The sequence below is a fragment of the Coptis chinensis genome, chromosome 5, assembly GCF_015680905.1.
Source record: "Coptis chinensis isolate HL-2020 chromosome 5, ASM1568090v1, whole genome shotgun sequence".
Classification (NCBI taxonomy): Eukaryota; Viridiplantae; Streptophyta; class Magnoliopsida; order Ranunculales; family Ranunculaceae; genus Coptis; species Coptis chinensis.
The window spans coordinates 82170034-82314212 of record NC_141460.1 but is presented as its reverse complement, the minus strand read 5'-3'; the positions used below and the strand labels follow the sequence as shown (position 1 = coordinate 82314212).

The window sequence follows — 144179 nt, the reverse complement described above, 5'->3', positions numbered from 1 at the left end:
GTCAAATAACCGTCTAAAGGATGTTGTGTATTTGTTTTTTCTATTTTTACAAGTGCTTATAACTTATAAGAGGAACTTAAAATGAAAAACAAACCACTTTATAAGACCATCTTATAGACCATGTCTTATAAGACCCTCTTATAACTTAAGCCAAAAAAACAAGGGTTAATTTGTGTAAACCCCATTTGTAAACATCACGATTCCCACCCCACCCACCCACCCCCCTAGCACCATCTGACTTCCATCCCAGTTCCGTTGGTATTTTATCTAATACCAAAATTACTCCTGAACCAAGGGTATAACGGGTATTTAACAATAACTCTTTTTCAAGTGTAAATATAAAAAGCCCAATCCCACCAACTAATGGCCATACCATTATTGTCCACCCTAGATGCACTGTAGCAACCCATCTTTCTTCTCCAATTCATTCTCGTGGACAGAAACAGAAAGCTCCTTAAATTATCAAACACTCGAAACCAATCAAGACACACCACCTCTTTTGCAGCCAATCTTTCAATAAACCCTTAAACCACTGAAACTCAATCACTCACTTAATAAATAATACATTAAGTGATAGACGGAACCTCTTTTGCATCCAATTTCTGTTGGTATGCTTTCCAAATCATTTTTTGATAAACGGAATCGTCCTCCTCGGGAATGATAGAAGTCGAGAGGAAGAAGTAGACAGTACTGGCGGTTGGCTTGGCTTGGGCTGAAGGGAAAAAAAAAAAAGAATTGATTTTGACTTGCCACGTGGCTAATTTGTAGTCCTTGATTTTAAGCCCATCGTGAAACTAAGTGTTATGTATATATGTCTCTTAAGGGGTAATTTTGGTATTAGGTGAAATACCAACGAAATTGGAATGGAAGTCAGACGGCGCAGGGGGAAATCGTGATGTTTATAAATGTGGGGGGTTTACACAAATAGCCCCTTACTTATCTTATCTTGCCGACTATTATAAGAATCTTTCATAAGAAACAACTGTCCTCTACTCCAGACTTATTAATAAAGTTCCTCTTCCTGGAGTCCTGCTCACACTATGGCAATACAGAAAATTAAACTTAAAGCTGGGGGTGTTTGGATCCTATTTATTTATTGCCAAAAAATGTTTATTAGTGAAAAAATATTTTTTGAAAAAATAAATGCGTTTGGTCTCTATTTTTTAAAAAAATAGTTTTTCATCCAAAAAATATTTTTTGGTCCCAAAAACTCGTTTGTTTTATCAAGTGAGTGGAGCAAACGATCTTGGGCCGGGTGGGGGTAAGGTGGCCCAAAACGTTACTTGGTTGGTTTCTGTCTGTCCTCATCTTCCTCTATTCATCCCTCTCCCTCTCACTCCTCTCTCTCCCTCTCCGCTCACGCCCCACTGCTATGCAGTTTACTAGTGATAATTAGGTAAAACAAGTTTTTCAAGTTGAAAAATGCTTGCCAATCAAAAAAAAAAAAAAAAAAAAATTGTTTTTCTTTGAGGGAAACACTTTGGCGCTTCAAGGCAAATGAACTTCCAAGATGTTTTAGACTTTAGTATTTTATGCCGTGATATGTCGAAATATGTCAAGAAATATAGTGTGAAATCTGATATGATAAAATAGCTTTTAAGAAAAATCACAACCAAACGTATTTATTCAAAAACTATTTTTAGAATAAATATTTTTTTCATAAAAATGTTTTTGAAGAAAAAATGATTTTTAGAAAAAATGAGACCCAAACCCCTTGTTTATTTATGCTTACCTAATTTCCAATGGTTTAAAATTGTTGAAACTTCGACCCTGGCCCCTGTTTTTTTCCCCCCTCAAACCTTACCCTCTTCACAACTCTTGGCATCAAATCTCCCTCTCTAATTACACATAAAGTTTCAATCTTTTCTCTTTAAGTCTTCAATTCGTATCAAATTCTATAAATTTTCTCTTCGTTTTTAGTTCATTAAGTTTTTTTGAAGGCTTGTTTTTGAGGATATGTTTCCATGGGGTGGTATGACCTGCTGCTTAAGTGCAGCTGCACTCTATCTTCTGGGCAGGAGTAGCGGAAAGTATTATGTTTCAGGGATGCCGATATTTTGAAATCGGTTTATAGGATCGGTCAATTGAAGGATTTGGGTAAGTGGGCGTTTTTCATTTTCAGTTGTTATTGTGCCAATGTAAGTTTTACGTTGTTTTGAGCAATTCGGTAGTCCAACATTATTAGTGCATTGTTTTAATCGCATTGCATGATACACGAGTGGTTCCATGCTATTACTTCTGTAGTCTCTGGTTAATTGGGCAACCATCTATATCCCCATGGGAGTTGAGCTATGCCTCAACTTCCAACCAGCATCATTATGTTTGCATTTTCATCATCTTCTTCCTGTCTTCACCGTTCAATCCCTCAGATTTTCATTTAAATTCTTAAATTTTCCACTCGTTTTTAAAGTTTCTGCCCCCTTTCCTTTTGTGAATCTCAAGCTATTAGACTATCACAGATATGCAAGTAATTGGTTTTGCTCTCATTTTCCAGCACAAATCCTTGATACAGCATGCAAAGTCTTGCCACTAGTTGTTACTGTCTCTGGGCGAGTGGGCTCAGATGCACCCATCATCTAGTGTGATAGTGGTTTGAGAGGTGTTATAGTGGAGGAAATGGTAAGGAGATTTTTTACTTCAAATATCAATAGTAATCCTTATATTTGTTGTTTTTAGTTAGCCCTGTAGTGGTCTCATGAAGGTTATCCTAATATTTCAGGCTGAACAACACTTTCTGAAGCACAATGACTCTGGTTCATGGGTTGAAGACTCGGCTCTTATGCTCGCCATGAGTAAAGAGGTTCCCTGGTACTTGGTGAGTTTATGTTCTTTTATTTTCTGCCCTTGTTTTGACACCTAAATATCAAGGACAGAGATGTGCCTTGGCGCTTGAGATGGTTACTAGGTGTTTAACACACTATATAGATGCTGGCACGTGTATATGTGCTTGACACTAGCAGTCTAGCAATAACAACTCAAACAAATTAAACACTTTTTGCATTTTGATGTGGTTTCATCAAAAAGAAATAGAAATTAGGTGTGTCATTTAAACAACATAACAGACTAGGCTTCTAATACACATACACACGACTGAAAGCGTGTAGTTGGATGGTGGATGGCAACTGGTTTGAAATTTCACTCCAAATGTGTTTTGCTGTGTGGCCTTTTTTTTTTTTTTGTGATTGTTAATTTTGTATGGTGATTGTAATGCAGTTTAACTATTGGTAGAAGCAACAATTGAATAGAATCCACACTTCAATAATTATAAATCAAGAACCCTAAAAGTCTCTCTTATACTTAATCTCTCAAAACTCATAAAAATATGAATCTCCCATTTTAAACACCTAATTACAATCCTTATTTATAATAGGGTTTTACTTTGACAACAAAGCCTACCAATCAAACTATGCCACACGGCAATAACTAATCAAAATAAAACAAACTAATTAAAAGAGGGGACGTCAATGCATTGGGCTTGGGCTGGATCACGACTGGATGTCCATATCAGATTGACTACATTGACGTTAGTTCCTTATGGAAGATGCTTGAAACAATGAGTGATAATGCTACCGAAAAAATAGTGCTGCTTGTGATGTGTTGGGTTTTGCTTCCCAAGTCAAACCAGCTGAAGGCCAGAGTTCAAATTTTCAACCTGAGCTGAACCCAAGTTACTAATTTACCATCCCGCATCAAATTGTAGATTCAATTGTTGCTGGTTCAACCGTGTATATATAGATTTATTTTGATGCTATTTGTAGGACTTCATAATCTTTTATCTTGTACTTCGAATGGCTTTACTCGAAACGGGCCAGCTGTAGGAGACGCACATGAATGAATATCTAAGGGATAGCAAGTCTAACAAGGGGCAGAAACACGCCTAAGCCCTAACACCGCCCTAGGTGCAGACATGTGTTATAAGAAACCCCGTTGCGCTAGCGCTGGATTTGAGACTTGAACCAGTGACCTCTCAGGACCTAGAACTGTGGTATTGTGTTATTATACACTCTACTCTAAAAGCTTAAGCTGCTTGAGAGAGGTGCAACACTGATTATCAAATGGACTGCAGGTCTAACAAGGGTCATAAACATTCTTAAACATACCGTGGGTGGCAATGCCTCGTAGCATATTTCTTAAATTTGTATCGCGCTTTAATTGGAAAGAGCTCAAGTTATAAAAAGAGGTAAATGGTAAAGATATTTTGATCCCATAGTTAGTGCTACAATTGATTAAAAAAGAAGTTACTACAATGCTTAACTGTAGCTTTGCTCGTTAATTGTTTGAATTAATGAGTTTAGTGAATTCTGCTGCATCTTTGGAATTGGCATACTAGGGCCTTTCCAGTCCTTCGCTCTAATAATTTGGAGGCTTGTATTGTGAACCAACGTCATGGAGTAATAAACTTTATCTCTGAGAAATGGAGATTTTTATATTCCCATTCCATGACTGCATTTAATGGCTCAGATTTTAAAATTTACTGCTCTTCTGAGGAAATTGTGTTTTAAGTTAGTGGTATTTCTAATGGACCAGATAATGTAAAATTACTCTTCTTTTGAGTAAATTTTAAGTTAATTAATTTTTCTCTGCATGTTTGGTAGGTCAACATGACCCTTCCCTCTCTGTATTTTTGTTAAATGTATTTTATGACAGGATGATGGGACTGGGCGTGTACATGTGGTGGGAGCTCGAGGTGCTAACGGCCTGGTATTAGCTATAGGAAGAGAAATCTTTGAAGAGTCTGGTCGATCCCTTGTACGTGGGACACTGGATTATCTTCAAGGACTGAAGGTTTGTCTTATTCTGCAACATCGCTATATAGAGATGTCTCAGTGAATGTATTACCTATTAACCCTATTTACAATTTGCAGATGCTTGGAGTGAAGGGCATTGAAAGAGTTCTTCCGATTGGGACTTCACTGACTGTTGTTGGAGAGGTGATATTAAATATTATGAATACATCACTTAAAATGCTAAAAATATAAGTTGTTAAACTGTTACCTCTTGTTATTTGTCTTCGACTCTTTGTTGGTGTTACCTCTTATATTTTTGTGTTTCTTATTTGGCTGCTTAGGGTGTCAAAGATGATATTGGGACAATACGGATTCAACGACCACACAAGGGGCCATTTTATGTGTCCCCAAAAAGTATTGATCAACTCATTGCAAATCTTGGGATATGGTCAAGGTTGTTTTCTAAAATGTGGTACCGAAGTGTTTCATTTTTATTACATTACCTGTTATATGTTATTGACTTGCTACAATTGGTACATCTACAGGATCTACAAGTACGCCTCTATGGGGTGGGGATTGCTAAACATGCTATTTGATACATCATGGAAAGAACACGCCGATCTGATTTGCAGCGAAGGTAAATCTTTTTGATTTTTTTTAAAAAAATCTTAAATTGCATGGTATTGTTATGAGAAAATGCATAACTGTCTTCATCCGAAAGGCAGAAATGTATCTTACACTAGTACACAACCATATCACATTTAGAAGGTTGGTACTATGAACATGATGTAACACAAAGGTGGAAGCAAAGTATGATGATAAACACTGATAAATTTTAACGAAAAATGCACCTAAGTATAGGGATTAAATCTTCAATTAGAAGAACGATTCTCTTAAAATAAAATTTCAATAACAACCAACCAAGAATGAAGGCTAGCATGCCTTAAAATAATAAAAAGACTACTAAATGTCTATTATCTAATTGGAATCCGAATAGGAACCCACCCTAATTCCTATTCCTATTTTTTAATTCCTATTCCTATTTGAATAAGGAAACCAAAGAAAATATAAACTGCTGAGTAGCATATTGCCAATTTAATAAAAATAATAAATAATCTACTTCTAATTCTCTGCATCTGAACAAATTAAAGACCCACATCTTCTTTAATGAGATTGTAGCCCAACGTATGACCACATAACTTCTTGGATGAATTTGATGGATTTCTGTTTCACTATCATGTCTCTGTATGGCATTGATGGGTTTCTGTTGCACCACTATCTTTTTTACACCATGAGTTTGTAGGTCAGACATTAGTTCACCACTATAAATCTGATACACAGAAGCATGACAGAATGTTAATCAGAGAGGAAAGTCTGAAAATTAAACTCATAGATTAAAATTCGTCTCAACTCTGCAGGGTGATTTTGTTAAGATGATAAATTAGCTGGTTCTACTATGCTTCTTTGTTATCCTTCTGAAAAACATGTAATGAGGTCTTGTTCTTTCAGGGTCCTTGCTGCTGCTGCACAAAGATTAGAGCAGGATCATGATGGTACATTTCTCCAGTGTTTTCTTTTTTTAGTAGTTTATAAAAGTTTTTATGAGTTTAATTTTGACGAGTAGGTTCAGATGAGAAGGCTGACAATGGACCGGAGAGTGCAAAAAAGGAGCGTCTCATGGCAGACTTGTGTGTGATATGCCTGGAACACAAGTACAACACGGTGTTTGTCCCGTAAGCACCTTGCAAACTCTCCTTTTAGTTTGCCTAATTTGGCTAGTTTTTTATTATTGGTGGGGTTCATGTTTTTTCACCATGACTAGTATTCTTAATTCACTTCTGTGTGCAAGGTATTGAAAACTTACCTTCTGAGTCTGTGTCACTTATGTGGGTACATTTAGTAAAGCTAGGCCCGCCTTTACATAATTGAATGAGTCCATATAGAAAGTTAGAAACGCTTAGGCCACAAGTAATCTTGATTCTATGGCCATCACTATCATTTAGGAGGTCTGATGGAGTGGATGATTTGGCTCAGTGTTTTACATGAGCGTGAATTAATATGGAGTCGAGCAAAACCATGAAGTCCAAAGAGTCAAAGATGATACATGTAGAAATAAGAGATAAACTCAAAATGAGGTTTATTCACCTTGATGGTCCTGTTGGGTAGGATGTTTCTTGGTGTAGTAACTGTTCTTTGGTTATTACATCATCTTGTTTCGTTTCCTGTAAATCTTCAATTACAAAGATGCATTATGTATTTATGACATGCCTGCCTTTATTTCGTGCCTCAACTAATCTCATGTTTCCATTAGTATTACTTTTTTAGTATTTCCAAGCACCATCATTTAACAACCATACACATGTAATGGGAACACATATTATTTTCTAAAACATGGAGTAAAAGTGACGAACTGACTACCAATTCATTGTAAGTTAGGTGGAAAATGGAAATTGTGTGTTTTATATTTTTTATGTATTTTGAAAGATCATAGAAGGGAAAATTTTGTGTATGTAGGGATAAATTACGATTTACGTTAGATCTTTGCTTCTTCATTGAGAAATGTTGCTTCATTGCTCTGTAATGAGAAGTCCAAAGGAACTACGAAATAGAAATCTAAAAAGAGTCAATGACGAGATGGATAATTTTAACTTGGAAAAATTAGGGAAATAAGAACTCCATGTGAGAAGAGGAAGTCGCTGTAGCCCTTATGCAGCTTGTAAGTCGCTAAGATCGCCTAGAGTTGAAGTGTTGATTGGTTGATTTCCTTTTTCCATTTTAGAGTAGTGAAGGTTTCAGTTGTTAGGGCTACTAAGTTTCGGTCGGTGAGATTGTAGATTTCTTAGAACACTATGATCATAGAAATATTCCTAGAGTGCTCTATCCAATCAGTGGGTCTGTGATGGAATAATTTGGATTGCTCAGCTGACTGAACCACATGTCTGAGGGGCCATTTGTTTTTGCCTCTTATAAGACCTTGATGTCTTATAACCTCTTATAAGATGTGGCCCAGTGATTTTGGACATTTTTTTGGTTTGTTTTTTGCCTCTTATAAGAGGCATTCTACTAGAAATGTCTTATAAGAGGCTCCAATTCTATAAGTACCAAAATTGGATTTACTTCAATTCTATAAGTCTTATAACTTGAAAAATGATTCAAACACCCCCGTCCATATACCCCTAGCCTCATTTCTCTCTTCTTCTCTTTTCATTATCTTCTTCTCCAAATAACTCTATTGCTCTAGCCACCACTGGCTATCACCACCACCACTACCACCACCAAACTATTAAAACCACCACCACTACTACTGCCACCATCATCACCACCACCACTACCACCACCATCATTACCTCCACTACACTACCACCGTACTATTAAGACTATCACCACCACCACCACCACCACCGTGTTATTAAAACCACCACCACTTCTACTACTACCACCACCACCGTGCAATTAAGACCAATATCATCACCTCCACTACCACCACCACCACTACCATCGTACTATTAAGACTATCACCACCACCGCCACTGTGCTATTAAGACATCCACCGCTTCTACTACTACTACTACCACTGTGCTATTAAAACCACCACTACCGTGCTATTAAGACCAATATCATCACCTCCACTACTACCACCATCACCACTATCACCGTACTATTAAGACTATCACCACCACCGCTACCGTGCTATTAAGACATCCACCGCTTTTACTACTACTACTACTACCACCACCACCGTGCTATTAAAACCACTACCACCACTTCTACTACTACTACCGTGCTATTAAGACCAATATCATCACCTCCACTACCACCACCACCACCACCACCACTACCACCGTACTATTAAGACTATCACTACCGCCGCTATTGTGCTATTAAGATATCCACCACTTCTATACTACTACTACTACTACCACCACCACCGTGCTATTAAAACCAATATCATCACCTCCACTATCACTATCACCGTGCTATTAAGACCACTACCACTACTGCCAATTAAGGTAGTTTTCTAAAATCGATATTCTAATTATCAAAATTGATTTGAAATAAAAAATCAAACTATACGCTTATTTCAAATTAATCTATTCAAGTTAAATGTGATGTAAAGTAGGGTTATATTTGTCAAATAACCATCTATAAGATGTCATGTATTTGTTTTTTATATTTTTACAAGTACTTGTAAGAGGAATTTAAAATGAAAAACAAACCACTTTATAAGACCATCTTATAAGACCCTCTTATAACACATGGTCTTATAAGACCCTCTTATAACTTAACCCAAAAAAACAAATAGCCCCTGAGGTTTCACTTCACTAGATTGGTTTGTATCAATGAATATTTGTCATCTTGTTAACATCATGCTCGCTTGGTAGCGACCACTGAAGTGCATCTTACTTAACATCATGTTCTCTTTATTAATTAACAGTTGCCTGTATTTTTAGTTGATAGGGAATTAAGTTTGCTAAATATTTCCTTTCAGACTGTCTTTTGTTCCATTTGGTGTACTTACTTATTCTTACAAAACACTAATTATTTGTATGCATTATTTAGGTGTGGACATATGTGCTGTTGTATGACATGCTCATCACACTTGACCAGCTGTTCACTTTGTCGGCGAGGTATTGATCAGGTTGTAAGGACACCCCCCTCCCCCAGGTTGTGGCATGGAAGATTGATGATTAGGGTTATGTGGTGGTGATGTAAATTTTGTAATGAAAGAATGTCTTGTGGTAGATGCACATCTTGAACTGCAGGCATTACCAATTTACAGTTTTACATAATGGTCGTGTTGAATGGACAATGTCCTACTCCGTACATACTTTCTTCTTGAATTTTACAATATATCCGACATGATTTAGTTGCAAGTTGTGACCCACTGTTGGCTGTTTACTTTCAGTTTCTAATTCTTCATTCTGTATTAGAGTAATTGAGAAAGTACGTTGTTGACCTTATTGTGTGTTGTTGTTTTCTCTCAAGTTTTGATTCTACATGCATGTTGCAGATGTCTGTTGTTTGTACAAGTTTTTTTGTCACTAATTCAGCACTTAGCCAGTGTTAAGTAGATAGCATGTTATAATTTTTATCCAATTATTTCAACCGTCCTACATTGTCAGTCTTCTTGGACACATTGAAAAATCACCCATCATAGTTTTCATTTTTTATTATGTATGCTAGAAATCAGAACGTTCCAAGGATCTTTTGTTGTACTGTTAGTGAAAGCGTTCAACACGCCACCGTTCTTTTTGCTTAAAAACAGAATTGTTATTATGACATGATGGTGAAATTCTCAAACCTCTTTTGATTCCTTAGTAAGAAAACATGTAAAAAAAAAGAGTGAATATGTTCTGGAACTAGGCATTTAGAAGAAAATGAGCAAAAGAAGTCTTCCTTTCTAGCTGTTCGGAATAAGGAACAATTCCCGCTTTATTTTGACGCGACTCAATTAACTTTCACACAAGAAAGCAACGTCCTCTGTAATCTGTATATTACTCCCTATTCTCTCTTAGTTTTCAGCCATACGGTTGTCTCGTTACACTTGCACCTATTGCTCTCATACCTTCGATGGAGAAGAAAGAATCCACCAACTCAAATCAGAAAGGAGTGTGTGAGAAGCTCTTTGATGCTCTTTCTGTCACTCCTACTTTTCGACCACTTCGCCGTATTTCTCACCCGTCAAAAGATCCTGTTGTTGCTACCCCAGCTCTGTCACCAGTGTCACTCCCGCCACCCCCTGGGGAACATTATGCTAAAAGCTTTGGTGTCCAGGATAAGATTCCTGGTCCTGGAAAACCTGAACAAGTGAAGGGGCTTCAGGATGTGGACATAGTGGGAAAGAGGAAAGTGGCTGAAGTAGTTCCAGCTACTGATCAAACTCTGCTATTGCCGTCACATCCATCAACTGCAAAAGTGAGAGTGAAGCCAATAAAACCATCGGTATCTATCCATGATAGTCCAAAAGCAACCGGTAGTCGAAAGATAGATTTAGCTCAAGATTTAGTTTTTGACCATGTTGTAGAAAGAATCAAGAATAAAGTGGATAGAAATACATCGAAAAAGGTAGATGTAGAGCCGGGAAAAGAAGCCGGTGGAAAGGTAGTTCTGCTAGGAGATGGTAAGCTAGAACAGAAGATCGCTAGTAAGGTTGAGCCACCGGAAGTGACACCAACAACAGAGGAAGATGGGAAAAAGGGTGCACTGGCTAATATCAATGACAAGGCTACTGAATATATTGCTCGTGCCAAGCGTATGATCAGGACTACAACAACTGTTGGTGGTGGTGGTGGAAGGAGTAAGCCTTGAAGAAGAATGAAACTGGGTGAATAAATGGAAGCCATTTGATTTGCATGGTTAATGGTGATGTTGGTTCTACAAATTACTATAGCTAGTAGCTAATAATGATATTTGAGGTGTTTTTAAGTTGTAGGACTGTATGTTTGGGTATTTTGCAAGGCGATGTGAAGCTAGCTGGTATGCATGATATTACCATTGTCAAGAGTTTATTGTATCTTCCTTGGGGAGGCTAGTATACATCTTATTACTACTGTTAATAATTTCTTGTGATCTTCCTTGGGGAGGTTTGCACGAAACCTTTTTCTTTCGATAAGCATTTGACCACTATTGTTTGAAATATATTGTTCCTATAGCAAATAATCTCTTAACGAAGGTTACTTTATATGTTTGTTACTTTGTTCATAGAGGATATACACTGTTCTTGTAACAAATTGGTCATGTTTCTAGCTTGTATAAAATGAGTCATGTGGATAATTATAAGAGACTGGACGAACAGCTTATCTCGAAATTTTAAACAGCAGCAGTTCTACCTTATGTGACAACATGCGGATTACCTTGATGAAGAAGTTGATGGAGCCTTCTAATCTAACAACCCATGCTGCTTTGAGATGCACACTGATTTATCGGACCTATAATTAAGTTCTGGGCTTCTGTTACATAAAACAGTGATGTTTCTTGTATGCATTGAGCAAATTATAATTAAGTTCTGGGATTCTGACTTATAATCTAATGATCTACCTAGCTTCTATGGCGCCGTGGTTTGTGACTTTGCGCTCCATGTAGTGTTTTAGACGAAACATTGATATGCATGTGCTGCAATTCAGTACTTTGCTAGCGAGAAAATATGGTGATCTCTTTCGTATAATATAAGTTGGAGCTCAATCGGTTGTTAGTACAAGGCATTACGACCGGGCCTGGTTTGTGGTATCGATACTATTGAGATCCAAACAAAACTCTATAGGACTTAGTGGTGCTCATCATAAGGTTACCCTTCTTTTATTTTTTCTGGAAAACCTGTTTTTCCTATCCATACAAACGAAGCACTAAATCCTATAGTGTTTTACACTTCTTATATATATATATAAAGGGTAACCTTCGCTCACCATTACAAAAACTAGTACTGTTAAAATTTTGTAACGTCGGATATGGTTCCATGGGTGGACTGACTTTCTTCTTGGCTCAAATTGGATTCTATTTTCTCTGTAGGAGCAATGCAGGGTAAGCCGCTTCTTAGCTTTCTTATATTCTACATCCTGATATTTAGTAATTCTTTTGGTCGTGTTTAGTGAGGCTGATGTTCTGAGATCGGTTACTCGATTCAAGCATATCAAGGATTTGGGCGAGTAGGTGCCAGTTTGATATATAGATTCCAGTTTTTGAGTTACTCGTATTATTTTGTGATTTTTATTTTTATTTTTTTTTTTTTTCCCTGTTTTTCCATTATTTTGGGGGGTCACTGATCTTGCAATGCAGCACAAAATTTTGATGTTCCAAAGCTTGTTACTGTCAGTGGAAAAGGTCAAATGTGAGTGTCCTTGGTTTATTTCTTAATATCTTTTCTGTTTGACAGGATGATGGGACTGGTCGTGTAAATGTGAGGGAAGCTCAAGGGGCTAGTGGCTTTTCCTTGACCACTGCGAGCTATGTCTTTGAAGAGGCTCATAAATGCTTGGTCTGTTATCGGTGTGTTGAAATCTGAATTAATGATACTTTCAATATGCTAAAATCTTCTCTGTTGTGTTTCCTTTACGTGTTCTTTTTTTCAGGCTGTCGAAGACAACACAGGGAAAATTCAGATACAACGACCACAGGTGGGGCCATTTTATGCGTCGGGAAAGAGTATTGATAAGCTCATTGAAGATCGTGAAGCAAATGCAAGGTTGTTCTCTAATATATGGTCCCAACTTGTATATACACTAGTATAAATCATTAATTAAGCCTTTTGGAAGTTACCTCCTTTGAGTCCTTTCTCTTCTCCCACAAAAATCGAATTTTGTTCCTCCCAATTTGACTCGCGACTACTTGTGAACCCTAGTCGCGCCCGCGACTGTTTTAGGCCCGAATCAAATTCCCCTCCGTCATTCTTTCCCAATTCCTCCTCTCATCTCAAATCCCTTTCCATCTATTTGATTCGTTTTCTCCATGGCTCAAAATCGTCGAATCACAGTCGAGAAAAATTTCGTAAATCTCTTCGAAAATGGGATGTTTCACCCATTTTTCGATGAAGAGATTGAGAATAGAGGTTGGAAGTATCTTCTGCACCAAAATGTGGAGCATTACTCCCAAGATTTGGTGGTCAAATTTTACAACAATGGCGGTTTTCAAGGCGACGAATTTTGGGTGACCGTCGACGGCCAACAACGGGAGCTCACACTTGAATTGATTTCCAACATCACCGGAATTCCGCTCCTGGAAAGTGATTTGACTCTGCAACTGTCGGCATACCCTACGACTTATGATTTAATGCTCGACACGCTTATCGAGGGAGAATACAATATGACCTCGAAGTGCGCATTTCAATCTTCTTTACGGCTTAACCAGCTTGCTGTGGCTCAGTGGTTGGGGCACAATGTGATTGGGACTTCTAAGCCGTCTGATATCAATAAGACGTTCCTTCACTTGATGTGGATCATTCAGGAGCGTAAATCAAACTTTTGCATGGTGCAATTCTTGTGTGATACAATTACTCATGCTAAATCAAGGTCAGCCCCTCTTGCTGTTCTAGTTACCCAAATTATGTTGCATTGGGGTTTTCAGTCAGCTACGCCTTTGGTTGCCACACGGGAATTCAACAATGTGGGGATTTTTAAAGAATGCATTTTCGATCATTGGGACCCCACAACACTATCAGCTGCCGAGCATGATCACATGCCTACTCCTCCTCCATCCCCTCCACCGCTATTTGATGAGGCCGCTATGCAAGCCATGCGTCAACCGATGGACGCTCTCCGATCGATCAACTGTGGGCTGCGCAACATGTTCACTCGCCAGGTATCTATGGAGCACTCCATGGGCAAATTTCAACAGCAAATGCGTACTCGCCATAACGAGTTTCAGCGCATGTTAATGGCAAACCAGCACCAGTTTCAGGGTCAAGTGCTGCAGTCTTTGGATGACATCCAGGAGCAGTTAGCCACCTTGGGGGCTCGTCGTGCACGTCATCGTCGTAACCCTGGCTTATCTTCAACAAACCCTGACGCTTCCCAGTAGGAGCCTTAGTATTTCTAGTCTAGTAATTATTTATGTCACTTGTTTTACTTACGTAATTGCATTTTAATTTTCTACTTATATATGTGGTGTGTTTATTAATTTTTCTAAAATTTGTATCTTGAAACGAATTAAATGAGAAGTTATCTATGTTTATAAGATCAGACCTGTCTTCTGTCTTCGACTTGTCTTCTGTCTATACTAGTTCGGCACGGATTTCATAAAGAGGCATCCCGATAGTGTGATAGTGTAATATTACAAACGTTGGTTATATGGCGCTAAAAATTAACAACTTATTTAGTGATGAATAAGGTAGTAAATACATGTGCTCCCACTTCCTAATCACCGCTTTATATATTGCATGACTTCAGCCATTTTCTTTCTTTCTCTTAAGATTTCCCTTTTCCCTTAAGCTGCATGTCTAAGATATTGGCTGCTTCAATGGACAACATCTTTCTCGGGGAAGCACAAATAAAAACAACTATAAACCCTGTTGTTTTACTTTTATAAAATTTCGACTTACAGAAAATACCTTTGTCAAAACAATACCTTATACCTCTTCAATTGAGTGCAATAAAATGGATTACAAGTCAAGAAGTAGTACTTTAAAACATTACTTTTGCTTCTTGGCAGAACTATGAAACAACCAACTTACTGAATAAAACCATTTAAAAGACACTTATTGGAGCTATATGATAAGATACAAATGATCTAATCAATAATCAATCTACAATGTGATTCTTACTTTTCAATAATGATCACACATATACTAAAAAGAACTATGATGCGTGACGTTGGCCTTAGTCTTAATTTGCATAGTAGATTGTTGATCAAAGTGTCAATCAAAGATGCACTAAGTATATTGATATATACCATTGTTTATTTTAGGGTGAATTAGTATTACCCCCCACTAGATGAGCCAATTAGGATTTCCCCCCCACTAGATGGGAAATTAGGGTCTCCCCCCTAAATACACACAAAAAAAATTCGGTCAACCCACTTTGACTTTTTTTTTGTGTGTATTTAGGGGGGAGACCCTAATTTCCCATCTAGTGGGGGGGAAATCCTAATTGGCTCATCTAGTAGGGGGGTAATACTAGTTAACCCTTTATATTATGTAAAGATAGCAAGTTTAACTACTCAACAATTAGTACTCCAAGCAGATGCTTCAAGATAGTGTTCTTCTTTACTCCTTAACCCACCCATTCTTGTAGCTAGAGAAAAAATGTTAGGTTTTCTCATAAGGTCTAGTAAAAAATGCAACAGGTATGCGGAAAACAGAAAATTCATTTGCAATGGATAGATAAAGTGAGATAAATATAAATAACAGTGACATGCAATCAATTGAATGACATATGTGAGCTTGACATCAAGTAACAAAACAATGTATCTCGGCCCAAAGATGTCTACACTCAAATCAAATCAGACACAATGACAGTTTAGTATATAGGGAACTTAGGCTGTGTTTGGTTCAAGGAAAAGTGAGAAAAAGAAAGTGTTTTCATGGAAATTGAAAACTTTCAACTGTTTGGTTCAACCTGGAAAATGAAAAACTGGAAAACGAATTCTTTAAATGGGTTGAAAAGGAGGAAAGCAACCTCCACTTTCAGAAAAAAGAAGTTGTTTTCTAACTTTCGCCACCCAATGCCAGGAGAGAGAGGAGGAGAGATGTGAAGATAGCTGGTTTTGATTGAATGCTTCGCAGGTTTCATAAGCCTTGATCCGGTACTCCCAAGCTAAACTCAACTAAAAATAAATTTTCCCATTTATAACCAGACAAACATAATCCAGTTTCTTGAAAAACCAATTCATGGAAACACAAATCAAAGAATCTAATTTCAATTTGGAATTGATTTTCAACGAACCAAACACAGCCTTAGTGATGTGATGGAGGCGTAAAGCAACGACATGGGGAGGTACACTCAATTCACAAAATGAAGTATGTACATAACAAAATTCCAAGCCAAAAAAAATATGAATGAGTATTAATCTTTGATGCCAAATGATCCAGCTAGATGGAACATCACATGTGATATGACTGCAAAAGTATAAACAACATGAGACTTCACTTGACTGTTGATTAGCCACCACATTTTTATTCTACCAACTTTCTCTTTGGAACAGAATTTATAATGTAGATTTATGAGCGGAAGCAATTAAGAAGAAGAAATCTACAACTTATATGAAAAACAATTAAGAACCCTAAAATAAACAAGTCTCTTTTATTGACTCTGACAAAGAAAATCACTCATAAACATCAACTGTCTAACCCTAACCTCAAGCCCTTTATTTATAACAATCCTAGAAAACAATAAACCAATAGTAATATGCCACATTACATTCTAAAAACAAAATACTACTAAAAACATGGACGCCTCTTTATGTATATAGGCTTGGGCCTATTGATGTCCGCATCACACTCCCCAAGTTAAAAGAGTTTGTCCACAAACTACAATGGTGGAGCGTTAGAAGCAGGAAAGATTGATAAAGCCTCATGCTGGAAATCTGGAGCAGTGTCAGGTGGTTCCTCAGTAACATCTCCAATCTCGTCGTCTTCTTCTGCAAATAAAACAAAGCGCTTCTTTTTGTTTGGGCATTCAGCAGCAATGTGGCCAATAACTCCACACTCAAAACACTTACTAGATGTAGAAAATGCACTGACAGGATGAATTGTAGTAGAGGCAGTACTAACAGGTGATAGAGTAACAGAAGATGATGATGAATTGGACGACTTGTGGAGATCTTTTGATTTTCTAGTATAAGTAACTATATTTGCCATAGTTTGAATATCAACAAAGGACAAATCAGCTTGAATGCGCTTCTGTAAACCATTGACATATCTATGGACCTTGAATTCTTCGGTCTCAGTCATATTTAAGCGAGTATATAACATATTTAAAGTTTTAGTGTATTCTTGAACAGTAGACAAGTTTTTCTGTAAATTATGTAGGCGATTAAACAAATCACGCTCATAATTATTAGGAACAAACTCTTTGCGCAATGCTCGTTTCATCTTAGACCAACGCTGCACCAATTTCTTGCCCTTAACAGTACGACCTCTTTGGTATTCATCCCATCATACTTGCGCATAACCCCCTGATTTTGTAGCTACCAATCGAACACACTTGACACCCGAAATACTCTTGTATTTAAAAATCTTTTCAATTCAATTCAACCAATCCACAAGGACCCGAGCCATTTTTAATTTCGAGTCAAAGATATACTTGACCTTTCATATACCTAGTCCTTGTGAGTGATTAAAAAAAATAATGGTTATGAGAGTTACTCTTTCCCCCGATCTCTCATGGAGAGTCACTCCCAATACTTTTATTTATGGTTCTAGGACAAATTAACGTGGTCGTGTTAAAAATATCTATTTTTGTTTTATTTTTTTTCCAATAATAACCTTCTCCTCCTATACATAATAGAAATTTAAAATTTTCAGACTCAACCCAATTTTTATGTGAGCAAACTCTTATTCTCCAAATCTATATTCCACTTTTATTGATTAATTTCTTATTCTCTCATGACAAACATCTACCTTATTCTCCATCTAAAAAAAACTTCAAATATAAACTTGTAATTTTTTTTAAGATCTAGTTGTTTCAATGTTTGAGCTAGTTGATTTGTGTATTGTGATTAGTGATTTAAGATGTGAGAAACATCTTATTCTCTCATGACAAACGCTCTTCTCACTTTGTAATCTATTTTTTCACTTTTCAATTCTAGGTTATTGTTGATTGAAGAATAATTGGGTCGATTTCGACATCGTTCGACAAGCAATTGAACAACAATTGAATTTTCTCTTTAATTTTTTGAATCTTATGTTAATCAATCGTGTGATTTATCTTGATTTTAATATTGTTGTCGTCGATGATATTTTTAAGTTGAGACTTAAGAGTAGTAGTCCAATACACATGCAAATACCACTATGCATGTGTATACTAACATGCACACATTATTATCCATGCACTACAAGAATACTGAGCATTTGCCACGGTCATTGACCGTGGCTAAAGATCTTTTGCCACGGTTATAAGCCGTTGCACGACCGTTGCCAATGCACCTGTGGCTAATCTTTGGCCACGGCTAAAGACCGTGGGTAAAGCTTCATTTTATACCACGGTTATGAACCGTTACATGGGCCGTGGTGAATATTCCTTTTTGCCACAGCATTAAACCGTGGCTAACGCTCATCTGTAGAATGGATCTATAATTTGGCCACAGGTCTAGGCCGTGGCAAATGTCTTTTATTGGATTGTACCTAATGGTTAGCCACAGTTTATGGCCGTGGCAAATGTATTGAATTGGATAAAAAAAAATTGATTCTGACGCCATACTAAATTCATTCAATTCGCATCACACCTGCAGGTCATACAAAATTCTATCATTTCACCAAGGGTCGAGTCGAACTACTTTTAACAATTTTATTGACATCATACTTTATACAAGTGAAAGCACATACTAGCGCAATCAACACGCTTTTGCGGGGATCTCAGATTCACGGGTTTCCCAAGAAGCCCTTCCTTGACAAGGCCCCATATGACAAGAAGTGTCCCAAACATGCTCATCGTACCGGTTTTGATGAGACCCACAAGAGCTCCTCGCCACCGAGAAGTAGCTACCGGCAAGAACACGGTAAGAGAGGCAAACAAAGTAACAATGAGATCAAAAGAGAATCCCGGCGATGCATATCTCATTAGTGTACTAAGGCATCTTCATGCCATAACATAAATATTAGGATGTCACGTGAATTAAGAGTGAAGTCCCCGATCTTGAAACTAACTTATGTAATTCCAAGTGCATTGGACAAAAATGATAAAAAGCATCAAGTGCTTATATTGGATGAACTTGAGGTCAAACATATCCAATGTCTTTGAAAGCGCCTAAAAGTGAAAACCAGTGAAGGGTGCCCTGAACGACAATAGTCGCCAATATCAGTAGCTATAAATCTCAATAAGTTGGACCCAACAAAGTTAAATTTCAACCTGAGAAAATGAAAACTTACCCCTTTAAGATCCCCTGAGGTAGAAGGGAGCAACCGACAGACCTCTCTCTACATTCCTTTTAATCTCCTAATCTCTTCTAATTGCATAACAAAATTCATTTGGTTTGTTTGAGTCTCCTTCCATAGCTTGGAGTTTTCTTCTGCCAAGTGATAGTTTTGACCCAAAACAGGCTCCATGCTCTTCATTGCTGTTTTGTTGACCCCTGGACCCATAGCCCGACATCGGCCCCTACTATCTTTGCCAACCACCTGTATCCAAACACATTTCATTTTACCTACAATATCGCTGGAAACATTTAGTGCACTCACGACATCCTAATTTGCATACCCTTGTCACGGCATCGTCAGTGATTGTCATTGGAGACCCTGAATTTGCAGACATGTCCTCATTAATCCTCTCCTATTCAACACAACAGGAGTGAAACCATAATACATTTTTACCAAGTAAAGTATTACACTAAAGCTCAAGACTGCAATCAAACCTTGATACAACTTAAATAACTTACTACCAACAATCCCTCCCACCAGGAAAATGACACTTACCTCCCACTCAACTGGTTCTGTGCATGGAGCTTTCCTCTTGTGCATCCGGATATAAGATTCAGGCCTAGCAACCATATGGACTGGCTTGTTCTGTTCCTTAGCAATCTGTTGTCGAATAATTTGGGTGGGTGTCCTCCCAACGCAAGTAGGAGTTGTTTGTTTTGACCGGTTTATAGTGTTCCTTTCACTAGCAGCCTATATACAAAACAATATATAAGAGAATATACATATAAGATTCACAACTAATAAACTAATGATTAGATAACCTGGAATTTTTCAGTGTTGCAGATATCAACAAAAACCCGCCAATCTTCAAGATTGACACCTTCTGGAGCTGGACCTTGTTTAACAACAGCAGGAGATTTTCCCTTGACTAAGTTTTTATACAAGGTGCTCTTATGACGCCTCCATGCCTCACCCATGACTTTTTTAGTGTATATCGTATTGATGCTAGGACGTCCCACAAACCCGAAGCTGGTTTCCAATGTTTCAAAGACGTCTACTAACGTATGTTTCAGCGCGGTTGGAAAAGTATCATAGCATATCCGGACGTCACGCCGTACAAGTACACCACATTCAGAGGAAAACCTACTTACCTCTGCTAAAGGGTGACATGGTTGTTCAAGATGGTCCAATGTTAACCAAACTTTTTTCTTTGTATTTGGCGTATCCGACATTCCTTTTGCCTTACCTCTAGTCTCCTTAGGAGCATTGGATGATTCTGGAGTAGATGGAGTCCTATCTATAAGTACATAGTAAACTTGTCAATTAGTATACATTAAAGTTCAGATGCAATTCCTGTAATAACTAAAGAAAATATTAAGACCAAAGAAAAAATGAATTGCAATCTAAGAACCCGATCTAATCTAATTCCACATGCATTCACATACGGTAAACAAGAAATCCTTCAAAAGCAATAACTGAATGAGTGTGAAGCCACATAGCCTTTTGAATGTCTAAACGATAATGAGACATGTAATCGATCCGGGCCGGATCTGTAGATCTACTTCTATATATCTATATCACCCGGCGACTTCCTTTTATTCGGGGAAGACATTTCGCCTTCTCACTTTTTTGATAAATGGCTAATAAATCGAAGAAACTTCCCCGCCATTTGTGGTGCAAGTGAAAGGGCTGGCTGGTCGCGACAAAAGCCTGATTTATAGTCGGGTAAGAGGAATGAAAGACTATGGAGAAAAGTAGATGAAGATAGAAGGGGTCTCAAACTCTTTGCTTCATCTTCTTATCTTTGAACCAATTGCGGCTCCTCGAACCGCTTTCGTCGTGCTTCTTGGTACTTCTTGGATCAACGACAACTCACCGTTAGGGGGCTATGACTAGAAATAAGGGTCACCGTTAGGGGGCTATCACCGTTAGGGGCTACTTCACAGATTTTGTATCAGATGCGTATCGTGAAGTGAAAGGCGGTTAGTCGCTATAGGTATAACCCCAGGTAAATACGATACATGCATAAGTAGCGACCTAAGTATAACCACACGAAAGCTTTATCTCCTGCGCAAAGAATAAATGATGCAATCACGAGGAGGCTAGGATAGGCTGGAGCAGGGGTGGTCTTGGGGTAACCAATGAAAACACATAACTAGACAAAATTCAAAATTCTTACCATAATTAGTCTGCTCCATGTCGTCCTCTGAGTCACTTTCGGACAAGTTCAAGTTGTTTTGAGATGGAGTTCCCATGAAGGCTGCTGTACATATTGTAACAAGTCCCATAAACTCTTAATATTCAAAACATGCATTTTTCAAGTATCTAAAACATGATGTATCAAAACACAGATATTGCATAACATTTAATCTATCAAAACAAATCAGAAAACATAATATCCATTTATAATTATGTAACCTGAAAAATCAAACACAGGTATTCAAAATTCAAACACAGATATTCAAATTTTAAACATAGATTCAAAATTCAAACATAGTTAATGCAGATAAGCATTTAGTTAAAGTGAACTAATTCCTTTTTTGTCTTTTCTTCCTCCTAGTGTCTTCAACAACCACAAACATATCGTCTGGATCGTTAAAAATCAGATCATCTGTGGATGGTTCAAGGTTACTAGGCTCCGCATAAGAAGGATCAACTTCAATTGGGTCATCAGATAGAAGACATGTTTCATCTTGATCACAATACACCTTTCTTGGGACTTCCAAAACCACATGCCAGTCGGGATCTTTTGGATCTTTAGAGTAGAAAACCTGAGAAGCTTTATCTGCAAGAATGAATGGTTTGTCACTCATATTATCCGAACTAATTTGATTTGACAAATTTACCAATTTAAGGTTAAGCTTCCACATCTAGCTTCACACCATGTCTAAGTTTAACCCATTCACACTTGAACAAAACCGGTGGTACCCATCTCGATACTTCAATGAATGATATTCGTAAGAACACCGTAATATTCTCTCAACATCTTCTACTTTGGGTTCTTATCCTTCGCCAGGCCCCCGAATGTAGTTGGACACTCTATGCAAACACCACTATTTTGGTTCCTCTTATTCTCCTCGATAGTCTTTTGTAATAAAAGAGGAAACCATTGACACAATACTTCTTATGCCATGGCACGACTCACTAGTCCCGCCACTATATTTTTGAAAGAATCTTCCTCTATGTCTTCAAACTCGGCTGTCTTTCTCAACCAAGGAATGAACTTCGTCATCCATGGACACCCTATATTGGCCTGCCTTCCTCCCTCAAGACACTACCTACGAGCTTCCAAATCTGCGGTGTACTCCTAAATAAGATATTACGTTTATAAATATATGTATTAGTTAAAGCAATAGTCCGTTTAAGTATATAGAAGTTATAATTTCAACTTTTAAAATTTAGAAATACATCGTGTACCACCAATCATATCTTGGATGGCTTTTCAATTACCCAATTAAGTGCTTGCTCATATTCAACACCTACCAAATGATAAGTATGACCCAAAACCAAACTCGGGCCAACTTCATCAGCCCCATCAAATTCACTATCAAACACATCTGATGGTATTACTTCTTCACCACTAGACTTTCGCTCAAGCTTCTGGAGAAGACTATTCCCTCCTTTGTAACCAGTGCAATAGTTCATGGTTTCCTCTTTCAAGTATCGCCCCAGCGATACAACCTTCGGGGGCGTGCCTTGTTTGTAACATAATCCTTGTAAACCTTCATCATCCTTCACAAAATTAAGAATTTTATAACATAATAACTTAACACAAATCAACCATGAAGCTAAGTAAACAATCTTATTAGTTAGAATTACCTCTCAAACAAATACATCCAACGATAGAATCTTTGGTCCACACATACGAGCCTCATACGCTAAGTGAATAGGTAGATGCATCATTATTACAAATACCGATGGAGGACAAATTTTTTCAAGCTCACATAAAGTCCTGACCATACCCCTCTCAAGTGCATGTAAAGTGTCAACATCAAGTCTCCTCGAACATAATGCACGAAAAAATGTGCAAATACTCAAGATCACATGTCGGACTTCCTTCCTATCTCGATATGCATGTTGGATCAACATTGGAAGCAAATGTTGCATCAAAATGTGATAATCATGAGACTTCATTCCACTCAAATCCTTCGCACCGCCTTGGACAATATTCTTCCAGTTACCACTAAACCCAACAGGTACTTTGAGATCTCTTAAGCTCGTAAGGAACAACTTTTTCTCCTCCGCTCGAAGCCAAAACACCCGGGCTTCATAACCTTCTTACCATTTTGATCACTCAACCAATACTTCCTTTTAATCCCAAGAAGTTGCAAATCTTTTTGTGCATTGGCGTTATCTTTTGTTTTTCCTTTTGTGTTCAACATCATAGCAATCGAGTTCACAAACATTTTTTCAATGTGCATAACGTCCAAGTTGTGACGGATAAAAAGCTCTGCCCAATATGGAAGCCTAAATAATATCGACTGTTTGAAAAAACATGTCCCATCCCCATTGTCCTCTTTTTGTTTTCTACTACCCTTCCCTTTTTTTTCCTTTTTCCATTCCCCTTTTCCTTCTCTTTGCCCTTACCCCATTGCACTTTCAGATTCTGTGTCATTTGTTCAACTTGCAGTCCGGTCAATCTCAAAGGTTGTTCTCTAAGCTCTTCAGTCTTGTTAAAGGTGCTTGGTCTAGTGTCCATCCTACTAGCATCCGACGAGGGCAAAAATCGTCTACTATCCATGTAAGCAAATTTCTGGCTATGTTGGAGTCTCAATGAAGAGGTATTTGGACCACAAATGGGACAAGCATATATATTTGCCATGGGTTCTACAACCAGATATGTTACCTAATGCAGGAAAGTCATGGATAGTCCATAACAAAACTGCGCGCATATTGAACATTTTGCCTCTATTTGCGTCCTTCATAGTCACCCCGGTATTCCACAAAGATTGTAATTCACGAACAAGAGGCTGTAAATATATGTCGGTATCCTTTCCTGGTTGTCGTGGCCCTTCGATGAGTAAAGAGAGCATGGTAAATTTGGGTTTCATGCAAAGCCACGGAGGAAGGTTATAGGCAACACACATTACAGGCCAAGAGCTGTATAATGTGCCACAAGTTCCAAAAGGATTGAAACCACCTGTCGCTAGTCCTAATCGAACATTACGAGCTTCAGCTGAAAAGTCTCTATACTTCCGATCAATTAATTTCCAATTAGATGAGTCAACTGGATGCCCCATCTCTCCACCTTTCAATCGATTTTCCGAGTGCCAACACATCTCCTTTGCCACCCATGGTACACTATACAACCTCTTTAACCTCGCCCGTGGTGGAAAATATCGAGTATCTTTCTTTGGAATCCTAATATGTTTCTTCCTCTGCTCGATATCGGCATATTTGTACCTCGGCGCTCCACACGTAGTACAAGTATCCCTCCAATCATCATCTCTCCAAAATAGCATGCAATCATTCGGCAAGCATCAATTTTCTCATATTTAAGGCCCAACTCTTTTATTAATTTTTCTGCCCTATAAGTATTCTCCGAGTCTTGTTGTCACGTGGAAAAGCCACACGAAGTAATTCGAGGAGTCCCATAAAACTCTTGTCCGTCCACCCATGTGTAACCTTTAACCAAACAACTTGACAACAAATTTCAAAACTGTAAAGTCCTCACAATCGGGATATAAGGGGACTCAAAGCCTCACGAAAATTATCGGACTCAATTGTGTCGCTCTTCCTCAACTATAGGATCTTCCTCAACTATTCCTCGAGCACCATCTGTTGAACATTGTTCAATAACAAAGATCAAGTTATCACCGTCAAGTTCTTCTCTGCGATACTAAATGCAACATTCTCCTCAAAAAAGGAAGTCCCTCCCACCTCAAAAATTAGTGGAATTTGATCTTCCACCCTTTCAAATGCCACACTTGGTGGCTGACTTGTTTCTCCATGCATTCTCCAAAATGTATACTGTTTGTAGAAGCCCTTTTGGTAACAATGCAATGTGACCACCTCATGGGTTAGTGCTCGACCCCTATTTCTACAGTTATCGCATGGACATGGGATCACATCCTTGTGGTGACAGTTATCCCTTGCAAATTGTACAAATTGATTAACACCATGAATAAAACGATCGTCCTCTTTTGGTAAATCAATCCAACTTTTATCTATCACCCCAAACCCCTCCATACTGTAGTTCTTGCAATACGAATAAATCAAAAATAGTTAGAGCTGAAAATACAATGGCAGGTAAACCATACACATAATAGACCACCACATAAGTAAATAATGAACTCCACGTTGGGAGAGACTAAAATAGCACAAATTACTACATCCAACAATCAATCTAACCTAGTTGCACCCATAAATTCAAATAAATTGGAAGCACACAAAAAATGGATCGATTGAGGCATGCATCTGAAAAAAAACAAACAAACTACATTCTCACTTTTTTAAAATAAATTGAAACTAGATAAAGAACAGTAACAACAAAGATGATATCATATGCAACCAAGTAGGATGTTATCTAGAAAAAATATAATTATACCGCCCATATTAGTAGCGTATTTTAGTTAACCCAGTAGCAATATCTTAACTTGCATTCAATATAATATAGAGTAGGAGCATAAAAATAAAAAGAAGCAAGTAAGGGTTCTCCTACTCACTTCTACCAACTACCACACACTTCAACAACAGACTCAATATTAAAACAATTACTTCTTGAGACTACCGCGAACATTAGGCTTTGGTTTAAAAGAAGTATCAATAACAACAATAGCATCCAAGTTACTAATCTTGGTATTGACAAATGGATTCTTAAGGTGCTTAGAATCATGATGAATTTGTATGTGAGACACTCTCACTTACAATATATTAAATTATTAAATATATTAAATTATTTCTTCTAAAATAAATAACAAATGGGTATATTTGACCTTACAAAATATTGATTTGAATTCCATAAAAATGCCCAACACTTAGCTAATCAACACTACAACTTACTGCAATTAACATTCTGAATTGCACCTTAGGCGACATTGATATAATAAATAGAGAACATAATGCAAGTACATCACGTCAACAAGTAGCAAATATCTATCATCTAGTAAGTCACATAACAAACAAATGTGATTTTATTGAACTTAGTTATACCTAAAAAACTCAAACGACCAACACAAACCCATTTTAACTTAGAGTCAGGACTAACATATAACAATAACACAACCCCATTTGGTGATAGAATCAGTACTAACAGTATCTATAACCAAGATAAGTAAAACAAAACAAGTTTCAACTTTTCTAGAAAAACCCCATTTCAAGTTAACACCAAACCAGAGATGGGAGAAAAACTCACCTGATGTAAATGAAAAAAAACAATAATCCGGACCTGTTCACAACAAATATCATAAACCATGAGTGATATTATTTCATTTAAACTAAATTTTAACAAAACAAACCTTACAAACACTACTTTTTCATAGAAATTGGTAAACACTACTTTTTCATAGACATGTTTTCTGTTTCTATGGAGTGAGTATAACGACAAACAACAAATGCAAAGTTTTCTGTTTCTATGTATAATATAACTTCAATCTCCTACCCAAAACATGCTTCAACCATCTCACAACATTTACATGAGAGGGTAGAGCCACTCCACCCCAAAAGTGGACTAGATCTTGAATCAGGGGCTACTTATTTGACGAAATGATCTCCCTGCCATGGAGATCATCCTTGCAAAAATCAGCTCATTTAATATTTCCTTTATTTTCATTTCCCCCTGAACCATTGCTTATATAGTTATATAGCATAGTTTATCATCAAGTAACTTTAAACAAAAGGGGTTTACGATCAGGGTGGGTTTTCATTGGCATCTGCCATTATGCAGAGTCAAGCAATGCCATTCGATTCTACTCACGTCAGCAAGCTGCCCAAAGGTCTCTTATATCTGGGAGACAGTATTATAAGTTTCCACTAATAGCAACACACATCAAGAGCTCAGGTTAAAAAGCAAGAATTGTGAGAGGGGATAGAGAGACATGAGGGGAAAAACGAATAACAATTACCTAGTGATTAAAGACGAAGTTTTTCTCAAAAAAATAATGATTTAGAGATGTTCAAAGTGAGATTAGCGTAAGAAGAAAAAACAAAACAGAGAAAAGATTACCCCGAGAGGGGAGGGAGTGCGTGGTTCAATACCGTCCACATCGCCGCGGAGAGAGGAGAGAAGGGAAGAAAACGGAGACAGAGTATTTGTTTTGTTTTGTTTTTAATTTTGATAAACCTCGAGAGAGTAGTTTACATTACGTTAGAATTTTTTTGGCAAAGGCCAAAACCCAATTAAACTTAAACCGCACCGAACTTTGGCCACACCTGTCAAAAGTTTTAGCCACGGCTAAAGCCCGTGGTTATTATGCAACAGCCTATGACCGTGGCTAAAGCTCATCTGTACCTGTGGCCAAAAGTCATTTTTCTTGTAGTGATGTGTATAACACGCATGCAAACACTACTATGCATGTGTATATATATAATACATGTAAACAGTATTATGCATGTATATAACACACATGCAAACATTATTATGCATGTGTATTAAAACATGCATACATGATATACCTCTTTGCATGTAAATTTGTTGCTAAAATTTGAATCTCTCATCCTTTGTAATTAAATATGATTCCTAAAAATTGGTGGAGGGAGATGAATAAACAAAGAAAAGAGAAAAGTGATCAAACAAAATGGAGACATGTTTTTGCCCAAAATCAACAAGTCGAAGGCAAAAATGTCATTGAATAAAAACTGTTCTTGAGCCATAATTATATGTCGACCCTAACTAAAACCAAAATTAAAACTCATTATTGTCCTATGGGCCCATTCCCTGGATTCTTGGATTTATATGACCATTTTAGTTGCAGTGATCATCTTGCAGGAGCAGCTCTCAGCTTTTACCCAGTGGTCCATGCAAAGGATCAATGTGTTGTAGAGACTTAAACATAGACTAACTCTATGTTATACAACTTTTTGTTCATCCTCACATCTCTATTAGTAGAATACACCATAATTAACCTGTAACTTTAAATTGGACCAATCTTTTTTCTACCACTAAATACCCTTGATTACATATAAAAATAAATTCTTCAATGCTTTTAAAAAGGACTACTCCATCATTTCAGTTTTTATTTCCATTTATACCCATAAGTTATAACACACTCACAAATGAGTTTTGTGTAAATTCAGGTCGAAAACCAAATGCACGTAATATATGAATTGTACGCCTATATTTATTAGTCATAAATGGATACTTTAATTACCATAAATATACCAATCTTTTCTCTTTCCGTCTCCCTCTCAATCTCTACATACCCCACATTTTTTGCAAACAGTAAATAAATAAATAAATAAAATTGCCTCTCCAAATTTTCCCTCACTTCGTCTTCTCCCCCTTTCTTCTTTTCAGACTCTTATATATAAGTTTCTAGGTTGTAAAAGATTGTTCCTCGAATTCCAATCCATCTCACTTCAATTTGATTCCATTTTGATATACAAGTAAATACCTTTGCATTTTGTTTCTTTGTTACTATCAAACCCCAAAATGTTATTTTTGTGCTCAGGCAAACCTCACCATCTCCATTAACTAAATCAATTGCCATAGCAATAATAGCATTTACAGGAGGGGTTTTATAAAATAATAGTAGTTCTTTTGGAGTTTGTTTTTCCTAAGGTACCTAAAGACCTGATTCTTATTAGCTCCACTTAACAGCAAAAACCACAAGCAGCATACTACAAGCCATACATAGTAGACATTAGGCTTCCACCCGAACTTGACAAAGAGTCAAAGACTCCTTCAATTCGCAGGTACTCTCTCTCTCTCTCTCTCTCTCTCTCTCTCTCTCTCTCTCTCTCTCTCTCTCTCTCTCGCAATGTATAATTAAATCCAATAAGCGTATACATATCAAATAAAATATTACTTTAAGTATCAAAGGAGGTGATGTTTTAGATGAGGATGGGAATAAACTGGTCGAAATTACTTATATAACTAAGGAAGCCATCGATTGAGCAAGCTTTCAAGTTATAAAATCTGGCTATATATATATATTTGAGAGGCGTGAAACACAGTTGTGGGAAGCAGCTACAATATAGGATTTGAATGTATAATTAATTTGATTATCTCTTAACCTTGGTCTTAGTGAATTGGAATTAGTCTTAATTGTAAAGAAGTGATTGTGTTATGAATTCCACTTTCCCAGATATGTGAATCGTGGGATGAATTTGTTAGTAAGAAAAATATGGTGAACATTATAATACCAATAAGCTTTATGTTAAATTTGGGTCAGAAGTGGAATCAGTTAAGAACCAACTGAACATGAAATCTCTTTAAATTTCACAGAGATCGGAGACACACCTCCACTATACTATTCATTTCCAAATTATGATTTTTGTTTTTGTTTTTACAAAATGAGTATGCGCGAGGAGAAAAATGTTGTTCCAGTATGTTTACTATTGTGTTTATTATTCGTATAATTTCTTTGAATCTAATACTCACCAAAACTATATTTTATTTATATATTTTTTTCCATGGGTTATAAATGAAAGTTGTAAAAGTGATATGTGGTTATCATAATATCGAGGGAAAACTAAAAAGCATACGTCGAAGTCTAATTTTTTACGAGTTGCGATGTTGTTAGCCATCTAATCTTGCTATATTATTGTCGCGCTTAAGGTATACTAGAACTATATATAGTCAATACAAAATATAGTGTAATAGCTATTTTACAAGCACACTCATTCAATCAGGCTATATTGTGATGCATTGATTGATTCTACGTTAAATGTCTCAAACATATTTGTTACCAATAATTCTTAGTTGATTAGTCAATCCTAATTTTTTCTATTTGGTTCAAGAACATAAATTTTGATTTAGTGCGTATTTTCATATAATTCTTATTTTTCTGTTTGGTTCAAGTACTCTAAACATCTAAACAAACGTAAGTATATTTACCGGGATTTTTATTGGAGCACCACAAAACTATGAGGAGTCGCATTATATTAGCATAAATAAGTGTCGGCGGCACCTATATTTTTTGTGCAACAGGAGAGCATGATTCCACCAGGTACCGTTGTAGGCACTTTGAAGTCTACTATATTTTTGTTAGTGTAGTAAATAAAAGTTGTTAGTCTTATTCATGTCTTTTTAATTAAATGTAGAGAAACCTGGTTTGAATATACTTTTGTTTATTCGTGTCTTTCTATTTAGTGGGTTTTGATTTTATTTGAGGTTTTGGTATTGTTTGAGAGTTCTAATTACGTTTTTATATTTGAAACCCAAAAACCTGAAATTGGTTTTTGAGGATGGAAATCAGAATTAGGAGCATGTGGAGAGTTATGTACGTGTCTAATCTATGTGTTGTTGATTGTGCTAATTCCATAAATTCTGTCGTATCAAGAAACAACTTCCATATTGCGAAATCATAAGAATGGCGAGTTTTTCCATTTTCCAATAAAATTGAAATTTTGGAGTGCTTGGTCTGATTTTCTGATTTAATGGGGTTTTAATGGGGTATGTTGTGAAAATATTGATTTAGAGTGAACATGAACTTTTTTCTTGATCTACCAATGAAACCATAAACCACTTGGATTTTGAGAACTGAATATGATGTTAAAGGCATTGAGAGGAAAGCTATTTTTGCAAAATCAACTCGGCTTTGGATGAAATTGGTTTTGAAGGCTTTTAATGAAGCTATATGAAGTAATCAATGGGAATCTATTCTTAAGGTATGTGGCCATTGACTTTTAATTTTTGTTCGTGTTTTGTTGATCCTTTATGAACAAATTGGAAGTGCCCAAGAATTACAATGAAGTGTCGCCCATTAACTGAGTTTCAAGACAAATTTCTTAAATCTTCTGGAAAAAAAACCTTGAATGTTGAAGCTTCTTAAGGTAGACACAAGGATACATTCTAATTTGGCGTATAATGGAGGTACCTGATCTTTTCAATAAACTCCTACAATTTCTTACCATCTTTGAGTTTTTGATTGGTATGGTGTAGTCCTACTGTTGTTAGAAGGATATACTAATCAACATGTATTAACCAAAAATGCACCAAAAGAAAAACATGTCTCATTACCCATCAATTTGTTTGAGAAAGAATTGCAGAAAATTAATATAATGATAGGAAGTTAGTTATGTTAAAATGTTGTTACTGAATTTGCTATAGTTACATTAAATTTTTGGGTGAGAATGAAGTAAATTCTCTCCGACTAATAGTTTTATTTTTCGTTCTTGAGGTCATTGAGTTTATGCCTTTCTTAAGGTTTAGACATCTTACAAAATACACATCAAATTAATCAATATTAGGGAGTGTGTTGATCGCCACTATTCACATTTGTTAAGCTGATATTTATTGAACGGATTTGTCTCTCATGATTTTTGCAGGCGTAGACCGGGTGTTGTTTTGGAACTAGGTTTTTCTATTTTTAATGGTTGGTGGTTTTGTTTGGAATGTGTTGCCTTAGGTTTGGATTCAATAGGTTGGGGATCTCTTGCTCAGGTTACTAAGAACATGCTCAGGTTACAAGGTTTGTTCCCTCTTTGTAAGCATCTTGGTTTGTTTATGTAATTTTGCTATGTTACGTACTATCAATCTCGTTGTTAGAAGGATATACTAATCAACATGTATTAACCAGAAATGTACCAAAAGAAAAACATGTCTCATTACCCATCAATTTGTTTGAGAAAGAATTGTAGAAAATTAATATAATGATATGGAGTTAGTTATGTTAAAATGTTGTTACTAAATTTGCTATAGTTACATTAAATTTTTGGGTGAGAATGAAGTAAATTCTCTCCGACTAATAGTTTTATTTTTCATTCTTGAGGTCATTGAGTTTATGCTTTTCTTAAGGTTTAGGCATCTTACAAAATACACATCAAATTAATCAATATTAGGGAGTGTGTTGATCGCCACTATTCACATTTGTTAAGCTGATATTTATTGAACGGATTTGTCTCTCATGATTTTTGCAGGCGTAGACCGGGTGTTGTTTTGGAACTAGGTTTTTCTATTTTTAATGGTTTGTGATTTTGTTTGGAATGTGTTGCCTCAGGTTAGGATTCAATGGGTTGGGGATCTCTTCCTCAAGTTACTAAGAACATGCTCAGGTTACAAGGTTTGTTTATGTGGTAAGCACCCCTCTTTGTAAACGTCTTGGTTTGTTTATGTAATTTTGCTATCTTACATACTATCAATCTCATTGCATTTTCCCTCCCTCGATCTCAATTACTACTTCCCTCTTTAAACTCTGTCTATTATGCAACTCATATCTTTACATGTATGTTATTTACAATGAAGAACAAATTACTGTGGCATGTGGAGTCTTAGTTATCAGTTATTTCTTCTTAACAATGAAAATGTTATATCATTTATCAGCAAGATAAAAAAAAAATAAAAAAAAAAAAAAAAAAAAAAAAAAAATAGTTGATATGAATTTCGGAATAACATTGAAGGTAAGGCATAAGACATATCATGCTTATTTGGATAAGTAATCATCTTCCAGGACACTGTTCAGGATTTCAAACAGGTACATGTCTCGCTTACATGTCCTTAAGAATAATCTGATATTGCTTCTAATTTTCACAAACATCTGATTTATGAAAAAAAAGTACTCTTGATTTTATTTTATTTATTTTGTTCACTTTTGACTCCTTCAAGTTCACTCTCACATGGGTTTTGTGGTTGATAAATGTGATTCTTTGGTAACAAACATTTATCCAGTCTTGGGACATTGATGAATCCACCATTTATTTATGGATAGACGAGAGATTGAATTAATTAGACTAATTTTCCTTTCCACAACATTTTCCTTAGAATGTTTTGTGAATGGTAAAGTAACGTATAGACACTAGGTTCACATAAGCACTACCAATATAATATAATGTTTTCTTGTTTTATGTAACAACATAGCCGTTTGCTCACCTGAATTTGGTTATTTATAAATTCCATCAATTCCGAGTTCTGGGTAGGGATTAAATATAACACCCTGTCTTGTATTTTATTTTTCATATATAACTAGCTTTAATTTCGAACCCGTCCTACGAACGGGTGTCGTTATATTAAATTATTCTAAAAAATATTAATAACTATTCATAGCTATGAGATATGGAAATTATATTAATCACTTGTTTAAATTTCTTGCACCACTTTCTATCGAACGAAAGCACCAAATCTTGGTAAAACCCATCGATTTATTTTGGTTGTTATGTTTAATAATAGAAGTTTGATTGAAATTTTGTGAGAATGCTCAATGTGGCAAAGATGATATTGAAGCTACTTAAATAGCAAGATATTTCCAATCATAATAAAATAATTATAATAAGCACTACTTAAAATGCAAAACTATACTTGTCGAAATATTATATTCTCCCTATATATAATACAACTATGTTTCGAGGTTAGTTCAATGCATTTGCATCAAGTTTCCAATTTTACATTAATTATTCTTTGAGACTAGTTCAATGTATGTAGTTGGATCTAGTTTCCGATTTTCCATTAATTATTCTTTGAGGTTAATTCAATGTAGTTGTATCAAGTTTTTGATTTCCCGTTAACTATTATTTGAAGTTAGTTTAGTGTAGTTGCACCAAGTTTACGATTTCCCGTTAGTTATTCATTAAAATTAATTCAGTGCAGTTCCATCTAGTTTTCAATGTTTCGTTAATTACTCTTTGAGATTAGTTAATTGCATTTGCATTAAGGTTCCAATTTTTCGTTAATTACTCTTTGAGGTTAGTCTAATACATCTGCATCCAGTTTCTGATGTCCCGTTAATTATTTTTCGAAGTTAGTTCGCATCTAGCTTCCAATCAATTTCCGGTTATTTATGCTTTGAGGGTAGTTCGATGTAGTTACATCCGGTTTCTGATTTCTAGTTAACTATTCTTTAAGGTTATTTTAATGCATTTGCATCCAGTTTCTGATTTTCCATTAAATATTCATCAAGGATATTGCATTCAATTTCTGATTTCCCGACCTGTTAATTAATATATGATTTTAGTTTAATGCACTTACATCCAGTTTTCAATTTTCCGTTAATTATTCTTTGAGGTTAATTCAATGCAGTTGCATCCAATTTCTAATTTTCCATTAATTATTTTTCGAGGTTAGTTTAATGCATTTGCAGCAAGTTTTCGATTTTCCGTTAATTATTTTTTTAGGTTTGTTCAATGCAGTTGCATCAAATTTATGATTTCTCGTTAATTATTCATTGAGGTTAGTTCAGTGCATTTGCATCCATTTTTTTATGCTTATATATTCGTTAATTAGTCTTTAGATTAGTTCATTACATTTGCATACAGTTTTCGATTTTTCATTAATAACTCTTTGAGGTTAGTTCAATACATCTGCATCTAGTTTATGATTTATGATTATTTATGCTTTGAGGTTTTAATTAGTTCGATGCAATTTCATCCGGTTTCTGATTTCTCGTTAACTATTCTTTGAGGTTATTTTAATCCATTTGCATGTAGTTTTTGATTTCCCGTCAATTATTCTATGAGCTGAGGTTAGTTCAATGCAGTTGCATTTGGTTTTTGATTTCCTGTTAATTATATTTTGAGGTTAGTTCAATACATTTGCATCTAGTTTCTGATTCATCGTTAATTATTATTTGAGGTTTGTTTGATGCATTTTTCCATACCGTTTCCGATTTACTGTTAAATATTTTTCAAGTATTTGCATCCAATTTCTAATTTCCCATTAGTTATTCTCTGACGTTAATTAATTACTTTTGGAGTTTAGTTTATTGCATTTGCATAAAGTTTTCGATTTCCCATTAATTACTCTTTGAGCTCAGTTCAATGTATTTGAATCCAGTTTTCGATTTCCTTTTAATTATCCAATGTGGTGTGTAATACCAACTTTCTACTTATCCATCTGTAGTGTCCTTGCAAACATGACATAAAAATAAATTATGTTTGATTTACTATATTGGATCATTAAAGATTATCCAGTTCCCGATTTTTCGTTAATTATGCTTTAAATTATATACCTGACTCACTATGTGAGATCTTCAAAGATTATCTACGAACGGGTCCTGTCATATTAATTATTCTAAAAAAATATATTCAACTATATATGCATAACTATTATATACAGATATTATATTGCTCACTCATCCAAATTTCTTATAACATGAAAACCTCACGTACTCTCTATTAAAAAAAAACTCACCATTGATAAAACCCTTCAACTTCATTTGTTGTTTAATAATAGAAGTTTGATTGAAGTTTTGTGAAATTGTCTAATAAGATTAAGTCCATATTGAAGCTACTTGAATAACAAGGTGTTCCCAATTATACGAAAAAAGATATGATAAATACCGTTTTAAATGCAAAACTATACTTATCGAGACATTTCCCAACATATAACACAACTATATTTTGAGGTTAGTTCAATGCATTTGCATCCAGGTTTGATTTTTCATTTATTTATTTTTTGAGGTTAGTTCAATGCAGTTGCATCCAGTTTCTGATTTCTTGTTAATTATTCTTTGTTGTAGTTTAATGCATTTGCATCCAATTTCCAATTTCTAATTTCCTGCTAATTATTCTTTGAGCTCAGTTCAATGTATTTGCATCCAGTTTCCAATTTCCCGTTAATCATTTTTTGAGATTAGTTTAATACATTTGCATCCGGCCAGTTTCCGATTTCTCGTTTATTATTCTATGAGGTTCTATTTGCATCTAGTTTCTAATTTCACGTTAATTATTGTTTGAGGTTAGTTCAATGAATTTGCATCCAATTTCCGATTTTCCGTTAATTATTTCTTGAGGTTAGTTCAATGCATTTGCATCAATTTTTTTTTTTTTTTTTTAAATTAGTTCAGTGTAGTTGCATCCGGTTTATGATTTCCCGTTAATTATTTGTAAAGATTAGTTTCACGCATTTGCATCCTGCTTCCAATTTATAGTTATTTTTTTAGGTTAGTTCAATATAGTTGCATCCAGTTTCCGATTTTCCGGTAATTTAATCTCTGAGGGTTAGTTCAATGCATTTGTATCCAGTTTCTGATTTCCCGACAATTATTTGTTAGTGTTAGTTTGATGTATTTGCATTCAAGTTTTGATTTCCCGATAACTATTCTTTGAGGTTAGTTTAATGCAGTTGTATCAATATTCTGATTGTCCATTAATTAATTTTTAAGATTAGTTTAATGCTTGCATGTGCATCCAATTTTTGATTTCCCATTAAATATTATTTGAGGTTAGTTCGATGCATTTGTATCTAGTTTTCTGTTTCTCGTTAATTGTTCTTTGACATTAGTTTCATGCAGTATTATATATATTTGAAAATATTTTTTATTATTGGGGTTCAGATTGCTATTATATATTTTGTGATGTTATTTTTTGTATAATTTAATTTTCCATATGTAATTTGTTTTGGTTTGGTTTGGTATATAATTTATTTACGCCCAACGTCTACTTTAACTAAATCAATAGTTATATAATTTATTTAAGCCAACGTCCGTTTTAATTGAATCTCGTTATTCCGCTAAAATTGGAAATTATAAAATTCATAAATTTAATTAGAATATGTCATAATTATTGTGGCCTGTGGTTTTTGAAATCCTTAACTATGACTAAATTTTACACCTCTCAAATTGATTCAACTTTATTTGTTAGGCCCATATATATAGTGCATACAATACAATTTTATTTGTTTTTGGTGTACACTATTACTTATTTTATGATTAGTTTACTTTTCTTTCCTTTTTTCCCAGTCACATGTGTGGTTAACAAATGCATAAAGTAAATGTTCAAGCAACTTAATTCATCTTTTCCTTTGTTCTTTCATAGTTTCATTATCATTTTCTAGAAAGAAACTTTGTTATGTTAAACTACGTCTGAGATTAGTGTGGAAACTATTCTTTGTGGCATAAGGGTTTTAGGAAAATCATTTTTGGATGAAAATATTGTTTTTTGCAATTTAGTTTTTTTTCCCCGTAATTAGCTATATTGTTTATGAAAAGTTGGACACTCTGTGAAACTCTAGATAAGATTGTTTATTTATTTATATCCTACTTTTTCATAATTAGTAATAGAGTTTAGAAAAAACTGTAGTCTCTCAAGTGCTCCAAAAAATAGATTGGTGAGGGTATAACTATAATATATATCTAAAGATTTGATTTTTTTTTTTTTTTCGTAATTAGTATTAGAGTTTAGAAAAAGTTTGAGACTCTGTGAAGCCTTGAAAAATAGAGCCAAGAGGGTATAGCTATAATATATATGTAAGGATAATAAAGATAATAATAATGAAAATAAATAAAACAGATATAGGATATCCAGCAGTTACGGATAAAAGCCCGTAAATAAGTAGATGAGTTTCAACCCTTGTTTTTCGGGGGAGGTTTTAAAAACTAGAAATAGAGTATTCTCACATAGGGTTTTGAAAAGAAAAACCCAGCGAGAGTTTTAGAAAAAAAAAAAAAAAAAAAAAAAGGATTTTACCGAAAAGAAGAAAGGGTTTTTGAACGAGGAAGATCGTCCTTTCAAGCAGCCGATTGACTTCAGATCTTCGGTTTTTCATTTGTTCGGGTTTATAAACAGTGAGTAGTACGAAGAAATTCTTTTACATTTTCGTTAACTGCTAATCATATCCGAAATAGTGTTTTCATTATTTGATATCTTGTTAACTGCTAATCATATCCGAAATATGGTGCCGGCTGTTAGATCAGATTTGGAAGTACTACAGTTGTATAAAATTTCTGACAAAAAATCTAAATTCATGATTGTTATGCTGTGATGCGGATGAGAATATGTATTAGTAAATACCAACTTCATTGTTTTATTTGATTTGAATAGAATTCTATTACTAGGGTTTTGTTTTACTGCTATTGTTGGGCTGTAGGATTTGGTTGGTGATTGGAAGTGTTTGGTGGTAAGGGGATGATCTATATAGGTTGTGTGGGTTGCCGGGGAATGACTGGTAGTGATGGAATTATGTTATGAGCGCTGGGAAGCTTTGAAACAGCCATTAATGGCGTTCAACCAAGACCCCAAACCGTCCTGATTTTTTTGTGTTGTTTGAATGTTTGTTGTGTATGACTTTTGTTGAGAAATTGTTGTTGGGTTTATGTTGATTGTTGGTGGTTGATTTGGGTGTTCAGAGGGGCCGATTGAAGCTGGAAGGATTAGTAATGGCCGTAGATCGCGATTTTCCCAGTATAAGGGAATCGCGATTTGTTAGGATAAGTGTGTAGGGGTTTGAAAAAGGATGAAAACCGCTAGGTTCTTTTTAGTTATAGATGGCCGGTGGTGGCTGCATCGGTGGTGGAGGCGCTGGTGGAGGTTTTGTGAGGAAGGAGATGAACAGTGAAATTCGAATTTGGGCTTGGGCCAAATCGTGGGTTGGGCTTGTGTGATAAACTTTAGATTTTTATTTTTGACTTAAGTTTAGACTATGGGCCTTAGGCTTTGGGCTTTTGGGTTAGAGGAGTTTAGGTCGTGTTGACCAATGTTGACTATTGACCAGAGTTGACTATTGACCAGAGTTGACTTTTGACTTTTGACCAGGATTGACTTTGACTAGTTGACCCAAAATTTGACTTTTTCCTAAAATTATGATTCGGTCTATTAGGATAAGTCTAGGATTATTAGCATGTTTGACTTAGGCTAAGACCTTTCTAAATATACTTGTGTACGTATATTTACTGCTTTGTGATTTTTCATTTTTATATACAACGTTATGACACTTATACATCCATGAAATTAATAACGCCTAAACCAAAAATAATTGAATCAAGATTTTCCTTCGTTCTCTGAAATAATTTATGCAATAAAATTTCAATAATGCGTAAACAAAATTTACTGCACCCTTTTAGAACTCTCCACGCCTCAAGTTTTGGAATTGAGTTTTATGACTAATGATGTCATATGTTAGGTGAGAATTTAGTGAATGTGCCATAAATGGTCCGTTAGCGTTATATAAGGGTATTTATTGAATGTGCCATGAATGACCAGATGGTTTAGACTGCCCTAAAGAGGAACTAAGGTATTCACCTTGCGGGTTAGTTGTATTCCTTGAGTGTACGGGAATATAGGATTGGGTATTCCTTGAATGTGGCAGGAATGACCCAGGGCATTCATTGAATGTGCCATGAATGGCCCGTTAGTGATTTGATAGGTATTCCTTGAATGTGGTGGGAATGACCTAAGGTATTCATTGAATGTGCCATGAATGACCTGAGTTTTTGTGCCCAATGAGGTTGTGAAATACGTGTATAAAAGCCAGAGGTGGCTATGATATTGTGGTATTCAGTGGGAGAGAGGCACACAGGAATGTGTGATTTGGCAAATATGTGGAGTGCAAATCGTGGAGTAGGTACTAAAGGGTGGGTGTATAAGAAAAGTAATTGATTAATTGATAAGAGAAATTGATTTGATTATGCGAGTGTGTTTGGGCTTACTTTTGAATACATATAGGATATCTACATATGTTATATACAAGTTCTAACTTTCTTTTGCAGGAGGGTAGGACTTAATAATATTTTGTGAGGGGCCCCTACCCTTATACAGTAGTGGATATCGGTAAGTTGTAATTCAATTATTTAGATATTAAAACGAGTTATTAGAATGAGTTAATATAATATATGGAAGTTTTGCTTGGGAAGAAACTATGCCGGTTGAGATGACGGAACTACCTTTCTTTCAAGCTGAGAATGATTAGGTTATGATAGAGTTAAAGTGTTAGTTGGATAAGAAAAGATTTGAAATGTTTATATGTGGTTAGTCTACTCATACCAGCAAATTCCATTTTGCTGACCCATGTTTGCTTTGTTTTGGCAACGTGGGTGTGTTCTTGGGAACATAGGTGGAAGGCAGTGGAACCGCGGCGTGTGATTGGAATTCTTGCCTGGAGCAGTCGGTTAGTTTTCTTTTAGGTTTGATTCTTTTTGGAAGGATGTAATAACGTAGTTTACTTTTTTGCATGGCATGAGAACATGGTAGTAAGGACTATTATTCAGAGAGTCTCTTTGATGTTTTGTTTGGACGGGATGATATCTTAATAAAGCAAATGGCGGATAATTATTGGGATTATTTTTAATTTAAGTTGATTCTTGAATGATATGGCTGTTAGGGTTTTGTATGTGTAGTATCCCCCGTCATAGTCTGGGTTTTTAAACAAGTGAACATAGTGATGTTTGAGATATTTATATTTCAAATATTCATTTTGTTATTGTTTAGAAATTCGGGCTGTGACATTAAACAATTGTCTCACATATTTGTATAGCGTACTAATATAAGTCGATTATACAAAATACATATTTGTATAGCGTGCTAACATATTTGTATAGTCGATTATCAAAAAAAATATATATAAGTAATAGTTAAACGTTTGGTCTCACGTGTTTGGTATCCGATATGAAGAATAACTTCCAAGAAAAGAAGGATGGGGCAAAGATGTCATAATTTTATCTAAAAGTCGGTATGGGTAGAGCTCCTCAACGACCTTCGCATACATGTTTAAAATCAGTATTTTGATTACCCTTTTATTATTATGTTTTCAGGTACTTAATCAAATAGAGCGGGGAGGCTACAGTGGTATAGAACATGAACCTACATTTGAAGATAAGCTGACGTTCCATAGACCATAGATTATGGTAAACACAAAGTTTCCTTTCAAGATTTGCTATTCAATGTTAGTGTTAATAATATTAGATGCAAATTGTAACTTACAACCTAATTTTTAGATTCATATAGTAAACTTTCCGAATAGTATGCAAGACCAATTGATTGTAGGCTCTCAAATTTCAATGTTATGGTACATAATAGTGATGCAGAGGAGCTACTGCAATCCCATGTTTAAACTCCTGGCACTGTGTAGATGTTGATAAGCACACTATAGCATCTGTTTGAACGGTGTGAGTAAGTGTCTCTAATATTTGGCATCTTCTTATTTAGTGAGCACAGGGGAGGTCAAAAGTGTTACAGTCAAGTTGTGCTCGATACTGGCAGTACAAGAAAATATTACCTGTCCTAAACAGAAGTGTAGGGGAGTAATATCCTCATTAAGGAATATTGCACACGTGCGAAGCATAAGCGAACTTAGAACATCGACCTCCAAGACCGATCTGTGAGCAGCTCCTTTCATGTAGGTGGTACGCTTAAGCTCGTTCAAGGATGTCTCAGGACGAACAAACGGCTGGAGACAGAACGCCTCAGATAAAAACACCACCAGGTGTAATCATTACCAAAATCTTACTTGTACTTCCCATCACCGGAAAATAGGGACAACCGCACCAACTTCCAATCAGCACACAACTCCTACTAAAACCAACCTAACACACATTCATAATCTCCACCCTACACATGTGCAAGAGGTACACGTGTCTCTAGGATCAACACTCCCTTAGGCCTATAAATACCACCTACTTGAACTACGTGAGACCTGATTCTTCTCTCCCCTGAAAAACCAAGAGAAGATACGTAGGCAGCTCGCTCATCAGCGAACTCGGTCTCTCCAAAACCTAAACCCATCCTCCTCTCTTCATTGCATGTAAAGAAAAACCAAAACACACCTTTACATTGGCGCCATCTGTGGTTTCGATTACTCGAGAAATCACTTTCACTCAACTCAAAAACCAACAATTCTCAAGCCCACGAAGCATGGCAAGCCTCAAAGCTCAAGTTCAAAACCTCGCAAACCAGCTGGGTTTAACAAACGAGAGCATTTCCTTGCTCAGGCAAGAAAATGCTGCTTTACGAGCACAGGTAGATGCTTACCAACAACAACCAGTCGGTAATGTCGCTGAGAACGACATCAACGAAGTTAATCAATAGATTAACGAATTATCGCAAAGGATCGGCCAGAGTGCAGTAAAAAAGGATGCGACCGAGATTGTTCAAAAAATGCTCAAGACATACCGCGCATCTCCATTCAGTGCCGAGGTCCTCAGTAAACCCTCTCCACAAGACTTTATCCAGCCACGTTTCCCAATATACGATGGCAGCACGTGCCCAGGTCAGCATGTGGCTCGATACATTCAAAGTCTGGAGTTCTATAGTTCACCCGAGTTTGATCACCTTCACTGTCGATTATTTCCAGCCAGTCTCAAGGATGGCGCACTTGATTGGTTTTTCTCACTTGAGTCTGATTCTATCAAAACCTTTGAACAGCTTACTGATCTGTTTGCCAGTCAATACGTGCACAACAGACGAAAGAAAGCGGATCTTGACTCACTGTTCCAGCTATCATTCAGGGAAGATGAAACCATTCGCCAATTCTTAGGACGGTTCAAGGCAAAACTGTTATGTATGGAAAGCGGCCTGAAGGAGTCTTTTGCCACACTGGCATTCTCTAACGCCTGTCGAGTGCATAATACTGACCTCTCCAGATCATTAATGAAAGAATGCCCAGAAATGATGTCCGAACTGTACGCTCGGGTAGACAAGTATATTAAATTGCAAGAAAGTTTGAAGCTCCATGGCTTAGCCGAGGACCAGGAAGTGGCAGCGATCTCCGAGCACACCCCGCGTGCCAAGAAGCGATCCAGGTCACTTGCACCAAAGACAGGTACCCGATCAGATAACAGCAGAGAGTTCGCTGTCTTGACACGCTCCCCCAGTTACATACTAGACAAGATCCAGCGAGCTTCATATTTCCGACCAGATGTGAGGCAACCAATAGATCGACGACAAGCCCCATCACAAGATTCCACAAAGCAAAATGCCATGAAACCAATGCGTGCTGGGGGCTTAAGCACTATCTCCAGGACCTTGTGGAAGCTAGTCATATAAAACAGTACACCAACATTCTTGACGGCGACTTGCGCCATAAACTTATGGCTCGCCGAGTACGTAGTCGATCTCCGCCTTGCCGTAACCACCAAGAGGTTCAAGCTCGCCCTCAAAGCAGAGGACGTACCAAAGACCATTCTCTCCACGAGCGAAGACAGCACTTGTCAAATCGCGACAATGCTAGAACCATTCATATGATTACTTTCCCAGACGATTCTGTAACCTCCTCCAGAGAGAAAAGACGTCGTGTCGGCGCTCTTCAGGAAGTGTATCATTTCACGTCCCAAGCAGCACATGCCCCGCGAAGCTCAGGTTGCAACACAGGAGATATCATTTTCACAGAGGCCGACCTCAACAAGGTCTGCCTCCCTCACAACGACGCACTTGTCGTCCATGTCAAGATTAGCGACTGGACAATCAAGCGCGTCCTGATCGACCCTGGGAGTTCGTGCGACATTCTGTTTTACCACACCATTCAAGAGATGTGCTTACCCAAATCAGTCCTTATATATCCGATTGCCCCCCTTTACGGGTTCAATGGCTCCAGGGCCGACCCCGTCGGTGACATCATACTCCCAGTATCGGTAGGGTCTCGAGAAGACAAAGTCACCGCAATACACGCCGCCGTTCTAGACATCGATTAGATCCTACAATGCCATACTAGGACGGCGTTGGATCCATCAAATGCAAGCTGTACCATCAACATTGCATCAAGTTCTCCATTTTCCAGGCCCTAGAGGAATGATGGAACTTCGCAGCAATCAGCTCGAAGCGTATCATTGTAATCAAATCCTGTCAGCAAGTAAGACCGCCAGTGTACCAATCCACTCAAAGCACGAGCCCACCAGTTATACAATGGCGAACGACTTAGTCGCTGGAGTCAAAGTCCAAATCGCACCGCTAACGCGGGGCTCCAAAGAAGAAGACCTTCTCTCTCCCGCTCGTGATGCCCACAATCGCTCCACTAGTCGCATCGCACGGTCCAAGACCTCAAACGTCAATCAAGTATCCGTCGTTCCATCGATCCAAGGCCCAGAGGTCGCATCAGATGTTGTCGTGCCACCATTTACGACCCCGGAAGACGCACCATCAAGTATCATGCAACTAGCCCTGGTTCCAGAGCTCACGCCTACCCCTGTTGTCGTCGCCACAGAGGTCGCTCCAACCTCAACTATCAATCACACCGTCTCTCGGAGCGATAAAGCATTCCCAGAGATCAAATCGCCGAGAGACACATCTCCATCAGACATAGCACCCCCCAGCTGCAGAAAAAGAGCGTGTGAATCTAGGAACAGAAGACGACCCCAAGTTTGTCTATGTAGGGGCAAAATCTTGACCCCACAGTCAAGGCCCACCTTGTAAACTTCTTATCTATGAATAAAGATATTTTTGCTTGGTCGTATATAGATGTGCCCAGAATAGATCCTAATATAGCATGTCATAGATTAAATGTAAATCCCAATGCTAGACCAGTTCGCCAACGTCCTCGCCGACTATCCCTGCGGTTTCAGAAAGCCATCAACAACGAGGTCGACAAATTCAAGCAAGTCGGTTTCATAAGAAAGGTAGACTATCCAGACTGGATCGCCAACATCGTCGCGGTCCCCAAAAAGAATGGAACAGTTCGCCTATGCGTCGATTTCACGAATGTTAACCAAGAAACACCGAAAGATAGTTTTCCCCTACCTCGCATTAACCGACTTGTCGACCAAACTTGTGGTCATGAACTTCTCTCCTTCATGGACGCGTACAGCGGATACAACCAAATCCCACTTGCTGAGGAGGATCAAGAGAAGACCTCGTTCATTACAGAGCAAGGAATTTATTGCTACAACGTCCTCCCGTTCGGCCTTAAGAACGCTGGAGCGACGTATCAATGTCTAGTAACTGACATGTTCCAGGATATGTTAGGAGATACCATGGAGGTTTACATTGACGACATGGTCATCAAAAGCAAGAAAGCAGGTGACCACCTCACTCACCTTGAGCAAGCGTTCTCCAGGTTACGCCGAACTCGCATGAAGTTGAACCCAGAGAAATGCCTCTTTGCTGCCCCTCCGAAAGTTTCTAGGATATCGTGTGTCAAAAATAGGGATCGAAGCAAATCCGCACCAAATCCGAAGCGTTCTTAGACATGCCCGATCCACGGACAAAAAGAACAGATACGGTTGTCGCATGGTCACCGTGACTCAACCGATTCATATCCAGGGCGTCAGACAAGTGCCGACCGTTCCTACAACTCCTCAAAAAAGGTGAGCAGTTCTCATGGAACGATCAATGACACCAAGCATTTGCCACTCTCAAAGAGTACCTCACCACGCCTCCCGTCTTAGCCAAACCAACAGATGGAGAAACACTGGGGCTCTATCTAGCAGTATCAGACTTTGCCATCAGCTCAGTTCTCTTCAAAGAGGAGAACAACTCAGAAAAACCGATCTACTTTACAAGTAAGATGCTCACGCCAGCTGAAAAGAATTATTATTTCCTTGAAAGAGCCGTACTTGCTTTGTTGTATTCGGCAAGAAAATTCAGGCCGTACTTTCAAGCACATCCAATCAAAGTACTTACAGACCTCCCTTTGAAGAAAATCTTCCACAAAGAAAACAAGACTACTCGTATGACAGTATGGGCCGAAGAGCTCGGCGAACACCACATGGAGTTTGTACCTCGAACTTCTCAGAAAGGTCAAGTCATCGCAGATTTCCCTGTCGATGACCCAAATTGGGAATCAGAAACAGAGCTCGCAAACACAAAGGAACCTATCAAATCAATCTGGTCTCTCTTTGTAGATGGCTCTAACAACCCTGGTGGGAGTGGCATCGGGGTCGTCTTAGTGTCACCCGATGGAACTATGGTAGAGAAGTAAGTTCGAATCGATTTCGCAACTTCCAACAATGAGGCGGAGTACGAAGCATTGATCATGGGACTTCGTATGGCGCTACAGCTCGGTGTACAGGAACTCCAAGTCTTTAGTGACTCGCAACAGGTCGTTCGCCAGGTTGCAAAAGAGTATACTACCCATGAAGGTAACCTTTCGAAATATCTGCAAATCGTTCATCATTTACTACCTTATTTTAAGAAAGCTACCATACATCATTTTTTGCGTGACGAGAACCGTCACGCAGACAGTTTAGCTTACTTAGCCACTCAAACACCGAACTGCGTCCCAAGACAACTACTCATTTAAATAGTTGACCGACACATTACCAAGTCGAAAGCATACTAGCAATAAGCAATCTATTCCCTCTCTCTGCCAATCAGTTGAGTCAAACATGGATGCAGCCCATCATAGACTACATCTAGCATGGCGCGCTCCTTATAGAGCGTACCAAGGCCAGGCAAATCCCATATCAAGCACGTAGTTATTGCTTACTTCATAACAAGTTATTCAGGAAATCTGCTGGTGTGCTACGTCCATGTATTTCCAAATCAACAGGAAGAGTGTGCTACTATTCTGGCGATAGCACAACAAACATCAAACTTACCTTTCGGTAAGACTTTGGTCATCATATCCGACCCGTTCTTGTCAGTATGAATCTTCTCAATGCACAAATGCTTGTCTTCGAGAACTTCTCTAATCCAATGATAACGCACATGTATGTGCTTAGATCTAGAATGAAAACTCGGATTCTTGCTCAAATGGATGGCGCTCTGACTGTCACATAGAACTACAAACTATTTCTGCTTTAGCCCTAGTTCAACGAAGAACCTCTTCATCCATAGCATCTCTTTACAACACTCAGTGGCTGCAATATACTCGGCTTCTGTAGTGGAGAGGGCAACACATTTTTGTAACTTAGATTGCCAAGAAACTGCTCCCCCTACAAAAGTATACAGATAATTGGAAGTAGACTTCACAGAGTCAACATGACCTACCATGTCTGCATCTATGTAGCCTTCAAGCAAGGTCTTACTTCCACCAAAACACAAACACGACTTGGAAGTGCCCTTGAGATATCTCAATATCCACTTAACACCTTCTCAATGCTCTTTACCCGGATTTGACAGAAAACGGCTTACAACACCAACGGCGAAAGCAATATCCGATCTTGTACACACTATTGCATACATCAAGCTATCCACTGCGGATGCATAATGAATTTTTTCCATTTGACTCTGCTCATGCTCACCCTTTGGACACATATCTTTGGTCATGCGGAACTGGCCACCAAGCAAACAATTGACTGGCTTCACTTGATCCATGTTGAATCTCTTCAACACCTTCTCAATGTAGCTTTCTTGTGAAAGACACAACTTCCCACTCTTTCTATCACAAGCGATCCACATACCAAGTATATGTTTTGCTTGACCCAAATCCTTCATTTCAAAGGACTTACTCAAGTATTTTTTCAGCTTGGATATATTGTTGATGTTCTGGCCAACTATCAACATATCATCTACATACAACAAGAGCACTATGAAATCCCCATCTGAAAATTTCTGAACAAACACACAATGATTGGAAGTAGACTTCTTGTATCCATGCTTCACCATAAATGACTCAAACTTTATGTACCATTGTCTCGGTGCCTGTTTCAACCCATACAAGCTCTTTTTCAGCTTGCATACCATGTGTTCCTTGCCTTTGACCTCAAACCCCTCTGGCTGGTCTATGTAGACATCTTCTTCAAGGTTTCCATGAAAAAGATTTCTTGACATCTAGTTGCAAATTGCTCAACATCTAGGTTCATCCTTGCAGTCAAACCCAATACCACCCTAATAGAAGTCATCTTAACTACAAGAGAGAAAATTTCATCAAAGGCAATACCTTTCCTTTGATCGAATCCCTTCACAACAAGGCGAGCTTTGTGCCTTAGATATGGATTATTCTCCTCATGCTTGACTTTGAAGATCTACTTATTCTTCAGAACTTTTCTTCCTTTCGGTTTCTCAACTAAGTCATAATTGTAATTCTTATGCAAAGAACTCATCTCATCATGTATGGCCTTCAACCACTTCTCCTTGTATGTACCTTCAAGAGCCTCTTGATAGTACATAGGTTCTCCACCATCAGATAGTAAAACATACGTATGTGGTGGATACCTGGTTGAAGCTTGTCTTTCTCTCTCGGATCTCCTTACCCCATCTTCTTGTGGCTTAGGAGGATGCACTTCTACTTGCTCAGGTGGTGGTTTATGCACTTCATCTGTATCTTCTATATCAATAGGTTCTATCCCATCATGAGCAATCGGATCATCATCATGAGCTTCAACCCATGGTTCTCTGCATTCTCAATGCCTTTTGCACGTTCCACAATAGGAACTTCTTGTTCTAAGTCAACAAGATCATCCATGAAAGCTTCTAGCTTCTCACCATTCTCAAAGTCTGCTATGGTTTGGTCTTCCAAGAACACAATATCTCGACTTCAGATTACCTTCTTGTTGATCGGATCATAAAGTTTGTAGCCAAACTTCTCATCCCCATAACCCAGAAAAATGCACTGCTTAGCTTTGTCATCAAGCTTGGATCTCTCATCCTTGGGAATATGAACAAATGTCATGCACCTAAATACGCTCAAGTATCCATAATCAACATCTCTGCCTGACCATACTCTTTCTGGATAATCACTATTCAGAGGCTTCAAAGGCGATAGATTGATCACTATACGGCTGTGCGCATTGCTTCTATCCAGTAACTCCTTGATAACTTAGAGTGAGACAACATGCATCTCATCCCCTCTACAATGGTCCAGTTCATCCTCTCAACTATACCATTGTGTTGCGGAGTCTTGAGAACGGTCTGCTCATGATGAATCCCATGACTTTTGCAATACTCTTCAAACGACCCAATATACTCTCCCCCATTATCTAAGTGAATACACATTAAAGGCTTTATGTCTCTCTTTCCACCATGCTATGAAAAGTCTTGAACACGCTAAGTACTTCGTCCTTGGTCTTCAGACTATATCCCCATATCTTTCTTGACGCATCATCAATGAAAGTCAAGAAGTATAAAGCTCCCCCGTGGAACTTCACTTTCATAGGACCACAAAAGTCTGTGTGTACTAGCTCAAGGACATTCTCCTTTCTATGAGAATGGAATTTTTGGAAAGACACCCTGTGTTGCTTTCCAAACAAACAATGAGTACATCTATTTAAATGTGTATCTTTTATGTTTGGCAAGGCCTTTTGCTTGGCAAGAACTTCCATGCCTTTTTCTCCCATATGACACAGTCTCTTATGTCATAGTTCGGAGAAAACTTCTTCTTGTGCCGCATTTAACTCTGCTTTACACAAACTAGCTAGCTTGTGTCTTGTAAAGCGAGCAAGTTTTCTTCCCTTAAGCTACTACAATAGAACCTCTTCTCAGTTTCCATACCCCGTTACCAAACGAGTTTTGAAAGCCATCATCATCTAACTTTCCAACGGAAATTAGGCTTAGCCGAATGTCAAGGACATGTTTTACATCCTTGAGTGTCAAGGTGTAGCCGACATTGGTTTCTACATGAACATCCCCAAGCCTACAATCTTCGAGACGCCACTGTTACCCATCTTCACTTCAACAAATTCACCACAGCTGTAGGTAGTGAAGAATCCCTTGTGCGGTGTGATGTGATAGGATGCTCCTGTATCTGATCTATCACCCACTCTGTATCCTGGCATGCATGATGTACTAACACAGCCCTCACCACAATTTGACATAATTTCTATTAGATCATGGTCTACTAGTGCGGTAATATCTCGGCTTATGCTTCCATTTCTCTTTACCATGTTTTCGTGTACATATATAGTTATTCTTCTCATCCCTCTTCAATGTTCTATACTCATACCTGAAATGACCCTTGGTGGCACAATAATAACATTGTCTCTCTGTCTTAGGAGTTCTAGCTTCACCCCTAGATTTGCTTCTGTCATCACCTCTAGAATGAGATGGTTTTCTGCTCTTACATCTCCCCCGCTTCTCTGTGACAAGGATCTCTGAGTGAGAGGAGCTACTTTGTGACCCCTTCTTGTCTCCTCATTCATCAATGCCCTGGTAGCCATCTCCATGAAAATGATTCCATCTTTAGCGGCTCCGCTAAGAGAAACTGCTAATGTCTCCCAACTGTTGGGTAGACAGTTTAATAGTAACAAAATCTCAACTTCGTCATCCATATCAATCTTCATCAAATGCAACTGATTGATGATATTCTGTACTTCATTAAGATGCTCAGACATTGAAGAACTTTCTTTGTACCTTGTGTTAGCAAAATTCTTAATGAGAAGTACCTTGTTTCCGGCCGACTTCCTCTCATAGAGGTCTTCGAGTTTCTTCCACAAGCCAAAAGCGGTAGTCTCTTGGGATACATGGTGGAAGACACCGTCGTCAATCCACTGTCGAATGTACCCAATTGTTTTTCTATCAAGCTTGCTCTACTCAGTCACCACTATTACGACTGGTTTTACTCTTTTATTCTCAATGGGTTGTGTCAAGTCCTTACAATATAATAACTCTTCCATCTTGACTTTCCAAATAGTGTGGTTACAGTGTTTACAAAATGGTTCATTTCTACAAGCTATTTCAATTCAAACCTTCTCTTAAGAATTTTATTAAACACCTTCTGGGCAAGATTTGGATAACAACCTTGTTGAGTTTAATCCAACCTAGCTGTGATACCATGATAAATTAGAGAGAGAGATTTGAGATAATATTTACTCGATTGATTTCTAGGCCTCATACAATGGTTTATATAGAGATTACAAGTTCCTAAGATTGATGTCAATCCTTAATATATACGTGAACATGAAAATAGAAACAAATAACAAAGATCTGTATAAACGGTGCGAGTACAGCTTAGAGCTATCTACTGGAATGCGAGGCGCGGGTGCACTCTGTTTGTACTAAAACAGAGGGCGCGCTCTGAACTCTGACACGCACGAAGCTATTTCTAATAGTAACTAATAAATGTTCTTAAATCTAATCTGGCCTCAAGCGCAATCTGTTTCTTAAGCCTTGAGGCGAACACCTTTGCTTAATTGGGTAAAATAAGCCTCACACAAACTAGTTTCAGGGGCTTAATCCTCGAGCTCTGATGCTGCATAGTAAGCTTAATTTGCTATAATCTGTTTTCTTCAAACCCTGTTGGTTCAAAGAATGAGATTGCTAGGACCCGTTTGATACACTTATGCAATTGCGCCATCGTCAGGGCTCGTTACTTCATTACTTGCTGATCACGAACTACTAATTCGCCTCCTGACGATACTCCTACAAGAAATCAAGGTGTGACACGGTCACACGGATGCACTTGGTCTATTTTTTTATTACTCTTGCAAGATTTATTCCTTGTATGAAATTTTACAGGTGTGAACATGTTTTACGACGTGACCAAGTTCCAGTTTGTCGAGGGCATATTGAGCAGATAGCTTAGCTAGTAGTCTAGTAGAGTAGTAGGTACACAGTACACTTATATTGTTGAGACTTGAGAAGGCATTTGCTCTATGCTTATGAACAGGAGAACCCTTGATACGATCCTTAAAGGACAAACTTTAAGACCTAGTTGCTTGGGTTGCAAAATCAGACAATAGTATGAACATAACGTCATCTGCTGAGTAATTAATAAGTATGAATCTAACAACTCGTGATCTAGCTGACGTCGATGTATCCAGTTGACGTGGCTCCACGGCCAGAAGGTTACCATGTCCGATAAAACTATAAGCACGGCCGCTAACCATGTGTGTTTTTTTTTTTTAAATAATGAAATGTGAATCCAAATTCTTTCTGAACCAGGAAATCTATCTTATAAATTAATATGCAACGAATGCAAAACACTAGCTCTCAAGAATTCGACAAAAGATCAAGATGGACGAAAGTATGAGATTTACTGTAGGGGTTAGGTTTGTTCCCACTGAGAAAGATTTGATATACCATCTTCAACTTAAGGTGGACCAGCAGGAAACTACTAAAACTTGATGGCGCCTATTCTTGACTTGGATGTGTATATCAATACGAACCATGGAGTCTTCCAAGTAAGTTATACATGTTATCAGAAGTTAATAGAAATCGTCTTTAGCTTATTTTTGAGTTACAGTAAGGCTGAATCTTGTGAATGTGTTATCAGAAAGACAGAACACTGTACAGTATACCCAACAGAAAGAATGATATTAAACACCAAATTGAAAAATAAATTAAAGTATTATTAAAATAACCGCCATCGGTTTTATTCAAGGACCTACTTTGTAAATGCACTGTAAGAAACACCCTTCCAGTTCCAAAAAGGTACAAAACTTCTTAAACACTAAAATGCCAGATCTGTCAAGATAGTATCTCCAATGTTCCACAAATGCTAGATAATGCTCAGAAATATATAAAAGAAAATTGTGATCTATACTTTTATTCGACCACAAAGACGCCAATGTGCTCTTTGGTGGAACAAAGATTTCTCAAATACCCATATGTCATTCACTAGGACCTACATAAAAGGAGAATAGAACAGTAAATACATGAGAACACATGTTGCAAACAAAACAACCAGGACAGTGAAGATCTATATATAGGAAGGAATACTAATTTGATACCAATTAAAGCAATTTTATCATTCTTCCAATATACCTCTTTCTCTTTATCTCCAGCGACAAGGGCACCTTTTGAATTGTACGCAGCAAATTTCTGCACGAACACACGAATAAGAAAAAAAAACAAAAACCAAAATAAAATCGGCATTAATGAAAGGAATGTAAAAGAACTTTTGGGCATAAAAGTATGACTCAATTAAAAGGCGCCAAAAATGCACTTCACTTTTAGCTTCTAAGTGTTAGCAATAGTCCTGCTATTACATATTATGTTGGGGATAAGGGCACTTATAAAGTTTTGCCACTGAGCACCACCGCCCTAAGGCTAACCGCCCAATTCCTTTGAAAGTGTTATACACGACGATATGTACATGAACAAATAACTAAAGAAGAAGTGAAGTATAACCATCTGACACATGATGTCAGACGTAGATTACAAGGTGAAATTCTGCTCCATGTGGACTAACAATGATGACTTGCAATGGAAGAAAACTAGAAAGGAAACCAAGTGCAGTTTTGTACCTGCTTTGTAATGAATTCGAGTGTGAGCTGTACAAATGCTTTACTGAGGTCATTTTTATCAACGCCAATCTGATAAGAAAAACATATAACGTGTTAAACCGTGATAATGGCAACATAGTCCCAATGCCACACAGTTTTTCAACAGAGTCCCATATTATGTTTTGGGGATAAGGGCCAGATTTTTATGTACATCAAGAGGAAGCACGAGGATAGAACATAGGTGGAACAGACCTAGAAGCGCTGTGGATTAGTCTAAACATGTACCCTCAGTGGAAACAAGCTGGACATAACACAAGTGGACACACATCGTGCTACGTGGAGAGATTTGAACCCATTACCTATTATAGCTTTGATACCAAAACAAATCATCACTTGCTGTCAAATCTCAAGCCTGTAGAGTGTGGGACTCTTTTGAATGTCAAGAAGAGACCCAAAACTAGAACATAGGTGGGACATACGCATACCTAGAATTGGGTGGATTAATCTCAACAGTTTTAAATCAAAAAATTTTGTAAACTACCTCATCAGCCATCAGCACCCAACTCCAACATGTATTTGAACAACCATAAATATGGGCAGAATCTATAGCAGAAACTGGGAGACAAGCTTCCCAGCCATCACACACACAATCATATATATATATATATATATATATAAGCAGTGTCAAGTAAAAGCAAAAACAATTGATAGTTACCATCCGAGCTCTCAGAGTACGTATTTTAACACTTGGCTCCACCAATTCCCAGTAAATACTGCTCCACATAGACTCCCTGTACTTAATCTCATTCTTGAGCGCCTGAAAGTTAAATTAAACAAATAAAAGATAAATTCGGAAATGGCAAGAAAATTAAGAATTATAGGCACAAGATATGGATGCAAATATGCAATGCTGAAAACTGGTAAAAGAATTACACAAAAGTATACTGAAATATGTAAGAACACTAACCACAAGAAAAAGCAGTAACTTACAGAGTACATCTGCTCCGTAACTACTTTTCTTAATGCTTTTTTGTCGCCATTTGCCATTAGAATATTTATCTGATGCGGATAAAAATGTTATGTCATTATTCAGAATCAACAAGTAATGTGGAAAATATCAAACCAAATCATGAAAGATTCAAGGGAAATGGAAACAACCTAAAGCTAGAAATTGTCATCTCAACAGGAAAAACTCGTCTGATGGCCATACACTCGTAGTGTATAAGACTTATCTATAATACAAAACAGCTCAGTTTTTAAGCAAGTTATAAGGACTTAAGTGGTAGTCCTGATTTCTTTGGGATTTGTGCTAAAATACTTTGAGAGTCTTATTTAGTATATACTACTAAAAACAGGTTAAACCAAAGCAATCCTTCCGGATTGAAACACTTCCTACCCAAAAAGAAAAGCTAAACCCAACAAAAAAGGCTTTTACGAGTAAACATTTTATTTCCTTCTCTAAAAATTCGACTACTTACAAAGAAATTTGATTCGATCGGTTTCTTACGAAAAGAAAAAACCATCTCTTCAGGTGCACTATGTTTTTTTTTCTTTAGTTTGTTTGGAATTTTTTTATCTTTTTTGATAGGCTAGGTTTCCTCATTCAAGAACCTCAAGTTTGATTCAAGTTTGAAGTTGTTATATTAGATTGCCAAGGAGAAAACAATTTTGGCATAATCTAACGGTGAAGTACATAAGATTAACAATTGCTTCTAGCGAACTCTTCAATCTTCATTCATCAAAGGTAGTCAATATTTTTTTCTGAAATCACCTCATTCAATGAAGTGGGTCTTGAGTTCCATATATTCATCCATTTATCTTCAATAGTCATGTCCCCTCTCCCACTTAAAAGCTAAGAACCTTATTAAGAACATACACACTATTAAAAACTAATGGCGTAGTCTCAAAACTCAACGATAGCCAAAAGTATTTGATCGCCCTCAAAACTCGAGGATGGTATAATGACTTAGGTAATGGAGTTACGAGAGTATGTTGCTTCTCCTACAAAGTTCAACCAGTGAAGTAATCAACCAATGGTATATCCCTCTCCCTCAAAACAGGAGTTTTTTTATAATTTAATTTATTATTTCATTGTTAAATATGTCGACTTGTTTGTATTCTCTAATCTCTACCTTTTCCTTTATATTATAATTTAATTTAATTTAACTTTCTCTTTTAAATCATGGAAATATGTGATGGATAATAGAATAATTGCTTCATATATTTAGGAAGCCATAAGCTATGAAGTTGGGATTTGTGAGAGCCCATGTTAAGTCAGCCTACCAGGTACCAAAACAATCAAACAAGAACAAAATCAATAACTAATTAAAAAATCAAAATAATACATGCATAATAACACATTCCCAGTCACACACTCACACTACACCCACCACAATAATACCTTGCCAACCAGTCAGCAAGATCTAATAGATTCTAAGACAATTAAACTAACCACAATTACTAAGTCCACTAATGTCATCCACAATTTTTTTCAAAGCCAGTTAACAGGCACACCCAACTAAGCTCCAAGACAATTAAACTACAAACAAAACTATACCTTAAATATCAAATAAATACATCCACAATCGACCATATGGAAGTAAGGCATTTATACAATTGGGAAGCCAGGAGCTAAGTTAGTATTTGTGAGTGCAAGTTAAGTCTATGCTTTGGTCATTTAAATAAGTCAAAATCGAGTTTAGTTAGAAAAAATATCCCACAAATGTTTCTAAGGAATTTGTGGATGTTTAGAGGTGTCTTTGAGGCAAGAGTGGCGTAGCCACAGGTTATAGCTAGTTTAATATAAATGATGTCCCAATTCATAATAAAACGGCTAAAAATCTCCTTGTTATGATCAATCATAAGTAGTAGTAGCAATTTGTTTGAGAATACTAATGCAGAAGTTACATACTTTGGAGCAATAGTAGCAATATTGCATAAATCCAGTAAAAGGTATTGCAGGAAATCAAACCCATGCCTGGATATTCATTCCATTCTAAGTTGGATGCCAAATCCCAAAAAATATAAAGTAAGCATTAAATAGATTAAATATTGAAGTGTGTGTGTGTATAACAAAGGATTACCTCTGTGTATAATATTACGGCCTCCTTATAAAACTTCTTTTTCGAGTAACCAGACTTTCTTAATCTATTAATTGCATATGCACTCTTGAGCTGCAAAGATGGAAACAGACCAAAATTATCATTATGAATGTCTTTTTAAATGACACAATTAAGAAAGAGAATGAACCTATGCTGAAGGAACGTAATTATAGACACGACCCATAAACTGTTAAGTGTATTACAACATAAAATGGTCAAACAACTCATGATGTTATCACGGAAATCGTTTACAAAGTCGCATGGGAATATAATGTAAGAAACTTGCTTACGCTAGTTACTTGTTAGGTTTAGATCCTTACGCAAGTTATGTGTTTTGTTTAGACCCTTCATCCTTCTCCTGTTATTTTTAACCTTTTCAAATATAAGTAGTTAAATTCTCCTAGTCCAGACTCCAGAGACACTGAGCCATTTGCACAAGCACCCAACTGCTATTTTCTTAATCATACTCCTAATGGTACAAAATTTAGCAAAACCAACAATCTGAAGTATGAAATTAAAGCTTAAGCAATAAGCAATACCTCTAACATCATATCCTCTTTTGTTCTTCTCCAACCACTTCTGGTAAACCATCTATGCATAAATGATTAGAAGTCAATATTCTATGCAACAAAAGTACCGCTCTTCAAATTGGGTTGTGAGAGCACTACTACCAACTGTAAATGCAAATCGATCAAGCTAATCAGTTTAAAACAACAAGAGAGAAAGACACATCCATGCATAGGCTTTTGTGATGTTAACACCCCAATCTGTTTTTTCCTTTAAGCTGTTTTGGGGTAAAATAGAAACAACCAACTAAACATGAGGTACTATACATCATGTACAGCCAAAAGTCCTTGGACAACACAACAGTAGCTGCTCTTAAAGTGTTTGTAAGACAACAATTAACATAGGAAATACATATGTAATATTCTCTTCCTTTCATGAGTTAAAAATAGGACAACTTGGAAATGTAGCATAGACTTGAGGGTAATTTCCCTTTGATTTTTATCATATGACCTAGACCTCTTTTCACATATATCATTATTTTTAATATTTAAAGTGCATTACCCTGAAAACAATTTGAAAATTCCATCAAGTTAAACAGAGACTAAAGATCAAAAAGTTTTTTTTTTTTTTTTTTTTTTTGCTAAAGATCAAAATGTAAGCAGGTAATAATTCTTACAAACAAATATACCAATAAATTGAGGGACACTTGTGGTGTTATTTTTGCAACTTTATACTTTGAAAATAACAAGTTAATAGCCAATCCACAGATATGATTGCAAATTTATTTGATAAAATACAAGAGGATCATATAGAGACATGATCCTCCTAATCAAATTCATTGTTTCCGATCCTTATCCCTCTTGGATCAAATGCTAAATAGTACTGATTAAAACTAACACACATGCACGCACAATCGCACATTCACACACACAAATAGAGATAGAGTTAACGACAGTAATCAGCTAAAATAAAATTTCAGAAAGTAACCAACCTTTGCAGAAACGAAATTGGTTCACGGGTGCATATGGCTCATAGACAATTCCAGGACTCAACATAGAGACTTGCACAGCCCCCTACAAACAATAGTACACCTAATATATCACCAATTGTGCATCTTTTGCCAGAATAAAGGGTAAATGGATGTCGATTAGGTTGCAAACAGCCAAACATATCATATTAGTTTAGTTAGAAAGTTGTCAAGAAAATATTAAGCAAGCAATCACACTTCCAAAATTTATCACGAATTTGTCAACTCCATATTTTGAAAAGAATCATTCACACACATATATGTAGAGAGCAAATTTGTAGACAGGCTTGTCCACAAACAGCAGCCTCTAATTGGTTCAAACCATTTTCGGGCACATAAACAGTTTTTTCGGACAGAATAAACAGTTTTCTCGGGCACCAACTCCACCAATCAGCACTTGCTGTCTTGTGGACAGCAAATAGTAGCCTGTCCACAAAGTTATTCTGATATATGTATGTATACAGTTTCAAAAACCCATATCTATCCCAATTTATAGACAGAAAAATATGAAAAGTTGTACTGACTAAACTTGAAATAATGAATTAACAATGAAACTATCTCTAGATATGTCTTTAGCGAATTCAATTGGTTTATGCTTTTAATGAAAATTTCTATACCAAGACAGGCATTTTTTTATTGTACCACCTCTCAATACAAGTGTAGAAGTTACTGCTTGGTTAGTGGGAGTTGAATGAGCAGTCTCACTGCTTGGCTGCTTGCTCCGGGAGATTATCACATCCCCATTTTTTTTCGTTACTGCTAAGCAGAAATGCAAACATCTAGCTTTCATCTTTTTCAGCTAGCCATCAAATAAGATTGCCCATAAGAAGGCCTGATGATATTACTTTCGTAGCAACAAGCCAACAACGCTCATTCACTACTGAGATAAATTGCCTCACACAACCATGATTTGGCTACTGTTGCATGGTTTCTATTCTGCTGCTTCCTCTCTTTGACATAAAAATATGCCACCAACATTTCTCTTTGACAGAAACACTAGTCTACTAGTATTCTCCAATTTTGACACTATCATAGTTACACCTATGTCCCATTTCGAACACAGCTCAGTTTCAATCAAGCTAAGGAGGTGTGACAATAAGTACTATTTAACCAACTTTCGTTTGAAATTTGACACTAACGGAATAGATATGAAACTTGAAACTCTAATGACCTCCGATACCTCAAACAGTAAATAATACATAAGGTGATTACCATTTGATCCTTTTATTTGCTACCTAATGAATGACTACATCAGCGGCTATTCAATAATGTACAAATCCAAAGTGAAATATGCATACCATTTGTCGTGTTTGAGCAGGAGCTTTCACTTGCGTAGACATAGCCCTCACCTCATTCAATAATAACGGTAACTCAGTCACCTATAAATAATGATATATACACTTATCCATCACATACGATCAATCCAAAGAAACAAAAAACACGAATCGTTTTGCATACTCTCGTTAGTTATGAAGTTACCTTAGTGGAACAAAGTGGCATCGCTCTTCCTTGATTCCACATATATTTACCATGCCCATTATATGACGACACATTCGAAAAACTCCGGCAGAAATACTCTGGTACAGATACTAATTAAATAACAAAAAAAAAATTAAAAAAAAATGTGAAAAAAAAATGGAAAACAGATTACCCTTGGCATTTAAATGGGCATAGCTAGTTGAATTCCCAAGCCTAAAAATATTGAAAAAATAAATCAGCTGATAACTAAAGTGGAAACAAGAATGAAAATAAATGAAAATAAAATGAAATTTGTTCCTAAGCATTTGTGATCTTTGGAAAGACATGTTTGCATTCAGTTTTATCTGTCTAAATAAAGTTTTGACAAATTCTTGAATTAGTGAAAAACATTTTTTTGAAAAAATAAATGATTCCTAAAACATTTTTGGTGAAACTTTTATGATAATTAGAAAGACATGTTTGCATTCAGTTTTATCTGTCTAAATAAAGTTGAACTTGAAAGCTTTGATGAAAATAGGATTGGGCTCTTTTTTTGAGAAGAAGTAAAAGGTTTTAAGTTGAAATGAGAAGTGAGATGTAAAGGTGGAGGGTTTATTGAGGAATTATTTGGTGCATGCAGATGTAATGTAGAGTCACACGCCTTCTGGGCCCACTGTCATACGGCCCGAATACGAACCCATTACTTGTGTGTGTGGACTTGCAAGGCCCAAACAAACAGATTCAAAAATTTCACCGTGTATCGTGAAATCTAGATGACCGTGGTCAAACTGGCACGTTGGATTATAATGAACAATCTTGACATCTGAACTATTTTTATTATGGCTCTAAATTTTTGGTTTTTCTAAACCCAAATTATTTTTTTGATTACATATTTTCACCTAACTATTTTTATTATTTACTCTAATCTTGGATTGAATTTTTGAAAATCCAAATATAATTTTTTGGACATTTTTTCAAAAAGAAAAAACAATTTTATTCAAAAAACAGTTTTCAAAAAACATTTTGGTTCATGACCTTAAAGGCTGTTTTATTGTTTTACTCTGGAAATTTGGGACTGAGTGAAATGAAAAGTCTTTGTTGAATAATCAAAAGTAGCATATTTTTTAACAGGGGCTTATCCAAGCTTTTGGGACAAAAGTATGAAAAACCCCATTTTTTTCACTAATAAACAAAATATACTAAACATTAAGTAATTAACACCCTGATATATTCAATGTTTCAATATATATCTGTAAATATCGGAATATTGTAAGCCACACAAGAGTTGACACTTTCCAGCCAATTTCGTACCATTTTCCTTTCACTACACTCCAAAAGTCAATTTCTAGACCCCATATAAAAACACCTCTCTCTCTCTCTCTTCATCTTTTTCTCATTCCTCATTTCCATTGAAGAAGAAGAAGAAGAAGAAGAAGATGTACGGATTCACAAGTGTAAGCAAAGGTGACTTAGAAGAAGGAACACTATACCCTGGTTTAAGCTATGGTGAAAACGAGCTTCGTTGGGGCTTTATTAGAAAAGTTTACGGCATTTTATCCGCTCAGATTCTTCTCACCACTCTTGTTTCTTCCCTCACTGTTCTCTACACTCCTCTTAACAATCTCCTTCAAGGCAGTTCTGGCCTTTTGTTTCTCTTCGCCATCTTACCTTTGATCTGTAAGTTTTATTTTTCGGTTTGAATCTGATTTTGGGTATGTTTTATATAATTTATTTATTGATTTGATTGATGGTTCAATATTGATTTGTTTGTTGTTGGTTGATTGATGCCTTTCATGTATTACAACATTGCTCTTGTCTTTGTTTTTATTAGCTTGTTCAACACAATTGACTTGGAAAATGGAAACTTTAAATTGTATAAATGTATTAGCGGACTTTGAGATTGATATAATTTATAATACGGTGGGTTTCATAACAGCGTTGCCTTGTTCCATTGTTTGGGATCTGAAGGAAGACTCATCTTAATAGTTTTCAGATTTTCGAAGGACTTGATACTAGTGATTTTCTTACGAAATGTTGCATCTTTGGACTATATGTGATGTAGAATTTAGAGGGGGGTTACATTCCAAACATTGTGTGTTCTTGGCAGTTACTTAGAATTAAAAGGTGAGGAAGCTTTCAAACGGATTGTTGAGTCTGTCAATATCTTGCTCACTAGGGGTTATAGTTTGCAAAGTCCTGCCAATATTTATCCGGACTGAGATTACCGATTTGTGAAAAAATGATATAAAAGTGATAATGAATTGGGGTCATTATGAAAGGCGATGTACTTTTGGAACTGGAAAGATTCCATGGTTGTGCCACACGTGTAATTCACAAATTTTCTGCTCCCTCATTAAGTGTTTACTTTCGTGTTCTTTGTTCAGAAGTAATGGACAAAGAAGTGGTAAATGATCTGTTAGGATTTGTTCTGGGGTTGGGATTTCTTCTTTTACAATATCTGTAGGTGACTGAGATCAACTTTAGGAAATGAGTAAAGATAATCAAGCATTCTAGGATTTAGTGATTTACGGGGTACCTTGTTTATATAATCAAGCATCATATTATTTATGATGCTTATTGTTATATGTATATTTTATGTTTGCCTGTTGACAAATATCATCTTAACGTGTTTTTGTAAGCTTTAGTACTTATTTTTTGGACTTGGCTGATGCTGCATATGATTGACAACTTTAAACTTTTTGCAGTAATATGGCCATTGTCTATATATCATCAAAAGCATCCAGTGAACTTCATCTTACTTGGACTCTTCACAACATGCCTGAGTGTCACTGTTGGTGTTACATGTGCAAATACAGATGGTTAACTTCTGTTCTTTTCTTTGGCCTTTTCATGTGCGCCAGTTGATTGTGTATATTCTTATTGTACTCAATAGGCTAATTTTTTGTTTTTCCCTAGTCTGAAATTTGCAGTGTTCCTTTTGTAGGAAAAATTGTGCTAGAAGCATTGATCCTAACATCAGCTGTGGTTGCTAGTCTGACTGGTTACACTTTCTGGGCCTCAAAGAAAGGAAAGGACTTCAGCTATCTCGGACCTATTTTGTTCACCAGCCTCATTGTGCTTATTGTTGCTAGTTTTATCCAGGTCAATTTTTGTCTTTCACTTTAGCCTTTTTGTTATTGATACTTACAGACATACAAATATGTCTTCATTCCTTTTTCACAATAGATTCCTGGTGCACACAGCATAAAACAAAGAAGCATAACATATTTTTCTGGCATAGCATGTTCTCTGTCGTCACATTTGCATTCTACCTAGTTATTTACAAAAATGTTATTTTTTCTGACCTGTCTTTTGTTTCTTAATTATGAAACAGATGTTCTTCCCACTTGGCCCCACATCAGTTGCCATCTTTGGTGGACTTGGCGCCATGGTTTTCTCAGCCTACCTCGTTTACGACACAGACAACATGATAAAGCGCTACACATATGATGAGTACATATGGGCATCTGTTGCTCTCTATCTGGACATACTCAACTTGTTTCTCACCATCTTGCGGGTGTTGAGGGGAATGCAGTCTGATGGGTAGATAGTAAAGCTGACAAATGAACTCCTGCTTGGCAAGAGACTAGTATCATATCTTCTGATGTTTTTGAAGTCAAACAGTGTTAATTTCCCCATGCCCTGATTACAGAATCAATTTTATATCCTTGTATATTTGAATCTGATATTGCAAGAAATTTGTCCAGGATGAATTTTATATACTTGTTATATCTTGAAATGCGTTTCAAAAGCCTTGAAATTATTGAGTTGGTGTAACCTAACTATATACTGTTTATCCCTTCTGCACCCAAGATGCAGCTCTGGTGGTTTGGGCCATACCAACCCTGATTTTACGCATAACCAGTTATTTGAAGCACCAGGGGCCTCCTGGTTAGGACTTTTAGGAGATGCTAGCTTGACTAGTGGGGGTTGCTTTGCCCTTTGGACTATCGGTTGGTTCTAGCACCCCGCTGCCCAGTATTGTTCCCCTCCCGGCTTCCCAACTAAAACCCAATTCACCGTTTCATGGCCACATGATCACCACAACAACCTGCATGACCTCTTCTCATTTAGATAGATACGTTCCTCTTTATTTTCTTTGTTTTTCTTCTCGTTCAATTCTGCATTTATACGATAGATAATCTAACGCGTGTTCACGAAAAGACAAATATTAGAGCTAGACTTCGTTGCAAAGTAAAAGTCTCTTTAAAGTTAGACTTGGTGGCAAGTTGGTAAACTATAAAAATCTCTCTGGTTGTTTTACTTTTGAATCACGCCAACCCATACAAACCATTTGCAGGAGGAGAAGCTAAAGAAAGAAAGAAAGAGATGTACAACACATACTCGAGTGTGAAAGTAGATTTAGAAGCAGGAGGAACAACACTTTTTCCTGGTTTGAGTCATGCTGAAAACGACCTACGTTGGGGTTTCATTAGAAAGGTTTATGCCATTCTTTCTGCTCAGATTCTTCTCACCACCCTCGTTTCTGCCATCACTGTTCTCTACACTCCTCTCAACCATCTTCTCTTTGGCACTTCTTGGCTCCTGCTTCTCTTCATCATCTTGCCCTTGATATGTAAGTCTCTTGTTTATTCATTATCTTTTATGGCATGGCCTAATTTTCACTTTATTTGCTGTTAATTTATTGATGGGTATGTTGGTTTTTGTTTGATTACTTGGTATTTGAGGTTGTTTGTTGATTTGATGAGAATATTTGCTGTTTTGCTTGTTCTTGTAGTCTAATTAAGTAATTTTATGTTGCTTTGTTTGTTTAAAAGAAGGAAGTTGGATTGAATCTACCTAGGGGAATGCTTTGTATTGAATTTAGGAAAGAACTAGCTAATGAAATTGTTCTTTGCATTTTCTTTGTCGATCAGATTCCAGTTTTTGCGAGTATGTTCTAGATTTCAAATTCCATATTTGAAATTAAAGATTTACCCAAGGAAAAATTTAGAGCTTATAGATTGCAGGTCGTAAAACGCCCACACAGTGCAATAAAACTCACCTTGTGCCTTCTTCGCAAAGTGATATGCCAGATTTTGCATAACTTCACCTTGCACTGACAGCACAATGTTTCCATCCGTTGGTCGCAATTGTCGAAGCACAATGTTCTTCTTTATGAGCAATATACAAGGCTTTAAGAAGAGGGACATCAGAATACAGTCTTCTGTTGGTTTCCAAGCCTTTTTTGCAAGATATTATGCATCATATCATAGCCTTATAGGGGTTTTCTCCTTGCACAATGGAAGTTTCATATCACCTTGAAAATGCCTCTGTGGCTCCTAGGAGGCAGTGACGAATACAAGTTTGCATTTCACATGCTGTATGTTTTGTTTGTTTGCTTCCAAATAGGTGTCTTTTATCCTTTTTAAGTATTTTAGTGCTGATATTTTGCAACTTGGGTATTTGTGGTTTTTGGTTTCAATTCTGTGTTGCATATTACTGATAAACCTCAATTTTTTTGCAGTAATATGGCCATTGACGATATATCATCAGAAGCATCCAGTGAACTTCATATTACTTGGGCTCTTCACTATATGCATGAGTGTCACTATTGGTGTTGTATGTGCAAAAACAGAAGGTTAGTTTCTGTTTTTGCCTCTCGTCTTTTTCATTTGTGCCATTTCATTCTTGTTTCAATTCTGTTTGTTGGTTTACATTTTCCCTTCTCAATAACCTTTATTTTTGGTAGCCTATAGCCTGAACTTGCACTGGTTCTTTTGTAGCAAAAATTGTACTTGAAGCATTAATTCTAACATCAGCTGTGGTTGCTGGTCTGACTGGTTACACTTTCTGGGCTGCGAAGAAAGGAAAGGACTTCAGCTTTCTTGGACCCATCTTGTCTGCTAGCCTCACTGTTCTTATTATTGCTGGATTTATCCAGGTCAGTTTTCTCTTCGATATAGGTCTTCACATATGCGTAGTATATTGCTATTTACACCAACAAATGTACCCCACCTTCATCTGATCTGTTCTGTGCTTTTGTAATGTGAAACAGATATCCTTCCCACTTGGCCCCATATCACTTGCCATCTATAGTGTACTTGGTGCCGTGGTTTTCTCAGCCTACATCGTGTACGACACAGACAACTTGATCAAGCGCCATACGTACGATGAGTATATATTGGCGTCCGTTATGCTCTATCTGGACATTATCAACTTGTTTCTTGAGATATTGCGGTTGTTGAGGTTAATGCAGTCTGGTAACTAGATTGTATAGGTAATACACAAACCCTGAAACACAAGCGAGATTTATCTCTGTTCTTTACATATTTTTTGGATTCTCCGTCAATAGTAGGCCACATTTAAATGGAAACTTCACCTTCCCTGATTATTGAATACAAGTTTTTGGCCCTTTGTTTGCATATTTGAATCCGATTTTCCGAATAGTCCATTCATGAAAGTTACTTATGAACTGAATTTCCAAGCATTGAAATTTTTGAGTAGCATAATGTATCCTAAGTTTTATAAGGATGAACCTGGCAAAATGTGCTATGAATGCACTAATAGTTTGGTTTCTTCCTATGGATTTCTTATAGCCACATTAAGTCCATTTGTGTTATTAGTATGTCCCTGTGAGATTTGTCATACTTGACATCAAAGTGTCCTTGTTAGATTTGACTGTATTAATATCGATATATATATTTCTGTTCAAATAAGCATATCAAGTGAATTTAGTATGTCGAAATTCGTAATGACCAAAGATGTTTGTCAGACCCATCCCCGGGGCTTAGAAGTTGCTATGGTTTCTGCCAGACACAAATCCTGACTCCTGAGTTAACTTCTCAACCTCAGAAACCTATGGACTATGACTCATGTTGTATTGGGCCGCTATTCTGAATTGTGTTCACCTGGGGAAAAGTTCGAATCAATAACTGGGATTCCCGTTGTCAGTGTTAGGCGTCCACAACTAAAGAATGTTCTTTCATACAAAAACAACACAGACACACAGTAATCAATCGTACGAATGTATAAACAATAAAATGCACTTGGTGATGGACGTCGAAATGGTTTATGGTTTTGACCGGTTCAGTTGAACATTTCTCAGTTTGGAATCCTCGTACCCAAGTGTAAACAAAGTACGAGATATGTGAGTACAACAAACTCAATATTTCAACCTGAGCTGCTTGAAACAAAAAACATGACTTCCAATTAGATGGCCCTCTTTGGGGTGCTACTTTTTTCGTCACAATAGGCAGCAGTTGAAACTTGTACCATGGGCCGGGCAGCAGTCATGACTCATGAGTACATGCGACACTACTGGTCAAAGAAGGCTTTCTGATAGACGGGTCAGACGTCAAAACAGCTTAACAGACTAAGAGTCATTCTTGGACAGTCGGACCTTGGAAATCAAATTTTGATTAATCTTCGTCTGGTCAGTTCGTAGGAATATAGTTTTATACACCTTTCTAGTTTTCTTTCTATTACAGGAGAAATTAACTAGGGACCCAATTACCTAATCTTTGTAGGTATGTTTGCCAAATATGAAGAATCAGTGAAGCTTTCAGTTACAAGGACAGTAAGCGCAAGAAATAAGATCTAGCATGTCGGGAATGCTGATTAGAAGTTTCCAAATTCGTAGACTTAAAAATTGAAAAGCTACCTACCAGATGTTTTTCTATGGCGTAATATTCTTAGGCCATTTTCTTAATACACATGTTCATAACTTCCTGTGCCGCTGTGCGCAGTACAATAACAAATTAACAACTATACAATTTACACAGAAGAAAATGACTTTAATATTGTCGAGTGAAAAATTCGTGTATAAATTATTCATACATAAGAATTATTATGTCATAATAAAATCATGTAATGTACTTGTAATGCAGTTGAGTGCAGGTTCAGTTTTGCCCTCAACCTACCAAAAAGAGTGCAGTTCCATGTGGGAACTAAAATTATTAAGTAATATAGTCGTACTGACTACTGACACGTAATTATTGGCTGAATGCCTGAATCATATCTTTAAGGACTTTAGGCATATAACTCCAAAAAAATATTCATATTTTAAATAAATCTATCTTAATTTATTCGTAGTTTTCTGTAATTATATAGCGAAGTCAAGGAAGAATTAAGCAAAAGCAAATGGTAAGTAAACAAGATGATAAACAAGAAGTCAGAACTCCTGAGCTGAAAAATATTGTGTAGGAGACAACTTCAATTTTTTTAACTAATTACTCAGCTCTCATGTTGCTACGCCGCCAATAAAAAATTGAAGATCCGATGCTTTTCTCATCTACCTTGTGTAGTAAGGCTATGTACAACATGCCACTCGCATTAGACGGACAAAGATGCAAATGTTACGACGACCTTGCCCTATCAGTTAGTTTTTTATTAATTTACACAGTTGTTTAAAACGTCTACAATCAGATATAAAACATCTTCTTTAAGGACTGTCTCAGATTCAACTCTTGCAGTGTGACCCTTCACCTTCAGTAGTTTGGTGACTTTGGTCTTGTCTACTTATTTTGGGACGAGTGGCACTACTCTTTTCATTTAACCCCAGTCTTTACACTTTTTTAGTGTAAAAACACCTGTTATACATGCTCTTTAAGTCTTGACTCTTAGCTTGGCCACTTGTTCCAGCAGGGAAAAAGACATGGACATGGAATTGAATTGATTGTTGGACAGAATTTGTTTCTGCTCTAGGTAGGGTTGAAGCCTTGGACTAATCTAGCGTGAACAATGACAACCATTTACTCCATGCCACCAGACAATGACACTTTCATAATAAGATGCCACCGATTATAACGATGGCTCTCTCGTGAGAGATGACGGAACTGAAAATGTTGTATATTCAAATGAACAACATACAATCTCATTATCTTAGTTTACTATACGAATAATTGAGCCAGAGATGTGACGGATATCACAAAGATACTTATAATAATATGCTTGAAATTCATATATACTCCTATTTCAAGGATTCAAGCATCAATATATATATATATATATAGATATCTTTTAAAGGCTTTGGTTTTTTACTTGACACATCTATTTATAGTCGTTTTCAGAACAATCGGAGTAAGAGGTTGGGATCATGTACTGCGGCGCAAAGTCGCCACTACAAGCAGTGGGACTGTGGGGCTAAAAATATGTCTTGGATGTTACATTACAACTTTACGAGTAACAAAGCAACAGTGTATGGATGGTTTTGATTTTCTATGACCTTTTGATTCAATAGCACTGAGTCCAAAAAAGATCTCAACTTCTATTTATAGAAACTGATGTTCAAAGACCAAACCAACTTCTTATGAATCCAATTTCAACTTCTTATGAATCCAAACCAACTTGTCTACATCACTATATCTATCGTAGAAGCAAATGGCAACTTCAACTCAACTTGAATTATATCTTGAAAGTTGCTTAAAGGATTTGAAAAAGGTGTTAGTCAAGATAGGTGTCTTTCTTTTTCAAACCAAGCCCTTTTAACGAAGCAAACATCTTTTTCGTCAACCGAAAAATAATTTATTTAAAGGTGATTATGCAAACCACATGATTATTAAAGCATAATAGTGCTTTCCCATAAACTGTGCAAGTTAGAGATCTACTTTTGATGGTTCAAACTTAGTATTTTTGGGTTTTAGATGGTTCAAAATTAGTTGAAATCAATTAAATCACAAAAAGAGGAGAGCTCACTCTGAATTCTCATTTTAGACCATTGAATGTTGCAAAAAGGAAAAGGACAGGGTGGGTCATTTACTCATTTGTAGTTTTCTACATTGAGCATATTCCATCTTTTCCTTAATCAATCCGAATACCATAACCATACAATAATATATGCCTTAACGTAGAATTTTCCTTAATCGTCTTTATGTTCACAATGTTTTTGTGTGTCCCCAACGGCCCAACTACGAGATTTGAACCTTTGAAGTCGTGTTTAGAGCATCTACGCCTACGTGTAATTTTCTATTATTACTTTTAATCAGATTGTCTACTATGTATAGACTATCCAACTAAAACCAATTAGCGATATACAGAATTACAGAGTGACCTTACAACTTCAAATGTCCAAAGTGAAAGTGAGAGACTGAGAGCTCATTTCAATAGTTTGCCAATTAGCGATATACAGAGTGACCTTACACCTTCAAATGTCCAAAGTGAAAGTGAGAGACTGAGAGCTCATTTCAATAGTTTTGCCTCTGTCTTTGTATGCCTAATTCAACAAAAATAAATAAATGAGGTTGCGTTTGTTTAGAGACTTCAGGATGGAAAGGAAAGAAAAAGTCAAGTGTGGTCTATTTTTTCCATAAATTTTAGTGTGTTTGTTTACTATGGAAAAATAATTTGTATTTGTCCGGTGGAAACTAAACTAGAAAAAAAAAAGAGTTTTCTGTGGCTAAAGGGAAATAACGTTTAATAAAAAATAGACGCATCAAAAAGAAAAATCTATTACATTCATTTTTTTTTTTTCTATTCCATAATGGACCACTCATGAATTTTCGTTTCTTTTTCTCAAGTGAATGAATAAACAAATGTAGCCTAAATAAAAATATGCTTCGAAAAAAAAATCAACGAGGGAATTAAACATGGCTTATAATAAGATGTTGCTATCTTTATTCTTTATGAAAAGCGCATAATTGTTTTTTGATACTGCTTAATTTGCAAAAGCACCCATCATAATTACCATCAACATCCATGGCAAACAAAGTCTGCTTATTCCAAACTCATGGGAAACTGCAGTACAAATCCAAGATAGATAATTGTTAATGATCTCATAATTATTGTAAAGCTTACAAATCCTCCAAGACCCCGCAAATTTGTCTTGCCATTGTCAATTCCTTCAACATCTGCTTGAGAAATTTATATCATCAGCCTGCTTAAACATTGAGGCAGTGGGGTTCAATTTTCCCACTTGGACAATGGAAATAGTGTCTCAGTTGGAATCGAATCCAGTACTTTATATGAATGGGTATGGGTTTTTGGATGGTTGAAACTCTTTGGATTATTTTTCCCATACGTGTTCCATCACACATTGCTTGCCTTTAGACACCAACCCTTCATGTGCAATCTTGACTTTTGGCCTAAAGAGGCAAATGCGTTGGGAATCATGCTTCTGTATGATAGGGACCTACCTGAGTTCAGCTTGGCTTGCCTTTAGTCACCCACCCTAGTAAGTTTCGCAAATAGGTTTCATGAAAGGGGATTTGGCATATTATCGGAAAAAAAAAGAGGATTTGGCTTTTGTTGAAGGGCCCTTTGTTGAATCAAAAGGCAATTGAAGTTGCTGATTTCTTGATTCCAATATTTTATTTTAGAAACTAGTCTGCTAAAAATGGATTTATTGAAGAATGAAAAAACTATAGAAAATGATTATGGTTGTACATGGACCCTTCCTGTTTTATCATTGTAATTTACCATTAAACAAGTATCGGTATGTATAGAAACTTCAGCAATATCTGGTTCGCCCTTTGGGGAAAATGTGAAATGTTAATGGCAAGTTTAAGTTTTGAACGACAACTGGCCGGTTGGATACTTTGATTCTGATTGTGTTGGTACTTGGATTATTGGATAAACATCTGCACAAAAGATAAATATCGAGGGATTGTTCAACATGTGCTATAGATAAAACTTTTACAGCAATGCAAGTAATGAAATAGCTTCATTTGCACAAAAGAACAAAAGGTTTAGAGGAGTTGCTCACATGTGCTCAAGGAAACTTTTGTAGGAATGCACGTAAGTACGGTAATTGTATGCATTTCCTGTATTGAAAAAATCTCAATAGAGCGGATCGGAAAATTGGTTCTTACATATTTTATAGAAAAAGTATTATTGAGAAATCTCAGTAGCTGAAATTTTGGTCATATTTCTGTATGTATAGTTAAATAGAAATCTGCAAATGAGGTGGAGAAAATAGATGGTTGCAAGTTGCGACTATGCCAAACCTGATTCAGCAAGTCGATGTTTAGAACTTGTAACTTATGTGTAGCACCCGACACTTATTTATGTTGAATTAATGAAATTTAGAAGTTATAAAGATGTTAGTGGTTAAACAAAAACAAGACAAGATCTATACATAGTCAACTTGAGCATTTCCCATTAGATATTTAGATTGAAAGTCTCGTTACATATTTAAATTGTATGGTGTCAAATTAAAATATATAGGAACTATATGTATACATTTCGTACCGAAAAAAAAAATAACTGTATACACTTGACCAAAAATAAAACTAAATAAGCATAGAAATAAATGAAAAATCATCATTTCTATGTTAATCTGAGAATAAATGAAAAGGAAGGACTTTATTGCGTGGGTGACAATACTTAAATGAAAAATCTGAATTGTGTCAATTATGTTAATCCATAATATTTATGCTTCTCTGGTATTGCTAATTATAGAGTAGAGCTAGACAAAATGATTCGTGATCAACATAAACTATGTAGCAATATCAAGAGACATAAAATACATGTAATAGAGTGAACAAACCTTCTCTTAATCTTTACATCAATAAACTCTCAACTCCTTGAGCAAAAGTGAGGTTACACTCTCTGAATCCTAATTCAAATGTATTGTTCTATTAGTTGTGGAAGACGGGAGAGGAAGCCTCGTTGATTTATTCTTCAAAATACTCTGATTCTAGTATGGTGAGCTGTGAATCTGTGATCTTAACAAGGAAACTCTCTTGACAATACACAATCAATTAATCACGCAATAATTATGTGCATTCAAAACTCTCATTAAATAAGAGACTGAAAACAGAAAGAACAAATGAACAATGACAGCCTTGAAGAATTAATACAATAAACACCTTTGTCTAGGCTGTTAATAGGTATTTTACATAAAAAAAAAAACTCATGAGCCCACTTTATTTTATTGAGAGTACCCACTTTAAATTAGGGAATAAGACATCAAATATACATCTTTGGCAAAACACTTAAAACTAATCTTGTTGGGTATGTGCGCATGCCTTGCGACAACTTTGACAGTCTTAAAAGGGAAAGTTGACGAATCCTGAATGGCTGAGTTACAACTACCAAGCTGAGCTGAATTAGAGAGAATGGCAGCCGGCTAACGTTGTCGTCCACTTGTGTCTTTTTTTATGGTGGAGAGTTGGAGTCGGAGAGGGCAATTTCGTCTTTTAGTGTGAAATGCACTTCGGTGGTCACACCAACTACTTTTTGGGTCCCCCTCTCTTTTCTCCACTTCGTCTCTTAGCCAAACGATTGCAGCCGTCTGATGGACCCCACCACCATCATCGCTCCTTGATCATGGTGATTATTTTGATTCATGTATGGAATCTTGTTCTTTTGCCACGTCACGATTACTATATGTCAAACTTGTGGTATGTAGTTACTAAACTACCCTTTAGTTGTATGACTAAGTTTACTACTGCCCTATTTTGCCTCACACGTGTTCCTCGTTCCTCTAGATTTTGGCATAATGGTCCTCTTTAAACGTTGCATTATGATTTATGACCGTGCGATCCAAAAGTTGTGGGTGAGATTGTTTGCTTATGAGGGTACATTAGCAATTGTGACTTGTGAGACAGTGAGACCTACTGTATAGGAGCACGTTGAACTGTTGAAGTTTCCCCATAGCTGAAAAATGCTAGTATACTTGTTCCAAGCAGCAGAACAACTTACTACCAAAAGATGGACAAAAAAGGGAAAAAAAAGATTGCTACGATTTTCAGTGCCACACCTTAAAGTGAGTCCATTGTGATGAAAAAAGAAAAAGGAAATTAGAGGTCGAAAGTGTAGATGACTTGATTCTCATAGATCATTGTCTTTGATCATGAACAAGAAATTATATTTTAGAAATAGAAGATTGAATGTCAGCGTAAAAAGTTCAATGTAACAGCATTCCCAATACAAGTCATTGTGAAGGGAAATTGAGAGTTTTCACCTTTAAATACCAAAAAATCTTTGCCATTAGCAAGAGTAACTAAGTCACTACGAGGGTAGCATTTCCTACTAAGATTTTCACTGAGTTTTGAGTTTCGGACGGAATATTTTATTCTATCTCATGTTTTTTTTTTTTTTTTTTCAATTTTTTTTTTCTGGATTCCGTCTCGCATGTTTTTTCAATTTTTACATTCAAATGGAATCAAATATTTCGTCTGAGATTTAAAGTCACTTCATATTGGGCAATCTTTTATTGTTTTTCACTACAAAGATAGCAAAGAGGAGAAATAGTCCTACGTGGAGGCGAAAAAAAATTGATTTCATTGGGAATGCTCTAATGTATGTAGATGAATTCTTAATACGCACCGTGTGGACGAATATTTCAGTAATGTAGCAGGAAAAAATAGCAGTTTTTGCCACTTAACTAATTAACAATATCATTAAATTGAAAAAATGACATTAAATACGAAAATTATTGATAGGCCTTTTCCATTTGATCCAAGTCCATTTGATCAATTGAGGCGGCATCCAGTATCCTGATATGCTGATAGAGTGAAAGAATCTTCACACCCAAGTCAAAAATTTGAACACGTGAGAAAGAATCAAACCTTTTTTTTCTAAAGGTCAATCCCGTCCTTTCCACACTCCCCCCGTCAAACACATATTCCAATTCCACTCCACGTGTCCATCCCACAAACCCCCACGTAACAAGTAGACCCCATGTGTACGGTCTCTCCAAAAACTCCTTAAAATCACACTCTCACCCAGCAGAAGCACTCCACGCGACCCAACCTCATTTCTCTCTACGTAAAAAAACACAAAACAAAAGCATTTCCGATACGATACGATACGATACAAAACCAGAAGAAAAAAACAGGTTTTTTGTTTCATGTTAATGGCGACAGTGCCAAAGACACAATTCTCAGCAGATCGAGTAGTACCAATGGCAATACCAACACCAATACAGAACGAAGCATTTGCAAAAGATGCAATAATAGCATGGTACAGGGGAGAATTTGCTGCTGCAAATGCAATCATAGATGCATTATGTAATCATTTAACACAGTTGAATTTAAACAATGGGTCATTAGGATCAGAATATGAATCAGTGTTTGCTGCTATTCATAGGAGAAGGTTGAACTGGATACCTGTTCTTCATATGCAGAAGTATTTTTCTATTGCTGATGTTTCTATTGAGTTGAAACGTGTTTCTGGTATGAAGAAGAAGAAAGAAGAAGAAAATGAGGTGGAAGTGAGAGAAGAAGAAGAAGTGAAAGAAGAAGAAGTAGTGAAAGAAGAAGATGGTGTTGTTGTTGGTGATAAAGATGTAGGAGAAAAAGAAGGAGAAGAAGATTCTTTATCATTAGATCCTAAGGTTGTGGAAGAAGAAGAAGAAGGTAAGTTTTCTTGAATCTTTTTTCTTTTACAGTGTAAAAAAATTACTTCTTTAAATTTTTTTTGATGTTTTCAATGCTGGGCTTTGCTTAAAAATGTTTCTTTTCAAGAATTTTGATTCAAAGTTTGTAGCTTTTGATCTTTGAAAATTTTGTTTTGTTCAAGTATCTAGAATCTGCTAATTGTTGATATTGATGGGATGATCGGAAGAATCTCCGATATTTCAGGTTTTCTGATTTACTTTTGATTTTTAAGAAATATAATATTTTATTTGTTTTTTGGAAATAAAATAATATTTTAAGTGGAAGGAAAAAGCTGAAAGTTTTATCTATCCCAAGTGAGTTGTTCGAGGAGTTAGAAAAAGGTTTGGTGGTTGTTGTTTACAGGTATTTTTGGGACTTGTGAATTCGGACTTTCCAATCATAATTAATTTCATAGGGATGTGTGTGTGAGATTATTTAAGGTTAATCAGAGCCGTCAGTTTATAGTCTTTTCAGAATCAGTCTGAGCAATCTGATGTTATTTTGCTGCTGCTAGTTGTATAAATGCTTTGTGTAGTTGTGTTGCTATCAGTTTTTGGATGACTTCTGCTTGGGTTCAGAACTTCAGATAGATATGATTTGTTTATCTCTTTCTGGAATAGTACTGTACTACTTTGAAGCCCAACTGATAGAGCCCATTGGTACATTCACCGACCATGTCGCATTGGGATGTGTATTTAGGTGTGGATGAAGAAGAGAGAGAGAGGGGAGGGGTGATCATTTCCGCACATCAAAGTATTGTCATCTCTATATATATGTGCCATTACTGTGATGCTTGCTTTGGTGTTGTTGGATCCTTACATGGTTGCTGAAACCTCTATGTTTGCAAGATGCCAGTTCTACGTATAGAGCTGACATAACAAACCCCGTTGAGGTTTCAAGTGCACTTTAACAGAGTACCTTGTGATGGTTGATGAAACCTCTGTTCATGCATGTCATGTCAGCCTTACATATTAAGGGTACGAAAAAACACCTTAGAGCACCAAGTTTTGGGGTCTGAATTGTAACAACTTTAGTTAAGATGTAATTAGTTGGACGTTGTGTTAATGTTTTCAAAAAGGTTCTTAAGTATCATAATTGCGTTCGAGGTATTATTGGAAAGACTCGTTTATGGACTGTAGTGTAGTTGAGATTCATAGTGGTCAAGTATGGGAGATTAAATTTGGGATTTATAGTTATGTCCATGATACTTCGAATCGTCTTGATATGTAAGGTCTACGATATTATTAGTTGGCACGATGATCAGATTCCATAACGGTCTAGATATCACCAAAACTTTTAGGGGCTTGTTCTACAACCTCAACTAAGAAATTTAAGCATTGATTAGTTCAATACCTAAGTCACAATCGCCTGTCCAAAAGTGGAACTTAAATCTGACAAAACTGTGACTATAACACAGTAACAGCTTCTCTGCTTGGTCATGGGAAGTATTGATCTAAACTTTAATAGTTAAAATAGATTAAGTTTTATCTGTCGTAGGAAGCAGGGGTGTAGTAGTTGTGTTTGTCACAAAAATCTTCATATCTTCAGCGAGTGATGGAGTACATAGAACAGCTAATTTTTATACTTGTTAAAAAGAAATTGTGTTACGAAGTTTCTAATACTCTGCAGCTGGATTGTATGTATCTTGGCCACGCACAAGCATTAATTTCACCACCGTTCTATTAGATATCCATAAATAACGTCTTACTTTAATTGTGTTATATTAAGCTTTCTTCTCTGTTTTTGATAGGCTTGCAAGAGGTACAGCTCACTGCAGAAAATATTGGCATCTGTTCAAACCATGAAGAATGTGAGATACGTCGCACAAACATCAAGATGACTAAAGGTTTCGTAGCCAAGGAGCCAGTGAAAGGCCATATGGCGAGTTCTATCATTTCATTACTCTAGATAAATCTTTGTATAGTAATGATAAAGAAAATAATGGAAGACATATTTGGCCATTGTTTTTTGTTGACGATTAGTGCAAATGGCAGGTTAATGTTGTGAAAGGTCTGAAACTGTACGAGGACATCTTTACTGAATCAGAGCTCTCCAGGCTTACCGATTATATAAGTGAACTCCGCACAGCTGGTCAAAAAGGAGAACTCTTAGGTGAGGATCCATTAGTAGTTTTTCAGGCCTCCGGTCTATTGTTTGTTATCTTAGTTTAGGTTGACCTCAGTAAATTGAGATGAATAACTTATAAATTTGCTACTTATGTTGATCATGATTCTTATATTCTGTTGTGAATGAATCTAGGTGAGACGTTTACTCTATTCAACCAGCAGTTGAAGGGGAATAAGAGAGAGCTCATTCAGCTGGGCATTCCGATATTTGGACATATTAATGAAGAATCAAAAAGTAAGTCCAGAAGAGTGGATAGACTACATGGAACTGTAATAATGCACTTTGTGTTTACGTGTAACTAAACCTTTATTATCACAGGTAACATTGAACCAATTCCTCCAGTTCTCCAAGCTGTCATTGACCATCTGGTTCAATGGCAACTACTACCTGAAAGTAGAAAACCAAATAGTTGCATTGTTAACTTCTTTGACGAGGTAAATCTCTTGTTCTAAGCTACTTTTCTTGTTTCTTGAAGTGGGTGGCGCTGGAGTTTCCTTTGGTTTTCTCTCTTTCTAATTAAAATTGATTATTTCGTGAACCAAGAACTGAGGACACTTTCTTCTCTCTGCAGGAGGAATACTCGCAACCCTACCTAAAACCACCACATCTAGACCAACCCATCTCAACTCTTGTTCTTTCTGAATCAACAATGGCCTTCGGACGAATTCTCGTTAGTGATAACAATGGGAACTTCAAGGGTCCACTAATGCTTACGCTCAAGGAAGGGTATGCATCCTCTTCCCTCTGTTTTCCTTTCATTAATGAAATCCCTGACATATTTGAGGGATGATGATATTCAAAATTTGATATATTTTGATCCATTAGAACTGCTCACAGATGACAGATGTCTCTCTTGATCTATTTAGTGAGCTTATAGAATTTGAATCGAGAAAGTAGATAAACTTACGAAGGACACTTTTTTCTTCACCTTGTGCCTATGTATCCTTCTTGGTAAAACAAACAGGTATCTATGCCAATAATTTGTGTCTAAATATGGTGATAGATACCTTAAAACAGTATCCTTCTTTATTTTGCATAATTAGCATTACCTGTCCCAGTTATAATTAGTATCTATGCCACTTAATATTCTTTATTGGTAGGAGGAACCTGTTTTTATAATCATTCTTCTTCTTTTTGCTCATTGCAACGATAGACAATAAAGAATATTAAGTATATTTTTTATCAAGAGTTCAATAGCTAATGTACAACTAGAATGAGATGTGAGCTGTGACCTAACTACTGCCATGTCTTTGAGAGGATTAACATGGCACCTTACATGTTACACGTACAAGATGAGCACTTCTAGCACAAAGCACTACAAAGGTGTAAAAACTATAAGGTAAATTCACTATCCATGAACTTTTACATGTTATTCACACGAATCAAGATGGTTTAATTACTTCGATGGCAAGTGTTTTCGGGGATATTAATAACATTCACCTCAGTGGGTGGCCCATTGGTGCCTCAACTACTTGTGGAATATTTGTTTTATCCTATCAGGATAATTGAATTGTTTTTTGTCCAGGGTTCTTTACTCACTTTGTCCTTCTTTTATGAGACTGTAACTGATAATCTTGTTGATGATGTAACATTGATTTGCTGTGCAGGTCACTCCTTGTTATGCGAGGGAATAGTGCTGATATGGCAAGACATGTCATATGTCAATCTCCAAGCAGGAGGGTCACCCTCACTTTCTGCAAGGTTCGACCAGTTGCTAACCAATTTCAACCTTCAACGATCCCTCCCCTGACTAAAGCCATGACACTCTGGCAACCAGGAGTTCCTCAAGCATGTGGAATGCCAAATGGAGTCATTGACGGCTTTGAGCCCATGGAAGTAGTCCCTAAGTGGGGATTGCTCCATTCACCACTGGTCATGTTAGCTCCTGTAAGGCCTATGGTAATGAGCCCCAGGAGGCTTCCCCGTGGTGGTACTGGTGTGTTCTTGCCGTGGACTGTTGGAGCGAAGAAACACATGAAGCATCTCCCTCCTCGTGCCCAGAGAAGCCGCTTTCTTGCATTGCCTCCACCAACCCAAGCACCAATAGTGGAGGCCATTCCTGATTCATCTGTCTGAGTGTGACCATTTCCCTCCTCCACCATAATCTGTGGTAGCCGCAACATTTTGTGTGAATCTTTACCAATCTTAACATCTTTAGATATATAGCATTTGATCAAGTTCTATGAGTTAAAGTTGAGGCCAAAGCTGTTAAATCAAGGATTTGTATAGCTTCTGGGGAGGTTTAGTTTTATACTCAGGGTCTCTCTTATTTACTGGAGACGCATATCAGAGTATCGTTTAAACTTTGGGAGGAGGTTGTTTTGTGGGGAGGTCTAGTCCTTTCATTTTTCTCAGGAAGGTTAGAATTGATTTGCTGTGATTGTAGTTCTGAGGATTTTGTTAGATATATTTTCATCTTGAGCTTGAGGATTTGTGAATTAACCTTTATAGAGGGTGGAATTTTGTAGCATTTTGCATTCTCTGTTAAGTTCTCTTGTAGGAATATGAAGTTATGATTCATATCTTGTTGAGTTAAATCATAGGATTTTGAAGTTATGCTTCATTTATATTGACACGCTCTTTATTGTCTTTGTATCATCATTTCAGTACTTGTCTCCCCGATCTGTTTAATTGTCTAAACAACAATTTTCAACAAGATTGCTTGCAGTTATTCTATATTTCCATTTGCTAGACTAGCAGTGCGAAATTTCGAATGTCCTTCTGTGTGTAACCTTGAGGGTAGCACAACTGGTCCGGTCTTGGGTTTGCTCCCCCAATGTTCACTAGTTCAAATCCCCTCAAGTCCACTGGCCCGTACACCGGTTAGCAAAAAAAAAAGAGTCTGTATTGGGCACTCATCATATTGGATTGGGCAACCTCAAAAAAAAAAAAAAATTACAAATTTGTCATATTACAAGTTTGCCATCAAAGCCCATGCCCAACAACCAATCCAACCGGTCTCGTCATAACGAAACCCTCGGTCGTTTGAGGGTACACTCAAACGGTTTATCCATGTCGTTTGAGTGTACACTCAAGTGGTCTGCGTGTGTCGTTTGAGACAAAACTCTTGGTTTTTAACTAGACGATATGGTGGGTCGTTTGGGCAGTCTCCAGGACAACATAGTAGGGTCGTTTAGGGACTCTCTTGGGCGACATGGCTGGGTCGTTTGGACTTAAAAAATTCGGTTTGTTTATCACGATGTTCATTTTAAAAATCAACTTCCACTTAATCAACCCAAACTCGAACTCAAACTCAAACTCGAAACGACTTCATCAAGCTTGGGCAAACTCAAACTCAAGTTTAATCAACCCAATCTTCTACCCCAATCAAGTTTAATCAATCCAATCTTCCACCCAATCAAATTTAATCAACATAATCAAGTTTAATCAACCCAACCAAATTTGAGTATATACTCAAACGAGACACGACTCGAATCGGGTAAAATCGCCAACTTTAATTCTCATTGTTGATTCACAACTCAACACTCGAAGTATGAACACGACAGAAAACTCGAAGTTTTTTTTTTTTGTTTGGGGTTCAGTATTGTGAGAGAGATGATACCGGCTAAAAAGGTTTGAAAAAAATGGTAGCTAGTATACGTTGAGGTTTGGGGTATTGTTGTTGGACTTAGTTGTCGGGCTTGGGCGGGAGGTGCCAATACAATTTGATGAGTGCCCGATTAAATCACCAAAAAAAATGTCCTGCTGTGTGTACGAGATACTACAGATTCAGTTAAAAACAAAAATTCTCTTGTTTATCTTCACATGTTGTTCCTCAAATCAGTGACATTTTCGACGAGAGCAACACTTCTAGCACATCTCAAAGACAGTAAAGGATAAAATGTCCTCTAAGAGCATCTCTAGGTGATAGTATCACCTTCCAAATTCTTCAAATTTGCTTCCAAAATTCAGAATTTTTCGGAATTCCAACTCTAGGTGGAAGCAAATTCGGTTGCATCATCTATCCAGCCGCATTCTTGTTCACAAATTTGGCATTTTGGATGCGGAGCGACAATGGTAATGTCGCCACAAAATTTTTTTTTGACTTTGACCAGCACCACGCGTCAGTGGTACTGTCGCACCCCACTCCTAATGTTGCGTGCTCCAATGGGAAAAAAACGAACAAAAAACGGCCGGAATTCTACATCCATAATTCCATATATCTACACGCATCTCCTTCTTTATTTTACATATACTCAACTCAAACATTTTTATAAAAAAAACTCAATCACTTTACATCAATCATCAACAAACAACACACACACATTGCCAAAAAATAGATCATGAAGTGTATGAGATTTTTCCCCTTCAATCTTCATCTTCATCTTCATCTTCATTGTCGTCTTCTTCTTCATCTTCTCCAACGGACTATACCATAACAATTTTTTTGTGACGCCTATTTGGCGTCAGAAATTTAGCGTCTCAATTTGCGTCACTTTTATTTGTGACAGCACCTTGATGTCACAAATATTTGTGACGGCATTGTGGCGTCAGTAATTTGTGACGGTACTATGTTGTCACATTTTTTGTGATAGCGTTTGGCGTCACAAATTTGTGACGGTGTTTTCACATTTGTGACAACATTATGGCGTCAGTAAATGTGTTTTAGTTTTAAAAAAATATATATTATTATTATTTTGCTATATGAGCAATCATTTTGCAGTCTTGTACTCTGAAGAATTGTCCAAGAGACAACTTATTTAAAAAACAATCCACAAAATACACAAGTATACCTTCAACAATTAAAATTTCACCAACCCAAAATTGCTAAATAATCTATTTCACATTTCAAAAATAGTCTACCAAGTATACAAAGATGAACACTCACAATTTACTCTATACCTCTCAAATTTATTATCAAATAACTGTAACACTTCTCAAGTGCGATATACAACTACAAGGTATATCTTCTTCAAAAATATCCAAGGTCTAGTAGAAATGAAGCACCTTCAAAGCTCCCACCAAGTGAAAAGAACTTGTCAACTCTAAACTTGCCCTTCACAAAGAAAGAAACAAATTTTATTAATCAACTAATAAAAGATGAGAAAGTATAAATCTCGCCCCGAGTATATTGCATATGACAATTGCTAATCAAGGGCAAGACATAAGATATGATGAAAACTTAATAGACTCTTTCTTACGGTGGTAAAATGATCTTCATCTAGGAGACGGATGAATAACATTGGAATTCCTATGCTATACAAGAGTAACCAAACTATAGATAATTTGGACAAAGACCACTTTATAAGGGATGGACAACACCCTCACAACAGATGTACAAACGGAACACGTGCTACATATTTTAAATGAAGAAAATAGCTATGAAGACCATATCAGGGAAACCAAAGAGGAATGTGGCAGCAACATACACTAGTGGTGGCAGCAGGAAATCAATGATTTTTCATTAGCACAACAATGCCAAGCACTACTCGAAACCAGCCTAGGTGTTATAGAATTCGAAACACTTACTATATAGCCAAGGACAGCCAGGATTACCACAAAGAAAGCTAGATTCCTCTCACAGAAGGCAGCGTGATACTTAATCTTTCATGGAACACCTGAAAACAAAAATATGATTGGAAACTTGAGAAAAAACTTCAAAAACTTGCCACACCCACGAGCAACTGAACCGCGGCCACGCGCAATGTCACATTGAAGACATGTACTATAACCATCTAAGCAAGTGCTCACTGTTTATAAAATGACACATTATAAGATATTGTAGATAAAAAAAACGGCACACTATAACCACTCAATGTTCTGCTTTCGATCTTTGATGTCGCATGCCTGAAGATAAAAAATGCATGCAATTGATTTAAGACGTTTGAACAGATAGTAAAATATATATGAATATAAGTACAAGAAATTCAGTGAGCGGGAGAGGGACGGGATGGCTGATGTGGCATCGGTATGTGGGTTTAACGGGTCAAAGTTAGGCACATGAAAGTTCCAAAGACATTAGGAGTAACCCAGTGATGCTTTGTTTTAATTCAAAACAAGTTGTAACATAGCTTAGGATAGATCGAGTCTAGACAGATATCGCGAGGGTAATGTTGCGAGGGTCACCAGGATTGGATAGGCTAGAATTTGGATATAAAATGATAGTTAGACCATGTTATCCCTCGTTAAGGCTATGACTTAGTGGAATCGGCAAAATACCTTGCAGTGGAGGCAGTTTTGAGCATTGATCTGCAGCTTTGGATGGCCTTCATCGTCTTTGATATACCTTAGTTTGGGACAATAAGAAATAGACTTTAGATAAAATGTACTAAATATGAACATTTATAATTTAGAATCCAAACCATGGAAAACATGTTATTACTCATATACACGTGCAGGACAATATCTTGATTCAGGTCCAGCATAATGTGGTAGATTTACAAGTTCAGGTATTGCAGGATCCCTCAGGCATAGATGAGGAGGTTGGTCATGTGCATGGTTAGTGTTGCTTCTACAGAAAGAGAAACATCATTGTTATTACGAGTACGATAATAGAGAAAGGCATGTCTGAAAATTTACAGACCCTCAACCACCCGTTTATATATCATCTAAAGAAAAGTCTCAAGTTCTACCAAGTCAGGACACAACCATACTTTTCTTATTTCCAGAAGAAAAGATCTGTTGAATGGTAGCATCACACACCTGATTCAATGGTGCTGATCAAGTTTAATACCCAACTACCACATTTCACAACATCACTATGTAAGTAAAGTGTTTTATGTCTTGCTTTTAAAACTAAAAGGCCCTTAACTAACTTTCATATTTACAAACATAGATATACAGATGAAAGAAGAATTTCCTGGTCAAACAAACCTGTACAAAGAAGTTGGCACATCATACGATATCATCCTATTGGGCTTTAAGTATTGGATTGGAGAGAGCAAACTCGCAGGCTGCAAATGCGAGAGCGTGCATCAGATGATCGCAAAGACCATGAAACCATCTAAAATCATAGGTTAACAATCTTTTCTACTGAGCTGCAAAGCTACAGTAACCCCCGGTGAAAGGTAATGATATTTCCAAGGCAAGTGTCCCAGTAGCCCAAACCTAAACAAGTGTTTTGGAAACTGAACTGCTTATTAAATAGGAAAGCTATCAAGTTTAATCACCCATCAAAAGACAAACACTAGAGTATTTGCATAAAAATTACAGTTACTAAACATAATAAGAATTGAAAGTAGTATTCAACAAATATAATCACTATATGAGACCTTTTTCTCCGGTGGGATCAATGGGTGACAAGATATGCGAGTACCTTCAAGTTAAAGTCCACCTATGCTACTTTCATTTACTAGTATGTTTCTAAATCATTCAATCAGTGAGCAAAATGATGCTATTTAAAAATCTTGACCACCTTCAACAATCTAATGCTTGATAACAATATGATAGATTCAGGAGAAACATCTAGAGAATATGACTTCAGGTTCCACCCAAAATACAGTCGTTTAGTAAGTGATCCATCTTGAAAAGAAAGTCAGTAATGTAAGTCCTAGGAATTTCAGATAATATGCTTCGTGATCAGGTTTCCCATGCTTCAGGCTAAGAACGTAACTGCCAAGCATACAAATAAGAGTGATTCCTTTGAAGAGCAGCAAGGAACAAAAATTCTATCAGTAACTACAGAATGAGGAAACTTACTGTTCTATTGCGGACAAAGCCAGACCTGGTATCAAATGACTTCAATGAGTGAATTGCAAAACCCAAAATCAACTAATAAAAAAATAACCATTTTTTTCAATTTCAGAGAAATTGAGAGAGAGAACCAGTATTTATGGATGTGAGTAAGACTCTTTCGTGTCACAGCTTTAGAAGAAGTTTTGGGTTTCTTCTTCAAAAAAAAATGGTGTTCATGGAAGAGATCGATAAAACTTTGTTACAAATTTACGAGAGCTGCGTGACCTAATAACGCGTGCCTTAATTAATTAGCCGTGGGTTTGTTTTAGAATAAATACCATAATTAAAACAAATCAAGTAAATCGATTTTCATCCATACCGTCACAATTCAAAAATGGCTAGTCTCACAAATATGTTGTTATGGTGTAGTCTTGATGAAAAATTTGTTAACATCATTCCCCTTATGAAGTACTATTCGGATGTACTTGATAGGGTTATATACTAAAAGCATTACTTTTGTAATAACTCTATTTTTTTATATTTTGAATGAGAATCATATGGGCAAATATTATGCATATTATATATGTTATTAGTTATATGCATGTGTCTAATAGTTTATGTTGTAGATGATATGATGTGTGGTGACACACAGAAGATCATATCATTAGTAGCTTATAAAGTATAAATAATCGTTCACAACCTAGATGGATTTGGACAAACCATTGATACGGTTGTAGTATAATCTGGTATTAGTCTATCTTGACTATAGGATTACACTAGTACATTTTGTGTGTATTGAACATGACCAAGTGAGGTTGTTTCTCTTTATACTGACTATATAAGATAACAAACGCCTCTGTTATTATGGATGCTTGTCCTCTTAATCTGGATATAATAACGGGCATTTACGTGCATTGTACATTGCTTTAAATCATCAATTAGTGAGATTCATTTGTGAATCAATCGATGGATTGGGTAATGACATTGTATGTAAGGTGTGTTGTTAATTATAGAAGAAACCCGTGTCCCGCAAGAAATCGAGTTGATGATGTCCCCTTGAGGAGCTCATAAGGATTGTCATGTAAACCCTGCAGGTGGATTTGATCCGACATGACAATGAGGTTGAGTGGTACTACTCAAGGACATAAGAAGCTGATTAATGTAGTTGTTAGTAACTTGACTTAATCAACGACATTCGATATCTTAAACACGGGGAGATCAACGAGCATATAATATGGAGCCTATAAACGCTAACACGTAATTTGGGATTAAGGCGGTAGTGCAACAATGTCCTTTAGTGGAATAACTCATTTGTTGATGGACTTGGGCTGTGTGTTCTGGGCGAACATAAGAAGCTCAAGCCCGTCAGGAGGCCCAATCCTAATTTCTCCTCATGGTCCCTGTTGTAGCCTATAAAAAGAAACCTCTTACTCTTGCCATTTTTTTCTCAGACATCACTCAAGCAAAAACAGATCCAATTTGGTTCTAAGGTTGTGTGAGAGAGAGGCCAAGTGGGAAAGAAGAGGTTGGAAGATCGTTGCCCACACAACGTCCACTTTGTGCATAAGAATACAACAAAAGATCAAGAGGTTGCTGATTCTGGATTCTCAGAGTTATCACAGCTGATCTACAGGTATGATTTTCTATCCAAAATCGTGAGAACCCATTAATTCCGCTGCGCATAGTTTTCACGGTTTGTAGAAATTTACATTATGAAATAACAGTTCCTATAATACTTGCACAAGCACAAGTACATGCTCCGAAGACACCACATGGTGGTTCAAAGAAGGGTCGAAAAGTGAAAGATAGAAACTATGCTTTGACTTTGGAAATCTTGAAGGCCAACTACTTCGTCAATCGGTTTATCCATGTCGTTTGAGTGTACACTCAAGTGGTCTGCGTGTGTCGTTTGAGACAAAACTCTTGGTTTTTAACTAGACGATATGGTGGGTCGTTTGGGCAGTCTCCAGGACAACATAGTAGGGTCGTTTAGGGACTCTCTTGGGCGACATGGCTGGGTCGTTTGGACTTAAAAAATTCGGTTTGTTTATCACGATGTTCATTTTAAAAATCAACTTCCACTTAATCAACCCAAACTCGAACTCAAACTCAAACTCGAAACGACTTCATCAAGCTTGGGCAAACTCAAACTCAAGTTTAATCAACCCAATCTTCTACCCCAATCAAGTTTAATCAATCCAATCTTTCACCCAATCAAATTTAATCAACATAATCAAGTTTAATCAACCCAACCAAATTTGAGTATATACTCAAACGAGACACGACTCGAATCGGGTAAAATCGCCAACTTTAATTCTCATTGTTGATTCACAACTCAACACTCGAAGTATGAACACGACAGAAAACTCGAAGTTTTTTTTTTTGTTTGGGGTTCAGTATTGTGAGAGAGATGATACCGGCTAAAAAGGTTTGAAAAAAATGGTAGCTGGTATACGTTGAGGTTTGGGGTATTTTTGTTGGACTTAGTTGTCGGGCTTGGGCCGGAGGCTGCCCAATACAATTTGATGAGTGCCCGATTAAATCACCAAAAAAAATGTCCTGCTGTGTGTACGAGATACTACAGATTCAATTAAAAACAAAAATTCTCTTGTTTATCTTCACATGTTGTTCCTCAAATCAGTGACATTTTCGACGAGAGCAACACTTCTAGCACATCTCAAGGACAGTAAAGGATAAAATGTCCTCTAAGAGCATCTCTAGGTGATAGTATCACCTCCCAAATTCTTCAAATTTGCTTCCAAAATTCAGAATTTTTCGGAATTCCAACTCTAGGTGGAAGCAAATTCGGTTGCATCATCTATCCAGCCGCATTCTTGTTCGCAAATTTGGCATTTTGGATGCGGAGAGACAATGGTAATGTCGCCACAAAATTTTTTTTTGACTTTGACCAGCACCACGCGTCAGTGGTACTGTCGCACCCCACTCCTAATGTTGCGTGCTCCAACGGGAAAAAAACGAGCAAAAAACGGCCGGAATTCTACATCCATAATTCCATATATCTACACGCATCTCCTTCTTTATTTTACATATACTCAACTCAAACATTTTTATAAAAAAAACTCAATCACTTTACATCAATCCTCAACAAACAACACACACACATTGCCAAAAAATAGATCATGAAGTGTATGAGATTTTTCCCCTTCAATCTTCATCTTCATCTTCATTGTCGTCTTCTTCTTCATCTTCTCCAACGGACTATACCATAACAATTTTTTTGTGACGCCTATTTGGCGTCACAAATAATTTTTGTGACGCCTATTTGGCGTCAGAAATTTAGCGTCTCAATTTGCGTCACTTTTATTTGTGACAGCACCTTGATGTCACAAATATTTGTGACGGCATTGTGGCGTCAGTAATTTGTGACGGTACTATGTTGTCACATTTTTTGTGATAGCGTTTGGCGTCACAAATTTGTGACGGTGTTTTCACATTTGTGACCAACATTATGGCGTCAGTAAATGTGTTTTAGTTTTAAAAAAATATATATTATTATTATTTTGCTATATGAGCAATCATTTTGCAGTCTTGTACTCTGAAGAATTGTCCAAGAGACAACTTATTTAAAAAACAATCCACAAAATACACAAGTATACCTTCAACAATTAAAATTTCACCAACCCAAAATTGCTAAATAATCTATTTCACATTTCAAAAATAGTCTACGAAGTATACAAAGATGAACACTCACAATTTACTCTATACCTCTCAAATTTATTATCAAATAACTGTAACACTTCTCAAGTGCGATATACAACTACAAGGTATATCTTCTTCAAAAATATCCAAGGTCTAGTAGAAATGAAGCACCTTCAAAGCTCCCACCAAGTGAAAAGAACTTGTCAACTCTAAACTTGCCCTTCACAAAGAAAGAAACAAATTTTATTAATCAACTAATAAAAGATGAGAAAGTATAAATCTCGCCCCGAGTATATTGCATATGACAATTGCTAATCAAGGGCAAGACATAAGATATGATGAAAACTTAATAGACTCTTTCTTACGGCTGGTAAAATGATCTTCATCTAGGAGACGCCAGATGAATAACATTGGAATTCCTATGCTATACAAGAGTAACCAAACTATAGATAATTTGGACAGCACCCTGCTTATAAGGGATGGACAACACCCTCACAACAGATGTACAAACGGAACACGTGCTACATATTTTAAATGAAGAAAATAGCTATGAAGACCATATCAGGGAAACCAAAGAGGAATGTGGCAGCAACATACACTAGTGGTGGCAGCAGGAAATCAATGATTTTTCATTAACACAACAATGCCAAGCACTACTCGAAACCAGCCTAGGTGTTATAGAATTCGAAACACTTACTATATAGCCAAGGACAGCCAGGATTACCACAAAGAAAGCTAGATTCCTCTCACGTAGGCAGGCAGGCGGATACTTAATCTTTCATGGAACACCTGAAAACAAAAATATGATTGGAAACTTGAGAAAAAACTTCAAAAACTTGCCACACCCACGAGCAACTGAACCGCGGCCACGCGCAATGTCACATTGAAGACATGTACTATAACCATCTAAGCAAGTGCTCACTGTTTATAAAATGACACATTATAAGATATTGTAGATAAAAAAAACGGCACACTATAACCACTCAATGTTCTGCTTTCGATCTTTGATGTCGCATGCCTGAAGATAAAAAATGCATGCAATTGATTTAAGACGTTTGAACAGATAGTAAAATATATATGAATATAAGTACAAGAAATTCAGTGAGCAGGAGGGACGGGATGGCTGATGTGGCATCAGTATGTGGGTTTAACGGGTCAAAGTTAGGCACATGAAAGTTCCAGCACATTAGGAGTAACCCAGTGATGCTTTGTTTTAATTCCGAAACAAGTTGTAACATAGCTTAGGATATATCAGTCTAGACAGATATGCGAGGGTAATGTTGCAGAGGTCACCAGGATTGGATAGGCTAGAATTTGGATATAAAATGATAGTTAGACCATGTTATCCCTCGTTAAGGCTATGACTTAGTGGAATCGGCAAAATACCTTGCAGTGGAGGCAGTTTTGAGCATTGATCTGCAGCTTTGGATGGCCTTCATCGTCTTTGATATACCTTAGTTTGGGACAATAAGAAATAGACTTTTGATAAAATGTACTAAATATGAACATTTATAATTTAGAATCCAAACCATGGAAAACATGTTATTACTCATATACACGCAGGGACAATATCTTGATTCAGTCCAAAGATAATGTGGTAGATTTACAAGTTCGTATTGCGGGATCCCTCGGGCATAGATGAGGAGGTTGGTCATGTGCATGGTTAGTGTTGCTTCTACAAGAAAGAGAAACATCATTGTTATTACGAAAGTAATGATAATAGAGAAAGGCATGTCTGAAAATTCTGGACCCTCAACCACCCGTTTATATATCATCTAAAGAAAAGTCTCAAGTTCTACCAAGTCAGGACACAACCATACTTTTCTTATTTCCAGAAGAAAAGATCTGTTGAATGGTAGCATCACACACCTGATTCAATGGTGCTGATCAAGTTTAATACCCAACTACCACATTTCACAGTATCACTATGTAAGTAAAGTGTTTTATGTCTTGCTTTTAAAACTAAAAGGCCCCCTTAACTAACTTTCATATTTACAAACATAGATATACTGAGATGAAAGAAGAATTTCCGGTCAAACAAACCTGTACAAAGAAGTTGGCACATCATACGATATCATCCTATCGGGCTTTAAGTATTGGATTGGAGAGAGCAAACTCGCAGGCTGCAAATGCGAGAGCGTGCATCAGATGATCGCAAAGACCATGAAACCATCTAAAATCATAGGTTAACAATCTTTTCTACTGAGCTGCAAAGCTACAGTAACCCCCGGTGAAAGGTAATGATATTTCCAAGGCAAGTGTCCCAGTAGCCCAAACCTAAACAAGTGTTTTGGAAACTGAACTGCTTATTAAATAGGAAAGCTATCAAGTTTAATCACCAGCTCAAAAGACAAACACTAGAGTATTTGCATAAAAATTACAGTTACTAAACATAATAAGAGTTGAAAGTAGTATTCAACAAATATAATCACTATATGAGACCTTTTTCTCCGGTGGGATCAATGGGTGACAAGATATGCGAGTACCTTCAAGTTAAAGTCCACCTATGCTACTTTCATTTACTAGTATGTTTCTAAATCATTCAATCAGTGAGCAAAATGATGCTATTCAAAAATCTTGACCACCTTCAACAATCTAATGCTTGATAACAATATGATAGATTCAGGAGAAACATCTAGAGAATATGACTTGGGTTCCACCCAAAATACTGATCGTTTAGTAAGTGATCCATCTTGAAAAGAAAGTCAAGAATGTAAGTCCTAGGAATTTCAGATAATATGCTTCGTGGATCGCTTTTCCATGCTTCAGGGCTAAGAACGTAATCGCCAAGCATACAAATAAGAGTGATTCCTTTGAAGAGCAGCAAGGAACAAAAATTCTATCAGTAACTACAGAATGAGGAAACTTACTGTTCTATTGCGGACAAAGCCAGACTTGGTATCAAATGCCTGCACATGTACACATGACTTCCATGAGTGAATTGCAAAACCCAAAATCAACTAATAAAAAAATAACCATTGTTTTCAATTTCAGAGAAATTGAGAGAGAGAACCAGTATTTATGGATGTGAGTAAGACTCTTCGTGTCACAGCTTTAGAAGAAGTTTTGGGTTTCTTCAAAAAAAAAATGGTGTTCATGGAAGAGATCGATAAAACTTTGTTACAAATTTACGAGAGCTGCGTGACCTAACACGTGCCTTAATTAATTAGCCGTGGGTTTGTTTTAGAATAAATACCATAATTAAAACAAATCAAGTAAATCGATTTTCATCCATTTCTGACGCCAAATTACCGTCACAATTCAAAAATGGCTAGTCTCACAAATATGTTGTTATGGTGTAGTCTTGATGAAGAATTTGTTAACATCATTCCCCTTATGAAGTACCATTTGGATGTACTTGATAGGGTTATATACTAAAATCATTACTTTTGTAATAACTCTATTTTTTTATATTTTGAATGAGAATCATATGGGCAAATATTATGCATATTATATATGTTATTAGTTATATGCATGTGTCTAATACTTTATGTTGTAGATGATATGATGTGTGGTGACACACAGAAGATCATATCATCAGTACCTTATAAAGTATAAATAATCGTTCACAACCTAGATGGATTTGGACAAACCATTGATACGGTTGTAGTATAATCTGGTATTAGTCTATCTTGACTATAGGATTACACTAGTACACTTTGTGTGTATTGAACATGACCAAGTGAGGTTGTTTCTCTTTATACTGACTATATAAGATAACAAACGCCTCTGTTATTATGGATGTTTGTCCTCTTAATCTGGATATAATAACGGGTATTTACGTGCATTGTACATTGCTTTAAATCATCAATTAGTGAGATTCATTTGTAAATCAACAAACTCGATGGATTGGGTAATGACATTGTATGTAAGGTGTGCTGTTAATTATAGAAGAAACCCGTGTCCCGCAAGAAATCGAGTTGATGATGTCCCCTTGAGGAGCTCATAAGGATTGTCATGTAAACCCTGCAGGTGGATTTGATCCGACATGACAATGAGGTTGAGTGGTACTACTCAAGGACATAAGAAGCTGATTAATGTAGTTGTCAGTAACTTGACTTAATCAACGGCATTCGATATCTTAAACACGGGGAGATCAACGAGCATATAATATGGAGCCTATAAACGCTGACACGTAATTTGGGATTAGGGCGGTAGTGCAACAATGTCCTTTAGTGGAATAAGTCATTTGTTGATGGACTTGGGCTGTGTGTTCTGGGCGAACATAAGAAGCTCAAGCCCGTCAGGAGGCCCAATCCTAATTTCTCCTCATGGTCCCTGTTGTAGCCTATAAAAAGAAACCTCTTACTCTTGCCGTTTTTTTCTCAGACATCACTCAAGCAAAAACAGATCCAATTTGGTTCTAAGGTTGTGTGAGAGAGAGAGGCCAAGTGGGAAAGAAGAGGTTGGAAGATCGTTGCCCACACAACATCCACTTTGTGCATAAGAATACAACAGAAGATCAAGAGGTTCTTCGATCTCGGATTCTCGAGTTATCATCACAAATGATCTACATGTATGATTTTATATCCAAAATCGTGAGAACCCATTAATTCCGCTGCGCATAGTTTTCACGGTTTGTAGAAATTTACATTATGAATTGAAATAACAGTTCCTATAATACTTGCACAAGCACAAGTACATGCTCCGAAGACACCACATGGTGGTTCAAAGAAGGGTCGAAAAGTGAAAGATAGAAACTATGCTTTGACTTTGTAAATCTTGAAGGCCAACTACTTCGTCGATCGTCCTGTTTTTTCGAAAGAGGATTTCAAACGGCGCTTTGGTATAAAAAAAAAATCTTTATTCCTTCACATCTTCAACGATATTCAGACTCATTTTAAGTACTTTCAGCCTAAAATTTAACAATGCTGGTAAACCTGATATAGATCATCTGATCAAGGTGGCTGCAGCTTTGCGTATTCTTGGTTATGGTACGGTGGCTGATCAAATTGACGATCAATTATACATTTCCGAGCAAACTGGAAACCAAGCGTTGAGGCATTTATGTGATGCAATTATCAAATTGTACTGTTCAGTCTACTTGCGAAGGCCAAATATTGCAGATACAAAACGCTTGCTTGCACATTCTGCCATACGTGGATGGCCAGGTATGTTGGGAAGCATTGATTGCATGTATTGGGAATGACATAATTGTCCAACTGGATGGCAAGATGCTTACAGTGGTCGTTCTGGAAAACCATCTGTTATTCTCGAAGCTGTTGCAACCGAAGCCCTGTGGATATAACATTATTTCTTTGGGATGCTAGGGTCACACAATGACATCAACGTGTTTGACAACTCGTCGGTATTTGAGCACGTGATCAATGGTACTTCTCGACCTGTTTATTTTGATGTAAATCAGCATAGCTATAATATGGGTTATTATTTAGCTGATGGTATCTATCCTGACTATGCGACATTTATACAAACAATTTCAAAACCTAATGCTCTAAAGACGAAGTGGTTCACAACGATGCAAGAAGCTGTAAGGAAAGATATTGAAAGAGCTTTTGAGGTTTCGCAATCTAAATTTGGGATTTTGGAAAAAGCTTACAAATTATATCATGTGGAGACAATGAGTAATGTTATGAGAGCATGTATAATATTGCACAATATGATAATCGGAGCTAAGAATAAAAATTATGAAATGAGGAGATACATTCCTGATCCAGAAGGGCAACCACATATCCCACCTACTCGGGAACACTTCATTGAGGGGACTCTACGAGTTTAATCAAAGACTATGCATGATAGACTTAAAAACGACCTTGTGGAGCATCTATGGAGCATTAGGGGTGACCGACGTTGATTGTTGTAATTTAATTTAATTTCATAGATGCATGTTTATTCTTAATCATCAATAAACAATGTTAATCAATTTATATTTTATTATATATACATATATTTTAATTTAAACTAACATATATTTATATAAAATAAAAGTTTATTCATATTAAAAAAACATATTACGTTACATAGTCATAGAAAATAAAATGATTAACCACTCTTAACCTTTTCCATTACAGCACCCAACCACTCACATTTTCCACACACTAAACACTTCAATAAATCAATACATTTTCCTTCAAAGTTTGCGAACTTTTTCAGCTCTCTAACACCATCACAACCATTTAGGCATGATATATGTGTATAGGGAAAATACATATACCAATGATCATCCTCGCCACAACACGTGCATATCAACAAACTGTCTATATATATTCCATACCATGACATATATCATACATGCATTTCAAAAATTTTACTTCTTCACCATCTTCGTTACAACTTCTATATATGAGCATATAACTTTGGCAATGTGGTGCTTTATGACACCTTGCATTCAGATACTTGCATGATAATGCAAGGTGTTTTCTTAAGGTGCAAATTTAGCACCTCTCTTGATCGAGTGTATCAAAATAACATGCTTGTTGAGTTGATTCGCTAACGTCGGTATGTTGGCTAGTTTTTTGCAATGATGAAGAAAAAGCCACGGTAAAATGAAATGGTTGTAGAGATAGTTTTGGAGTGTTGGATGAGAATGAAATAATTTGTGAAATTTCCAACTTTCTACTCGATAGCACGCAAGACAGTGATACTTGCGCGCGACATTACTAATGGCGCGCATGGTGGAGTCTACAATCACATTTGCGGTTGATATTTGCGACCACTTAAAGTTGGTCAAAATTTGCATCCAGTTTCTCCAAATTTCGTCTTCAAATTTGAAGAAAATGCTACCACCACCTAGAAATGCTCTAAATATAAATTGTTGAAATAAGGTAAAAGTACGATAATCCCAAAACAGTTTCGACAACAATTAAGTTGGGTGATTATGGCAATTGCAAATTTGCAATTCACATTTTTTATAGGGTCCTATTACTGGCGGACCCCAATTTGTGTTGGGCAGACTCTCAAAAAAAACCATTATTACAAGTGTGTCATTAGTTTCAAAAATCTAAAAAAAAAAAACAATTATTACAAGTATGCCATTAGTCCCCAAAAAATTGAATTCGAAACACCAAACTTAAACGACTCGGCTAGGTCGTTTGGACTAAGTCCCAAACGACTTGGCCACACCGTTTAGACTTAGTCCAAACGACCGCCACCACACCGGGTCAAGAGCCCAAAAACGTAACTTTATATTTTTTCAAAGTTCAAATCCAACTCATCGCGGTCCAAACATCGTTTTGGACTAAGTCCAAACGAAGTGGCCATATCGTTGGGAATTTTTCTAAGTCCAAACGGTGTGGCCATTTTTTTCTAAGTCCAAATCCCAAACGACATGATCACATCGTTTTGGACTCAGTCCAGACGGTGTGGCCATGTCGTTTGGGATTTGAACTTTGAAAAAAATTTAAAGTTCTATTTTTTGGGCTCTTAACCGGTGTGGCCAAGTCGTTTGGGACTTAGTCCAAACGAAACTAAATGGTTTTAAGTTTGGGGTTTCGAATTTAATTTTTTTAGAGACCACTGGCATATTTGTAATAATTGTTTTTTTTTAGATTTTTTGAAACCAATGGCACACTTGTAATAATAGTTTTTTTTTTGTGGGAGTATGCCCAACACAAATTGGGGTCGTAAGTAACAAATACCTTTTTATATCCAGGTCAGCAATTTTTTATTCGTTTAGTGTGCAGCCATTATACATGGACTCTCCCTATGGGGATTGCAATTTGGTAGTTCTCAGATATGGATGATATAGCTAACACAACTATTAGAATTAGCATTGGCATTCTCACTTAGTTACTGTTTGGAAACACAGATCGCAGGGAGCAAGAGATAAATAAATCACAGTTTGAGCAAGAATTGCTGTGTTCCAAAACATGTCACTTCAGTGAACTTGAGAATGGAATACTGCTTACTGGCAATCTGGCATGACAAAAAATGCGTTTCTTTGAAAAGTGGAAACTTACATGGAACGGATAAACCAGCTTGATGAGATTGTTTTACGCTCATGGATTATATCCACTATCCATAGACCATCCGGGTTCAGAGATTTGCAAGAAACCCTCACTGAATTTTAAATGGAGCCTAAATAAATGTGTGACGTTGTGAACTAATGCAAATGCAACTTCACAAAACTTTACCCATTACACTTTTTGGGCACCTTCATGCTATACCAAGAATACTTTGAGACTTCCATTGGGATACTGAGGGAGCGTGGTTGAGAAAACAAATGGGTGGTTAGCTGACACGATATGTAATGTACCAAACAAATTGTAAAACTCTATCAAAACTCGGATATAACCTGTAAGCTCGGTTCTACATAGACGTATTCAAATGGTCACAATTAGAACAAAAATCAGATAGAATATAAAACACTTAGACAATGAAAAAGCATCTGAAGAACTATGTTGAGAAAGAAGGTTACATCATTCCCTTATCACCTTTATCAACAGTAGTCAATCATCAAGTAGTTATAGCTTCAGATTCTCTGTCCTAAAGTTTCACAGGGTTCCCAAACTAGTAAATAAATTCTAAGCTAATTGCAACCATGCCAACTGAATACCCAAACAGTAACACTGAATATAACCGGAAACCCTGTTTAAATGTAGTGTAAAAAAACGGCATCAGTTGAAGTGTTGTCATTTTTTCTTGAAAAAGGAACCAACCACTAAATACAAGAGCAGAGGCACTATCATCAAAGTTCTAGCTACTGCACTAGGTGAAACAATTAAATAATAGTACTGAGTTATCGTGGTCTCTCCTCAACCCCCCTCTCTAATGGTCCAATATGTATGAATGACTTTTACTTGTCTAACAAAACTTTTCAGTTCTTTGCATCCTGGAATAGTTTCCAGATTACAAGCAGAGCACGAGACTTGAGAACTAAAACTTTCAGAAACCCATTGGTGAACAATTTCCATACCCCAAAAAATTTGTGATTCAATGACCATATGTCAGAGCATCTCTAACTGAGTGTGAACAACGTGAAATGCACACAAGCGTCCACGCGATAGCAGATATGACATACATCGTGGTTAGTTGGTGACTTTCCAATGAAGGTGGCAATACAAAGAAGGTGGCAATACAAAAGGAATGGCAACTTGGACTTTTGGATTTCGGGTCTATATAACTGGGATTCAGGACCATGGGAGTACATCACTTGGAGGAGCACAATGTTTTGGGTATGCACTGTCATGCATGGTCTCAGTTTTGGGTATACACTCCACATCGGGTAACTGCATACACCAATTAATTCACCCAAGAAGTATACCAAGATCATGCCTCAAGAAGCTCCATGTAAACCCTTAACACACGACATGTGATGAATATCTTCAAGTATGGATAGAGGAAAAGAAAGATTTCATAGAATACAACGAATTTGATTTACAAAGAACTTGATAGTTTGCACCACAATAACATAAGAATTTTTTTAAGTTATAGGCTTACAGGCTAGACCAAAAATTAAAAATATGAAACAGGATTCACGAATATGATGTTATACAACTCCAGAAAACTAGAAAAAGGTTTTCCAGCAAATCACAAAAACACCAGTGACAAACCAAACTAAATACCACAAAATACCATTAGATAAAGACAAGAAACTACAAAGAATTCCAACTGAACAACATAGATGTAAACATAATATATTTGACAGAAATATTTTTCTTCCGGCACCACTTATATGGTACAGATATGTATGTACAGTTTAACAAATCAATGAGATCAACTTATTGTAAATGCACAAATGAACACATAAAAAGAAACTTGAAAAGAAAAAGACAATGCCAGATTGTTTTCACCATTTATTGCCATATGGCCAAGGCTTCAAATGCTAATCATCATCTTCAATGTCCCAGCTCAGATCTTCCTCGTCATCAGGTGCACTCAGCCTCTTTCGCAAATCAGCTCTATTTGGGCTGTCACTGACACTTACCTTTTTCTCATCAATGCCGCTAAGATCTTCAATCTCGTCCCAGCTAAGGTCTTGTTCCTCAGGCAGTGATGGCTGAGTAGAGACAACTGAAACATCACTATCCTTGCAAGAGTCAGTCTTCCCATCCAAAACCAACTTTTCTTCAGACTTTTCTATCAAATTTTTGTCGTCCACTTCAGAAATTTCTGAAGTTCCTTCCAACGGAACTTCTTCAATTTCCCCATCTCCACTTTTTGATTGTACAACAACTTCCTCTTCACCAATCTTCTCTTCCATCTTACCATCCTCATCAGAAGTCCCAACAACTGATCCCTCAAGATCCTTCTCCCCCAACTGACTACTTTCCAATGTCTCCCCCTTTGACACAGATACACTAGCCTCTCCCTCCTCCTCTTCATCTTCAACATCCCAACTCAAATCCTCATCATCACCCGAAATCGCTCTTTTCACAAGATTAGCTCTAGCTTCCTCCACTTGCTTAAGCTTATAAACCTTATAAAAATACCTACTCCAAAACGTCTCATCACTTATCGTATTCGGAACAAGCTTCCTATAAACACTATCCATAACCCCATTCTCACTAAGCAAAGTATCAATCTCCTCATCTCTCTCCCCCAACACAAACTCAAGTTTCCATTTCTCAAACTCATCCAAATCCTCAACTTCCTCACTATAAGTATTGACATCAATCTGAATCGAGCGAACCTGCGCATCAAATCTACTGTACCGACTCGAATTGTCTCTCATAACATTACTACTATTCCCTACACTATCATTAAAATCACTATCTTGATCAGAAGAAAGAAGTACATCCTTACCCTGAGTAATAATTCCAGCTGTCCCTCTCCACACAGAGCTTCCCAAATCATCAATTGCCTGCCCAACTGATTCCAGCGACCCTTGCGCAACCGATGCCCCAACTTCAAGCGAAGCAGGTAGTTCTTTAACAGCCTTACTAGCAACTTGACGAATTACAGCTGTTTCTTTCTTCAATTCTGAGCTGAATTCTTCTAAATCTTTCTTATATGTTTGAATAACTGATTCAGACTTATTAGCAATGGTTTTAATCAAGCCCCCGAAACTCCAAACGCTTGAATTTGAAGAATTAGTAGTCAAGTTTGAATCTTTGACAGATTCTTCATTGTTTTCAATGGTTTCAAGTTGGGGGTCTGGTTTAGAATCTGGATTTTGAGTTGGGTTGGGTTGTGAGGAAGGTTCTAGATCATCTGAGAAGACTGATTTGAAGAAATCCATGGTGAATTAGGGTTAGGGTTTCCGATGATTTGGGGATTTTTTTAAGATTCGATTTGGTGTTGGGGAAGAAATAGAAATGAGTTGAATTGGAGTGAGCTTAAAGATAAAGAAATGAGTCAAGGGCTCGTAATTCTAAAGTACGCTATTAGATCAAGTCAAGCATACGCCTACATGGCTACATCACTAGTTAATCACATGGCTACACCTAAAACATTAGTCACAAAAACTTCCCAATTCCCACACGTGCATAAAATACATGAATCAGAAGTGACCACACACAATTGAGTTTGTACAGACACAAATAGATATTCCATGTATTCATACATAAAATTCACCACCAAGAGGAATTCATATAAAAAAACTCAAGTTCTTGAACAAAAAAATATAAAAATATAACGTAGTATAAATTAAAACAATTAATTAACCGTATAATAATTACTGCTATTGTATCAGTTTAAGTATATGGTTTTCTTGGTAATTAAGTGAAACAAGCATATGTACCTCTAGCTTTATTGTATTTTTTTGCTCAGTAAGTTAATAATTTGTATAAGAAAATACTGCAGGGTCTTGTTCAACCATAATGATTGTTCTTAGATCACGCAAACCCTTTAGAAAACGGAGCCTTCCATTTATACACCCATGGTGGCTTCCCTGTACATTTTGTAACGAGAACATTTACCATGATCGGTATGCTGTATCTCGCTCTAGTTTGTTCAATATAGTATAGTTACATAACGTGAATACCGCCTCTATATCGTTTATATGACAAATCCTAATTAATAAAACAATCCACTGTTATAGTTCTGTGTAGTATATGGGTGTTGAAAATATTGGATCAATCTCAACCTCAATAATCATTGGGCAGTTGGAGGTCCACCTCTTCTGTGAAATATAAAACCCAGGCTTGCGAGTTGATATATTGTGAAGAATAACATAATGAAGACGCAGATAACCCATGCAACCCATGCAACTGTCGGTGGTAATATTATTTGGACTGCCAAGAAAAACGAGAGAAAAGCTAAAACAGTACCAATTTGTTCGAAGATTAGAGATAGGCGAGTGAATTTCGAGCGCAGGGAAAGAGAAATAATGCAAAATGAAAATGCATTGAGTAGGGTAAACGATACGAAGTAGACGGGCAGAAGATTATGGTGAGTGTCTTTGACTTGGAAAAATAGGGTGACAAGAGTAATAACAGTTGGAAAGGAGTAAATTATCACCATTTTCGCCCAATTTTCAGGTTGACGAGTAGTGTTACCCGGTGGTCTTGCTAATTCAACATCGTCATCATCATTGGTAGCGGCTGCGGCATTTGAATAGCTCAAGTTATCTTCTGCTCTTTGAAGGATTGAGAATAGTTTCCCAACGAAATCAAACAAAACTTCTTTCAAGGAAAACATTATTTCTTATTAGGTTCTAAGATTTTTAATTTCCAACTCTAATTAATATATGGGAGCGGTTTGAAGGACATATATAAAAGGCACATAAAGCCGCTCAAGATTTGAGCCTTTGGATCTCTCTCGATCTAATGGTCTGAAAAGAATTGAGGTGAGAAAGTTCTCAAGCTGGTTTTCTCATATATTAAACCGGTTCAACTAATTAACCGGCCGGTTCAGAATTTAATTGTTATCCTCCCAACTACAACAATAGCATTCTATACAGAGACAGAGAGAAGAACCTCATCGTCTTCTTCACCAATTTTTTTTTTAAGTCCAATTAAACACCTGACACATCTCTCCCTTTCCTTTCTCTACGTAAGCTATATCAGCATTTCTTAGAGAAGAGCTCGCCCTACACTTTCGACAAAAAGACGAACTAAACACAAATGACAAATTGCTTATTTTTTATGGATGTGATCAACCCTTTTTTTTTTCAACAATAACCTGAGATGGAATGGAACAACACTATACAAAAATAATTCTGAGTCCAACAAGTAAAATTAGTATGTGTGAGATTTGTATTGATGCATCAATTGTTTTGGTATTCTTTCACAACATTGTCTTTCCTAAAATGAAATGCAAAAGCATTGACATGAAACAATGATGAGCTTGCAGCAAAAATACTTGAGTGTGACGGATGAGAGGGAGGAGAACTAATAATTTGTAGGCTTGGTGAAGAAGACGAGATGTTTCTGTGTGTTCTTGTTTCTTTCTGGGTGCTCATTTGTTGATTAGTTGAACCGGCCGGTTCATTGGTAGAACCCGAAAAAACCAATTTGAGAAATTAGTTGCTCAAATTCTTTCCAAACCGTTAGATCTAGAGAGATCCAAAGGCTTAAATTTTGAGTGATTCTATTCTACGGCTCTAAAGTTTTTAATATGCTCTAAAGTTTTTAATATGTTCTTTTAATATGTTCTAAAGTTTTTAATATGCTCTACGGCTCTAGAGTTTTCTGACTTTCTCTAACAAGTTTGTACTTCGACTGCTGTCTGTGGACAAGTCTCTCTTTTTTTTTGTTTTTTATTCTCGTGGTAGAGGCCTAAAGGAAAATACAAAAAGCGGGTTAAATACTCCATTCCACATTTCCACGACTCCCCCAAACACTTGGCAGCAGTTTTATCTCATGCAGTATGAACGTCTGACAATTTGGCTGCTGCTGAACCACTTTTACCTGAAAATCTGCCAGCAGGACGAAAATCAAATTTTGAAGTATATCTCCTGGCTCGACAAATTATTGCTGACTAGGATGAGATGTGTCAGAAAACGGTTACAACCGAACAACAGAAAGCTGCTGAGCTGGATCTCAACCTCAATAATCATTGGGCAGTTGGAGGTCCACCTCTTCTGTGAAGTATAAAACCCAGGCTTGCGAGTTGATATATTGTGAAAAATAACATAATCAAGACGCAGATAACCCAGGTGTGTTTCATCTTTCCTTTACATACAAGGTAGGAGGGAGAATGGGATTAGACTTAAGAGAGACCGAGTTCACTGATGAGCGAGCTGCCTACGTATCTTCTCTTGATTCTAGGAGGAGAGAAGAATCAGGTCTCACGTAGTTCATGTAGGTAGTATTTATAGGCATAAAGGGGTGTTCATCCATGAGACACATGCACTGACATGTACATATGTAAGGTAGAGATTATGAATGTGTGTTAGGTTGGTTTTGGTAGGAAATGGGTGATGATTGGGAGTGGCTGCAGTAGTGCATATATCACGGTGATTGAAAGTACATGTAAGGCTCTGGTGATGATTACATCTGGATAAGGGATGGTGTCTTTATTCGAAGCGTTCTGCTTTAGGTCGTTCATTTGCCTTGAGGTATTCTTGAGCGAGCTGAAGTATACCACCAACATGAAGCGAGCTGCTCACGAATCGATCTCGGAGGTCAATGACGTGAGTTCGCTACGATCTCTGCTTATGCTTAACGCGTGCTTAATATTCCTCAATGAGAATATTACTCCCTTACACAGCCCCCTCTCAGTAGATTGTGTTGTACATTGGAGCGATCTGCTGAGAGAAAACGGCAGTACGTATTGAGCATGAGTGGAAGAGCGGGCTGGTGTGAACGGAACTGACTGCCGCACCGTAAAGGTCGAGTTGTGTTGTATAACGACTTGATGTGAAGTGGAGGTTGGCACATGGTTGGCACATAACAGAATCATAGCAGTTGGCAGGGAAACGTGTCGCCGCATTTTTCGGAATCTTGAAAAGACAGTCCTTGAGACACGCAGCGGGCTAGAATGTGGTTATAATCATAACTTCTTGAACCGAACGGCGGTTGCACAAAATCAAATTTGGGGAACCGAAAAGCTATTTTCTATTTTCTTCTTCAAAAAAAAGCGGCCAGGGGTTTCTCAAAGTGAGTGTTTTTATTCGCTTGCTTTTCCATTTTCAGTTTTCTTTTTGCTTGGGCTAGTGTTGTGTGTCTAATAAGTAGGTCGGTGTCAGGTTTTGTTGCTTAGGTTTGGGTATTTGATAAGAAGAAAATGCAAAAATGTCTGACTCTGACGATACACGATCGGAAGAGGTTCAGGAAGTATCTCTAAGTTGTGGTGAGTATGAGGAGGATATTGAAAAGTCGGTGAGTGTTGAAAGTCGTTATGAGTATGGTGAAGGTGAAGTTAGGGAAGATGAGGGTGGTATACGATCTGGCTCTGAGGGTGCTGTGGCTAGCATGTCAGGTCGTGATGAGGGGTTGTCCTCAAGTGGGTTACCCCCTAGGACGGTGGATCGGCTTGCAGCGAGTGCGATTCCCGAACTGAGGGCAGCTTACGGGATAGATATACCCCGACACGGAGATATACTGAACCGTATCGAAAGTGAAAATGTCGCGGAGTGAGGAATACAACCCGCGAACGGTGGGGTAATAATCAGGAGGGTCACCGGTGAGAAGCGATATGCAAATACCGTTCTCGAAGATGGTTTGTGACTTTTTAGCTCATTGTTGGAAATCCCCTTGTCAGTTTGTTGGTAACACTTGGCGGCTGTTCAAGGTGTTCAATCTACTGAATGCGAGTGGTGAATACCACATAGAGGTATCTGATATTACTGAGCACTTCGTTATAAGGCGATCTGGTAATTTCAACTTTAGCTTGCAAACTATGACGACACGTTCGGTGTGATGGGCCGGTGTAAATCAACGAGGCTTGGACATAGAGGCCGTTCTTCGCTGGTTAACCAACTCGCGTGCTAGCGGATGTAAGTTGCAAACTAGGATTTGCAATATCTCCGGTGGGTGGGAGTGTCTAACTCATGTCGTTTTAATGGGTGAGTTATTGTTATATTAACTGACCTGTGTTTTTGTTCTACTTGCAGAGTTCGCTGTAAAAACACGAACTAATCGGCAAGAGATGGAGAGGTTCGCACGGTTAACTCGAGTCCAGAAACAAGCGAAACTACCGGAAGTAGCTCATTTCTTTGTAGAAAAAGGAGGTCCAGCGATCAGGGAGAAAAGAAGAGCTCAAAAGAAAAGGGCTCGGGGTCAAGCTAGTGATCGAAGGGGTGATGGAGAAACGATCAAGCGATTTGGTCACCAGGGAAGATAGGAATCGGGGTTGCGGCAGTTCTAGACGACCCTCCGGAGGTGCTGGTGCTTCGGGGGCTGGTGGGTCGGGCTGGCGACATGAAGGGGGGTCAATTGACGCGCCTATGGAGCTGGAGAGGGTGGTCTTCAACCCTCGTGCACAGAGCAGCTCGATGAAGAGGAAAGCAGACGCGTCGGAGCAGGACGCTACAAAGGCTACCAAAGCTGTAAAGCATGCGCTTGGGGAGAGTTCCAGTACGGGGGGCAGTTCTGGTGGTGGTCGAGCTTGACGGTAAAGCCACTCGCAGTACTCGGTCGAGACCGGAACATGTTATAGACTTAGCAACTTTTGGAGCTAGACCGAGCTCGTCCCCTGTGCTGCGAGAACCTACCCCGCTGGCGAAGGCGAAAGGTCCAAGTAAGGCTAGTGGGAAGTCGATTATGACTGCTGATGACTTGGAGTCGCAGATAATGTACTTGGATGAGCAGGGGGTGCAGCGGACTGTGAAATGAACTGATGTCAGCTTCAGGTTGAGTATGGTATCGGCCTGCTTGCTTGAACATATAGCTCTGGATAGCAACCGTAAGGAGCTGGATGCCAAGGGGCTGGCTGATAACCTGAAGCGGATAGAGATAGCGCAATGTCTGGTAAGTGAAACTGTCCAAATTTGGCTTGATTGCTCGTTTATGAGAACTATTGCGAACTGATTGCTGTTGTATGTGTGCGATTGCAGCTTGTAAGTGGATTTCAAAAGCTGAAGGAGATTGCCCATTATTTGAAATCGATAGAGAGACCGTGGTGCGGTTGAAGACGAAATGAAGGGGTTCGGGATGCGTATGGCATAGATCACCGCGGAACTTGAAGTGGTGAAGAGGAGTACCAAGAGCTTAAGTTGGCGAAAATTTCTTGAAGGACCGAGGTGGACGAACCGCCTCAAACTACAAACTACTGTTCTTGAAAAAAGAACATTAACGTTGCTATTGTAGAAATTGGTAGGTTGAATGACTACGCCATACACTGCAAGGGCGTTGCTCAGGACGCTACTAAAGCTTATGATATTCTGGATGTTGATTTTGTTGAGCTGGAAGCCGATTATAAAGCTTTGAAAGAGGAGCATGAACGTGGGGCTCTCCGTACCTCAGTGGTACAGGTACAGGGATATGCAAGTGATGCTCTTACTTCTTCGGTCGTTGCTCAAGAGGTTGCTGAACCTCGACCTGATGCTGTTATGTCAGATGTATTTGTGAACTTAGATGTGGATGGTGTGTTAGTTATGATTGAGGGGAGGGATGTCGAAGTTGAGGACTCACTAGCGGCTACAAATTTGGTTGTTCTACCTGGGGCTGGTGAGTCGTGAAAGTATATTGCTGATGTTGATGTTTGTAATGTGTGATACAATAGAGCTGGTTTTCGAGGTAACACGGCGCGGTTAAACTTTTCTTGTTTCGTTTGTGAACCTCTTGAATCCACGGTGCCCCGTATTGGTCTGGGGTGCCAATATGATGATGAATGGTGGTTAGCCGAGCTGGATTTCCTGAGTAGACTCAGCAGCTCGGCTAAGATGCGAACTGTGGTCTGGGTTTGCCCGACCAGTTCATCTTTTTGCTTATATGCTATGTTTGTTGTTTGCTTCTTTGTTTTGTTTAATTACCTCTTGCATGGTTGAATGTACAAGTGGCGATATTGCTATATCTGTGTGGTTGCGTAGACGACTCCTTGTAAAAGTAGGTGAGTTTAAGTAACATGTGGCCCTGAATGAGTGTCATGTCCTTAATCTGTCCTTAGCATTGTGGGTCGCATATAACGAGAGCTAGTGACTCTGTACGAACTGTGGATATAGTAGGACGTATGTCGTGCTCTTTATTCTGGAGAGCCGAAGTATTTCTGCACGTGCGTGACATGTGTAGGAATATGGACGTTTGGAAATACGAAATGATGGTTGCCAGGTGGCCTGACGTTTGGCGTCTCGATGTAATTATGGCGTGCCTAGGGAAGGTACGTTACTTGGGCATAAATAGAACTATTTCGAGAATCTGAAGAGCATTTGCTCATCTTCTTCTTCAAATTACTCTGTTCTTTTAGATAGTGTTTGCATTCTTCCCTCTGCTGATCACCTCAGGTACGTGTTTTTGTTGCTTGGTAGTTTGTTTGATCTCGAAAGTTTTTTTCGGGTAGTAGTTCGCTGATCATTGGCTTCGCTTGTAGATTTTATAATGGCTGGACGACGTGAAAACACTGCTGGTGATGACGTGAAAACCTCTCCCCTTGTGATGGAGGAGATGGAGTTTAGACCCCATCCTTATGGGAATCATGGTAAGCGCAAAGCTGCTGATTCTGGTTCGTAGAAAGGCAAACATGCCAAGGTGGAAGGGCATGGGCTACCTGGGGGGATCGTGTTCCGATCTCCAAGTCATAGAGGGGGCGACGATCTGGACCAGGAAGAACATGGCAACCTGGAGCGAGGTCACAATGCGGCGGCTGGCAACTCGTCCCCGCGTCCTGGTGATGTGGGGCACGACTTATTCTATATTGGGAAGACGGGGAAGAAGCGCATGGTGAAGCATTCTGATTGCAGCTTCCATTTGGCCTCTATAGCGAGCTGCCTCTTGGAAGGAATAGTGCTAGATGGTGATAAAGACGAGCTGGATAATGAAAGTTTGGAAACTACTCTGAAGACGAGCTGCTGGTGAGTTTTCTAGTTGTATCGATTTATTGCAACATAAGTGAGGACTATTAACAGTAGCGTTCTCATTGCAGTTTTTGGCGGGGTACGATAGGTTGAAGTGAATTGTTCAAAGATCCCGGGTAGCGGCGATGGTGGCGGAAATGGTAGCTAGGATCGTCTTTGCTGAAAGCCGATAAGAAGAAGCTAACGTCCTTGAGGAACAAACATCAGGACACGCTGAAAGAGAAGACTGTACTGGTTAAGGCAATGATGGACCTGCAGAAACAACTGGCGTCGGTGACTGTGTATGCCAAGCAGTGTCAAGTGGTTGCTCGCAAAGCGCAAAAGGAGTATGATCGAACTTGTGAAGATCATCTTTATCTTGGCGAGTTAATACATTGAGCTATTGGAAGCGGGGATCGGAAGTTGAAGAAACCGGGTGCACTTCATTGTAGCTCAGCCATACCGCGAAGTCATATCCCTTCTACCGGTAGTACTCCCCTCTTGATAAGCATAAGCATGTGGTTGGTGATGATTGATTTGTCTGTTTGTAAGTGAAGACATTTTTTTTGAAAATTCGACTAGTTGTTCTCTCTGTGAGAGAGTTTAAATAATAGAACTGGCTTCTCAGGCTTGCTTGAGCAGTTCGCCTTTTGATACAGATACTCAACGAACTAGTTTCCACGAAAGTGGCAATTTGAGATTTTGCACCACTTGTAAGAAACACCGATATGGATTTCCTAGGTAAACCTAGTAGATCGGTGAATTCGCGAACTGATTCCCTGGCCTTAGGCAGGCAGTTCTATTGGTGAATGTGTATGGAATGCATGTTTTTGCTTATGCATGACTGCTTGTAGCTAGTGTTTGTTTTATGATGCTTGCGGTACTTAGTAGCTATAGAGCCTGAGGTTTGGCTTAAGAAAGTGCTTTGCTCGTTAAGTATTTCCCATGAGGGCGATCTCACTGAGTTGATCCTAGTAGTATAGGTCGTCAACTTAGGGAGAATTGGAGAGGCTATGGAGCATGTTAGCTTAATAGAGCGTTTTGCTCGCGGAGAGCGTTTTTAGCGTACGAAAGTGTACTGCTCACTGAGAGAGTTCTCGCTGAGTTGATCCTAGAAGTATAGGTACTCAACTTGTGAGAATTGGAGAAGCTATGGAGCCTGTAAGCTTAAGAGAGCGTGCTGTTCACGGAGAGCATGGTAGCTTATGAAAGTGTACTGCTCACTGAAAGCGTTCTCGCTGAGTTGATCCTAGAAGTATAGGTCCTCAACTTGTGAGAATTGGAGAGGCTATGGAGCCTGTAAGCTCAAGAGAGTGTGCTGCTCATGGGGAGCATGGTAGCTTATGAAAGCGTACTGCTAACTGAGAGCGTTCTCGCTGAGTTGATCCTAGAAGTATAGGTCCTCAACTTGTGAGAATTAGAGAGGCTATGGAGCCTGTAAGCTCAAGAGAGCGTGCTGCTCACGGGGAGCATGGTAGCTTATGAAAGCGTACTACTCACTGAGAGTGTTCTCACTGAGTTGATCCTAGAAGTATAGGTCCTCAACTTGTGAGAATTGGAGAGGCTATGGAGCCTGTAAGCTCAAGAGAGCGTGCTTCTCATGGGGAGCATGATAGCTTATGAAAGCGTACTGCTCACTGAAAGCGTTCTCACTGAGTTGATCCTAGAAGTATAGGTCTTCAACTTGTGAGAATTGGAGAGGCTATGGAGCATGTAAGCTCAAGAGAGTGTGCTGCTCACGGGGAGCATGGTAGCTTATGAAAGCGTACTGCTCACTGAGAGCATTCTCACTGAGTTGATCCTAGAAGTATAGGTCCTCAACTTGTGAGAATTGGAGAGGCTATGGAGCCTGTAAGCTCAAGAGAGCGTGCTGCTCACGGGGAGCGTGGTAGCTTATGAAAGCGTATTGCTCACTAAGAGCGTTGAAACTTCAAAAAATATTGACAGTGCGCGTATACTAGTGGTGCTTGCGGTGCGAATGACATGATTTGGCGATGAAAGTAAACTGAGTGGATTGTAATAACACACATAAATAACCTAACCTTGAATTTACAGTAACTGAAAACATGGAATATACAACAATGTAGCTTTATTGATAAAATTTCTTTAACAAATAAGTGTTCCAAGGGCGTGGCAATAATTTCCCCTCCTGGGTCTTGATCCAGTACGCTCCATTGCCCACAACTCGTTCCACTATGTACGGTCCTTCCCATGTCGGTGCTAGCTTGGAGTCATCTTGAGTCTTTTTCAGAACTAGATCACCAGGTTGAAAAGATTGAGGGTATACTCGCTTGTTGTAAGACCGGCCGCTTCAGGGTTTGATGATATGATGCCACTCTGATGGCGGTTAGGTCGCATTTTTCTTCTAACAAGTCAACCTCTCGAGCTAGGACGGAATCATTTTGTCCCAACTCGACGAGTTCTGAGCGAGTCGTAGTGACTGTCAGCTCGATTGGGATAACTGCTTTTGTGCCATAGCATAAGGAGAATGGAGATTCGCCTGTGCTGGAGCGAGTTGTGGTGCGGTGAGCCCACAGAATGTTCTCTAACTGATTTGGCCATTGGTTTTTGTTCTTTTCAATCTTTTTCTTCAGATTTTCTAAGATTGCTTTATTGCTTGCTTCTTCTTGGACATTGCTTTGAGCGTACTGAGGAGTGGAAAATGCATGAATGATCTTCCACTTAGCCAGAAACTCCTTGACTATTTTTCCCTTGAATTGGGAGCCATTGTCCATCACCAATGTGTGTGGCAAGCCAAATCTGGTGATGATGTGAGTCCAGATGAAGTTTCTGACATTTGACTCCTTGACATGTGCTAAAGGAATTGCTTCGACCCACTTAGTGAAGTAATCAATTGCAGCTAAGACGAAGCGAAAACCAGTACTTTTTTGTGGGATGAACGGTCTCATGATGTCCATGCCCCACATGTGGAATGGCTAAGGCTCGCAATGTTGATCAGTTCGCGAGCTGGTTGGGTGATGTTGTGGCCAAAGGTCTGGCACTTGATGCACTTGAGGACATATGTTTTGGCATCGATCTGCATTCGAGGCCAAAAATATCCCTGGGAGATTGCTTTGTGAGCCAGAGAGCGACCTCCAGCATGGTTTCCATATTCTCCCTCATGAATTTCAGCAAAAATCAATTGACCTTGTTCTGGGCTTATGCACCTCAAGTGAGGTCCGCCAGCGGATTTTTTGAATAATTTGTTATTGACCAAGTAGTAACGACGTGCCTGATATGGGATTTGTCTGGCCTTGGTACGCTCTTCTGGGAGTGTGACGTGTTGTATATATTCTATAATGGGTTGCATCTATGTTTGACTTAGCTGATTGTCAGAGAGTGGGCACAGATCGCTGACTGCTAGGACGTGCTCCACTTGGTAGGCAGGTCGGTCAACTACCTCAATGAGTAATTGTCTAGGGGCGCAGTTCGGTGTTTGAGTGGCTAAGTAAGCTAAGCTGTCTGCGTGACGGTTCTCTTCACGCAAAAAATGGTGTATGGTAGCTTTCTTAAAAGAAGGCAATAAATGATAAACGACTTGGAGGTACTTAGAAAGGTTACCTTCGTGGGTAGTGTACTCTTTTGCAATCTGGCGAACAACCAGTTGCGAGTCACTAAAGACTTGAAGTTCCTTTATACCGAGTTGTAGTGCCATTCGAAGTCCCATGATCAATGCCTCATACTCCACCTCGTTGTTGGAGGTTGAGAAATCGATGCGAACTGATTTCTCCACTATAGCTCCATCTGGGGACACTAAGACGACTCCGATTCCACTCCCTCCAGGGTTGCTAGAACCATCGACAAAGAGAGACCAGACTGACTTGATACTTTCCTTTGTGGGTGCAATCTCTATTTTTGGTTCTTAATTTGGGTCATCGACAGGGAAATCTGTTAGGAAATCTGCCACGACCTGACCTTTCTGAGAAGTTTGAGGGACAAACTCTATGTGGTGTTCTCCGAGTTCTTCGGCCCATACTGCCATGCGAGTTGTCTTGTTCTCCTTATGAAGGATTTTCTTCAATGGGAGGTCGGTGAGTACTTTGATTGGATGTACTTGAAAGTAAGGCCTGAACTTCCTTGCAGAGTATAATAATGCAAGTACTGCTAGTTCAATGTAAGAGTAGTTGTTTTCAGCTGGTGTCAGCGTCTTACTTGTAAAGTAGATCAGTTTCTCTGAGTTGTTGTCTTCATTGAAGAGAACCAAACTAATTGCAAAGTCTGATATTGCTAGATAAAGCCCCAGCGTTTCTCCATCGGTTAGTTTTGCTAGGACGGGAGGTGTTGTCAGATATTCTTTGAGGGTGGAGAATGCTTGGTGGCACTGGTCGTTCCAGGAGAACTGCTCACCTTTTTTAAGAAGTTGTAGGAACGGTCAACACTTGTCTAATGCCCTTTATATGAATTGGTTGAGTGCTGCAACCATTCCTGACAACTTCTATATTTGCTTCTTTGTCTGTGGATCGGGCATGTCCAAGAACGCTCGAATTTGATCTGGGTTAGCTTCGATCCCTCGTTGTGATACTTGGTACCCAAGGAACTTCCCGGAGGACGCTCCAAAAAGGCACTTTTATGGATTTAGCTTCATTTGAGTTCGGCGTAACCTGGAGAACGCTTGCTCGAGATGAGTGAGGTGGTCCTCTACTTTCTTGCTCTTGACTACCATGTCATCGATGTAGACTTCCATGATGTCACCCAACATGTCCTGGAACATGTCAGTAACGAGCCGCTGATAAGTTGCTCTAGCGTTCTTAAGGCCGAACGGGAGAACGTTGTAACAATAGATTCCTTGCTCGGTGATGAATGATGTTTTCTCTTGATCTTCTTCAGCGAGTGGGATTTGGTTGTACCCACTGTATGCATCCATGAAGGAGAGGAATTCATGGCCACAGGTCTGGTCCACAAGTTGGTCGATGCGCGGTAAAGGGAAGCTATCCTTTGGAGTTTCTTGATTGACATTTGTAAAGTCGACGCAAAGGCGAACTGTGCCATTTTTCTTTGGAACTGCTACAATGTTAGCGATCCAGTCTGGATAGTCTACTTTTCTGATGAAACCGACTTGTTTGAGTTTGTCGACCTCATCATTGATGGCTTTCTGAAATCGCAAGGATAACCTTCGAGGTCGCTGACGAACTGGCCTAGCGCTGGGGTTTACATTGAGTCTATGACATGCTACATTAGGATCTATTCCAGGTACATCGACATACGACCAAGCGAAAACATCTTTATTCATGGACAAAAAGTTTACAAGATGGGCCCTAAGTGTAGGGTCAAGGTTAGCCCCTACATAGACGAATTTAGGGTCGTCTTCAGTTCCTAAGTTCACTCGCTCTTTTTCTGCAGGTGGGGGTGTTGCTTCTGACGATGATGCGTCCTCAAGTGGATTGATCTCTGGAGGTGCTTTGTCGACCTGAGGGGGAGTTGAGTTGGCAGCAGGAGTTGGAGCGACCTCTGTGGTTACAACAATAGGGGTTGACGTGGCCTCTGTGGTCATGACAACAGGAGCTGGTGTGATCTCTGGAATATGTGTTAGCTGACTGACACATGCTGGGGCGGTCTTTGGAGTGAGTGGACCAACAAATACTGGATTAACCTCTGGGGTCCTGACTGGTGGAGCAACAACTACTGGAGTGACCTATGGGGTCTTGACTGTTGGAACAACAACGGCTTGAGTGACTTCTGGTGTCTGAATAGATGAGGAGATCTTCTTGCTGGAGCCCCCAGCGTTCTACGTTGGTGTTTTGACTCTGACTTCAACGACCAAGTCTTTTGCCATTGTGTAGCTGGTGGGCTCGTTCCTTGTGTGGACTGGTAGTTCGGCGGTCTTATTCGCTGAGAGAATTTGATTACAATGATAAGCCTCGAGCTGATTGCTTCGAAGCTCTATCATGTCCTTAGGGCCTGGGAAGCGGAGAACTTGATGCAATGTTGATGGTACCGCTTACATTTGATGAATCCAACGCCGTCCTAGTATGACATTGTAAGATGACTTGATATCCAGGACGCTAGAACACGTATTGAAACTGACTTTATCTTCTCGTGATCCCACAGAAACTGGGAGTTCGATATCACCAATTGGGTCGGCTCTCGAGCCATTGAACCCGTAAAGAGGAGCTATCAGATCTATAAAGACTGACTTGGGTAAGTTCATCTCTTGGATGTATGGTAGAACAAAATGTCGCACGAACTGCCAGGGTCTATCAGGACGTGCTTGACTGTCTAGTCACTGATTTTGACATGGACTACAAGTGCATCGTTGTGTGGGAGGCAGACCTTGTTGAGGTCGGCCTCCGTGAAAGTGATATCCCCTGCGTTGCGACTTGAACTTCGCGGGGCGTGTGTTGCCTGTGAAGAAAAATGATAAACTTCTTGAAGGGCACCGACATGCCTTCGTTTCTCTCTGGAAGATGTCACGGAATCATCTGGGAAAGTGATCATATGAATGGTTCTGGCGTTGTCGCAATCTGACGAGTGCTGACGTCGCTCATGGCAAGAACGGTCTCTGGGACGTCCTCTGCTGCATGAGCGAGCTTGAACATTGTGGCGGTCATGGCGAGGTAGGGATCTACTGCGCACTCGGCAAGCCATGAGCTTATAGCGCAAATCGCCGTCGGCAATGTTGGTATACTATTTGATATGTCCTGCGTCAATGAGGTCTTGGATGTAGTGCTTTAGCCCCTAGCATGCATCGGTCTCGTGACATTTGGCTCGGTGAAACACGCAGTACGGTTTGTCAGGTCGGTTTGCTGGTTGCCACACATCAGGTCGAAAATATGAAGCTCGCTTGATCCTTTCCAATATGTAACTGGGAGAGCGTGTCAGGATAGCGAACTCTCTGTTGTTGTTTAACCGGTTTCCCGACTTTAGTGCTTGCGATCTGGACCGCTTTTTGGCACGTGGGGTGTCATCAGAGATCGCGGCGACCTCTTGGTATTCTGCTAGGCCGTGGCGTTTCAAACCTTCTTGCAATTTAATGTATTTGTCTACCCGAAGTATAGCTTCGGACAAAGGGCGCTCTTTCATCGGTGATCCGGAGGTCCGTTTCGCACTCGGCGAAGCGTTAGAAAATGCCAATGTGGTGAAAGACTCTTTAAGGCCATTCTCCATGCATAACCGTTCGGCTTTGAACCGACCTAGGAATTGACGAATGGTCTCATCTTCACCAAATGATAACTGGAAAAGTGAATCGAGATATGCTTTTTTACGTCTATTGTGGACGTACTGACTAGCAAACAGATCGATGCTGAGCCGCTTTCGAAGGTCTTTATCGAACCGACTCGAAAGTAAGAAGAACCGACGAGTCTTGTTATCTTTGAGATCAAGGAAATAATCGACAATGAAGATGATCGAACTCAGGGGAACTGTAGAGTGCAAGGCTTTGAATGTAGCGAGCCACATGCTAACCGGGGCACGTGCTGCCATCGTACATCGGAAAATGTGGTTGAACGAAATCTTGAGGAGAGGGTTTACTGAGTACCTCAGTAGTGAACGGGGATGCGCGGTACGTCTTGAGCATTTTATGAACGATCTGGGTTGCGTATTTTCTTACTGCACTCTGGCTGATCCTTTGCGACAGTTCGTTAATCTGTTGATTAACTTCGTTGATGCCGTTCTCAGCGACGTTACCAACTGGTTGTTGCTGTGCGTCTACTTGTGCACGTAGAGCAGTATTTTCTTGCCTGAGCAGGGAAATGCTCTCATTCGTTAAACCTAGCTGGTTTGCGAGGCTTTGAACTTGAGCTTCGAGACTTGCCATGCTTCGTGGGCTTGAGATTTTTTGTTTCTGGTTTTTGGTTTTTGTGAAGGTGGTTTCTCAAGTAATCGAGACCACAGACGGCGCCAATGTAAATGTGTGTTTCAGCTTTCCTTTACATACAAGGTAGGAGAGAGAATGTGATTGGACTTAGGAGATACCGAGTTCGCTGATGAGCGAGCTGCCTACGTATCTTCTCTTAATTCTGGGGGGGAGAGAAGAATCAGGTCTCACGTAGTTCATATAGGTGGTATTTATAGGCATAAAGGGGTGTTCATTCATGAGACACGTGCACTGACATGTACATATGTAGGGTGGAGATTATGAATGTGTGTTAGGTTGGTTTTGGTAGGAAATGGGTGATGATTGGGAGTGGGTGCAGTAGTTCATATATCACGGTGATTGGAAGTACAGGTAAGGCTCTGGTGATGATTACATCTGGATAAGGGATGGTGTCCTTATTCGAAGCATTCTGCTTTAGGTAGTTCATTCGCCTTGAGGTATTCTTGAACGAGCTGAAGTGTACCACCTACATGAAGCGAGCTGCTCACGATAATCGATCTCGGAGGTCGATGACGTGAGTTCACTACGATCTCTGCTTATGCTTAACGCGTACTTAATATTCCTCAATAAGAATATTACTCCCTTACACAACCCATTTAACTGTCGGTGGTAATATTATTTGGACTGCCAAGAAAAACGAGAGAAAAGCTAAAGCAATACCAATTTGTTCGGAGATTAGAGATAGGCGAGTGAATTTTAAGCGCAGGGAAAGAGAAAGAATGCAAAATGAAAATGCATTGAGTAGGGTAAACGATACGAAGTAGAGGGGCAGAAGATTATGGTGACTGTCTTTGACTTGGAAAAATAGGGTGACAAGAGTAATAACAGTTGGAAAGGAGTAAATTACCACCATTTTCTCCCAATTTTCAGGTTGACGAGTACAATTTTCAGGTTACCCGGTGGTCTTGCTAATTCAACATCATCATCATCAATGGTAGCACCTGCGGCATTTGAATAGCTCAAGTTATCTTCTGCTCTTTGAAGATAACTTCTTTCAAGGAAAACATTATTTCTTAGGTTCTAAGATTTTTAATTTCCAACTCTAATTTATAAGTGACCAGTCTCACATCCAGTTTACACGTTTTCAGAACGATTATGGAGGCAAAGTGACCTATGAATATGAAAAGGAAACTCTATTCTTTTTCCCTCTATTCCTTTTAGGGGTGTCTCTTTTTGCCGAATTTCCGATTTTTCCGAAATCCGACCCGAAATTGGTCTGGCTTTGGGTGTAGTTTTCATGGGCCGATTTTCCGATTTCCAAAAATTCCGAAAAAAAATTGGATCGGATTTGGATATAATTCTAAAATCCGATCCGATCCGAAAATTCCGAAATTTCCGATATTATTGCTAATTTATTCGAAAATATATACTTCTCTCACTATCCACTTGATTAGATCTCGACCGCTCATTCATTTTCTAGTTTTTTACTTCCAAAACATAACCTAGCCGCTACTTCCCCACTTGAATTGGACCACTTTATCATGTCATTACACCGCGTCTGCCATAACAACAATGATATGAAAAAAATGTCATTGAGTCATACAATGACTTCCGACCAATCCAAAAGCCAAATTCCAATAGATAGAATATTATGTAAAGTCGAGTCCAAGACCGTAATCCATTATTCATGCGGACACTTCACGCTTCAATTTCCACACCTAAAAAAAGATTGAAACATTACAAATTAAATACCCGGACCTCAACAGAATGCAATGCTTGCTATTGGTGGTCGCGCGTTCTTTTCTCGCTTTTTTCTTGGATCATTTGTTTGAATGAAAATGGGTTTTCTCGAAAACAAGTGCATATTGTTGTTGGTACATTGGTGTTGTGGACATGGTTTTCTCCCTACAATGAACATTGGTATGATATTCCAAAAATAATTGAAAGTAAAAGATCTTTGAAAATTTACCAAGTATTCGAAATTTCGAAGTTATTCCGAAATTTCCGAAAGTTCAAATTGGAAATATATTTTGAATCGAAAAAAAATTGGATCGGATTTGGCTAGCATATTAGGTTCCGAAAAAAATTTGGAAAAATTCCGAAAGAGGTTAATCCGATCCGATCCGATCCGAAGTCACCCCTAATTCCTTTGATCTATCCCCTCTGTTCCTTTTCATAGGCCACTTTGCCTCCAATAGGAAAATAACACGTAACCGTTCTGAACTGTCAAAAAAGAGGCTAGGAAGAGTGATGGGCAAAATTGTCAAAATAGAGTAACTAGGAAGAGTCACAAAGTAATATAAAAAAATAATAAATCGCTTGGTCAGGGTCATGAGGTTAAGGTCTTCAAAAATCACTAGTTACAAATAACTGGCAGGGCCATAGTACTAAGGACCACTTGGTTGTGCCAAATGGTATGGACAATATGTATGTGACATAATTCATTTTAGAGGAAAGTCAACACTGGGACAGCAGCTTCCCAAGACGTCACCCATCCTTGGACTATTACTGTCCGAGCAAATTTAAATGCGATTTATCTCTTACAGATTTTACAGGCAAATATTCTGAAAAAGGATTCGACGTTAGGATTTGGTGGATTAATTACTCATAGGATCTTTGGACATCTGCCTAAGCAAAGTGGGATCACACCATGGAGCAACCCAAACTCGGGCCAGGCACCTTTCCATCATACTCCTCATCGGGCCTCGCCTAGAGGTATCACAATTTAACTCTTGGAAAACTACTATCCGGAGTCCAAAAACCCCACACTGTCGGATGTCCACAGTAGCTAAGTGGGGACAGTATCGGCGTGCAGTGGTAGGATGGGGCGGGTCGTTACAGGTGTAGAATGTCACTTGACCACATGTTCGTGTGATTGTCTCGCTTCTCTGCAATATCTCTTCTCTTCATCCAAACTCAAAACTCTCTCCCTGTTCCTCCTCAGTAATTGCTTTCTCTCTCTCTCACAGAAGAACAACAACTGAGCATATTGTCTTTCTTACCCAATGTTCTAAAAAATGCTAGCCAGTAGTCGGGTGGTGGGAGAGCGCCTAGGCCTTCTAGGCAGCGCCTAGATAGGCTAGGCGCTAGGCAGTTTTTTTCCCTAATATATCTTATAATATATAGTAATACACACCTATACTATAAGAAATGAATAAATCATTTACCATAAACTCAAAAAATAAACATAAACAAAGATACTTATTAGAAAAATGCTCAATAGTTTAAGAAAATCCATATAAAAACATACTCTTTCTTACAGTGGCATATAATTTACATTGAACTTTAGTCTTTTAAACTCATTCAAATCTTAAGCCTACACGGGTCTTTAATTTTCGACATTTAATCATTAAAAAAAAAAAAAATAAAAAACTTGGACCCCGATTAGTCCCCTAGACCCGTCTAATTTGTCCACCGATTTTTAAACAACTTGGGCCTAGGCGAGTTAGTTGGGCACCGCCTATACCGATTTTTAGAACACATTTTTTTTTGATTGCCAAGACCGCTTTAAATGAGATCAATTGATGCTGGCGGGTTCGAGCCCTATATCTTTGGTATCATCACCCAAATGTTTTACTGACTTTGCTAGTCGGCGCTTACAGTTTAGAACCTAGGCCCAAGCCCAAAACTAAGGGGGTGTTTGTTTTTCCTACTTATAAGTGCTAGACCACTTATAATCACTTGTAAGTGGTGGACCACTTGTTTTTACCCATTTGTTTTTTCCCACTTATAAGTAGCCAATGATCAAAAAAACTTATAAGTAGGGCCGAAAGTTGTAAGCGAGAAAATCCTACTTACACCAACTTATAAGTTGGGATTAGACATAAAATTACATAACTACCCATGGACACATACAAACCACATCAAAGACTATTAATACTGAGTAGTGGAAAATGCTCCCAGTGACCCACGTCTGCTCCCCTTTTTCCTCTGAGACTGACATATCAGATTTTTCATAAAAAAAGGAATTCTACGCCCTTTTTTGCCGATTTCAATTATTCGGGGGTAACCCAAAATAGATAAAAACCTCCTTCCATATTCTCTTTTCAATTCTACAAAACACTTCCAACTCTGCAAAAAAAAAAAATCATCTCTTCAAACCCTCTCTCTTATTCTTCTCTTCAAGTTCAGGCTCGAATTCAACCGGCAAACCAAGAAATCCATTAAAGCGGTCAAAAGTGACATGAGAAACATGCCTGACCTCAGTCGTCTAGCCAATATCAAGAGAACACATATTATTACTATCTTCCCCCTCCACACTACAAGTCACCAACAATGAGTTCCTCAACGCTTCAAGCAATATCGCCAAAATCAGAAACTGATTATTAACCTGTGACTGCTGCTCTTTTCTTCCACTTTTATCTTCTCTGGCTTCCATTAACGGTGTAGATATTCGATTCATATCATATTCTTCTTCTTCTTCCTCTTCGTTGGAGAGATAGAGAGATGGAGTTGGAGGAGCAGAGTGATATCAAAATTACAGAAGATGTTGTTCTCTAGCAACACCTCTCAAATCCCTTTGTACCCTAACAAGTAAAAAGCAGATGGATATTTCTTTTGTATGATTCAACTATATTACATGTAACACTGGGGATTTCAAAACTAAATTTAATAATTTATAAGTACTAATTTCACGTTTTACACTTGTTTTATTCACATAAAAGTTATGGTATTTATTTTTGAATTTCTTATGATGTGTTAATTGCATAAAGAGTCTATCTAAGATGGAGGTGGCCTTCCATTTAGTTAAAGGTGAGGTTCCTAGGAAATTTCCATTTAATAGTGGAAAATCAAGGTCCCAAAGTTGGTTCTAAAGTTGTGTGCAATTAAGGTCCACCATCTATGTTGTCTCTAGAGATTGGAGGCTCTCATTGAGGGACATCCAAGAAGTAAAGTATGCATTTGCAAAATGGATTCAGGGGAGAGACGGAGAGTATTGATCTTAGAGTCTCCAGTATATAATTATAATAAGTGAAATAACCTCGGGCTTGGATGATGCATCAGATATTGTATTTAATGTGACATAATGTTGAGATTGCCGAAATCGGTACTTACTATTTTTGCGCGCATCTTTATCTAGCTCACTAGCTGTGAAGATTAAAAATTAGATTTCAGTTTCAGTGCGCACGTACTTCAGTGGTAATTTCATTACTTGACATCCGTTTATTCAGTAAGAGAATAAAGTAGAGAGCATTAAAAGGGACAAGGCCGCGAATTGAAAATTTTCTCCAAGAAACTATCGAGAAGCACCAAGCGAACTTGCTGCCCAAAAGGAGCATTACACAAATGCTTTAAGTGCAGCCAAGGAGGTGAAGCATTAGGCGGGCGCTGACTAATCTTGAAGCCGCCCGAACCGAACCGGAAAGTCGTTTGAGAGAGAAGCCGGTGAGCGTGAAGCTGCATTAGTTCAAACACTGGATGAGCTGAGGCAAACTTTAACTAGAACGGAACAACAAGTACTCTTACGTATTTTCTGGTGCTCTTTTATTAGCTTATTCTGATTAACAAATTATAAAATTTTTGGATTAATTTTGTAGGCAGTGTTTAAGTGAAGAAATGCTTCAGAGAGACATTGGTGATCTTCAAAATCGATATCAAGTATGTAAAGTTCTTTTGACTATACACCGTCTTCATGTTTTTTATTGTGTTGTAGTACGATGGGAAATGACATTTTCCGATAATTCTATTTAACATTGTCTTACATTGTTATCGTGCAAGTGAGCGTCGATGTGAAGAGCTAATCACACAAGTTCCGAATCTACTAGGCCACTTTTAAAGCAAATTGAAGCTATCACGGGTTATATTGATTATTTGAGATGAATTTTTGTACACATGTTACTGAGTTTGCCTGAATTTTTGAGTTTACATTTTGCGTAAGAGACCGGATTTAAATAGCATTCACTTTCTCAATGGTAACAGGGAGACAACACTAGGAGGCGGATGCTTGGGCTGGTGTTGAGCAGGCCCTCAATTCTAGGCTTCGGTTCGAAATTTCTAGAGAATAATGTGCCCATAGTGATTGCTATGACACTTATCATATGCTTTGGTGTTCTGAATTTCCTTCACATTTGAGTTTGTAGGAGGCGTAAGCCAAAGCTGCAACAATGAGGAAAATGAGAGAGCCATGAATGGCCTTTCTCAAACTTTATCTCGAGTTCTGCGGTCTTTGGAAGCTCGGGTTATTTTCTGTTAATGTCTTTGTCATAATAATGAATATAACAGTATACACTTAACCTATGGAGATTTCTAGGTATCATGTCTTAGAGCAGAGCAAACACAATTAACTAGGTCCCTTGAAAAGGAGAGACAGAGAGCATCTGAGAATAGACAGGAATACCTCGCCACACAAGAGGCTATTGCTACTCATGAAGTTCGTGTTAACCAGCTTGAAGGGGAAACCAAGGAACTCCGGAGGAAACACAAGCAAGAGTTGCAGGAGCTGATGGCAAACAATGAGCTATTACAATAGGTACTATCATAGTCTAAATTGTTTGAAATCCTTGAGAGGTAATTTTTCTTAGCATTAATTCAAATGATAGTGTTTTTAATCAACTGAGTTCCTCATCATTTGAAGTCTCCTCTATCAAGGACAAAGGAGGTACTTTTTTTGCTACTAAAATGTACAGAGTCTGATCACACTTTTATTAAGATGATAGTCATATATTTTACAGTTTTACCATCCGTGATTAATTGCTTGATTAAGACGGAAACCACAGAGGGAGAGGATGTAAAATGCTGGACCACGATAAAAAGACAGTAGTGCTTATCGTTGAGGAATGGTCAATTCATGGTCATTTCAAACAACCTAAGAGTGGTTATGTATAATTTTGGTTCATTTTAGCAATTATTCATGTTCATCATACATATTTAAAGAACCTCCAATTTTCAAGAAAATGTTAACTTACCTAATTGTGTTTGCTTTTTGGGTGATGTTCCATAGTGGTACCTTGCTTACAATAGGATGATTGGACCTTCTCGAAATAAAGAATTTAGCATGGTTGATGCAGTTCTGAGGTTGCTATAAAGTTAGCAGCCAAACAAACTTTGGAATTCCACATTCTTGAGGGCAAGTACTTCCTGTAGCCCATTCCTTATGCATCTCCTTGCTCTTTTCATTTGTGACTTATTATGTTGATCTCTTAGACCTCTCACGGCCATCTTAATTTGAGTCATATAATATTAGCGGGCTATGTATCTTATCATTTTAAGTAATCTTTTTAGATCTAAAATGTGGAGATTTAGTTGAAATTATATTGTGCTTAATAGTAGAGAACTATATACCTGTTTGGTTGAGGACTTGATTGAGGGTTTAAATTTAAATGGATTGAAATCTGATATAAATGGTTGGAGGGTTTAAATTTCTCTTCAAAATTGCAGATTTCTTGGTTATTTAGAAAGGTCGGTACAGATGACGATAAGGGATTTCAGTGCTACTTGGCCAATGTTCAATATAAACTAAAGGATAGTGAAAAAACGATTCGAGAAGGATTTGTAAAAATTGGCGGAATTGGTAAGCCAAATATGTTCCTTCCAATTCTTAAAAAAGTATGACTTGTAGAGAAATGTCATAAATTACCAAATACATGTGGTCAAGACGATGGGATTTGGTCTCTAGGGGCCAAAATGCTAAGATGTCTCTACCTAGAACCAGATCAATTTGTTGATTGGTAATAATAGATAAGTAACAATCAACAAAAGGGTCTTTAGGAATCTATATTGATAACTAAGACATCCCAGCTAGGCTCATACCTCTTAGCCCACTATGTGTCATGTTCCTTAGCAAGGCAGTAAGATAAACAATAAAGTCCCAGTTATGGTTGTTTCAACATATTGGAGCTCCACTTAAAGACACTGCCTTGGGATTTCAATCCTCGAAACAGAGCACTTGCAGAAGCCCAATCAAGGAGAAATGTCTTGACATCTTGGCTGCTATTTCTGAGCATACACTATTTCTTTGAACTTTCTTTTCTTTCAGAGTTTATTTTATATTTTTTGCCTTTTGTCTCATGATAAATGTATAAGTGGGCCTTCATGTATTGGGCAGAGACAACGAAAGAGTTCATTGCAAAGTTGGATCTTAAAACTGGCCAGAAAGTTCTTGGTGGTGGTTGCGGCATTGGTGGAGGAGACTTTTACATGCCTGACAACTTTGGTGTTATGGTTTCTTTCAATCTTGAACGTGCCATTGGATGCAAATGCTTTGTTGAATTTAATGTTACTAAATGTATCACTACAAGAAATATGGTTTTTAGCGACGAAAAAAAACATTGCTAAAAGTTGGAAAAACGTAGCTAAAGTTTTTTAGCGACGTTTTTTTTAGTGTCCCACAACCGTAGCTAAAGATATAGTCGGCAAATGTTTTTGGTGACGATTTTTTGCTGTCGCTTAATATCACCGAATCAGCCACGATTTTGGTCGTCACTAATGCTTTATATTCGTCGCCAAATTATTTTTGTGTTTTTAATTGCAAAGCGTCACAAATTCCATATATCTTGCGACGATAGCACAATCATCGCCATTTATATCTCATTAGCAACGTTTCTTGCGTCGCTAAAGGTCCAAAATATTTGAAATCTCAGTTAGTATTTGTAACGTTTGATTTCGTAGCCAAAGCCCCAAACTAAAGGGATAATAGCACATTTTACTATGATTTAAAACGTCGGCATTGCAATAGGGACAAAAAGTCACCTAATCTTTTCAAATTATATTTGCTTGTACATTAAATATGGCGACGATAAAAATGTGAAGTTGTGCCATTATTTGGTTCTTTTTCCTTTTTTTTCCGAATATACACCTGGTTCTGTTTTTCCAGTTCACATATAACAATTTAACCTAAAAGAAACATAATGACATCAATAATTATCGGAAAATATATAAGAAAGAGTATGACAATTCACTTTATGATAATAAAAAGAGTAGCATCATTCTCTACAAAATTTCTTAAGAACTCGTGTTACATATTGAAACTATCCAAAAATAAAAATACATAATAATAATTTCTCATGACTAAAACCGTCTTCACAAAAATCTAACACGGGACACAAAATTGAACTTAGATTTACATACGACCTCTCGCAACTTCTCTTATGACGCAAGTTTATCTGCAGAAAAATATACTATTCGTTAGACAACCAAAAGGGTTTCTCTTTTTTTTAAAGGAAAAACTAACAAAAGAAAAAGGTAACAACATTATCCCATAAAAAAAAAGGTGTAACAGTTGACATTTTCATTAAGTTTAAGAAGTATCAAAAAAGATACAATAGAGTACATCCATTTAAAGAACTAAGTCTAGCCAACTGAAAAATCTAAAGAAAGTAACCCAAACCAAAACATCTATTTATTATACCATGAGCACCCCCAGTCATCACTAGAATTATCAAATAGATTGGGTATGACAAGGTCAAGTGGTCAACCCTCAAAGCATGTAGGTATTATGGCGAGTATTGCCTTTGAGGCAATCAGATAATACCAGCGAGGTAGTGTAGCTCAAGGCAAATTACCAGAAGAACAGATGGACATGCAGCAAGAATAATACAAGACAAGAAAATCAAAATCCAAACTTACAAGCACACTCAAGTTTAATCACATTACTTACCATTTAACACTTCTTCTCCTTCATTGAATCAAAGTTTTGAAAACAATATAAGTTATGTCCTTTGTGTGCATGGACACACCTAAAGGTTAGTACCTCCATGTTTTGGTCCATTATTAGATCCTCCTTATCCCGAGACTGCCACAAACCCACAATATTAAGATAAAATTCAAAATATAGTGCAGAATAAGAGAAAAATTATGAAAGTATGTAGAAAACCCAAAACAAGAATACCTCCTAGACCGCTTCACTCTCAATTTTGATTGTTCAACGCTCTCTTTCCTTTCCAGCTGACTCGCTTATGGCCTATTTGCTTTCTTATATAGCCACATAACAAAAATATACTACCATACACTCTCAGATTCGCTATTACCATAGTCTCGTGGTAGCAACATTTCTAGCAACCCAAACACCCATAACCTTTGCAAGCATCAAGCAAACTAAAACAAAGTTCTTAAAGACGTCATGTCCTCTCACATTCAATTGGGTGGTTCTTGACTCTTAATTGGATAAATTAAGAAACAATGTTATAGTCCAAACAAAATAAGTAGTCAGGTAGGTAACAAAATGAAGGGTAGGAGAGGTCTAGATTGAGTGAAAGTTTATAAGGCATATTTAACATCATTTTCATACCAATACCACCTTAAACTCTATAAAATCATAGTGTTTCTACTAGAAATCTAGATTAACTCCTCAAATAAAAATTAATACAAGTGGCAAGAGTCCTTACCTAGAGTAAGCTTAGCATCCAGGAAAAAGAAATGCTAAGAGAAGAAGTTATGAAACGAAATCTATAAAGAACTATAGCAAGTCATGTCAATGCAACCAAATCTTATAAAGGGTTGAGAGTACTTGTACAATATATATATGCTTAATTTATAAAATGTTCCAAACTCAACGACATCTAATTAACTAAATCAGGTCACAACAAAGAATTTGCATGGAAACATCAACCCAGAAAAGGCAATCAACAACATAACACTCATTTTATTTTCTCCTAGAAACTATCATCTTCTATAAGAAGATATTTACCAGCTAAAAGGACACCAATAAATAAACCAATTGACGGAGTGACAATCTTCATACACTACACCTTGGTTCCTTATACAACACCAAACTAATTTATAAATCTACAAGCCTCAAAAAATTAAATGGAAATGTTCTTATAAGGACCTAAAACGATAACCTTCAATCTCCCCACATTCCTGCCACAATTGAGGAAATCACTAAGTTAATTAGAAAAAGCTGTCATTCTTTGCGAAATATTGTAGAAAACAAACCCCTAAAATTCAAAGAAAGAGTGAACATATACAAGTTAAGAAAACCTCATGTGTCGAAACGAACATCTGAATTGAATGAAAATATACAAGCTACTGCCTATAGGAACTTCAAGTGTCGTCCCTGTTCTGAATTATATAATTGGTTCCCTTCTTGTTTGATGTTATAGAAATCCCATACAATTGCTCCCAAAGTAAGATTCATTACCAACTAACATTCAGTAAGTATATATGAATCTAATAAGTGAGTGTATAGAAAATGATAAACTGAACGGATTGTTGATATGACTTACCTAGATTGGGTGGAAATAAGCCCTCATATACCTTGCCCCCAACCCAAATTCCTGGCTCCGTCTACTGATATCAGCGGCTAAAACATGAGCAGGATAAGTGGAAGTTCCCTGGAGGTCCCAAAAAGTGAAGGATGAAGGAAAAAAATTAAAAGAAAATTCGGACCTTGCAGTAACACTATAAGAAATTTGCAAAGATACCCATGATGGAAAAGTTAGGAGAGAAAGAAAAATGTGTAGCCAGAAAGCAAGTAAAAAACCTCCAATTTCATTTGCTAATCAAGTTTTGGAACCCTGTCCCCGCCCAAAATCAAAGTTGAAACCCCAAAAAATAATAGAGAATGATGGAGAGATTGTATCGTACCTTTAACTGAAACGGTTCTCCGGTCGGAAGGTGATTCAGTGGTGGAGGTGATTGGGTGGTTGGTGATGGAGACGAGGAGAAAGGCGGTTCAGAGTGGGAGAGAGCGTGATAATGCCTTAATAGACTAGGTTTTTTTCTTTTTTCTTTTTTGGCTTTCTTTATCTCTTTTTTTTATTTTTATTTTCCTTTTCTCTTAATAAAACCTTATCAAGTATAGCCTGGTTGGAAAATTTGGAAAATTTTGAGAAAATCAAAACATCAGCGGCGTTTCTTAAAAGTGTGGTAGAAACACAGCATTTTGTGACACTAGTATCGTCGCCATTTGTGCTTTTATGCCTACGTTGGGGATACACTATCATCTATCATCACCAACATAAAATAAAACGTCGTCATTGGTATAAAAAGCTTTTCCGGCAGTTCTTTCGTCGCCAAATAATTTTTTGTTATTTCTAAAATTTTAAAAAAAATTTAATAAGGTTTTACGCAACATAAAAAATGTAGCCAAAAAGTTATTATCAAAAGTAAGACACTAAAGAAGTTGCGACGTTATAAACGTCGCTAAAGATGGTCATTAGCCACGTTTTTATATCGTCATTAAAAGTTTTGGACCTATTTCTTGTAGTGTATGCAAATGCTTCGTTGAAGTTGATGTTGCTGACTGTATGAAAAAGACATACCCACATACAAATGTGTTAATATTTGTACCAAAGTTTTTTTCTTAATCTTTTATAGAAGCAGCCCATACAAAGCATTTTATACTTTATATGTTCTGTTTACTTTCTTCTTGGAGGAGGTTACTTACAAGAATGTTCACATAGAAGTAAACAAAGCGTGAGATCATCTAGGAAGGTTGGGTGTTCTAGCGATGATGGATTTGTAGTATATGGCCCATATCTTGGTTGTAGTTTACTGCTATAGAGTAAACTGATGTAAGACTGTAATTAAGAGGAAGAATATATGACATTTCACAGAATATCATTTATGGGTATGCCCAAGGTTGCAATAAGTTGCATTCAGTTGTGTCAGATTGTGATCAAGTTCGCATTGATTTCATCACTCTTGGCTAATCTATATTCCAAATCGTTGCACATGTAAATTTGATTACAAATTAAATTAACATCAATCAACTTCATAGTAGATCATTTAATTACATTTCATGGTTCTATGATTTAGTCGAAGTGTTAATCAACTTCATAGTAGATCATTTTAATTACATTTCATGGTTCCATGATTTAGTCGAAGTAGTCAAGTAGCTTGAAGTTTTTGGCAATGTAAACCATATGTAGGCATGCAAGGTTCGTCTTAAGGAAATTGGTCATAAAGAAAGTGATTGCCAAGATGGTGGTATTGCCTATGGTTGTTGATGTGTTATTTGATTTTAAAACTTTGAAAGAGTTCTACCGGAAAGTGATGACATGCTCTTGCTCCCGCAATCCAAGACAACATGCCTCCCTATTCTTAGTTAAACCCTAAATATATGTCAACGATGTACCATTAATATAGGTTTATGTAACGCCTGTATTTAAAAGACGTATTTATTTATTTAAAATTTGCTGGATTGGATTTGGGATACGTGGGCCTGATTTTTAGGCCCGAGTCTGTATTGGGCTTGGGTTTCAAACCCAAGTATATAATCACATTGTTCTAGAGAATAGGGTTTTTGGAGAATAAAATATAATAAAAATGGAGGCGGCTTGATTGCTAGAGCGTTGGAGCGCGACGATTCGGACGATGAGGGATTCGTCGAGTTTTAAATACAGGTGAGTAGTTAGTTTTCTACTTCACCGGTATACAGTAACAGTTTTACTGTTCATCATTATTCGTCATGTCGTGTTATTTATTAAACTGGATAATTATTAGTATATTGTTTTAGTTATTATTGAAACTGTCCGTATTACTGGAACTCGGAAGAAGTCGTCAATGGCGGCGTCGCGAGTCCAACAGCGAGAAATCGCCAGTATTTCTATTTGAACCTTTATTATTATGTTATACTGTGATACTGTGCCTTTATAATGTCGAACTGTGATACTGTGCCTTTATACTGAGAGATTGAAATTGGTGGTTGAACTGTCGGAGGGCTGTCGAGATTGAAATTGGTGGTCGAACTGTCAGGGTATATGGGAATGATGTGGGTTTAGAATCGGTTGTGGAGGAGCTGTTCAAGCTCTGAAGGTGCGTCAATGGCGTCACCTGTCCGTTTTTATTTTGAACTATGGTTGTTGTAGTGATGTTTAATTGGTTGGTTTGAGGTTGGGTAGTGATGGGTGATTGAATGCTGGGTCGGATGGGGCTGTCAGAGGTTGTAGAAGCCGTTAATGGCGGCGGGAATTATTTTAGATCTAGTTTGATGAAGAATCGGGATTGAATGATTTGGGGATTTTGTTTTTAGTAAAGTTATAGGCCGGGTTTTTGATTTGGGTCAAAACCGATATGATGAAGAGGACAGTTGGTGGCCGGTGCAATTTGGTGGCTGGTGGAAGGAGCTGGTGGTGGCTGATGGAGAAGATGATATTGTTGGTCGGTTTGGGGCTTGGGCCTTGGGCCTTAGCTAGTTTAAGTTGTTGGGCCTTAGCTAGTTAAGTTGTTGGGCCATTTTAGTTTAAGTTGGTTTGGGCCGGACCACATTAGTTATTTTGGGCCAGTTCTATTTGTTTTGTTTGGGCCAGTTTAGTTTAAAGTTTTTGGGCTGGTTTAAGTTCAATTTTTGGGCCGAATCCAATTGTGTTTTGGGCCAGTTCAGTTTAAGTTTTTGGGCCAGTTTCTAATATTGCTTGGGGCCAGTCCATAGGACTTAATAGAGATCCAAATGGGTCTTTCAACATCTAGACTTTTGGGTTCTAAGGTTTGGGCTTGGTCAGTTGGGTCCGAACCATTACCTTAGTCATGAGCCCATGAACCATGCACCTTTGACCTTAGCCATGAACCATGGCTATGACCCTGAACCTGTTGGACATGGAAACGACAATTTGACTTTGACAATGACGTGTTGACTTTGACTTTGACCGTTAACTGTGGAATGTTGACTTTTCCAGTTTTTCACATATTTAAGAATATGGACAAATGTAGTAATAAAATATTGTCGATATAACCTTGTTTGTCATTATCTAATTAAGATTTGACGTGAGTAGTGCGTAAAACATATAATGTTTGACACATAACAAAAGGGGAATTCTTATAAGACTTAGATATATACGTTTTTAGGAGAATTAAGTTACATACGGACTTAGATTCATGGACTTTAGTTTTGGGCTTTTTGACGGTTGATCAGTTTGACTTGACTTGTGATTTGGACTCGAATAATTATGCGTGATATTGGGACTTGAGTTGTTCCTTCTTTAAAAGTCGTTTCATTTTGATATTTGGTGGAATGGTCTTATATTTTGATTATTTATATACTACTTATATTGTGCACCAATGGAAATAATGCGTGCCTTTGATGGTGAATTGAGTTCACATAAATATATGGAATGAATACGTTACATGATTGATTGCTATTATGAGTTGCTACTGAAATGAATTGTAGTATGTAAGAAGGCTTGAGATATTCCATATGGTGTAGTGCAATATATGATTGGCATGTGAAATAATAGGTTTCGAGATTTGATATAGAGATACGTGGATATCGTGCAATGAATAGTATTGGCACGTGATAATGTGAATTGTATTATAACGAGAAACGTTGAGCTTCAGTACAATTAAGTATACTGGCATGGGATAGAATAAGAATTATTATGAGTCATAAATGTATGACACCTGAATAAATTACGTAACGAAATCCTAGAACCTAGCTACCATAACTCATGTGATTTGCCCTGTGTGGGCGTATGTGATATGATTGGCCCCTGTATAGGGTGTATATATATGAGATGTTGATTGACCCATGTGTTGGGCAATCGTAGCCAAATAGTGGCTTGATTATTCCGTTCATAATATAGAACGACGCCAGCGATATTTTATGCGAATAGTGGCGATTTCTTACATAATGGCTTTAGTGTGAGGGTTACTTGGTGTCGCGGCATCCCGCTCGGGGTAGTTACGCATGCGAGTGGTTCATTATGTAAGGGGGAGGCATGTGGATGTACATGTTCGGCGTTGGAAAGCAATTGTGGTAGCCAGGGAAACTAGGTAAGACATAGATACGACGTGATTTTAGGGACACGCAAAGAAAGCCTTAATTAATATAATTTTGGTAATATGTCGGTTAATGATATATTTTTAGATAGATAATTGGTATATGGTTTTGCAGAAGGGTGGGTCAAACTAATTACTTGTGCAGAGACGACCCACTCTGTAATTGAACATAAAATGAGGTAAGTATAGAATATGCTTGGCTGGTTATTAGTTTAGTTAGAACCTAAGGCGCCTCGTGGAGGAACTAAATGCATTTTTATTATGCATATGGTTTGTTGTGTGGTTAGTGGGAAGTTAAGGCGCCTCAGTGGAGGAACTACCTGCCTTACTTATTGTAGTTAAAAATGTCATATTAGTTGTTGGGAGTTAAGGCGCCTCGGTGAAGGGAGTAACTGCCTTATTTATTGTGTAAATATATGTATAAGTATAATTTGTATTTTAGGGCTACTCACACCAGCATTTAGTTATAATGCTGACCTGATTTGCATGTTTGCTTATCGGGTGCGTTCATTAAATGAACATAGTTGATAAGTCTTGACAGGTTTAGTGTTGAAGAAGATTGGTTCTTTGCTTGTGGTTTTTTCCATCATTAATACGTCGCATTTCAAGATAGGTTTTGTTTTCCCTTGAGGTAATATAGATTTTCAATCTAGACAATGTCTTTATATTTTCATTTGTAATTTTAATTAAAGAGTTATTGAAAAAAGATTTGTAACCTAATCTTATTTGTGAATTTTTGTAATGAAAAGGACTTTTGTTTAAGTTAAAATTTTTATTGGTTTTTAATTATCCGCACATTTAAACTGTTTATGGGTTTTTGGAAGTGGAGAGTGCGTCACACCTCGGAGATCGAAGAGTCGGGAACAAATAATATTTTTCCGAATTCTGTCGAAATTCGGGGCATGACAGTTTATTTACTCATGCATGTAATCCATTATTCTCTTTGTTGGTGTTTCTTTGCATGCCAAGTGAGGACGAGATATTTTATTTTTTAATCGGAATTTTTTTATCTATACAAGTATTGTGTGTGTATAGTATTTTGATTGCAATCTCTTAAAAAAAAATAGAAAAACATAAACCCTTCAAACAAAGTATGTAGTGAATTATTAGCTATCAATATACATATATTATTTATTCAAGTGGACTTTAAGCTTTTGAGTAATTAGCTATCTATGTAGCAAGGCCGGCCATAGGCCGGGCCAAATGGCTAGTATTCCTTGAAGTTGAATAGTTTAGGGTTCTTGCTAGAGAGTGGATACAGCTAATAAGAAGGTAATGGTTTCTTCTAGTTATCTTTTTATTTGTTTTGCTTAATTCTTCTCATTTTATATGATTTCATTTATTATGTGATATATAGTAGTGATTTTTTTAGATCAGTTGTTGTACTTTTAAAACCTTGGGTGTTGTAAACTGGAAGATAATCAAACACAAAATAATGTCAAGCTTTAGAGGTATTATGAGTTAGTTACAATGGACTATGCTTGTACATAACCAGATAACATTTTCCTTGCTATGCTCTTTGTGATACTCTCTAAAACACGGACGCACCAACCCATGCGCTATGTCCGCGACGGACACGCGTCGGATGCGGATGCGGACATGGTCAAGACGCAGTCCGGACGTGGATCAACACAGTTAGGACGCGGATTTTGACCAAAAAAATAAAAAATAAATCAAAATAATATTAAAAAACTCAATTTGTTCATTTTTTGTTTTGTAAGACTTATGACATGTTTTTAAAGTTTGATTAGGAAATATTAAACTTAATTTTGTGGCTATTTATCTTTAATAGTTTTGAATTTATGAATGTTGATACATTTAATTTAGTTTTTAATGTTCAATTTATATAAAATAAAATTAAAAATATTAATTAATTTCCGCGTCCTTTGCTGCGTCCGCGTCCTACTATTTTGAGATATAACCGAGTCGCCGCGTTTGTGTCCACGTCCGCGTCAATGTCCGCGTCCGTGCAACATAGGTGATACTGTTTTGATACATAGTAGTCTATTGTGTACTTTTTATTGTCATAGTACTATATGATGCTTGTTTATGTTTCCTACAACAAAAGTTCAACTAGTTAATCGCGACCGTTCACGTATATTTTCGATTTTATTTTTATTTATGTTTTTTATAGATCATGTCATCTCAAAAAACCAAAAAACCATGGGAAGAAATCTCTAGGCTCAATGCCGATTTCATTAGAATTTGTTTGTCTATTGTGGATTGTTTAATGCATGGTCTATATGAGTTTATTTCTACGTCCATTAAATTGATTTCTTATATGATCATCATTAACTTCGACAAGAGAGTACATGTGTTATTAAAATATGGATAAAATTGTAATGTCACCCCTTATAAGTGCTTGAAAAAACAAACACTCCTACCACTTATAAATAGCAAAAAACAAACGGGTTTTAAGACCTACTTATAAGTAACACTTATAAGTGTTTGGCACTCAAACACTTATAAGTAGGAAAAACAAACGCCCCCTAAGAGTCCAGGCCCAGCCCAAAAACACATTTGTCTATCTCACCTTCTTCTCAGTTTTCATTCCTTCCTTCATTTCTTCTCCATCAATTTTTTTTGCCCCTTCCTCAAATTCCCACAAAATGAAACGCCATGATCTAATAAACACAACTCTCCCAGACGAATTAATCCTCGAGATATTCACACATCTCGAGGAATCAAAACCCACTTGTGATTCCTGTTCATTAGTTTGCAAAAGATGGCTTAGACTCGAAAGACTAAATCGTCAAACACTTCGTATTGGTGCTACTGGTAATCCCAACGAATTCATTAAAGTTCTAATTCAGAAATTCTTCAATGTTAGAAACGTTTATTTCGATGAACGTTTGCCCATTCATCAATTTCGACATTCTAAGATATCGAAATCGAGGAAGAAATCGGTATGTTTGTTTTAAATTTTAAATTTTTTGAATGCCCGTTAGATTTGTTTTGGAATTTTGAATTGCCCATTTATGTTTCTGAGCTGAAATGTAGAAAAATGAAGTAGTTTTGATGTCTTAGTAAGCTTAAGAAGTGGTTATAATGTGACTTGGGTATCAATGAAATGGGTCTATGTAATAATACTGGTTATTGCTTATGTACTTATATTACAATCGTAATGTAGTTTTATGTTCATGGCTCAGAGGAAAAGACGTAGAAATAGAAGTGGAGGCTCATTTACGGAACTTTATTCTAGTGAGTCTGAGGCAAGTGATTTAGAAGTGTCTACTTTAACGGATTCGGGTCTGATTGCTCTGGCTGAGATCGGGAGACTAGAGAAATTAAGCTTAATCTGGTGCTCTAGCGTGACAAGCGTGGGGCTAATATCTATTGCCGAGAAATGTAGAACCTTGAAATCTTTGGATCTACAGGTGAGAATCTTTTTTGTACAGAACGATTATTTTTTTATTTTTTATTTTTTTGTGTATGTTTCATTTTATTCCGTAAACTGTGTTTGTAGCATGGAAATTAGCATGTGTTGAAATTCTTGATCCTAGTGGGTGTCCTGATTGTAGCCCAAACATGGCTGTTGCTGATTTCTTCATATTAAAGTGTCTGATATTTCTGTAACTCTGTATGTCCTCGGAAGCATGGGCTGCCATAGGCAACTCATAGAAAACTGAAAAAAGAACGCTATCTCAACCAACATAGCTAAGGGCACCCACTACTTAAAATGTAACCCATGTTGCACAGAAAGAGACATAGTTTCTTTTTTATTGTCGGCTCACATGTACCAACATAGCGTAATGCTTCAATTCCTTTTTTTTTTTTATGGGATTCTGACTTTTCTTTTTCTTTCCGGGATGTTTACTTAAATTTTACTTTTACTACCTCCGACCAAATATCAAACAAATAAGTAGTTGTTTCAAGTTTGTTACGTCTTAAATGTTCAGAACTAATCAATTGAGTATCATTTTGTACAACTATTTCTGTAAAACAACTGTCTTTGACTACGTATCTACACATCAAATTTGTTAACCAAAACATCTATGGAAACGAAACTTTTTTGCTTGACACCAACTTGTTACAAATCTTCTCTAAAAGAATGAATTTTTTTTAAGATAAGGACTGGTTGCTGTTAGGTAATTTCAATTCTTCAATTCTTCATTCTTGGTTGCTGCATAACACAGTAAATATAAATAGACAAGGTCAGCATAAATAGATTACTACTTGGTTCCAATTAAGAAAGCCTAAAGTATGAACACGAATGTCTCCATAAATTGTCTTACTGTATAACTTTCTAAGTGTTCAGTAAAGTTGGTTTGTATTTGGTGTGTTGACAAGGGCAAGTGATTCACCTTTAATAGAAAGAAAACCTAGCTTCTAATAGATTGTTGTATACTTGTGTGTTCGTCTACGTTATAAAGAATGCTCTAATAAAATCTCTTGAACAATTTTCGTCACTGTTGAAGGAATTGTTACTTGTTGGAGAAGTTATAATCCTCTCACCTCAATTCTCCATCACCTTTCCCCCTTTTGACTGGTAGGAAGCTAGAGGAGTCACAACTCACAAGATATAATTTTTCTGGAGAAAGGAAAGAATATCCGACATTGAGCAGTTGAGCACCAATATTAGAGTGAGAAGGAAATGGATGTCTTTTAGTGGTCTGATTATTGGTGTGGTTCCCCAATGAGGTAAGGTAGTTTTTAATCCATCTCCAATGTATTTACAGAGTTCTCATCCCTTTCAGCTTAGAATCTCCTTTCCACTTTTTGTATCAGTCTATGATTGATACCAGATGAGGGAATTAGGTGGTTGTTTCAAATTTCCGTCTATTATGGACATTGTCAACCCGATCTCAAATTCTTAATTCTGGATTTTTCATAAACGGATTGGTTATAGTATGCATGTTTGTTGGTGGTCTTATATATAAAAATTCAAAATCTTAATCATGGATTTTTTACTAGTGAATTGGTTATAGTAAGCATGTTTGTTATAGTGTAATGTTGTTTATATATTTTGCATGTAGGGTTGCTATGTTGGCAATGAAGGTCTTGCAGCTGTTGGACAGTGTTGTAAACAACTTGAAGAATTGAACTTGCGGTTTTGTGAAGGCATGTCAGACACTGGTTTGGTTGAGTTAGCGACTGGTTGTGGGAAGTCATTAATAGCTCTCAGTGTGGCAGCCTGTGCAAATATTACTGATATCTCGTTACAAGCTGTAGGCTCTCATTGTATCTCCCTTCAAACCTTGGCATTGGATTCAGAGTTCATAAGAAACAGTGGGGTAGTTTCGGTAGCTCAAGGATGCCCACTGTTGAAAGTTTTGAAACTTCAGTGTATTAATGTTACAGATGAGGCTTTGCTAGCTGTGGCCACATGCTGTTTCTCATTGGAGTTGTTAGCTTTGAATAGTTTTCAGAGATTTACGGACAGGTTATACACTTCTTTGGTTAATTTAAATCCTTATGAATCATATATGGCTGATGAGTGATGGATGAACTAATCAACTTAAAAACGTTCATTTCTCTATAAAGCTCTGTTTGGGAAGTTGAATGTTATTGCATTTTGGTGTCTTTGTTCCGAAAGAAAAATGAATTTTAACATAACATTTAATTAGGAGGATTACAACGTTTAGCTTGCATCTCTTTCTAAATTTATACTCTCAACCTTTTGTCGTGGGTCCTTTATGTAAGTTGTCTACTGGGAAAGGATTAGATATCTTTTCTGAAGCTTGCTAGTTTTACTTGACATATACCGGGCCAAAAGTTGTCTGCAGCGCTTTATGTAAGCTACATGTCTGTTAATTCCAGTTCATACATCTGCAGGAGCCTGTGTGCCATTGGGAATGGGTGCAAGAAGCTAAAGAATCTTACTCTAAGTGATTGTTATTTCTTGACTGAAAAGAGTCTAGAAGCAATTGGGAGCGGCTGCTCTCAACTTACGCATCTTGAAGTTAATGGATGCCATAATATTGGAACATCTGGGATCGAATCAATTGGGAAATCTTGCGCGTGAGTATATATTTTACTGATCATAATGTATTTTTAAGTGTCAAAACTTAGCACAAACTTTTGGATTATTCAGTTAGCGGGGGTGCCTTTTTTTAGTATTTTGTTTTTCGAAGTACATGATTTTGTTGCTTGCATATTTTGCAATGGGATTCCTTCTCTGTGGGGTTTGTATAATCTCCCTCCCCCAATATATTGAGTTGCATTGCATGCAAGTTACTTATCTATTGATCATTGCTAAAAAACAACTTTGCCTTTTGGTTTGTACTGTTGGTTGCAGGGGCCTTTTAGAGCTAGCTCTTTTGTATTGCCAAAGGATTGGTAACTATGCTCTTTTGGAAGTTGGCACAGGCTGCAAACTCTTGCAAGCTCTTCATTTAGTTGATTGTACGGGTATAGGAGATGAAGCCATACGTAGTATTGCTGAGGGTTGCAAAAACTTGAAAAAACTTCACATTCGTCGGTGTTATGAGGTAGTTTACTATTCTGTGCTAAAGTGCTGTACTTAACTATAATGACTTTTTTTTTCCTATTCTAGACATGCTGAAGTTACTATAATATAGCTTCGATAATGACCAAACGCTAGTTTGTGGATGTTCAGTGTTAAGAGAGAGAATAGGATATGCTAGCTAAAATTTAATGAACAACCATACGTCCACATATGACTGAATTTTTTTTGGTGGGAAACTGGAACCTGGTGGAGATCATGCAGTATATAACAATATCAGTGCAATAAATCACTCTTGCTGTACACGGACGGCATTTTACACTATTGAAAATGACAAGCTTTGTTTTGTTCTACAAGCGGATGCTCCAACAACTCAACTTGATACTCCAGCCTATATTGTTAGGTGCAACAGTTTGCAAGTCGGCGCTTTACCTTACAGTTTGCAACTATTTGAGAGCTGTGGCTTTCCAAGTCGGCGCCTTACCTTACAGTTTGCAACTATTTCTTTATTTTGATTCATAAATGTCTTTACTTAGTATTTACAAAATTTATGGTTATTTAGTATTTACAATGTGTTAATGTACTCTTAGGGGCTTTACTTTGACTTTTGTTAGATGTCTTTAAGAAATATCTGCAGTTATTCATACTCGAAGTTCATCTTCTTTTTTTTTGTTTTACTGACTAGGTTGGAGACACGGGAATAATTGCAATCGGCGAGAATTGTAAATACCTAGAGGATTTGAGCCTTCGGTATTGTGATAGGTGAAAAATCATAGTCTCATCCTAACAACCTACTATTTCCTAAACCATTTATCATGATAGATAATTGCAGTTCTTTTGGAATAATATTTTTCAGACTTCCAGTAATCTTTTGATAATGGAAATTTTATGTGTTTGTTTTGCCTAAAGTATTTGACATAAAATGTACTGTGATTTACTACATGTTGTAGCATCATAGATACATAGGTCCTGTAGATGTGAGTGGTTTTTATAGGTATTTTATCTTTGTGGAATACAATTCGTATCACAGAAATGATTCTAAAGTTACAGAAATGTCAGAAACATCTATCCAAGCTGTAGGAACTGGTAAAACAGAACAAAAGCAACACGTCGTCAAACTGTAAACAACCATGTGAAGTTACTGATCAAAATTCATAATTAAAAGAAATTATATGGAGTTTAGATTAAATTTTTTCCTTCCTCTGGGCCTTTGCATCTAAATGCCCAGATGTCAACTTCATATATATGCAACATACTAGAAAATAACCATAAGATATGTTTGTTTCATGAACGTGATTTTTATGCGGGTCTCACATTGTGCATGCATGCTTGTCTACTTTTATGTTCTGCTTATACATGTAAGTGGACATATTTTTCCCAAACCCATTACTCGAGAGGCAATAAGTGATGTCTGATTGTGATCATTCTTTATCGACAGGGTTGGAGATGATGCCCTCATTGCTGTTGGTCAGGGATGCTCATTGCGACAGTTGAATGTCAGTGGGTGCCATCAAATTGGTGATGCTGGAATTATGGCCATTGCAAGAGGTTGCTCCCAGCTTGTTTACCTTGATATTAGCGTTCTTCAGGTGTGTAGTCCTCTCTCTTTCTTCTTTATTCAGTAACTAATAACATTATAATAATAGAGACTTGCTTGTCTTGCTGCAGTGGTCTCTTTTTTTTAAAAAAAAAAGTAATAGACACTACCTCCAGTATCTTAGTTTACTTGAAAATTCTTTCGCATCGGATTTTCCATCATTAACTCCATCCTCATGTAAAAAAGTGAAATTTCATCAAGTATCCTGGATTTTCACCGTCATTGGTTGAGTTACAGAGTACTAGGGTATACAGGGTACTATACCCTTATTTTATCAGTTCGATCATGCACATATAAACTTACTACAGCCTTCCTAACCCCCCACCCCCATCTTCTCTCTTCTGTTGTAGAATTTGGGTGATATCGCTCTGGCTGAATTAGGGGAAGGTTGTCCTTTAATCAGGGACGTGGTATTATCTCACTGCAGAAAAATAACAGATGTTGGTTTATCTCATCTTGCTAAGAAGTGCACCCTCCTTGAGACCTGCCACATGGTGTATTGCCCATTTGTAACATCAGCTGGAGTTGCAACTGTGGTTTCAAGCTGTGTAAACTTAAAGAAGGTCCTAGTTGAGAAGTGGAAGGCCAGTGAGAGGACAAAACGAAGAGCTGAATCCATCCTATCTTACTTATGCGTTGACCTTTAGTTCATAAATTGATGTCTTGCACACTCTCTGTCTGTCCAACTGTGGGACTAACTGAATTTGGGAATAAAGCCGCTTCCTCGAGTTGGTTTCAAATACTTCGGCTGGCATAGGGTAAGGGCTTTTCCACGTTCTTGCGAGTTCATGTCTCTGCAATTTGTTTGTAGATTTTCTTGTTTGTATGGGGTGTTTGTGTACAAAACTAAGTGTCCAATGTCATGAACCAGCCATGAGGTCCTTTGGTGGAATAGGTGTATTTGTAAAATAAAGATTATCAACTTACCTTTGCAATAAATAAATTATATATTTTCATTGGACTGACTTCTTGTCTGCATGGTTAGTTACAAAAGTCACAGCGCTCAACCTCAAATCCAGTGTAGTAGTAATCTTCAATTCTACGCTACATAGAATCAACATACCGATTTTAGCGTAAAGATTCATCATTTGTCTATGATGTCTATGAACTGAGCTTATCATCTTGTCTTAAGGCGGGAGAGATGCGATGATCCCTGGGTCTTGAGGGTTATAATTCCTACCGTTGTTATGACTGGTTGGAGTAGACTTGGGACAAGGATAGTGAGTTAGCTAGATACTTTGATTGGCACCGCCTTTTAAGTGGTATGGATTGATTCCAAGGCTCCAAGCAGATGATATTGGGGACATCATATCTCTTTCTGCTTTAGAATCAATATGATTATGATGTCCAAGAAACGTAGAAAGTAAACAGATTCCAATTCTCTCTGCTATGCTTAAGCACCCAGAACTGGCCATATTTTATTTCAAGTTATCGGTTGAAGCTACTGTTCCTTAGTGAACTTTTTACTATAGCACCTAGAAATCAAACTCCTTTTGAGTTATATTATTGTAAAGAATGTGGCCCCAAATTGAATTTGTTACTTGGAAGTTACTCCATCTGCTAAGGTCCAAGAAAAGAATCTTATAAGCTAACGTTACTTCAAATAGATCTCATCTTCTACTTCCCAGTTGCCATCAAGCATAGTAGAAGTTCTTTGAGTTCTTGATCTCTTTCCACCGAAATGGAAAGAAGGGATAACAAAACCCAAACCCAAGCTTCTGGAATTTGCCATCGTCTCTTCAATTTTCTTATTGAGAGCATTCTTCTTCGAGGTCTCAAGCGTGTTACTCTGGGACGTCCAGTGGACACGCGTCCGCTTCTAAGTCCTGTCACAGGTGGATCAAATAATGCAATCGTTCCTTCTGGAGACAGTCATGTTGCTCCCGACAAGCCTAGAAATGAAAAAAGCATGCACAACCTCGCTTGTGAAATGCCAAGAAAAGCAGATTCTCTTGTTGAAAGGGCTACTAAGTTGAGCAATAATTTATTTCCTGTTGTCAGCATTGGTTCATCAGTCCATGTTGAGAAGAAAGATGATGAGGACTTCATGGAGGAATTTGTCAAGGTTCCGTCTCCTTCACCTAGGACGATTCCAGTCCAAGGATCAAAAAAAGAAGTTGAACACGCTAATATCAGTGGACGAGATGAAGATCAGGCTTGTTTAAATGGTAATGATAATAAGATGACTAACTCTCCCAAGGAACATCAGCACAACAACAGCGATCAAAATGCGCCCTTACAACGTGGGAAGGAGGTTGTAATCCCATCCGGAACCGTATACCAAGCTACACGGCCAAAGAATGTCCATGTAAACGATAATGCATCAGAAAAGAAGATTATGGACAAGAAGAAAGGGAAGAACGTAGTGCTAATGAAGGATAATTTGACACTGGCCATAGAACCCGGAAAAGACGTGAAAGTGAGAGGTACTACACCCGTGATTCCCATAATCAGCTCAGCCTTTAACATCGATGAGCGATCCGATGAGCTCATTCGACGTACAAGAGAAGCTCTAAGGAACAGTTAAAAACTATCTTAGTTGGAGACTTTGAGGCAGAGGGATTTTGTTTCATGAAAATATTTGTCGTTTCCTCCAATGTAAATAATCTTACTAAGAAATAAAATCCAGTATGTTCAGTGAGAGCTAAAATATGTTTTTTGTCCGCATATTCACTATTCTATCCTCAATAAATTTCATAATTCAGTACCTCTCCTATACCAAAACATTGAAATAGCTAATAAACCATGGACTCAGTGGTCAGAAATATAACCTATACCAAATGAGTAGATTCCCCGTGGCAACTATATGAGTGGGGTTAAGGCAAAGCAATATATATATAAAGAAGAAAAAGCTATTTATGGTAAAAAAACCCTTGGTCAAAGTAGAAGAAGAAGAAGTGCAACGCTCAAAACCCAACAAGACAATGGTGGTTACTAACACTTCTCTATCATACCCAAAAACACTGTTTGCATATACGGCGATTTGCTGTACTGCTGTTTGGGTTACCATGAAAAGTACTATGGAAATGAGCCGTCAGTTCCTAGTAAGTATTGGCCAAAGCATAAGCCAATAAACACTCCTATGCAGTCAGGACTTTTGAGTGCTCGTTATTATGGACCCCGTATGGGTATATGGTTTGGTCTCACCCACAGTTTGGTTTATGGTATAGGCAAAATCCGTGAGAAAGAAGTTGAGGACTTGAGGTTGATGATGTATGGACTCATGCGCTCTGTGCTGGAGCAGCTGCTGGTTGCACTTTTATTGAGCTGGGTCCTCTTATGGCTGCTGTGAATGCGGTTAAGTATGGAGGTGTTATCTTCGGTATACGGTCCATTGTTGCCCGATTTGAAAAGGAACGAGAAACTGCCTCTAAATCTCACTGAAGGTATGTACTATAAATTGATAAGCAGCATATACATTTCAGTGTTTATGGATTGTTGTGTATATTATCAGTAAGAGTCATTTATATCTGGTATATAGCTGTAGATAATAGTGATCTAGTTCACAATATAGTTGGATTGCACCAAATTGGTGTTGTCTTAAGATTAAGGGATTGTTGACTAATTAATTATGGAGCAAAAACTACGGAAAGCCAAAAGCCATAACTGGAAGTCTGGAACTGTCTTCGCAAGTGTGTGTTTCATGCTGCATTGTAGTTTCAGTGGAGAAGTATAGGCTACGTGTCTGGATAGGTGGTTGGCTCTTACAACTACAGCCTTGGGGAGTCGCATCTGGCTTTTGACCCTGTAAGCAACTTTGTGGACAATCTGGAGGACTAGAAATGATGCTATTTTTAAGGGTAGAACTGCATCCATTCAGTCTACCATTTGCAATCACTTCGATGGATTCAGAGAAGGAGGGATTACTATCTTGGGATTCTTGTGTTAGATTTTGGGGTGGGGGGTAGTTATTTTTTCGGGCGCAACATAGTGCACTTTACGTTTTCTTTCTTTGTACTTTCTGTGTCTCCAAGAGTCATGCTACAAATTGCTTTTACCAAGAGTCATGCTAGCTAAAACCTTGCTGTGTCTAATATGAGCATACCTTACTTTAGTTTGTACTTGGAATGTATAGATTGTTTGCGATCACCTGGCATATACATGTACTTTGCATATACATCTTGGTGTTAGTGTTGGTATGGGAACTGGTTTCCTCTGTTCCATCCTCCAGAGGTACCACAGAAAGGTCCTCCCCCCCCCTGTAAGTTTTGGCCACAGCAGCCGATCAGTGGTTTTTGTGGAGTCCGTATTGGCTTCTGGTAAGGTCTCGCCACCAGTTTCCAATACGCTATAGGCAAACTCCATCAGCGGCATGGTTCCAATGTATGGACTCTGTCGCTGCTTGCACTTTCGTTGGGATGGGTTCCTGTATGGAATCCTGCAGGTTCTCAATTTCGCTTGCAGTTGCTAGCATCCCCAGACGGTTGTTGCTGTACGATTCAACATAAAACACACATGCACACGCAATTTCTTGAAGGTACCATGATGACAATTGATTCATATATATGATGATGTTTGTCCAGTTGTCCCTTTTTTTTAATCATTACTTACAGTTTCTGCTTTAGGAGTAAGTTTCTTGTTATCGCTAGACGTTGACCATATTGTTCTGCCTTTAACTGGATCTTCTCGTAATGGGTTGCCAGATGTTTTCTAATTTTATATTGTGTATCAGTGGTCTAATTTTTACTAGATTCTACCATGTCAACGTTGTCGTTTTGTATTTTGGTTATTCTGTTGGTAACTTAAGTACAAGCTAAATTAAGCCCTGGTGTTTGGTGAAAATGATATCCACACCATCCATGTCAACCTCATAAATTTCAAGTCACTTGAAAATAAGGGGTTGGACTTGCTTAGTTTTATGGAATTATAAACCAGAAATAGAAAGGAACCATCGATCGATATGTGTAAAAACAATTAGAGGAAGAGTAAAAAGTAAAAACAATTGAGGTTTGCAGTGATTAGGAAAGCAGCACTGGACTCTGGCGCTACACCAACTCCTTTGAAAAACTCTTAAGTTCTGTTTTCTTGTTTCTTTTATTGTATATATGGATTATTATTACTATTATTACTCCTTTTTTTTTTAGGAGTACTTTGAGACTTGGAGCATTCTTATCAGAAGTTCTCATGTCCTATATTCCTGCTAGATAAGAGGAATCTTTATAATTACTCTGAAGGCAGAACATGATTAGACTAATAATGCTTGCTCTTTTTTTTTTGTAGGAGGGATTGGGCGTGGACAGGGGCAGAAGAAGCTTTGGTGACTCACCTACAACTTCAGTTTCTGCTGGATTATGATAGATAGCTGGCTGCAAGGATATAAGTATTAGAGAACTTTAACTAACTATTAGTAGTAGTCGTCTCATAGACTGATTAGACATCGCTTAAGTGATTTAGATTGTTCGGATTTCATACGACCATGCTTCCTGTTTATTTCGTTAATGGTATTTTCAACTTCCTTTAATGTGGTTATCTCATAATGTTCAGATTCTAAAGCCTTATAATATTTCAAAAGGTTTTCACTTTCAATTTCTGAAAGCTTTGGCATCGTTGCTAATCCAATCAACTAAGTGAAGTGTTTGTTACAAACTGCAGGTACACTGAATACTAAGTTTAGTTTGTGGTTTATTTGTTTCTGAACTCGTTTCCCTGCTTTCCTTTTCTGAATGTATGTGATCGTCCCTGCTGGAAATAACAAGATTACTAATGAAAAAACATTGGCTATGGAAATCCAGAAAAGAATATTCCCTTGTTGAAAGGACTAGTAGTAAGTTAGAGCAATTCATTTTCATTTGTCAGCATTGGTTCATCGATGAGTTTATGTTGAAAAGAAAGATGGCGAGGAGTTATGGAGGAATTTGTCAAGGTTCGATCGGTCTCCTAGTGCACCATTCCCATACCAATGGACAAATCATTTTTGCCCGCAGTTTGGGTAAGAACAACTTCAGCGGTAAAGCTTTTCTTCCATTTATATTTCGTTTGTTTAGCGATTGGTTACAATTTTTCAAGGATTTAATTTTATTTTTCATTGAAACAAACTCATTTACTGAAGGTTGGTGATCATAAGTGATAAGTTCCAGTACTGTGAGCAATAGTAGGTTTATTTGCTTACGTTTATTGGTGTGTCTGTCGATTAGAGAAACCAAAATTCTAATTTAAATCTGTTAAGTTCAAATTTGTTATGTGGACTACATCAGCATCAAATTACATTGATAAAAGCTGATAGTGATCTTTAAACGT

The 144179-nt window shown here is 37.6% G+C and overlaps 11 protein-coding genes, 2 long non-coding RNA genes and 1 pseudogene across 28 annotated transcripts in view; 9 read left to right on the top strand and 5 right to left on the bottom strand.

The window, feature by feature from the left end:
• The first annotated feature begins 1805 nt into the window (after positions 1-1805).
• LOC147499337 (E3 ubiquitin-protein ligase SP1-like) lies at positions 1806-9601 on the top strand (annotated as a pseudogene). The gene is made up of 10 exons (XR_015195806.1): positions 1806-2097; positions 2495-2619; positions 2720-2815; positions 4648-4785; positions 4866-4931; positions 5069-5181; positions 5273-5364; positions 6237-6280; positions 6352-6460; positions 9288-9601. The product of XR_015195806.1 is annotated as an E3 ubiquitin-protein ligase SP1-like (transcript).
• A 2506-nt stretch (positions 9602-12107) lies between these two features.
• Positions 12108-14398, top strand: LOC147499336 (uncharacterized). Of its 2 annotated transcripts, none has more exons than XM_086559124.1 (3): positions 12108-12245; positions 12598-12699; positions 12794-14398. In XM_086559124.1, the coding sequence occupies exon 3, from the start codon at positions 13170-13172 to the stop codon at positions 14235-14237; it is 1068 nt and encodes a 355-aa protein (XP_086415250.1). In that variant the 5' UTR covers positions 12108-12245; positions 12598-12699; positions 12794-13169; the 3' UTR covers positions 14238-14398. The 2 variants fall into 2 exon arrangements, with proteins under 2 accessions (XP_086415250.1, XP_086415249.1); XM_086559123.1 differs by having other exon boundaries at positions 12598-12710.
• Positions 14399-19290: 4892 nt separating this feature from the next.
• Positions 19291-26613, bottom strand: LOC147499335 (uncharacterized). The gene is made up of 6 exons (XM_086563462.1): positions 26585-26613; positions 21410-21493; positions 20052-20527; positions 19786-19980; positions 19571-19642; positions 19291-19491 (listed from the first exon to the last, which is right to left on the bottom strand). Exons 2-6 carry the CDS (start codon positions 21483-21485, stop codon positions 19291-19293), a joined length of 1020 nt encoding a protein of 339 aa, XP_086419588.1. The 5' UTR covers positions 21486-21493; positions 26585-26613.
• Positions 26614-42129: 15516 nt separating this feature from the next.
• Positions 42130-51359, top strand: LOC147499334 (uncharacterized). Its single transcript, XM_086563461.1, has 2 exons — positions 42130-42793; positions 51298-51359. Exons 1-2 carry the CDS (start codon positions 42130-42132, stop codon positions 51357-51359), a joined length of 726 nt encoding a protein of 241 aa, XP_086419587.1.
• A 750-nt stretch (positions 51360-52109) lies between these two features.
• On the bottom strand, positions 52110-59327 carry LOC147499333 (Mitochondrial inner membrane translocase complex, subunit Tim44-related protein). The gene is given in 12 exon segments (XM_086561155.1): positions 52110-52405; positions 52546-52602; positions 53028-53096; positions 53722-53823; positions 53997-54065; positions 56090-56179; positions 56647-56698; positions 57606-57633; positions 57636-57687; positions 58940-59020; positions 59121-59230; positions 59293-59327. Coding segments are annotated over 11 exon segments (729 nt in total). The 5' UTR covers positions 59163-59230; positions 59293-59327; the 3' UTR covers positions 52110-52318.
• A 1149-nt stretch (positions 59328-60476) lies between these two features.
• Positions 60477-62862, top strand: LOC147499332 (BI1-like protein). Its single transcript, XM_086561154.1, is given in 5 exon segments — positions 60477-60776; positions 61805-61918; positions 62044-62201; positions 62434-62515; positions 62518-62862. Coding segments are annotated over 5 exon segments (627 nt in total). The 5' UTR covers positions 60477-60535; the 3' UTR covers positions 62550-62862.
• Positions 62863-63013: 151 nt separating this feature from the next.
• On the top strand, positions 63014-68395 carry LOC147499331 (BI1-like protein). Of its 3 annotated transcripts, none has more exons than XM_086561153.1 (5): positions 63014-63675; positions 64567-64680; positions 64826-64983; positions 65098-65319; positions 68111-68395. In XM_086561153.1, the coding sequence occupies exons 1-4, from the start codon at positions 63429-63431 to the stop codon at positions 65308-65310; spliced, it is 732 nt and encodes a 243-aa protein (XP_086417279.1). In that variant the 5' UTR covers positions 63014-63428; the 3' UTR covers positions 65311-65319; positions 68111-68395. The 3 variants fall into 3 exon arrangements, with proteins under 3 accessions (XP_086417279.1, XP_086417278.1, XP_086417277.1); XM_086561152.1 differs by lacking the exon at positions 68111-68395 and adding an exon at positions 67686-68003; XM_086561151.1 differs by lacking the exon at positions 68111-68395 and having other exon boundaries at positions 65098-65464.
• Positions 68396-69425: 1030 nt separating this feature from the next.
• Positions 69426-71764, bottom strand: LOC147499330 (uncharacterized). The gene is made up of 3 exons (XR_015194462.1): positions 71524-71764; positions 70741-70798; positions 69426-70615 (listed from the first exon to the last, which is right to left on the bottom strand). It is a non-coding gene; the product is annotated as an uncharacterized LOC147499330 (long non-coding RNA).
• Positions 71765-73711: 1947 nt separating this feature from the next.
• Positions 73712-79008, top strand: LOC147499329 (oxidoreductase, 2OG-Fe(II) oxygenase family protein). Its single transcript, XM_086561150.1, has 7 exons — positions 73712-74338; positions 76110-76240; positions 76354-76471; positions 76619-76720; positions 76805-76920; positions 77058-77212; positions 78094-79008. Exons 1-7 carry the CDS (start codon positions 73831-73833, stop codon positions 78560-78562), a joined length of 1599 nt encoding a protein of 532 aa, XP_086417276.1. The 5' UTR covers positions 73712-73830; the 3' UTR covers positions 78563-79008.
• A 2253-nt stretch (positions 79009-81261) lies between these two features.
• Positions 81262-84529, bottom strand: LOC147499328 (electron transfer flavoprotein-ubiquinone oxidoreductase, mitochondrial-like). 10 transcript variants are annotated; one of them, XM_086559117.1, is made up of 8 exons: positions 84125-84461; positions 83841-84037; positions 83300-83379; positions 82809-82937; positions 82646-82712; positions 82236-82273; positions 81956-82044; positions 81262-81482 (listed from the first exon to the last, which is right to left on the bottom strand). In XM_086559117.1, exons 3-7 carry the CDS (start codon positions 83332-83334, stop codon positions 82026-82028), a joined length of 288 nt encoding a protein of 95 aa, XP_086415243.1. In that variant the 5' UTR covers positions 83335-83379; positions 83841-84037; positions 84125-84461; the 3' UTR covers positions 81262-81482; positions 81956-82025. The 10 variants fall into 10 exon arrangements, 7 of the variants coding, with proteins under 7 accessions (XP_086415243.1, XP_086415246.1, XP_086415245.1 ...); XM_086559120.1 differs by lacking the exon at positions 83841-84037 and having other exon boundaries at positions 84125-84149; positions 84250-84461; XM_086559119.1 differs by lacking the exons at positions 83841-84037; positions 84125-84461 and adding an exon at positions 84480-84529.
• A 6498-nt stretch (positions 84530-91027) lies between these two features.
• On the top strand, positions 91028-93008 carry LOC147499327 (uncharacterized). Its single transcript, XM_086563460.1, has 4 exons — positions 91028-91126; positions 92489-92546; positions 92650-92871; positions 92935-93008. The coding sequence occupies exons 1-4, from the start codon at positions 91028-91030 to the stop codon at positions 93006-93008; spliced, it is 453 nt and encodes a 150-aa protein (XP_086419586.1).
• A 4331-nt stretch (positions 93009-97339) lies between these two features.
• Positions 97340-99046, bottom strand: LOC147499326 (BSD domain-containing protein). Its single transcript, XM_086561149.1, has one exon. The coding sequence runs from the start codon at positions 98895-98897 to the stop codon at positions 97542-97544; it is 1356 nt and encodes a 451-aa protein (XP_086417275.1). The 5' UTR covers positions 98898-99046; the 3' UTR covers positions 97340-97541.
• A 33426-nt stretch (positions 99047-132472) lies between these two features.
• Positions 132473-138903, top strand: LOC147499325 (F-box/RNI-like superfamily protein). Of its 3 annotated transcripts, none has more exons than XR_015195804.1 (9): positions 132473-132845; positions 133089-133316; positions 134916-135322; positions 135715-135900; positions 136178-136370; positions 136703-136835; positions 137031-137107; positions 137784-137934; positions 138293-138903. XR_015195804.1 is itself a non-coding variant. In XM_086561147.1 (9 exons), exons 1-9 carry the CDS (start codon positions 132549-132551, stop codon positions 138587-138589), a joined length of 1950 nt encoding a protein of 649 aa, XP_086417273.1. In that variant the 5' UTR covers positions 132477-132548; the 3' UTR covers positions 138590-138903. The 3 variants fall into 3 exon arrangements, 2 of the variants coding, with proteins under 2 accessions (XP_086417273.1, XP_086417274.1); XM_086561147.1 differs by having other exon boundaries at positions 132477-132845; positions 136703-136816; XM_086561148.1 differs by lacking the exon at positions 136703-136835 and having other exon boundaries at positions 132479-132845.
• A 2591-nt stretch (positions 138904-141494) lies between these two features.
• LOC147499324 (uncharacterized) overlaps positions 141495-144179 on the top strand; it is a 4903-nt gene continuing 2218 nt past the window's right edge. The window contains exons 1-2 of the long non-coding RNA XR_015194455.1: positions 141495-142419; positions 143163-143871. This is a non-coding gene — a long non-coding RNA (uncharacterized LOC147499324). The remainder of the gene's footprint in view (positions 142420-143162; positions 143872-144179) is intronic.

Coding starts and splice junctions, on each gene's coding strand:
- LOC147499336 (XM_086559124.1), top strand. CDS start 13,170: ATGGCTCAAAATCGTCGAATCACAGTCGAGAAAAATTTCGTAAATCTC.
- LOC147499335 (XM_086563462.1), bottom strand. CDS start 21,485: ATGGGAACTCCATCTCAAAACAACTTGAACTTGTCCGAAAGTGACTCA. Junction 20,528..21,409: donor CATGGAGCAGACTAATTATG/GTAAGAATTTTG, acceptor ATGTACTTATAG/ATAGGACTCCATCTACTCCA. Junction 19,492..19,570: donor CTGACGATGCCGTGACAAGG/GTATGCAAATTA, acceptor GTTTGGATACAG/GTGGTTGGCAAAGATAGTAG.
- LOC147499334 (XM_086563461.1), top strand. CDS start 42,130: ATGCTCAAGACATACCGCGCATCTCCATTCAGTGCCGAGGTCCTCAGT. Junction 42,794..51,297: donor GTCACTTGCACCAAAGACAG/GTACCCGATCAG, acceptor GAAATTTTACAG/GTGTGAACATGTTTTACGAC.
- LOC147499331 (XM_086561153.1), top strand. CDS start 63,429: ATGTACAACACATACTCGAGTGTGAAAGTAGATTTAGAAGCAGGAGGA. Junction 63,676..64,566: donor CATCATCTTGCCCTTGATAT/GTAAGTCTCTTG, acceptor ATTTTTTTGCAG/TAATATGGCCATTGACGATA. Junction 64,681..64,825: donor TGTATGTGCAAAAACAGAAG/GTTAGTTTCTGT, acceptor GTTCTTTTGTAG/CAAAAATTGTACTTGAAGCA.
- LOC147499329 (XM_086561150.1), top strand. CDS start 73,831: ATGTTAATGGCGACAGTGCCAAAGACACAATTCTCAGCAGATCGAGTA. Junction 76,241..76,353: donor AGCCAGTGAAAGGCCATATG/GCGAGTTCTATC, acceptor TGCAAATGGCAG/GTTAATGTTGTGAAAGGTCT. Junction 76,721..76,804: donor TATTAATGAAGAATCAAAAA/GTAAGTCCAGAA, acceptor TTATTATCACAG/GTAACATTGAACCAATTCCT.
- LOC147499328 (XM_086559119.1), bottom strand. CDS start 83,334: ATGATATCGTATGATGTGCCAACTTCTTTGTACAG. Junction 82,938..83,299: donor GTGCCAACTTCTTTGTACAG/GTTTGTTTGACC, acceptor CTCTTTCTGTAG/AAGCAACACTAACCATGCAC. Junction 82,274..82,645: donor AAAACTGCCTCCACTGCAAG/GTATTTTGCCGA, acceptor TTTTATCTTCAG/GCATGCGACATCAAAGATCG.
- LOC147499327 (XM_086563460.1), top strand. CDS start 91,028: ATGGCTAGTCTCACAAATATGTTGTTATGGTGTAGTCTTGATGAAGAA. Junction 91,127..92,488: donor ATTTGGATGTACTTGATAGG/GTTATATACTAA, acceptor TAAATCTTGAAG/GCCAACTACTTCGTCGATCG. Junction 92,872..92,934: donor TGCCATACGTGGATGGCCAG/GTATGTTGGGAA, acceptor CTGGATGGCAAG/ATGCTTACAGTGGTCGTTCT.
- LOC147499326 (XM_086561149.1), bottom strand. CDS start 98,897: ATGGATTTCTTCAAATCAGTCTTCTCAGATGATCTAGAACCTTCCTCA.
- LOC147499325 (XM_086561147.1), top strand. CDS start 132,549: ATGAAACGCCATGATCTAATAAACACAACTCTCCCAGACGAATTAATC. Junction 135,323..135,714: donor TTTCAGAGATTTACGGACAG/GTTATACACTTC, acceptor ATACATCTGCAG/GAGCCTGTGTGCCATTGGGA. Junction 136,817..137,030: donor TGAGAGCTGTGGCTTTCCAA/GTCGGCGCCTTA, acceptor TTTACTGACTAG/GTTGGAGACACGGGAATAAT.